General features: G+C 44.3%; 3 protein-coding genes, 1 long non-coding RNA gene and 2 other non-coding genes across 13 annotated transcripts; 4 read left to right on the top strand and 2 right to left on the bottom strand.

Moving 5' to 3' along the window:
- Window positions 1-8,293: 8,293 nt before the first annotated feature.
- Mdm4 (MDM4 regulator of p53) lies at window positions 8,294-44,276 on the bottom strand. Of its 7 annotated transcripts, none has more exons than XM_005330297.4 (11): window positions 44,145-44,275; window positions 34,585-34,695; window positions 34,276-34,350; window positions 31,828-31,961; window positions 29,784-29,839; window positions 25,213-25,280; window positions 24,198-24,297; window positions 22,328-22,485; window positions 20,197-20,346; window positions 18,349-18,429; window positions 8,294-15,480 (listed from the first exon to the last, which is right to left on the bottom strand). In XM_005330297.4, exons 2-11 carry the CDS (start codon window positions 34,660-34,662, stop codon window positions 14,908-14,910), a joined length of 1,473 nt encoding a protein of 490 aa, XP_005330354.1. In that variant the 5' UTR covers window positions 34,663-34,695; window positions 44,145-44,275; the 3' UTR covers window positions 8,294-14,907. The 7 variants fall into 7 exon arrangements, with proteins under 7 accessions (XP_005330354.1, XP_040132890.1, XP_013216276.1 ...); XM_040276956.2 differs by lacking the exon at window positions 44,145-44,275 and adding an exon at window positions 36,610-37,264; XM_013360822.4 differs by lacking the exon at window positions 20,197-20,346.
- Window positions 44,277-44,324: 48 nt separating this feature from the next.
- Window positions 44,325-48,348, top strand: LOC144367186 (uncharacterized). Its single transcript, XR_013426482.1, has 2 exons — window positions 44,325-44,578; window positions 46,496-48,348. It is a non-coding gene; the product is annotated as an uncharacterized LOC144367186 (long non-coding RNA).
- A 2,074-nt stretch (window positions 48,349-50,422) lies between these two features.
- On the top strand, window positions 50,423-50,495 carry Trnak-uuu (transfer RNA lysine (anticodon UUU)). The gene has a single exon. It is a non-coding gene; the product is annotated as a tRNA-Lys (tRNA).
- Window positions 50,496-50,847: 352 nt separating this feature from the next.
- On the bottom strand, window positions 50,848-50,920 carry Trnak-uuu (transfer RNA lysine (anticodon UUU)). The gene has a single exon. It is a non-coding gene; the product is annotated as a tRNA-Lys (tRNA).
- Window positions 50,921-59,862: 8,942 nt separating this feature from the next.
- Window positions 59,863-122,231, top strand: Pik3c2b (phosphatidylinositol-4-phosphate 3-kinase catalytic subunit type 2 beta). 2 transcript variants are annotated; one of them, XM_013360815.4, is made up of 33 exons: window positions 59,863-60,000; window positions 80,256-81,275; window positions 84,468-84,568; window positions 85,136-85,290; window positions 85,602-85,722; window positions 88,699-88,810; window positions 88,945-89,024; window positions 89,194-89,257; window positions 90,948-91,094; window positions 91,736-91,769; window positions 92,926-93,121; window positions 94,221-94,343; window positions 98,439-98,606; window positions 99,180-99,291; window positions 100,363-100,505; window positions 101,726-101,914; window positions 102,956-103,049; window positions 103,192-103,286; window positions 103,683-103,863; window positions 104,638-104,745; window positions 105,343-105,435; window positions 106,668-106,797; window positions 107,584-107,720; window positions 111,603-111,772; window positions 112,256-112,412; window positions 112,759-112,868; window positions 113,570-113,771; window positions 114,168-114,292; window positions 115,499-115,616; window positions 117,371-117,452; window positions 117,850-117,956; window positions 119,510-119,638; window positions 120,176-122,231. In XM_013360815.4, the coding sequence occupies exons 2-33, from the start codon at window positions 80,343-80,345 to the stop codon at window positions 120,362-120,364; spliced, it is 4,905 nt and encodes a 1,634-aa protein (XP_013216269.2). In that variant the 5' UTR covers window positions 59,863-60,000; window positions 80,256-80,342; the 3' UTR covers window positions 120,365-122,231. The 2 variants fall into 2 exon arrangements, with proteins under 2 accessions (XP_013216269.2, XP_040134545.2); XM_040278611.2 differs by lacking the exons at window positions 59,863-60,000; window positions 80,256-81,275 and adding an exon at window positions 83,594-83,911.
- An 11,273-nt stretch (window positions 122,232-133,504) lies between these two features.
- On the top strand, window positions 133,505-142,632 carry Ppp1r15b (protein phosphatase 1 regulatory subunit 15B). Its single transcript, XM_005330304.5, is given in 3 exon segments — window positions 133,505-136,036; window positions 140,006-140,185; window positions 140,187-142,632. Coding segments are annotated over 3 exon segments (2,151 nt in total). The 5' UTR covers window positions 133,505-134,116; the 3' UTR covers window positions 140,238-142,632.
- The last annotated feature ends 299 nt before the right edge of the window (window positions 142,633-142,931 follow it).

Here is a 142,931-nt window from a genome sequence, read left to right as displayed (position 1 = left end):
TGCCTTCCTCGCCACAGCGCTGCTGCTAAACCCATCAAAGGTTTTAAAGGCACAGCGTTGTTGGACCAGAGAGTGAGACACCCTCACAGGCTCCTCTGGGAAAGAACAGGGAGAATGCACACACTGAAGGGTCAGGTTTTGTTCTAAACAAGTCGGGCATCCCTTCGTGGCCCCAAAGGGGAAGGTGGGTTTACCCAGTGAAGAGTCCACGGACCCCAGCACCTTAAGTACTGCTATCCTGCAGTACCTGCTGGCCAAACAGCAGAGAGAAGGTGAGCAGCAGGAAGAGCCGCAGGAAGGAGGTTTTAAGGAAGAGTGCATTTAAACTTAACTCATGAGGTGGTGGAACAGCTGGGTTGGAAAATTGGTTGTTTAGCTCTGCATTTTGTGGCAGGGACTCATTGGCTGAGAGAGAATAAAAGCTGCTTGATTTTGTAAACTGCCAGTATTATGAACAGAGGCAAAGGACTCTGGGGAGTAGGTACTTGAGCAACTTCTTTACCCTGGTCCTGAAAGCACTAGTCATTCTCAGGGCTCTGAGTTTTCATGTTTCCTGACCCTGCCTTCAAGGAATCAGCGCCAGAATTCTGAAATCTCAGATCCAGAAAGGATTGAAATGGTGCAGAAACCCTCACTTGGGTGGAGCCCAGTGCCCAGGGAGTGTTCCCCAGTCCTGCCCAGCCTGCCTGGTGTTTGCCAATTTACACCAGTGGTATATTTTTATTTTCCCCATATGCATTGAAACCTGCATCTTAGGGGCTGGGGGTATAGCTCAGTGGTAGAGTGCATGCTTCATATGACAAAGCCCTGGATTTGGTCCCAGCACCCATCCCCCTGCAAACACACACACACACACACACACACACACACACACACACACACACACACACTCCCTTCAATCTCCAGCACAGTGGTCATATACTATAGCATGGTGGATGTGACTGGCCCCCACAAATGACCTGATCCACAGGCCACAGACTGCACAAATTTCACCCACAAACATTTTTTTCTTGGTCTGCCCCCTGTTATAAAACATTGTTTTAACGTTTAATATTTATAACAGAGATTTCCTAAAAAAATCTACCCTTGCAGATTCTCTTGATATCTTTTTTTTTTAAAGAGACAGTAAGAGAGGAGAGACAGGGAGAGACAGAGAGAGAGACAGAGAGAGAGAACTTCTCAATATTTATTTATTTATTTTTTTAGTTTTCAGCGGACACAACATCTCTGTTTGTATGTGGTGCTGAGGATCCAACCCGGGCCACACGCATGCCAGGCGAGCACGCTACCGCTTGAGCCACATCCCCAGCCCTCTCTTGATATCTAAGCAGCAGCTGGCAACAATAACCTCACATTATCACCCCAAAACACCTAGCTGAAGTAGGACAGTGCTGCTCCTGGGTGTGGGCATGGCTCCTCAGCTTACCCGAGCCCAGTTGATGTCTTCCCCTATTAGATCTCATAGATAAGGAGTTTTTTGAGGCCAGACTTTGTCCAGGCCTTAGGTTTACCAGTGGCCATGTACCAGGATCCTCCCTTACCCAGTGTTCATTCCCTTCCTTTATGATTTAGCCCAGAACCATGCTTGCCCCCAAGGATTCCCTCCCTTCGGCTCGTCCTGCTTGTCCTGCTCAGTCCTGTGGTCTTCATTAACAGAAAACAACCAAGCCAGCAAAGCACTTTGTACTCACTGCTCCCTTCCCTCCACCCATGCACCCAAATCAGTGGTCTCCTAGTAGCCACATCACCTCTTATGGAACTTTAGGGCTTTTGGAAATTTTAGATGTTATCATCATGACTAGGGCAATTAGTACTTGGGATGCAGAGATATAAAACATCTTGTTGTGCAAGGAACAATCCGATTACAAACAAACTTGTCTTATTCAAAAATCCTATTAACCCTCACAGAAAAACTGATTTAAATAGAATGCTGGTTAATTTTGTCCTATATTATTTAACTGCTCTATGCTTATGCAAAATAACAGTTTGTGATGGGCACCTGTCAATCATTAGACTCACAATGGGTTCAGGAAACAGCTTCTGAGCCTCCACAGAGGCTCAGAAATAGATCCCTCCCCTGCTGCCTGCTTGGAGGAAGGTCAGCCACAGAACTGGAGAAGGAGGGGAGACTGTATGTCAAAGGGAGAAACAGCAGTGCAGTTCATTTGAATAAGCCAGGAAGAAAGGAACTGCTATAGGTTATTACTGAGAGAATAATTTGTAACTAGGTTACAGTCTTGAGGAGATGAAGAAAAATGGTAAAAATGGACAAAATAACATGGAAATATAACACTTTTGGGAGCTAGTGTTTAATTAAAGTACCATGCACCTTTTTACTAAAGTTTGTACTGATGAATTTTAGATGAATCTTACAAATGATCCTCAAAACACCAGGAGTAAGAATATTTAAATAGAGACTTGCACCAGCGGGTTATCCTCAGGCAGATTCCACTATGTGGTTTTAAGAGCAGAAGGACCCCATGCCTAGATTTCATAAGGGAATGATGCCCTCTGGTGGAAGATAAAGGTTTTAACCACTGGTTGGAGGCTAAAGAACTGAATGCTTGTTCCAGTTTGAGGAAACAGCAACTTCCCAACTCTGACATATCAGCAAGTAGAAGAACTAGGCGGTGTGAATTCACATCACATGCACTACTTCATGTACTCATGCCTGGTTTTTTTTGTTTTAATTTTTTAGTTGTTGATGGACCTTTATTTATTAATTTATATATGGTGCTGAGAATCAAACCCAGTGCTTCACACGTGCTAGGCAGACGCTCTACCAATGAGCCACAACCTCAGCGCCCCCTTGCCTGTTTTACACACCAGGAAGTTGCCCAAGGTCACCTAGCAAGCACCTAACTGGCAATCCTAATTTGGTACCAAGGATTCCAAGAATACTAATGGTGTTTCACAGATATACACACACACACACTCATGCACACACGAAAATTTAAAAACAAGCAGATGCATATGCCCAAATGTGTCTCCTATAAGTTAGCAGTTCTGACAGGGTATTGGAAGTTTCAAGTTTTTATTATAATTTGAACATAGGTCCGTTTCCCATTGGTGAATCATTTAGAGAGAGTGATAAAGGGAAAAGAGCCCCAGGTTGAGAGGACCAGGCCACACAAATCAAACACGTCACTCAGCCATAGGATGCTTGATGTCACTTCTGGTAAGGATGATCAAAATACAATCTTTAAGGCCATGTTAACCTAAAAACATATTTTTTTCACAGTGCCCTAAACGTGAATTGAGTGCTCATTGTCCCTTCTTTTCTCCACCCTGAATGGCTTCCTATGTGGCAGACTGAACATCTGCCTAACTAAAACCTATATATCCTATAAAACAAAACCAAAATCGCCCCCATGATGTTTTTTGACTTTGTCCTTAACCACCTCCCACTGTTTGTCTCCGTCTATCTTAGTCTTAGATTTCAGCAGCGGTTCTCAGAGTATGATTCCTGGACCAGCATCACCCCAGAAACATGATAGAAATGCAGATGCTTGTCAGGCCTCCCCCACCCTCCCACGAGCCCTGTTTGATTGGTACCTCTAGCTGATATTAAATTCTTACCAGTTATTCTGGTGTTTGCTAAAGCTTAAGAGCCTCTGTTCTGGAACAAGTTTCTTGACCAAGCGCCCAGAGATGGTTTTAGAGTCTTCAAAGTTTTTTGAATCAGCATATAAAATTTTGCCCCAATTCTGGAGAGAAGATTTATAGTAATCAGCCCTTGACCCTAAACAAATTTTGAGTTGCTACCTAATAGTAGCTCTAATATAACGCTAAGTACATTAATATTGTTTAACTGATTTCCCTAAGCCACGAGAGCAGGAATCATGTCCATTTTCTTTACTGTATACCTAGCACCTAGAAAATATAACATACATAATAGGTTTTAAATATTTATAATACAGGCCTCTAACCTCCACTTCCATTGGGATGTCCTCATATACATAAAGTTGATATATCCAGCCAGGCGCAGTGGCACATGCCTATAACTAGGCATTTTTCTTGTATTTTTGTAGTGTTGGAAATCAAACTCAGAACCTCACATGCATGAGGCAAATGCTCTACCACTGAGTCACATCCCTACAGTCACATATCTAGTTCCTAATCTTAGCTACTTGGGAGGCTGAGGCAGAAGGATCACAAGTTCGAGGCCAATGTTGGTACTTTAAGCAAGACCCTGTCACCAAATAAAACAATAAAAAGGGCTGGGGCAAAGCATGTTGATGCATACATCTGATTCCAAGTGGCTGGAGAGGTTTGAGGCAGGAGAGTCACAAATGCAAAGCCAGCCTCAACAATTTAGTGAGGGCCTAACCAACTTAGCAAGACCCTGTCTCAAGATAAAATATTTAGGGGCTAGTATTGTGGCTCAGCAGTAGAGCACTTACCTCTCACGGGTGGGACCTTGGTTCGATCCTCAGCACCACATAAAAATAAAGGCATTGTGTTGTGTCCATCTACACCTAAAAAATAAATAATTTTTTTAAAAAAGGTAAAATATTTTAAAATAAGGGCTAGGTATTGACTCAGGTTCCTTTCCCAATACCAAAAAAAAAAAACAGGTTGGGATATAGCTTAGTGATAAAGCACCCTTGGGTCTCATCTTTCCCAGTACTGCAAAAACCAAAACCAAAAAATATTAACATTTTTTCCTCTTACCACCACCACCAAAAACCTTTTTTTTTTTTTTTTTTGGAACCAGAGATTGAACCCAGGGGCACTTAAACACTGAACCTCCCAAGGCACTAGGATTACAGGTGTGTGCCATGATACTCAGCCAAAAAACTCCTCTTTTGCCCAGATTCTTAATCCTGATGAATGGCACTACCACTCACCAATTGCCCAAGCTGGTCTTGACTCCCCTTTTCCCTCATACTAACATTCATATTTTTCACCTTGATTTCTCTCAAATCTGTGCATTGTCTCAAACATACTAGGTTTAATTTCTGCAATTCTTTTTTTTTTTAAAGAGAGAGAGAGATGAGGGGGGGGGAGAGAGAGAGAGAGAGAGAGAGAGAGAGAGAGAGAGAAATTTTAATATTTATTTTTTAGTTTTCGACGGACACAACATCTTGTTTGTTTTTGTATGTGGTGCTGAGGATCGAATCCGGGGAGCACGCATGCCAGGCGAACGCGCTACCGCTTGAGCCACATCCCCAGCAATTTCTGCAATTCTTGGTTACCTTGGACAGGTTAATTTTTTGTTTTTAAAATTCAATTAATAATTTTAATTTTTTGTTTATATGACAGCAGAATGCATTACAATTCTTATTACACATATACAGCACAATTTTTCATGTCTCTGCTTGTATATCCACACCAATTCGTGTCTTCATATTGTACTTTGGATAATAATGTCCATCACATTCACCATCATTTCTAACCCCATGCCCCCACTTCCCTTCCCACCCCTCTGCCCTATGTAAAGTTCATCTATTCCTCCCATGCTCCCTGTCCCTACCCTACTATGAATCAGCCTTCTTATATCAGAGAAAACATTTAGCACTTGTTTTTTGGGGATTGGCTAACTTCACTTGGCATTATCTTCTCCAACGCCATCCATTTACCTGCAAATGCCATGACTTTATTCTCTTTTATTGCTGAGTAATATTCCATTGTGTATATATATATGCCACATTTTCTTTATCCATTCATTCACTGAAGGGCATCTAGGTTGGCTCCAGTTTAGCTATTATGAATTGTGCTGCTATAAATAATATTGATGTGGCTGTGTCCCTGTAGTATGCTGCTTTTTAAGTCCTTTGGGTATAGACCTATGAGAGGGATAGCTGGGTCAAATGGTGGTTCCATTCCCAACTTCCCAAGGTGTCTCCATACTGCTTTCTATATTAGCTGCACCAATTTACAGTTCCACCAGTAGTGTATGAGTGTACCTTTTCCCACGCATTCTCACCAACACTTTTTGTTGTCTTCATAATTGCTGCCATTCTGACTGGAGTGAGATGATTTGCATTTCTCTAATCACTAGAGATGAACATTTTTTCATATATATCATCTTATATGTCATCTTCTGAGAAGTATCTGTTCAGGTCCTTGGCCCATTTGTGTGTGTGTGTGTGTGCGTGCGAGCTTAGCTTTTTGAGTTCTTTGTATACCCTAGAGATTAGTGCTCTGATGTGAGAGAGGTAAAGATTTGCCCTTGGACAAGTTATTTAACATCACTATGTCTTAAAATGCCTCATGATAACAGATGCCAAATCAGTGCCCCACTAAGTGATCAGTAATGTTCTTACTCCTTCCTGGCTCACTGCCATTACCCTAGGAGTATCATCGTTTCCAATCAGACTGCTACACAGCCTAATTGTTCTCTCTGCTTCTGCTCTAGCCAGCACCCTTGCTCAACAGTGCAGCCAGAATGATCTTTCACAAATGCAAATGAAATGTCATTCTCCTTAAAATCCATTTGTGGCCCTCTACTGCCTTTAGGCTAAGATTCAAACTTAATAGTTTGGCATATCACACATTCATTGCCCTGCCCCCTGGCACTCCAGGCCCTTCTTCACTTTCTCAATCATGCGGTTTGCTCCTCTCAGGGAACATAATTTCCCAAACAAGCTGTTCACTCACCTTCAATTCCTCACCTGCTTCCTTGAACCTGTAGGAACTGTCTTGAGTTGTTCTCCTACCATGAAAGCTGTTAAGCAATCCTAGGGCTCTCTCCTCACAGCCGTATTCCCAAAACAAAGCAGTCTCTGGCTCATGTGAATGCCAATAAGAATTGTACCTCCCAAGTTTTTTTAAGTATTTATTTTTTAGTTGGACACAATATCATCTGTATTTATTTTTATGTGGTGCTGAAGATCACATGTGCTAGGCGAGCGGTCTACTGCTGAGCCACAACCCCAGCCCCTAAGGTTTATTTTGAAGATGTTGAATCCAATGAGTTCAGGGTTGAGAATGTATATAACAAGATTATCCCCATATCCTCAAAGTTGTAATGATCTAAACTTTATTTTTTACACAAATAGAGCACAACTTTTAATTTCTCTGGTTGTACATGATGTAGTCACACCATTCATGGAATCATACCCATTTGTACATAGGGTAATAATGTCCATCTCATTCCACCATCTCCCCAAACCCACCACCTCCTGAACTTCTAATAACACTTTTTTTTTAACCTTTATAAGTTGGATTTTGCAATTCTATCACCACTGCCCCACCCCCACCTCTCCCACCCTGCATACACACACAGAAAATCCAAGCACTAACTTAGAATTTGTCTCACAAGTTTGTTAAGCTGAGTTACCAGATTCAGTTTACCTTCTTCCAATCTCAAAGACAATACTCAACCATGATAAACCTGTAGCACCAATAACTCTTAGGTGAGCTGGATACAAAAACCCAGCAAATAAAACATTATGCTGTCATCACATTAAAAAGTAGCTTTATGGCTCAGTAGGAGTACTTACCTACCACAGGAAGCCCTAGGTTCCAACCCAGGTCACAAAACATGTTGAGGATTGCACAGAAAAACTGGCCACTACACTCATCTAGGGACTATCATTTATTTACATGGCAGTCTATGAATGGTGCCCCAGTTGTGCTCTACACACCAGTCTGCAACAACTATATGGTGACCCCCTTCCATGCTGAAGCTTGGGACAACTGACTTGCTTCACTCGCCTTAAACCTAAGAGAATGACTTTATTAAAACGCCTGGGCTGGGGATGTGGCTCAAGCGGTAGCGCGCTCGCCTGGCATGCGTGTGGCCTCAGCACCACATACCAACAAAGATGTTGTGTCCGTCGAGAACTAAAAAATAAATGTTGGAAATTCTCTCTTTAAAAAAAAAAAAAACACCTACGTTACAGAGCCAGAGCCATCGAGCTCGTTATCAAGCTCTTAGACCATATGCAGAACCCAAAGGCCACAGACCAGTGGCTTTAAGGAAGCCCCTGAAATTGAACATAAAATGCTAAGCTATTTATAACTGGTTTCATAAATTTCATTAGCTTTTCAAGGACTATCATCTCCAAAAGTTTAAGAACCACTGCTAGTAGGCACATATATGCTTATATTTTGCGACGAATTCTCTGTATCTCTTGCACTAATCCCAAAGACATAATAACCTCATAATTTCTAAAAATACTCTGCAAAATTTGAGGCTTTCCTTCAGTACTGAGGACCTGAAAATGAAATACAGCAATTACTCTAATACGTAACATGAAGGAAAGTTACTATTGATTTTCAGTCCAATAACTTTCCCAAATCATAGCTCTATATAAATTATTTCCCCAATAATGACAACGTAGTATGAAAGTGAAAATACTTTAATATATACATACATATGAAAAAAAGCCAAAAACACAATAAAATCAAAAGGCATTGAAAGCATTACATAGTGCAAACACCAAAAAGATACAGAGCTATTAGCCTAGAGGTACTTATAAGAACCAGGCAGAATATATGAAAATAGACCCCTCAGTCCTCATGTAGTGAGCTGGTCACTTCTGAGTTACTTTAATTGCCTTTTTCTCCTACTTTATGAAACCTCATTTGCTATTCCTGCTGACAATGACCACCTGATTAGAAATATGAAGAAAGACACGGCTTCTGTATAGTGGCAGTACAGTTCACGCCACCTACTCAAGTGTAGGTAGAATTTTTGCACATCAAGGCCACAGGTCTATCAGGGTACAACCTTTAATCCAAATGTACACAATTCTCTCAGACACCGGGTGATAGAACTCTTCTAATCAAGAGTATCATGTCAAAGACAGGACAGGAGCCAGAGCATAGATTTTGGTAAGCAACACCGGCTTTGTTAGGCAGGCATGAAAACCTCAGCTTCCAGGACATGAGGTATTCTATATACCCCAAAGCCTGATCAACCAAGAATATAATAACTCCTTACACCTTCTTCAAGGCAATAATAGGTTTTAAAGGTTCTCCCCCATACTAAATTCCCATAACAAACATGAGGTAGAAAGGGTAAGTGTGTGTGTGTGTGCTCATTTTACAAATGACAAAACTGAAGCTTAAAGAAGTTCAAGGCTGAAACTCAAATAAGGGGGATAATCTTTCTCTATCCAAAAGGCATTAATTAGTGCATTGCTATGGACTACAGAGGGTACTAAGAGGCTGATTATGACTTCTGTGCCGAATGCTGAGGCGGCCAAAAGACATTCAATTTTCTATTGGTTTTAAAATGGTGTAAGGGGCGGTGGGCAAAGGGAACATTTTGATTCTTGGTGAAAAACAAGACAAACAACAGGGAAAAGGAATAACTCTCCCCTGCACGAAGCGGACACAATGCTGAGAGTATGGGAGCCAACTGCTATCACATCACACACACAAAGGAAGCCTCAACTACCACTGTTATAATGTTAGACAGGAGTTCTAGTGTCATGGCTTCCCTCCCTCATGGTTGGAACCCACAATCTCACTCTGCAACACAGTATTGCTCAGGACTGGATGAAAGGGGAATCTAAAGACATTATAGTTGTCCAAGAGTGTCCAAGAGTGACACACAAGGCCTCTGGTATAAAAGCAACATCCCAAAACAGATAACTTTAAGAGGACATAAGAGCAACAGTGTGAGGGTGAAAGGAAGTGGAAATGTCTGTTGACAACAAAGTACTTACTGTTAAAACACAAAAATGCCTTTGGGTAAGATATTAAATTTGCTGCTAACTCTCATGTGTTATAATGACAATGCCAATGGCATTTGCCCAATTACAGAACTGCTCTGAGAAAAGAATTGCTTTGACAACACTATCTGGCCCTTTTAAGGGCCTTGACCTTTCTACCTGAAGAAATGGGGAAGTTCTACTAGCTGTGCTGTGCAACCAGAGAGCACTTAATGAAGACCCTAAGTGGGAGTAACTACTACCTGCAAGTGAGGTGGCTTCATGATTTCAGATAGGCTACCAAGAAACATAAATCACTCCTTTATACAGATATGACTATTTCTAACATTTTCAATCATTCAAAAGGCTACTGGAGGTTCAGTAAATCTAAAAGGTAGGTTTACTGCAATAATTTTAACAAAGCCCCATTCGCCAATAATAGCATTACATGAAATTGCACATTCATTACACCAAAAGACTTCAAAATGCTTATTTCACATTCTCCCACAGGAGGGGAGATTTGGTGTTGTCTATAAATGAATATAGCAAAGATAATAAGGAGAGCTTTGCCAACACAAATGACATCTCAAAACAGTAAGGAAAAATTGTCCCCAAATTCGGTCTAGGAAACCACTTTCTCAACTGTCTAGATACTCATTTCCAGTTTGGCCTTAGGATGCTCAATATTTCCCCTCCTATGTTAATCTATAGCTCATCTACTCACAAATCAGAAAATCCAGCAAAGTAAACTCACTGTTCTCTATGGCAGTGCAAAATTCCAAACATTTGTAAACACTGTACATTTTAATTTTGGCACAGGGAGAGCTTGCAGGTTCTTTGAAGTGTAGATTTTAAATACAGCTAGTTCTTTATCTACAACCACTTGTAGCAAAGGCAGCATCAGTTTTGACATGGTATGTGTGCATGTACCTATACACTCAGCATGGGAAGGATCATCAAAATTATTCTTTATAAGTCTGAACAATTTAGGCACAAAATGGGTTAAACAGAAAACAAAAAATTCACAGTATCTAAAGCCACATACTTTCAGAAGTTCACATAGCTCTGTGGAAACAAAATCCAAATAGGTGGTCAGCAAGTTTCCTCTTTTCTAAAGTATACCAAGAGGTGTCATTACAATAGCTTTCTAGAACCCAAAAACATTCATTAACTTCTTATTAATTACTTTTCAAAGGAGCCAACGTGGCATTGAATTGACATACTCAAAAAGATGTCACAAGGATCTTTACCTTTAAATATAAACTCATCCAGGAGCTGGGTTGTGGCTCAGAAGCAGAGCGCTTATCTCGCACATGTGAGGCACTGGGTTTGATCCTCAACACCACAATGAAAAAGTATAACTAAAAAAAAAAAACTCATCCAAACCAAGGAACATTCTACATATTACATACATCTAAATATACACAAATTATAACTAGACCCCAACATTATCTCAAAAACTTGGCAGTGATTCAATCTTAAATTACCCAAGTCTATGGCAGTTTGAAGGATGGATGGCCTGGCCGAAGTTGGTTCTACTGTTTCAGCCTACGATCAGACATGATATCTTCAGATGGACTATAAAGAAATAGTAATACCAGCTTAAAAACTTGGCATAGATTATCAGAGTCTGATTAAGCACTAAAAGAAAAAATCAGGGGCTGGGGATGTGGCTCAAGCGGTAGCGCGCTCGCCTGGCATGCGTGCGGCCCGGGTTCGATCCTCAGCACCACATACCAACAAAGATGTTGTGTCCGCCGAGAACTAAAAAATAAATATTAAAAATTCTCTCTCTCTCTCTCCCCCCTCTCTCACTCTCTTAAAAAAAAAAAAAAAAGAAAGAAAAAATCAGATGCTGTGATTTCATTGATGTCTTATGGCATTGTGCAGCAGAAAACACTAAACTCCACTGATATTTTAAAAGCTCCTTCCTAATAATCAAGATTAGTGATCTTGTAATTGAATGCCCAAGACAACATTTGAAAAGTGAAAGGGGAGAGATGGAGACAAACCAGAAGTAGGATGCTGAAAGATAAGGGAAAACTGGTGCTACCTCCAGAAAAGCAGAGGCTTCGTCCCCACAGACACAACTAAAAGATGAAGGGTCTACCTTTTAGTTAACTCTAAAAAATTTCACAAACTATACCCCTGCTTTAGAGGCAATGAAAAAACAAAATCAGAAATAAATTAAGATAGTTTAGTTTTCTGCAGGTAAACAGGAAGTTTAACCCCTAACACTGCAAAACAAAAACTAAAGAAAATGAAAACATACCTTGGATTCTGTACGCAAAGTATTTGGTGCTGGGGTTTGGGGGAGTGGAGAAGGCAGTGAAAACCCCAGCTGAGAAAAAGGGAGGAAACTGAGTGGACTCAGAAGTCTTGAGTATGAATGTACCAAAATTAGCATAATAAATATACAAACATAAATAAATGTGTAGTTCTTCTCTCATTTAAGTCTTACAAAAAACTGCAAGTTATATAAGTGGATTGCAGGGCACAACTACAGATCTTCAGTTCTGATTTATAAGTTACAAAAGCATCTGACTGGCAAAAATCCAAAAAAATTGGAGAGCTATCAAACTCTTACAAAGTAAGTATAGAGGGAGGCACAGAGATGAAATTTTCTAAAATTTTACAACATTCACGATGTTCTAACAAAACATTTAGTAAGTAAGCTTTACTTACTGGGGGAAAACTAACATCCCTAAATGCAGAGAGCACACCACACTTCAGCTTCAGTTCCCAGGAAAAAGCAATACCTAGAGAAAATGGTTCAGAGTCCCTCTGTTACCTTACTTTTCTCACAGTGGGAGCAGTTTTCTGATTTCTCTAAGCCTGACATTTACCAGGTCTTTCTTTTGGGAGAAATGTTAAAAATCTTTCTTCTTTCTAAAGTCTCATTTTGGCTATAAATCAGAGTCTCTAAAAACATTAGAAGATATACATTTTAAGGTTATTACTTGTCCCAAATTCAACAAGTACCACTCTTTAAAATATTTATCAAAAGTTAACAGCTATTTTTAAGATTTGCTAGTCGTGAGACTTGGACTCTAGTAACCCCCAATCACCAGCTTTATCATTTGGCTTCATGTGCAAAGAGGGACTGAATACATCAGTCTTAAAATTCAGAAACTGTGGCTAAAGTGATACAGTGCTCGCCTAGCATGTGTGAGGCACTGGGTTCAATCTTCAGCACCACATAAAAATAAAAAAACATTGTGTCCACAATTTTAATTTCTTAAAAAATTTTAAGAAAACTTCCCTTCTAGAAACTAATATGATAAAGGGATCTTGTGCTGCCTACTTCTTGTTTTGAACCTACAAGAACAGGAAATAAAAGCCCTCCTGGGGCAGGGATTCCACTAGAGTACTCTAGAAAACTTGAATCAAAGTCTCCAAGAATATTTGTTTAAATGGCCCAGACCTCAGAGCTCCCATCTCTGGGAATTTGGGTACTTTAATAAGTAACCAGGTGATTTTTTTTTTTGGTCCCCAAGTTCATTTGCAAAATGATGTATTCCTATCCCTGATACATCAAAATTTTACTGTGTATGATGATATATGTATGGTAATAAGGAAATCAACTTGAAAATCTTCAGTGTCTACATGTATTGTCCTAAACCTGATGTTAGAGATATTCATTTTTCTTGAACTACTTCCCTTTTTACAACTGTCATACTCCCTAATTCTCTCACGCAGATCTTACCTTAGGTCTTTGCCCTGAGGTATGAACAACTCCAGAGGTACAAAGAGACTAAAAAAACCCTGGAAGGCTCCTAAGAGAAAATGAATACAAGAAAGCAAAGCAAGTGGAGCTTTGGTTAAAAAAATTTGTGCCTTTTCTTTTTAAAAACTAATCACCGAGGGCTAGGGATATAGCTCCGTTGGTAGAGTGCTTGACTTAGATGCACAAAGCCCTGGGTTCAATCCCCAGCACTACAGAGAAACAAAAAAAGACAGAACTTATCACTGAGAAGGCTCTGCCAGATATACGCTCATATATTTACCTGAACTACAACTAATATTTTCTGACTCAAAGTTTCATGTGATTTGGCTCATCAATCTTAAAATGATAGATTTTGCCAGTTTATGTGACAGTATTTTCTAGAAATTTAATCTGCTAAATTTATAGCTCCAAAACTTTGACAAAAATATTTCTAAAGTGTACATATAATATACAATATACTAAGATGGTAGGTATACCCTTTGTAATTTTAAATTTTAAAAATGTGTGTATGTGGTGCTGGGGACTGAACACAGGGCTTTGTGCAATTACTCAGATTAAAACTCATCCAAAGGGAACATTTCATTATGTAATTATATCTAGATTTTTTAAATGTGCAAAAATTTACTCTTTCTCAAAATTATTTTAAGGGTGTGTTAGCCAAATATTTAATAACATTGCACCTAGTTTAAGTGATGTGCAGTGGCACATGCCTATAAACCTAACTACTTAGAAAACTTAAGGCAGGAGGATCATGAGCTGGAGGCCAGCCTGGGCAACACAATGAGATCTTGTCTCTTTTAGAACTAAAGGGGAGGGGAAGGGGAGAATGGAAGGACAGCAGAATAAAATAGACATTATTATTGCTGTGGGAATATACGTGATTGCATAACCAATGTAATTCTGCAACCTGTACACTCAGAAAAATGAGAAATTAGATCCATTTGATTCAAATGTATGCTATGTCAAGATCATTGCACTTGTGTTTAAAAGTGAGTGGCAGAGCACATGCTTGAGGCCCTAGGTTCAAACCATAGCACTGCAAAACAAAACAAAACAAAAACACTTTCTTCTAATTTTTCTGAACTAGGCAGCCCGACTACAAAGTGATTCACGGCACTTCATAATTTAATCAGATTATTTGTTTTTTCATGGTTAATCCTAGTATTTTTCTAATAACTACCTTGAATTTTGACTCCAGAACAACATTAAATAGAAGGCTAGGGAATAAAATTTTAAAAAGGGTTAATCTTCAAATAATCTGATACGTGAATGAATGAATATTTATGTTTATACTGGTAACTGTTCCCTCCCAGATCTTCATCTTTGGAGGGAGAATTAAGTGACTTTTATGTATCTTTTCACATTAATGAAGCCCCCAAACTGATCATCTAGCTCTAAAATACTCAGTCTTAAGTTCCATATAAGCTTCAAAGCAAAAATAATCCAAAACACAGATGTTTACATGTACAAATGAACACATAAAATGGGTTACAATTAGTAGAGACAGTCAATACTGATGTTTCCATACGTGATCTGGTGCTCCTAATTAATATTTCTTTGCAATTGATTCAACTATGCTATAAAAACCTTAATAACTAATTGAATCTCTTTCTTGCAAATAGGACATGAAGCCCCAGCCTTCTTTAGTCTTCTGGCACAGGGAAAACAAGTCGTAAGATGGCTTGTCCTTCCATGAATAATATTTCCATCTCGTGGTCTTTTCTCACACAAGCTACATGGCTTCAAGATATTCTGGCAATCCTCCACATTTTCTACATCTGTTCTCTGCTCAGAGATGTTATCTGATTGTTCTCCCATACTTGAGATGGTCTCTTGGCTTTCAGAACTGTGAGCCAAATCCAAGAATTCCACTGAGTTGCAGGGATTTAAAAGTTTAGAATTTCCTTCCTTTATAGATACATCTTTAGGTCTAACAACTGGAGCTGAAACAGTTCTTCGGCAATCAGGGACATCAATTCCTTCACTTTCCTTCTTTTCGGGCACGGCAGTGATGTCAGATGTGGAGAGAGAATGTGTTAATTTAGAACAATCTGAATACCAATCCTTCCTCAAGGCCCAGCAACGGAAACAGTACCTCTTGCTTGGAGAATTAAATTTCTTGCATTCAGTACACTGCCACTCATCCTATAAAGACAAATACAGCCAATTAATACTCAGTAGTAAACATGAGGCTGAGGAAAAGGGAAGGAAAGCTGAATTCTTGACATCTCACTAAGTTAATGATAGATGAAGAAGTCAAGACATAGCAGTGGTCCAGCCTAGAATTTGAATAAATTCTACAGCCACATGAAAAAAAGTCTTTGGAAATTTTACACTTAGGATACTCAAAACTGCCATTTTCAGGAGCTGGGGGTTTAGTTCAGTTGGTAGAGTGCTTGCCTCACATGCACAAGGCCCTGGGTTCAATCCCTAGCACCAAACCCCATCCCCCCAAACAAACAAACAAAAAACAACAAAACAACAGCAACAAAACAACAACAACAACAAAAACCTACCATTTTCAAGTCAAAATTTGATATAGCTATTTTTTTTAATATTTATTTTTCAGTTATTGGTGGACACAACAACTTTATTCTATTTGTATGTGGTGCTGAGGATGGAACCCAGCACCCCGCGCATGCCAGGCAAGCGTGCTACCACTTGAGCCACATCTCCAGCCCTGATATAGCTATTTTTAAGAAACTTCAATTATGTGGGTGCAGTGGCCCACACCTGTAATCCCAGTGACTCAGGAGGCTGACAAAAGGATTATAAGTTCAAAGCCAGCCCGAGCAACTTAAGCAAGACCCTGTTTCAAAATAAAAAGGGCTGCTCAGAAGTACAGCACCCCTGAGTCCAAATCTTAGCACCACCAAAAGGAGGGGGGGGGGGTTATTTTCTATCCAGTCAGAATAAAATTTACATTGTTTGCTCTTCCTTGATGCCTTTTTTAGGTCACTTTACTATGTACAACTCACTCCTTTATCCAATGAGAAGCTAAAGAATGAAGGACAATATTCTTTCTTTCCTACTAATTAACAAATATTATTAAACTTGACAAAGAGAAAACTAAAAATGAGATCTAAAAACTACTCAATTTTACTCATGTTCTCTCACTGCTCTCAAGATCACAGGTTATTAATTATATCCCTAAATCATAACCTCTGAAAAATGAATGTTCTTGTCCTGAATGCCCAAGTAATTTTCCCTCTACATACATTAGGAAACATTAGAGCCCTATGAATTTTAAATGCCTTACTTAATTCAAAGGTAGCTACCTGGAACAAGTCATGAGTGTTTAATGTAGATAATTGCCTGGCTTTGACAGGATCAATGATATGACACTGGCAGACTTGATTTCTTTCAGGACAAAGGCCAAGCACTTCAAGTTGAGAAGTCATAACTCAATTGTCCAGACTGAGCAGCAGGGACACATCCATCTGTTAAACTGGGTTGTTCTCCAGAGAGCCACAAAACATCCTCACTAAGTTTAAGATCCTCCAATCTCATCTGAAATGCTACACAAATACTCAAAGGAATTTCAGAGATTTGGAATTCATAATTGATAATATGCCACAGTTTAACTGACATCATTTGTTCTCTTTTAATAATAATAATAGGGCTTAATAAAGTCAATGGCATCTTTGATTTGATGTATTTACAGTCTATTTGCTTAATAGATTTAGGTAAAAGCATTTATCTCTGGTATTTACATTATGGTCAAGAACACTTAGTGGACCAATATGTTCTACTTTATCACTTTATGTAAATAACTTCAAATAATTATCATAATGATCAACAGCAGTGCAGAGGGAGCAGGGGGAGTATGGACACCAGGAACAACCTAAATAAGTGTCTCTCACCAAACTACAAAATGTAAAATACCCTTCTTAGTTATCCTCCATTTCCTTTCTCCCAAAGTGAGTTAGCTACAAGAGGCACTAGAAGGAAAAATGGGGAAATAACATAAAAAAAAGAGAAAAGGAACATATACATTTGGGGTTAGATTTGTCAATTGATATAAACTCATACCTATTATCTAAAAGGTTAACACTAAATCTTAAATAACCTTCAATTAATATTAAACTATATGGAAACTAAGCTGTTTTCCATTTGGACACAATATTTTTTTTTAATGTGGTACTGAGGATCGAACCCAGTGCCTCACACATACTAGGTAGAGTGCTCTGCCTCTGAGCCACAACCCCAGCCCCTCCATTTGCTTAAGAGAACAATGACGGGCTGGGGATGTGGCTCAAGCGGTAGCGCGCTCGCCTAGCGTGCATGCGGCCCGGGTTCGATCCTCAGCACTATATACAAACGAAGATGTTGTGTCCGCCGAGAACTAAGAAAAAAATAAATAAATGTTAAAATTCTCTCTCTCTCTCTGTCCCCCCCCTCTCTCTCACTCTCTTTAAAAAAAAAAAAAAAGAGAACAATGACAAAATTATTTTGTACTCGTCAAAAAAATTTAGATAGCCTACGGTTCTGTACATGGAATTACGTAAAGATAATTAGTAGGAAAAAGTAACACAGGAGTACTTTAAATATATCTCCATCATGCCATGTCCAAAGAGTTTTGAAGGCAGGAACACAGAGGAATTTTGGTCATCCTTTCCAAAGTAGGGAGAAATTTGATCCTTTTCCTTTCTCAAATTCCAATAAACCCCTAATAAGTAAAAAGCTGGGTGCATGGCGCACACCTGTAATCCCAAGGTCTTGGGAAGCAGCGGAAGGAGAATCCAAAATTTAAGATTAGCCAGGGCAACTAAGTGAGACCCTGCCTCCAAATAGAAACAGCTGAGGATATAGTTCAGCGATAAAGCACTCCTGGATTCAATCTCTGGTACTTCGGAAGGGTGGGGGCAGGGACACACATAAAAAAATCTGGTATCTCTTAGCAACAAGGAAAGGTGGCTAGTAAAGGGAAGGGGGAGGTATTCCTTCAACAAAGTGTACTGCTGGGATTAAAGATGTGGCCACTACAAAACAGCTTTTACTGGACATTCATACCTCAGAGGTAACTTCTATATCAGTATCATCACTTAAAGACTTAGAGTCCTCAAGGTCATCATTTTTCCCCACTTCAATCACCTGTGAAGGCAAAAAACATCTCATTAATAAGGTTTATCTGTTATAGGTATTACCTGAAAGCAAGACAAAATAGCTTCAATCTAAAACTACATTCTGCCTCCATCACTAGCACTTTTAAAAGGGAGCTAGCTTAAATGAGACCAAAAACATGGTTCAGCACACACCCAGCTGACATTTTACTAGCAAATGATTGAAAAGGCCCTCAGAAGAGTTACCAAATATCTTCTACATTTAGAAGGGAGGTGTCCAAATTTACAACTACAGAAAATAAATAACATTAAGAGTAAAACAGTTACGAAATACTAAAAATAGAAATCGATCTTGGGAATCTAGGTAGACTCGAAGAATGAAAACAAAGCCATTTAAAATTTTATTCTTCACATTGAAGAATAAAATTAAGCTAGCATGGTGGTACACGCCTGTAATCCTAGCAACAAGGGAGGCGGAGGCAGAAGATCACAATTTCATGCCAGCCTCAGCCACTTAGGAAGACCCTGCCTCTAAGTAAGTAGATACATAGATAGGAAGGAAGGATTGGGAACATAGTTCAGTGGTAAAGCAACCCTGGTTCAATTCCCAGTACCAAAACAGAACCAAAATAAAGAAGACTAAAAACTGGTTATGCAATATTCTGGTTGCCTTGCCAAAAAAAAAAAAAAAAACAGGAAACAAAAAGTTAAGAAATGTGGGGAATATCTACTTAAAACCTTAACTTTGTGGTCCAGTAAATAGAACAAAAACAATTAGGAAAACAACTAGGAACCTCTACATAACTTTCTCACAAAAATTCAAGCCCAACTCTCTATGTCAAATGTTTTCTTTTCATGCTAGCCACTGATATTCCTTTTAATGCTATCTATAACTAGTCTAAGAGAACCTAAGCATCTATCTATAGTGATCAACCAAGTCCAATAAAAATCTCAGAAATGAATGGTGACAAGGAATTCAGGCATGGGTTGTGCCTCTCCTCCCACATATTTTTTAATGGATGTTTAATGAAAATCTTCTGTAGGCTGAACACTAGATCTGCTGCCCAATTTCTTTGAGACTTATGCTGCCAGTGTCACTTCATTTTTGTGTGTTCACACCATTTATAACACTCCTCTCTTCTCCCATTTTAACTCTAAAATCGGTATAAAAAATTCTCTATCTTATCGTTTAGATATAAAATGATCATGAAAGCTATGAATATTTCTAAGATACCAGTATTTCTTCTCATACAGGAGCAAATACTGAGACAATTTAGAAGCTTGTCTTGTTAGCACAGCAGGATTTCTTTTCCTTTAGTGCATTACAGCTATACGAAATAGTTGGGTTCATTGATAAAATCATACATGCATGGAATTTAATTTACTTCATTTTAATCCCCAATGCCTGCCCCTTCTTTTGATCACCCCCTCCCCCTATTCTTCCTCTACTTATCTTCCTTTCGTTAATTTTTTTTTCTAAATTGGTGCTTTATAGATATACTTAAAGATGGACAAAGGAGAATTTCTAGAAGAGAAAACTTCATAATGAGAAACTAGATAAGCAATAGGATAAAGAATAGCTTATTGCTTCTAATTAGGTAGGGGCTTCACCATGAAACTTTATCTTAACTTCTGGAATAACTTATTATGAACCTTAAAATTGGATATAGGGAAACATTAAAAACTAAAATGGGACAAGTGTGTGAGAAATTTGTTGTACAAACAGATAACAGCGACCTAAAGAGATCATGCTATGAACACATAAAAACAATCAACATTAAATTTTTCCAGAACGTACCTTTTTGTCACTCACTTTCCCTACTTCTTCACTTGCTTGTTCAGTATCAGCAGCTTCAACTTTTATTCCAACACCTAACTGCTCTGAAACTGACTCATTTAAAAACCACAAATCATCTGTAGTATCTGAAACAATGGCAGTACCTATATCCTAATAGAGAAAAACAAACATGAACTTCTATAATCAGTGTTTATCAGAAAATGTTGAATAGAAATGAACCAAAAACTCAGTATCTTCACATTACATCTCCAGAGAACACCTCACCTTTCCTCAACAGAATTGTATATATTCAACACATATCTAGCTGACACCTACTATGGATAAACAAATTCATGGATATAAGTGTATATGGCAAGGAATTTTCTACTTTAATAGTAAATCAGGTATAATATTCAATAAATAGTACCAAAGAGTTTAAGGATTTAAGGACCCAAAGTTACTTAAACTTAATAAAATTCATTGACACTTGTTTCTACAAGTGGCCCTCTGGGATTTGTAAAATCATTCCATTAATTCTGACATATTCTTTCCTTTAATGGACAATGACTGCTTCCTGAAGAAATACTAATGGTAACCTAAAACCTATTACATTGCCCTTGCTATATGTCCATTCATTTATTCAAAAACTACTCAGTAAACGCCTGTTACGTACCAGACACTGTTCTATGTGCTAAGTAAGGGAACAGAGCGGTGAATATTACATCTCAGTGAGAGTAAACAGATAATTAAATACATATATAAGATACAGAATTGGATAATAATTGCATATATAAGATGCAATGGAGAATATAAGGTGAGGAACCAGAGTATCTTGAGAAGGAGACTAGGGATAGTTTGGCAGGGCTACCACTTAAAACTGCACAACTACAAAAAAAAAAAAAAAAAGGTAAAAGGTAAATGTATCCCAGTGGAAATGTTCAACATGACAGCCTTGGTGACCAGGGATAATTATAAGGAAATTCCATTTTCGGTTAAGTCCTAAATCATGAGAAGGCAATAAAACAATTTTGGGGAAGACAGTTCAGAAAGAGGAAAAAAACAAATTTATGTTGCCTGAGGGAGGAAGGAATTTTGGGCTACGGGGTCAGAAAGAAGCCTGATATATCTGGAATGTACATAAAGAATGACAGATGAGGAAAACCAGACAGTTCAGTTACGGCTATGGAAAGGATCCTAGAATTTATTCTACTTGCTTCCTGAAGCCACTGAAGAATTATACATGCAATTATACGTGTAACTTATCCTTTAAAAAATTTATTCTTTGAGTGGGGTGCAGTGGTTCACACCTGTAATCCCAGTGACTTGGGAGGCTGAGACAGGGATAAGAAGTTCAAGATCAGCCTCCACAACTTAGCAAGATCCTGTCTCAACATAAAATAAAAAGGTCTGGGGGCCAAGGTTGTGGCTCAGTGGTAGAGCACTTGCCTAGCATATGTGAGGCACTGCATTTGATTCCCAGCACCACATAAAAATAAAGGTATTGTGTCCATGTACAACAACAATAAAATTTTAATTAAAAAAAAAAAAGGACTGGAAATGTAGTTCAATGGTAGAGTACCCCCTGGGTTCAATCACTGGCACAAAAATTTACTCTTGAGAAAAAAATTATCTATTAGACGAACAAGAATAACAACATTTGTGGTGTGAGGTGGCTACCATATTTGTGTGAGAAAGAATGATTACTTGAATTAATTTATGACAGTGGGACAGTAAAAAGTGGTTAGTGAGGTTCTGTATATGTTTTGGATAAAGAGTTAATAGCTATGAATATGGTCTATGACAGAACAAATCAGTATGTCCTTGTGTTTGGCAGGAATTATTGGGTAGTAGTAGATTTATGAAAAAGGGAAGGCTCAGGAAAGTTTAATAAAACTAAAAAATCAAGAGTTCATTTACATATCAGATCCAAAGGGGGAGATGTTAAATAAAGAGTGCAATATGAAAGTTGGGCATTTAGGAGAGAAGTCAGGGCTAGAGATATAAATGTGGGCATCATATACATATAGACAGTATTTAAAGTCAAAGGAAAAAAAAGAATTCTTAAGACAATGCAACTTATGGTCAAGAGTAACCAAGAATGTTACTCTTTAAAAAAAAAAAAAAAAAGTCCCCTTTCAAACATGAAATTTACCTGATTTGTCTGTAAATCAGTTGAGCCATTACTTCTGGGTGTATAGTTGTTTCTCAAGTTTCCTAAAAACCACCAAGGCAGGCCAGCTACATCCCACTCCTCAAACCCAAGGTCCAACCTAGATGTGTCATCTTGGCTTAAATTTATCAAGTCTTCATCTATAAAAATTAAATAGAAAGAATAACTATGTATACAACATTTAAGAACTCACAGTCTCCTCAGAATACTAACAATCTCTTTATAAGATAGGTAAAAAGAAATTCCTATTCTTAATTAGAACCAGAAATCAATTATTTGTCTTAGTGGCAGAACCCAAATTACTTCCTGTTTAGGCTTTATTAGCTAGTAATGATAATAGAAGTAGATGATCATTTATGAAGGAATCTAAATCTCAAAAACTATTTGAACAATGGTATCATTCTAAAAAGATTTCTAAACCACCACATACTGGCATTTTAAACATTCACATCACTGTAATAACTAAACAATGACTTGCTCTAGTCCACGGTGCCTGGTAATGGCTCAATCTACAGGACTGCAAAATCACTGACGACACAGTGGCCTAACCCATGAGATCAAAATGGGCAATCACAGGGTAGTTAAAGCAGTCATACTGTTATCGCACACTTTGAGGCAGTTCTCAATAATTCATATACTTTTGTAGATAACAACCATTTATTAACAGTGAACTCTAGTTGTCAAATATACATATACATTAAGTCCTTTCTGGATTGGTAGACTCTTACTGGAATTAAGCATTCAGAAACACCACAAGTATGAAGGCCCATTTATTTCACATAAAAGATCTTGTATTGTACGTGTGAACTACACTCAAGGCAATTATTACTGTAAATCTGCTATCACATGAAATTCTTTCCCATCCTCTAGGATTTTGTTCTAATTCACTCTTTGCCTACTTTCTGACTCTTTTCTACCTACCTCATACACTAGGCCTGCCAAAGGCAATCAGAGGTGCTTAAATGTGCTGAGCTCTATAGGGGTGTAAGAATTTCTGCAAAAAATTAGTCTCTTGATCCTTCATCTACTTATAAAATAAGTCAACCCTGCTTATCATAGGCATATGGGTGGCATCTTTCTATTTATTCGTTGATTAAATGATCAGAAGTCAAATTTCTGAGATGAAGTCATAAGTATCCTCATCTATTCAAGCTCTATTACTGTTAAGGAAATGGAAATCTTCGCATTAAAAATTCCGTCCATGGGTTGGGGTTTAGCTCCAGTGGCAAGAATGCTTGCCTTTCATGTATCAAGAAGCCCAGGGCTTGATTCCTAATACCATTTAAAAAAAAAAAAAAAAAAAAAACCTCACCCTATCTATAGATCTCTCTTAAAATCCTAAACTATTTATTCCCAAATTTCCATCACAAACTTCATATTCTGACTTGAATTAATGCTTCTTTTATTTTGTTATTCTTTTATTTTACTTACTGTTTTATATACAGGAGCTACCAAGGCAGATGGATTTATGTATGCAAAAAATTCATCAGTAGCAAACCAATCAATAAGCAACTATTTTCTAATCTTCTCCAAGGTATCCTAGCTAACAGAAGATCTTACACTACTGCAGTAATCCCAGGTTGCTAAAAGAGCACTAGATCACCTTTAAAGTTAACAATGGTTGAAAAGGATTTTTGAAAAGAATGAAAAATATGACATATGTCCCTCGTAGTTCATATGAATTACTTTGAGTTACTCTTATCTTCAAGTTTCTATGATGGTCCTAATTACAGCTAGTGCTTAAGATATCCAGATACCTTTTCTAAAAAAAGGTATTCGCACCCCTCCACAAAAAAAAGTGTGTGTGTGGAGGGGTGCGAACAGGAGAAGGAAGTCTTAATCCAAAACTTACCTTCTCTAGAATTTCTGCATTTATGCTCTGAGGTAGGCAGTGCGGGAATATCACCCTCTTCAATTCTTTTCCTGGAATTAGAACTTTCCTCTGTACTTTGCTGAAAGAAGGGAAAGATGTCTATCAGTATAGTAGAAATGACTGAGACCAGGGGATGTAGCAGTTCCATTCTGGCTCACCAGTGTGTGCAACACAATGGGTTATGCACAAGATCTCTACAATTCATAACAGTCATCCAGTAAAGCAACACAACGCCTCTCTTCAACCCATTATGAGCAAAGATACAAGAATCCCAAACCTGCGAGTGGGGGACAATGACCTCTGCAAAAAGGTCAAAACTGTTTTTTAAGAGTATTTACCTGTACACTATCTAAGAGTATACGATCTGTATAAAGCTGCTAGCCTAGGGGCTGGGGTTGTGGCTCAGAGATAGAGTGCTCGCCTAGCACATGCCAGGCCCTGGGTTCCATCCTCAGCAACACATAAAAATAAATAAATAAAGGTATTGTGTCCAACTACAACTAAAAAAAAAAAAAAAGCCACTAGGCCTACCACAAAATTAGGCATATTTCAGACAGTATATGAAACTCTCACCATTTACCAATGATTTTAAAACTTCCCCAGGTTTGAGGAAACTTTAGGAAATGGCCTAACATGAACTTAATTGCAACCACCCTGTTAAAATTTTTAATAAAGCAGTTTTCTCAAACACTTATATACACAAATACATATACAATCCTTCACAAACGCACAGGCACACACAAACCCAAAGACAACGCAACTGGAAGAACTGAAGATCAGAAGTGCTACATCCCAAAGAAAGATTTCAGAGACTGGAACTCTGTTATGAGCAGAACAGAGAAGGTTCACTCTGTCCCTGGTCTGTGAACTCCCAAGGACCTTTCTTATTAAATTCTTACCACATTTGGGGAAAGGCCTTGGGAGTCCAAGATCCACAGGTACAGAGAAGGGGCCACTCTGTACAACAAAAGAAGTCACCGTGTGGTGATTTTACCTTCGGTTGGTCTTGACTTGGAATATCCAAACTGTGATCCTGTGCGAGAGCGAGAGTCTGAGCAGCATCTGGATAGCAAGTAAAACAAAAGGAAAACCTTCCCTGGTAATAACCATTCTTTCCACACAAAAAGGACCTCAGCAAACAACCCTGAAGCCAGGTTTGAGCCCTACAGATATACTTCACTGTTCTGGCTGGACAAGGCTCTCATTTGAAAGAAATAACCAGCACTGATAAAAAATGACAAAGACCAGCCTGGCATGGTGGTACAGGTCTATAATCCCAGCTACTTGCAAGGCTGAGGCAAGAGAATTGCAAGTTTGAGGCCAGCTTAGGCAACTTCCTGAGACCTCACTTCAAAATAAAATGTGTAAAACAATAAACTATAGTTCAGTGATACAGTATGGGCCTAGCATGCATGAGGCCCTGGGTTTAATCCCCAGTACTGAAAAATAAAAATAACAAAGACCAAGATAGGCCACATTCAAAATAATACCAAAATATATCTGGGGATAAGTGAAAAATTACTAAAAATGATAAGCTTTCAATTTTTTATATGAAAAGTAGCCCCAATCAAGAAATAAGAGTATTTTTATCATCTCTTCCTTTACTACCTAATTTGCCTAACTTCAAACAGCAACAAAAAATGTTCTTTTTAATTTAATTTTTTTTAAGAGTCAGATTATAAAATCTGAAAACATAGACTTTCTCCCACTTGCTTTTAAAACAATAGCATCTTCAAGCAAACTGATTCTAAGTGTCAGTGATGATTTACAATTTAAGCTTCTATTACCTGAATATAAATTGGATTTTTTTAAACAAAAACTTAATTTTCCCAAATTATTACAAACATTTCCTAAGAAAGGAGATGAAGCAGACAAAAGTTTTTCAAGGCTACTAAAAAAAAAAAAGAAAAAGAAAGAAAAGAAAAATAAAAGATTATCCTAGATGAGAGAAATTATTAGATATTGCATTAGCCTAGGAGAGAAATATATTCCAAAGATTTAAAATATTTTTCAAGCAGAACAGATGATAAAACCTTGGCTACAGAAAAGAAAATTTAGTAACCCGATTCATTCATTATATGAAGCTGTAGCTAATGGAAATGCATTCAAATAAATCAATAGATTTTATCAGCCACTACCAGGTCCAGAGACAAGATATTTACAGAAAATATCATCCTCATCTAATCAAGACTGCCAGAGGAAAAAAAAAATCCAGATTCTACAACTGGTCTGACAATTCAGTTGTTTTGTGCAATGCAAACATCTTCTAAACTGTAATAAAAAGAACTTTATTCCTAGAAGTGTTTTTATATAAGGTAAGTGATGATACTAAAAGTTCTGACTACAATGGCCCTCCAAGCAGTTTGACTAACATATACAATGCAAGCGAAACAGTTCCTACAAAGCAATTATATTACTGTCACTTAGGCTAAAACAACTAGAAGCAAAAAACCAAACAAAAAAATCTGGGAAAGTCATGTGTAAAAAGAAATTTTAAAATAAATAAAGTTTTCAATCCCCAGTATTACAAAAATAAATCATACACACACACAGTTTGTCATATCTATTTCATTATGTTAGAATACTCGGGAAACTTAAATGATTTAAAAAGAAACACCTTCACAGGGTTGGGGTTGTAGTTCAGTGACAGAGCACTAGCCTAGCATGTGAGAGGCACTAGGTTAGATTCACATATACAAATAAACAAAATAAAGGTCCACCAAGAAGAAAAAAAAAAAATTTGCTTTAAAAAGTGGCATTTTCAAAATAAAGGTCTAGGGCTGGGGTTGTGGCTCAGTAGTAGAGCACTTGCCTAGCATGTGTGAGACACTGGTTCGAGTCTCAGCACTGCATATAAATAAATAAAGTCCATTGACAACCCCAAAAATAATAATTAAAAAAAAATAAAGGTCTAATTCAACCCACTTGCAAAGGTGTAAAATAGTTATATGACAAGCATTCTGATTTGTCTTTTCAACTAAAACACATGCAATTCAATTTATGAAAATTAATGGAGATGGCCAATGACGAGCACGAATGCAAGAGCTAATCAGAGAAGATAATCAATCAAAATGATGGGGGGGAGCTGAGGTTGTAGCTCAGTGGTAGTTCTTGCCTCCCACATGTGAGGCACTGGGTTCCATCCCCAGCACCACATTAAAAAAAAAATAAAGGTATTGTGTCCATCTACAACGTAAAAAAAAAAATAATGTGCAATTTCCAGGTTTTTATTATTGCATGATGGTTTTATAGACAATGTTAGACAATCTGGGAGTATATGACAACTCTGTGTCATACTTTTGCAAATGTTAAAGTCTGAAATTTTTTCAAAATGACAAGTTAAATAACGAATAAAAGTGTTTTAAATTAATGTTCAGGGGGAAAAAAAAATGTGTCCAAAAAAATGGGTGGAGGGTCAAATTGTTAGAAACAAGGGTTAAAGAGACATCAATATGTGGCATAATGGGCAGAGAAAGAACTGGCCTTTCAGAAATCTCTGCTCTATCATTACCAGTAATGTCTAATATTGAGCAAATCACTCATTCTACACAGACACACAAAAAAACAAAGCCTGTTTCTTTAATTCTAGACCCTCCTCACAGGGTTGTTACATAAATTGAAGTGTTTGTTATAGAAATGTTCTTTATGATATATGACATATTAAATTCTGCAGAGAAAGTACCAAAAAAAATTGAGAGGGCAGAAAAGGTGAAATTATACTCACTCCATATTTTAGACTTAGATCAATGAGGAAAAAAAAATTACTAAAAAAGTAGATCAGCAACTTAAAAAATTTTTCCATATACTTCCAGCCATTAATGACTATGACAAGAAAGCTGTATGATTTCACAAATCGCTGATATTCAATAAAGTTGCCATCACTTGCAAGACTGCTCAGAAACTTAGAGCTACATCTCTAAATAGGTGAAGTGAGCAAATGGCTCAATGAAAACAGGCTTCAAAAGTCTAAGTTCAAAATCATGTTGCAATGAGAGCAAAACCTCTTTTCCTAACTTTAAAGCATAAATCAATATTAGAAATTGATTCTTTGCGATCTATTTACTTTAGCAAACATAGCCAATTTAAAGAGATTATTTTGAGCTTTCTTCAAAGAACAATGCTACCTACAATCTAATTTGAAACTCACAAAATGGCTTCATATAGGAGTGGAGGGGAGGAATTGTCATTATTTGGAAATGACAATGTTACATTTCAGCTGTATCCAGTTTATTCACCCATGTCTATCATACCACTACTTTGGAGTCTTCAGATTCCAAGGCCAGTTTCCTGAACATACCTAATAAATTCAAAGGACTGTATTTAAAAGGTCTAGAATCAAGCAAAGGCTTAGACAAACTGGCATTCAGAAAACAGATTACTCAAATCATTAGGTGAATGGTTTTAGGGGACCTTTATAATAAATGGATCAGATTGACAACATCTAAGCCCACAGACCTTACATGACTGATGTAATCAGACGACAGTACAAAGCACCACCTAGGAAGAACTCTTGACAAAAAACTTAAACTTGAATGTATTCAAGCACTACTAGCATAGGAAAAATAGAAAGGCTGAAGAAACAAGTTAAATAATCACAAGGATGCAATCTCCAACTCCTGAGTATAGGAAATTTTACAGGATAAATGATCCATTTCTTTAATAAATCAATGACATGGAAACAAAACAAGTGTTCTATACCACAGCAGGGTGTCTATAGTTAATAATTTATTATGTATTTCAAAAATAGAAGAGAGGATTTTTTAATACTTTCAACACAAAGAAATGATAAATGTTTGAGGTGATATGTACTGATTTGATCATTGCATATGGTATACATGTGACAAAATATATTATACACCATAAATACAATTATGTATAATTGTATCTCATGAAAATGTAAATTTTTTAAAAAGTTGTGATTAAATAAAGGTATTAATTAAAATCAAACCAAACACACAAAAAAGGAGGATTAAGTTGTACGGATTAAAGAAATATGAGATGTATCAACCAAATGCAATGTGTGGACTTTGTTTGAATCCTGATTTGAACAAGCCAAAAATAAAAGATAAGTGCTAGGGATATAGCTCAATGGTAGAGTGTTTACCTAGCAGGGTTTTGAGGCTGTGGGTTTGATCCGTAGTGAAAATAAAATTAAATTTTTAAAACTGTAAAATTTTGAGATAATGGTGAAAATAAAACAATAACTAGCATATGAAATAGGATTATGGAATAATTATTAATTTTGTTGGGTATAATGATGGATGTATGTTTGAAGGAAAAATGTCCTTATCTGTTAGAGATTTTTAAGTTATGTCTAAATGTAGCACGCATGACAAAATGTTAATAACTGCCAAGTCTATGTAGGCATCTGCCTAATTCTCAGTATGTTTGAAATTTTTCACAGTGAAAAGTTAAATAATATAGTAATAACATTCTGTAAAACAGACAGTATCCCCAGTCATACAAAAGACTGCATTGCATTTCTATTTCCATCCTCTTGCTTTCCCATAATTTGCCCCTTTGAACTCAAAGCTGTAATATAGACTGAAGAAATATGTGACATACCTGTAGTAGCAGTGCTTAAAGTGACAAGATTCTTTCTTAGCATATCATAGAGAGGGCTGTAAAAGAGATAAAATAAAAAAATTAATAACTCTAAATGCCACTGTTAAGATACTGGTCATGGGCTGGGACTGTGGCTCAGTGGCAGAGTGCTTGCGTTGAATATATGAGGCAATGGGTTCAATCCTCAGCACCACATTAAAAATAAATAAATAAGTAAAGGTATTGTGTCCATCTAAAACTAAAAAAAAAAAAAATAACCATTTCAGTGGTTTTCCATTATATAACACATGTATCTCTGATATGTCATGCCCCCAACTTTCCCTATTAAGTATAGAGAAAGAGAATCCTTTTCCCAGAACTGCTTTATTTAAAAAAAAAAAAATCACTCTTAAGGTCTGGGGTTGTAGCTATGGTTAGAGCACTTGCCTAGCATGTGTCAGGCATTGGGTTTGAGCCTCAGCATCACATAAAAATAAAGGTATTGTGTTCATCTACAACTAAAAATATTTTAAATAAATAAATAAATAAGCTATATTAAATGTTGAGATATAAATGTCCAGGATCTTGTGACTACTTTGCCCCGATTAAAAAACTGATTAGGGCTGGGCACTCTGGCCCACACCTGTAATCCCAGCTACTCAGGAGGCTGAGGCAGGAAGATTCCAAGTTCAAAGCCAGCCTCAGGGGGCTGGGGATGTGGCTCAAGCGGTAGTGCGCTTGCCTGGCATGCGTGCAGCCCGGGTTCGATCCTCAGCACCACATACCAACAAAGATGTGTGTCCGCCAAGAACTAGAAAATAAGTATTAAAAATTCTCTCTCTCTCTCTCTCTCTCTCTCTCTCTCTCTCTCTCTCTCTCTCCTTCTCCTCTCTCACTCTCTCTTTAAAAAAAAAAAAAAAAAAGCCAGCCTCGGCAATTTTGGCAAGAATGTAAGCAATTCAGTAAGACCCTGTTCTCTAAAATTGAAAAAAAAAGGGGGGGGGGGGCTGGGGATGTGGCTCAGTGGTTAAGTGCCCCTGGATTCAATCCCCACCCCAGTACCAAAAAACTGATTAGTTTTTGGTTTAAAAAAAAATTATTAGTTTCCAGTTACAGTGGCGCATACCTGAGGCCAAGGCAGGAGGATTACAAGACTAAGGCCAGCCTCAGCAACTTAGCAAAGCCCTAAGCAAGACCCTGTCTCGAAATAAAAAATTATAAAGACTGGGGTTGTAGGTTAGTGGTAAAGTGACCCTAGCTTAAAAGACAAAAACAAAACACAAACAAAAAACACTTGCTTACATTTTATGTCATTAGCTAACAGTTACCCAAGTTGGGATATTTCCTTCATTTTAACTGAGGGGTGAAGGTGGAGAAAAGTCTTAGTAACTTAAAAAAATGAGCTAGAAGAAAGTAGTCTTTACTAAGCTACAAAGAAAAGTGAACAACGGTTTCTCAATGACTGACCAGCTTGACCTAATGCAATACTCCCCATGCAAGAGAAGAAAGTCACACAAAGATCATCTTATCTCTACTATGATTCTGCCTAGGCTCACCATCAACCTCAAATTGTCCTGCAATTCTACATTTTTTTTGATCTGCTCCTATTTTTCATCTTTGAACTTTCCTCCTATTTCTAATAATTACTTCACAAAATCCTAAACTAGCTACATCAAACTATCTCCTACCTGCATGATATCCAATCTGAAGTTCTCCTTCAACTATCCCCTGACTGTGTTGTTTAGTTCTCAGCTTAAATTTCACTTCCTCAGGGAAACACTAATATTCTAAAATTCCACCCACTCCTAACTTTATGTACTTGTTTTCTGTAGCATATCTATAATGCAATTTTACCACATATTAGTGTGATTATTTGATTAAAATGGGAAAGACCATTATTCTTAAAGCTCTAAAAATCAAGACTGTGTTGCTCACTAGTATATTCCCAGTGCCTAGCAAACGTATGCCAACCCCTAAATATCTGTTGAGTAAACGAATTAATCATCAATAACCCAAGAAGATTAATAAGCACTCAAAAAGATACACAATCCCTAACTCTTTCTACCTTGGATCTTTCACGGAGAAGCTCTGACGTCCCAGTAGTTCTCCCAAAAGATCTCCACCACAATAAACCATATGCTGCTCCTGTTGATCATAAAGCTGCTTCACCATTATATACTGGCCTAGATAGTGCATTACCTGCGTGGGAATAAAATAACATGAAAGAATCTGCTGGACTACTACCTAAAACAAAAATTATAAAAAGTAGATAAGGAAGTATGCTAGAGAAAGAGAACACGTTTATAAGATTGTCAGTGCTTGTACACTGGCAATATAAAAGGGGTCCTACAACAGGATAGTTGTTCCCAAGTACTAAGTACATCCACTCATTATCTTTCTGGCCATCAACAGACTCAGACTTTTTAGCACAGAAATGTGTTCATCCAGGGCTGGGGATGTGGCTCAAGCAGAGCGCGCTCGCCTGGCATGCATGCGTGCGGTGCTGGGTTCAATCCTCAGCACCACATACAAATAAAGATGTTGTGTCTGCCGACAACTAAAAAATAAATATTAAACTCTCTCTCTTAAAAAAAAAAAAAAGAGAATACACTAGGATTTTTATTCTTTAAAAAAAAAAGTGCTCATCCAATAGTGAGAAAAGTGATGAATCTACTTAATATCCCCTCAAAAATGTTCTCACTAGTTCAAATGAAAATGTCTGTTCTATTATTAAAAGCAATAAGCTTTAAATCTGCCTGGACCATAAAAATATTTCCTAAATCTCAGGGGCATATAAACAACTAGGCTTCTGCTAAATTCACTTTTTTCTTTCTGGCACATCTAACAGTGTTTAAGAAGCTAATAAGCAATGTATCTGCACAAAATAGAATCTAGGTATTTAACAAATAAATACTTATGTCTATCTGAGATTTTTTTCCCCCACAGAATTCACAAAATGGAAAAGAACAAGTTCATGATTCAAAACCTGAACATTAAAATGCAGATGAAGCATTTCCTATAACTTTTATTATGTCATCCAGGTTGGAACATTTTGTCAATGGACTTGTCTGCATTTTAGGATAAAAACTAATGAAACTTATTGAAAATAAATGTTTTCTAAAGGTAGCAGACTTGAAAAAAAAAATTTTTAACTTAATAACTGGTTGTCATAGATCACAAACTAAAAAAATCTTTTATTTCTTATTTTTTTATGTGGTGTTGGGGATTGAACCCAGGGCCTTGTGCATGCGAGGCAAGCACTCTACCAACTGAACTATATCCCCAGCCCAGCTATCTTTAGATTCCAAATTCTTAGGAATTATTAAATATCTGTACAGAACTTTTCTAACATAATCCTTACTATATTGAAGCAATGATGCTCCTAATAACATCCCCAAATACAAGTTAATGGATTAACTGAAATCTCATATCTAATCTATTATGGGAAAATAAGATGGAGAAAAGCACCTACTTGAAGAAACAGGAGGAAGTTCTTTATATCCATCCAACTTTCCGAAAAAAATCAACTAACCTAAGTATACAAACAGGATCTCCTAAAAACACTACTCATAATTTATATATAACACTCTCATTAAATCATCTGCCTCAACATACACATTGAGAAACATGATTTAATAATAAAAAATCAGAGAATTACCCTTTAGGATCAAAATAGGGTCATGGTTCATAAAAGCTTATCATATAAACATAGGCAAATCTGCTTCACAAATAAAGAAGATGGCATAATTCAGCATAACAACTTTAATGATATAAAAAAATTCAGACTTTAGTAACAGGAGACTTACATATAAGGATTCTAAACATACAAAGATTCTAAACATACAAATTCACATATAAAGATCTGAAATGCCTCCAGATTCATTTCTTTGAGAGGCATATTACTGCTCAGGAGCACAGCATTACTAACAGATATGGAGTTTTTCAAGGAAAAAAAAAACCACACTTCATAATTTTATTTCCTCTCTTTAGGAAAAGTCAGATATCTACCCTTCTAAATGCAAACAGTTCCAACAGATTAACATTTTAATATTGGGTCTTTTCCACTTAAGGAATTCAATTTGTCTTTGTTTCTTTAAAAAAAAAAAAAACAACTTCAGAAGCTAAATAAGTTATTTAAATGCATAAATGTTTAAAATAACTCAGTTCTCAGAAGAGAATCTGACACATTCATAATGAAACACTACTATAAATTCCTGCTTAGCAGCATATCTTGTAAATCATAGTGTCATTTTCTTAAATCTGTACATGTTTTGCTTATTAACTCTGAGATCAATGAATTCATGGCTAATCTTATATTTAAAAGATACTTCAAAATGAATTCTAAAGAAAATATGAAGTTCAACTTAACAGTTTTAAAGACAAAACAGCAAAAATCACCTCCCTCTGGTACCTCAGAGTAGAACTCTCTTTCTTATCTCTGATTTCAGAACTATTTACTGGATGCTCCTATTCAACTGTTCTTAAAAACTGAGAATTTTCATTGATGTCTTACCTCTTTAACAGTGAACATTTCACCTTCTGCACCTGCTGCCTGCAAAATCTTCAAAAGTGGCAATTTTGGTCGTACCTGATGTAAACATGAAATAAATTTGCTATTTACATTTCAATTATATTGGTCTCAAATCCTATGGAACAAGCAAATTTCTTTAAATACTTTCTTTTTTTAAACAAACACTTATCACTTAATAATGTATAATCTGCTCTGTATAAATCCTAATCAGTGAATGCAGCTATGTTTATGTTCTTCAATTCAATTTCCTAAAAATTTAAAGAAAAACAGGAATGCCCAATAATGACTCACCTTATTGACTCGTTCTGGAGAGATCCTGCAAGCACTATCAGATGTTGAACACTGGGCAGAGGTGGAATATGATGTCATTTTGACTGAAGAAACTGCAGTCTGTTGATAAAACTAAAAGGAAATGTATATATAGAAAACTGTGTCTTTAGCACTAAAAAAAAAAAAAAGTCAAAGAAAGTAAATAAAAAGACACATGTAGGGCTGGGGTTGTGGCTCAGAGGTAGAGCACTTGCCTAGCATGCCTAAGGCACTGTGTTCGATCCTCAGCACGACATAAAAAATAAAAATAATAATAAAATATTGTGTCCACCTATAACTAAAAAATATTTTTTAAAAAGACACACGTAACGCAGATATCTATCAGAGCATTCTACATGAATGTAATTTACTCAAGCTGAGGTTCTCCGTATCTTCCAATCATTTTCTAATTCAGATCCTGCAAAAATTTAAAAAGTTTAACTGAGACTAAAAACCATCTATCTCTTCAGGTGAAGCATGAAAAAGAAACAGGTTTGGGCATGCTCCAACCTCCATACTGATGTAAATGAGTAAATTGTTTTAGCTGAAAGTCATTTACAATTATTACTTCCTCAAAGGATATCAAGTTCCTTTCTCCTGGTGATGTGAAGACCCTCTCTGGAAGACAGATGTAAAGCTGGAGAATTGCCAAGATAAGATTCCAAGCATTTCAAGGAAAATCTCAGCAACATGTTGGAACATGTCTCATTGAATAAAGTGAGAGTCAACATTTTCAGTATCAGCTTCTGAGGGCTGAGGATATAGCTCAGTTAGTGTTGTGCTTGCCTCCATGCACAAAACCCTGGGTTTGATCCCCAGCACACTACAAAAAAAAAAAGCTTCTGAATGCACCAAAACTAAAAGGAGCACAGCCACTAGACACTTAAAAATGGGTTAAACTGGGCTGGGGTTGTGGCTCAGTGGTAGGGCACTTGCCTACCACGTGTGAGGCACTGGGTTCGATTCTCAGCACCGATATAAAAAAAGTTCACTGGCAACTAAAAAAAATAAACTAAAAATGAGTTAAACCAAGATGGACATATATCATCAGAGAAAAATGCAGCATGAATTGAAAGAAAATTTAAAATTGTTCACTCTCTACTTCTTTAAAAAAAAAACTATACAGAAGGAAAATAAATGTTTAAATTAACTGCTTGAGTTTACCTTCAGGTTTTTAAAAATAGATGGAACTCAATTAATGAAATTTGTGACTTACAAGTCATATGGGGAAAAGGGTGAAAGGAACTTAGAAAAACAAACAAATGCACCGGCTGAAGCTAACAAAATCCCTTATTCTTCAGAGAAAGCTAAACTATAACAAAGTAATTCCTCTCTGCCCCATTAGCTTTCCTTGTTATAAAAGGGAGTCAAACAGAATATAAACATAACTTAAATCCTTAAATCTTTTAAAACTGGCTTTTAATTTGTACTTCAAACCCTACAATATAAAAATCACTTGATCTCCTCAAACCTGCCAGTTCTGCAGTCTTCCCCCTCTCAGTAAATGGCTATTCCAGCCTTCCAGTTATTCAGGTCAATAACTCATGAAGCCATCCTTGACTCCTCTTTCACTCCACACCCAGTCCATAAATAAATTCTTAAGCTCCGTCTTCAGATTATGTCCAAAATCTAATCACTTCTCACTACTTTTATTACTACATTAATATAACCCAACTCTCGGGCTGGGGATGTGGCTCAAGTGGTAGTGCGCTCGCCTGGCATGCGTGTGGCCCGGGTTCGATCCTCAGCACCACATACAAACAAAGATGTTGTGTCCGCCGAGAACTAAAAAATAAATATTAAAAAATTCTTTAAAAAAAATAACCCAACTCTCTCTTAATTGCATCAGGAGAGAATACATGAATAACAAACTCAAGTTTCTCATATACTCTCACTCAACAATCCACACAGACTTGTGTGACCTATGGTCACCAATTAAGAGCATTTGGGCCCATCAGTAACCAACCAATTCTGCAGCAGACTCAGCTGGGTATCCTCTAATTTTACCTGAAGATAGTGTCAGATGCTGTTACCACTGTTGACCGATGAGTCCTTGCTTCCCCAATGTTGAAGAATAACACCAGAGAAGCATGCCGAGGCAAGGTCAGAGTAGAAATTAGAAGTTTATTAAAGGACAGCAGAAAAGACTTCTCCCGGAGGAAGAAGAGGACCCAAAAGATGGAATCCATGGAAGTGCGGTTGTCTCTCCATTTTATAGTTTCTTTCAGTGATGGAATGTAGGTGGGAAGGCCTGAGGAGTGTGACACATGTGTGCACTTCCGAGTCAGCATCTTCAAGTTTGCTGTTCATTAACATTTCTTTGGGATGGACTTTGGCCTCGGGCTTTTTCCTGGACTTCATTAACATTCCAGGAGAGTTGCTCAACTTTTCTGGAATTCATTCTCAACATGGCCTCCATTTAGATTTCACTTGATATTAGACTCGATTTACCTAACTACACTGACTACCTAATTTTAAATCTAGCTTCAATGCTACAGATTGAATGCTCAATCCCAGACTGCGCCCCAATGCCAATGCTAATTGAAAGCTGCAGCTTGTTTTACCTATGCTTCCAACTGAATGGCTACAAATCAGGATTCCCACAACACCCTCCTCAGAACCAATTAATTTGTTATGGAAACCACATCTAATTTATTATAAAGGATATGGATGAGAATCAAATGGGAAGCACAGGGCAAGGTATGTGGGAAGGAATAAGAAAATTCCAAGGGCTGGGGATTTGGCTCATGCGGTAGCGCGCTCGCCTGGCATGCGTGCGGCCCGGGTTCGATCCTCAGCACCACATACCAACAAAGATGTTGTGTCCGCCGAGAACTAAAAAATAAATAACTAAAAAAAAAAAAAAAAGAAAATTCCAAGACCTTTTCTGGGCAAACAACCCTCCAAAAACCTCAGCTATCAAAATTCTGTCCTTTTGGGCTTTTGTGTAGGTTTCATTACATAGACTGATTTGCATATCATAGGCATTAAGGGCCACTGAAGATCAATTTAACCTTCAGCCTTTCTCCCCTCCCTGAAAGACAGGAGGGTAGGGCTGAAAGTCCCAATAGTAATCCTACCTTGAATTTTCTGGTGACCAGCCCCCATCTCATAGCTACCTAGGGGCTGCCAGCCACCAGTCAACTCATTAGCATACAAAAGGCATTTATCACTTTGGAGATTCCGAGTACCCCTGAAACTGCATGCCAGGAAACTCAGGTTAAATTTTTTTTAAATGTACACACACATACAACACATGCATATGCGCATAATATCACTCCTCTTTAAAGTTTTCTGGCTTCCCCTGTCCTTTAGTTCCTATCCTTTTGTCTTCACTTAAGCATCAGTCTGTCCATCAGTCTGTCCCTGAGGTCTCCCAGTGACCAACTATTTTTAATAAGTGCAACTCCCAACCCCCTGTATTACTGTCTCCTTTCCTGCTTTATTTTTCTCCACCATCCTTATTACAAACTATATACTATACATATTAATATATAATGTAGAACATAAACTCTAAGTGGGCAGAAATTTATATCTATTTGCTCATTAATATATGTACTGGATCCTTTAATACAGCTGGCAGAGTTTACAAGACCTCATAGCCTGAGGGGTTTTTTTGTTTTGTTTTTTTAAATGGGATTTTGCACCCAAAGGCACTTAACCACTGAGCAACATTCACAGCCCTTTTTGAGGCAGGGCCTTGCTGAGTTGTTGAGGCTGACTCTTAACTCAGGATCTTCCTGCCTCAGTCTCCAGAGTTGCTGGGATTTACAGGCATTATGTGCCATCATGCCTGGCACATGATCATACTTCATGTCCTATTTAAATAAATGTGCTTGGCTATAAAATTCTATATGGCTTCAATGCTCTGAAAACTCTTTCTTGCATCTAGTGATATTGAAGGAAATTTTTATTTGCTCCCCTGTAAGTGATCTGTTCTGAGATCCTAGTATTTTTCTTTTGCTTTGATCTTCTTAATTTGACTATTAAGCTAGGACTTAACTTGACTCACCTAGGAATGAGTTTTCCTGATTTCTCACCTTTAGTATTCTAGAGAATCTCAAGCAGAGGTCTTTGTAACTGTGAAGGAGAATTACTCCATTATTTCATAAAGCATTTCCTCCTTTTTATTTCTCTAAAACTTCTATTAAATCAGATGCATCTCTACATTTACTCTACTTTTCTTCTTGCGTTTTGTGTCTTTTTCCTTATTGTAAGATTTTCTTTTTTTTTTTTTTTTAAAGAGAGAGTGAGAGGCAGTGAGAGAGAGAGAGAGAGAATTTTAATATTTATTTTTTTTTTTTAGTTCTCGGCGGACACAACATCTTTGTTGGTATGTGGTGCTGAGGATCGAACCCGGGCCGCACGCATGGCAGGCGAGCATGCTACCGCTTGAGCCACATCCCCAGCCCCTGTAAAAGATTTTCTTAATGTCTCAGTTGTATCCATTCTGTTATGCTCCCCATGTATAATATAACTATTGTATTCTTCATGCCTATTATTTGTTTGGTTCTCCCAGCCCCTGTGAATTCTTATTTCAAATTGTTAACATCTTCCTTCATTTCTTCTAGAATGATTATCAGTAGTTAACTTTAAATTACTTGTCAATCTGTCCTCACGTTTCTGTTCCAATTAAGCCTATATAGTTTCGATTAAAGTATTGGTGTCCTTCAACTGTATTTTTCAGGGGAGATCTGATCAGGTACTCTAACAAGTGAGGCATATAGGGGAAATCCAGACTCCAGCCCATCAGCCCCTGTAAGCTGGAGAAAGAAATGAAGGCTCCAGTAGAAAGCTCCACTCCAAACCAGAATCTACAAAATCACTCCTCAGATCAGGGTTTCACTCTTTGTTCCCCAAGGACAGAAACATGATAGAGATTTACCAAGACCTAAGGATAAGGGCCAGAGACTGCCTAAAGTCTTTGTCACCACCTGACTCCCAGTTTGTTTTTCTCAACTCCTCACAAGCATGGGTACCAAGCATGGTACTTGAGGGGAAGTGAACTAGGAATCTCTGCCACAGGTGTGGAAAAAGGTAACTCCAAGGTAACACCGCAGGAAAGAAATAGGAGCAGTTTTCCAACAGTTCCTTTTCCCTACAGTTGTATTCTTACACAGCCATGCCTGACACTTATTTCAAGACAGTCCTTTCTTGTTCCATCAATTCAAAAAGATCCCCATCACTCATTACTTCTCACAGTATTTTCCTTTTATAGTTCTTCCAGGCACGACTTTGGGGAAGGGAACCAGCAGTCACGCTAGTTCAGCATAGAGATGGGAACAGAAAATGACTTCTTGGCAGTTTTGAAGAATTTAAACCACAGTGAGGGTTTCTTACATTAACACCTGGTAGAAAGTGTTGTCCCATTAAAAAGATAATGAATATAAGATTTTTGAGGAAGTGTTTCTGAGAAAATGCAAAAATAAGAGTAGCTCTTAAAAACTGTCCTTTTGTAAAAGAAACATCTAGAAAGGAAATCTACAATCAATAAAGAATCTGTATCAGGAAAAGGGCTGATGAGACTTTTATTACCCAAGAGACTTTATCTGCATAACAAGACAACCTTTATTCACCATACAATTCCTTCCCTCATTCTCCCATAACGCATGTGGCCATCAACCCTAGAACCCCCAAAACCCAATGCCTTGAGTAGCTCAGGAGGTTATACAAGTTTCAATATTTGACCTTTTTTCCAGTCTTTATTTTGTGAGAATTTGTAGGTACATGACTATGTTTCTCTTTTTTCTCTTATTAATGTCTTATGTTAACTCACAGCCCAACGAATCTAGAAAGGTAAACCATTTTTCACAACTTATAAGAGGTACTCCCATATACATAAACTCGTTCCCCTCAAGCTTTCTTGCTTTCTCTTTTTCTTTTCTTTTTTTTTTTTTTTTTTTTTGGTACCAGCGATTGAAGCCAGGGACACTTACCACTGAGCCTAGCCCTCTTTTTTAAATTTTATTTAGAGACAGGGTCTCACTAAATTTCTGAGGCTGACTTTGAACTCAAGATCCTCCTGCCTCAGCCTCCAAAGTTGCTGGATATACAAGTTTGCATTACTGTACCTGGCTACAAGCTTTCTTTACAGATTTTCGACTAATTTTTCATTCCATCTTGGTATTCTCCAAGTCTCCACTTCCACCACTCAACACCCACCATTATGAATGGCAAACTCAATTTGCCTCCTTTACCACTCACCTCTCAAGAGTTTTTAGCATTGAGTTTTCAAACTGTTAAGTTGTACCCCAATAGGCCTAAACACTCCCTCAGAATTAATGAATAGAAAATAAAACAATGCTTAACAAAATTATATTTTATACCATGGAAGGAAACCATTTCTGTTACTCCAAGTAGCTAACACTTACTGAACATGCTTGGGAATCTGAGGCAGGAAGATCCAAGTTCCAGGCTAGCCTGGGCAAAGTAATAAGACCCTGTCTCAAAATAAAAATCAAAAAAAGAAACAAACAAATAATAGCAGCATGAAATGTGGACTAGAGATGTAGCTAAGTGGTTAAGGGCCCTTGGGTTCAAGCCCCAATACCAAAAAAGAAAAGAAAGCATGCAGGGCCCAGTAGCACACACCTATAATCCAAGCAACTCAAGAGGCTGAGGCAGGAGAATTGTAAATTTGAGACCAACTTCAGCAATTTAGCAAGGTCCTTGCAACTTAGCAAGATCCCATCTCAAAACAAAAAAAATTAAAAGGGCTGGTGTTGTGGCTCCATGGTCAAGTGCTCCTCCATCCCCAGTATCCAAAAAATAATAAATGAAGTAGTTGGTTTTTGTTTTGTTTTTGTGGTACCAGGAGCACTTTAATGCTGAATTACATCCTTAGTCATTTTTGGGTTTTTTTTTTTGAGACATGGTCTTGCTAAGTTGTTCAGGCTGCCCTCAAACTTGTGGTGCTCCTGCCTCAGACACCCAAGTAGCTAAGAGTACAAGCATGCACCACCATGACTGCCTGAAAAATGAATATAAAAAGGGGTGGAGGTGTAACTAATGATAAAGCATCCCTGGGTTCAATTCACAGTACCACCACATTCTATATTAAGCACTTTCAGATCATGCATTTTTTTTTAAGAGAGAGAGAATTTTTTTAATATTTATTTATTTTTTTAGTTCTTGGCGGACACAACATCTTTGTTGGTATGTGGTGCTGAGGATCGAACCCGGGCCGCACGCATGCCAGGCTAGCGAGCTACCACTTGAGCTACATCCCCAGCCCTAGGATCATGCATTCTTTAAAGCACTTTTCATATAATAACACATTTAATCCTTAGGGAGATCCCAAAAGGTAGACAGTATTGCCTCAATGGCAGAAAGAGAACTGAAGCAAAGAGAGAGAAAACATGCCCAAATCATGGAGTACAAGTACTATGGCTGCAAAAGCCACAACTATTCCTATTACTCCCCCCATGTGTAATAGGACACAATACAAAATTTATTTTTCACTGGGGGGTATGATTAAAATTTGAAAGCCTTAGTACTTGTCTTTTCTTTTCTCCAAAACTCAAAAATTTTTATTCATTCTTCTACCTAGGTCAAAAGTCACTTCCTTAGTCAACAGTTTTTCTGAATCCCAAGGGAAGCTAATGATGCCAAAGCACCTCTATTAAAATACTTACTTGGGGGTGAGGGTGTAGCTCAGTGGGAGAGCATGTGCAAAACCTTGTGTTCAACAGGAGCACACACACACAAAGAAAGAACCCCACATATTTTTATCTTTTCATCTGTGTCCCTACTAGACTGAAATCCCAGAAAGCTGAACAGTTAGTTTTATTCATCTCAGAGATGATAAAAGGGTGGTTTCCACCCTATACTCAGTCCAAGAGACTCCTATATACCTCATCTTCAAATCTCTACCTTTAAAGACAACTATTGATTTTAAGAGTAAAATAAGGGGCTGGGGATGTGGCTCAAGTGGTAGCGCGCTCGCCTGGCATGCGTGCGGCCCGGGTTCGATCCTCAGCACCACATACAAACAAAGATGTTGTGTCCGCCGAGAACTAAAAAATAAATATTAAAAAATTCTCTCTCTCTCTTTCCTCTCTCACTAAAAAAACTAAAAAAAAAAAATTCTCTCACTCTCTCCTCTTTCACTCTCTCTTTAAAAAAAAAAAAAAAAAGAAAGAGTAAAATAAAAACTTATCAGCAGCAGAACTAACTGTTCTATAACTTCCTTAAAGCTGTGGGAGCCAGGTGCTCGCCTGTAATCCCAGCAGATCAGGAGGCTGAGGCAGAAGGACTGCGTGTTCAAAACCAGCCTCAGAAAAAGCAAGGCACTAAGCAACTTAGTTAGACCCAATCTCTAAATAAAATTCAAAACAGGGTTATCGATCTGTCTCAGAGGTTCAGTGCCCCTGAGTTCAATCCCCAATAGGGGGGGGCCCTGTGGGACCTATATTAAACACCAGTTTTCAACCTTTTCAACTGGAACATAATGAAAACAATTTTTTCCTTTAAAATTTTTTACGCCAGGAAATAACGTAAAAATACATCCACAGGGATCTGGTTTCAGATATTTGTTGTACAACACTATAGCACAATACTATACAAGTCTTTAAAAGAAAGAATTGTATGTATTTATAGAAAGCAGCCCATGATATAATCTGAAAAACTGAATGGAAAAATACATACAAAGGAGTGCCCTTATGATTTAAAAATGTGACTTGGGGTACAATCAGAAAGGATAAACATCCAGCAGTTAACATTAGCTAGCCGGAAGAGCTGGGTTAGGAATGTTGGACTGCTACCTTTACACACTTGTGTATTTTGCACTTTTAAGACTTGTGATCCCCACCAGTACCGTAAAGCAAAATATTGTGAAATAAATACTTTTAAACTAAAATACGTTTTCATACTAGGAAATGTACGGGGAGGGGAATACATCTGAACTGATGTGTCTTAATACTTAATACCTAAAGACTCCAAATATCTTTGACTCATAACTGTTCCGCGTGCCAACGTCCTAAGGCCAAGAGCAGCCCATTTTTAAACTTCAGCAAGTACGACCACCATCGAGGTGCACTGATTAAAATAACTACCCTGGAGCCCCATCCCAAGATAAGTTTCCGTAAGTCTGGGTGTGGCCCCCAAACGGGCATTTTTCAAATAAGCATTCAAATGAGGCAGACAATTCGCAGTCTAACATGATTAAACCTCAGGTCACGCCAATATCATCCTTCCCGTCTCACTCTCTCCCCCCGGCTCTCCTCCAAAGTGCCTCGGTACTCCTCAGATCCTGCGCCGAGTTAAGCATCTTCAACTAGACTACTTCGATTTTAAGTTTCGGCTGGCCTCCCTCCGCCTCCATTTTCTCTTCCGCGGGCGCGCGTTTCACAGCCCTTCCCCCACCAGCCTTCCTTCCGCCCGGCGCGACCGTTCAGCGCCGCCACCCACGCCACAAGTTCCTCCAGCCCGCTCCCGCGATCCGAGGCCCGCACAACTGCGACCCGCACGGAGGCCAGCTCCCCCCTCTCCACCTCCTGCTCCGGTCCTCCCGACACCCCGCATACAAAACCCAAGATCCACACCTTATGGTCGCTCCATGAGTCGCTCCCCCTCGGAGCCCGGGGGGGGGGGGGGGGGAGGAGTGGCAGTCGCAGGTCCTAAGCCCTCGGCAGCATTTTTGAAATGGCGAGGAATGAGGGCGCAACTTCCGGCCTCGTAAAACCCCCCCCCCATCTCCTACGAGAACTTCCGGCGAGGCCTCCGGAAACCATAGATGGGGCAACTGGAGGACTACGAGAGCTAGAAAGGCTGGGCTCTCTACCATAGAGTAGATCCTGGTCCGGGGAGAGAGTCATGCACCTGGGCGACTGGAAGTTGAGGTTTCGACCGAAAATATTTGGGGGAAGTCGTAGGGTCTTGTGATAGTCACAGAAGTAGCCTAGGAGATCACGAAACAGGGAAGGGAGAAAGTTTAGAACAAAATCAGAGGAGGCCTTCAGCTCGTCGGAAAAATTACGTATGCTTCCTTGCCACTGTTCCTTAATGTAATTTATTCGTCGTTATGCCCCTGGGGTGGCCGGAGAGCGAAAACGGAGCATCAAGCGTTGTCACTAATTGGGAGAGATTAGATTGGTATATTCACAAATAACTGCTAATTATGTGACAAATACTAAAAGAGAGGTGCCAAGAATAGTGAGAGGGAGCTTGCTTGGATCACACAGCCAGGCCATCTGGTCTGATCTCTCCCAAAGCCACAAAAGCGTCTTCAGCACTTCTGTCGCGTCCAGGAAGAGGGCATTACTCCTCACTATCTAATTTCATTTATTTTCTTTTCCTTACTTCCCCTCCCCCTCCGTTCTTTGTACTGGGGATTGAACCTAAGGGTGCTTTACAGCAGGACCACATCCTTAGCCCTTTTTTATTTTTTGATCCTAGCAATTCCAACTCCTCAGCCTCCGGAGTTGGAATTGCTAGGATTACAGGCGAGGGCCCGGCTCTCATTTTACTTATTTCAGGATGATCCTGAGATTTGCAGGATATTCTGAACTGTAATATTTTGCCTGGCAATTTCTTTTGGTTTTAACGCTGTCCTTTGGAGAACAGATTAAGGCTTCATTGCTTCCCAGTATGAATACTGCTCAGTTATTTGAAGACAGCTACCAATTTTCATCTCCAACCCTCTCCCTGATTTCTCTGCAGGATAAAGACCCCTTGGTTTTTAATTTTTTTTTTTTTAACTTTGCTTGGAGTCTCCCGACCACACTGATCGCTCTCTTCTGTTTAAACATGGCTCCTTAGATACCCCATGCAAAAGAAAATTAGGCAATAACCTTCCTTAATTTGCAAGTTGCCCCTTGCTCTACTTCTAGCATAACTTCCCGCATGGCTGGAAGATCTAGAAGCTGAAGAAATAATTCCTTTCTCACGGTTGTTTACAGCTAATTCAAAGGGAGCAACCTCTCAAAAAAAGGAGGGGAGGGCTTTTTGGGGTGAACCACTGTCAATCTCACGCCCCCATCCCCTTTGTTTAACTTCCAAACAGGAATTTGTTTTGTATCTTTCAAATAGCATTTGGTTAGCTTAGGTCCCTTCCTACTGTCTCCCAGAGACAGTAAAAAGAATATAAATATAAAAATAATAAAGGCTTGATAAATACGTTAAATATTTATGGAATCTTAAAGAGTAGAACTTTTAGCTGAGCTGGCAGTGCAGGCCTGTGATCCAAGGGTTCAGAGCCATTGAGAGGCCCTGAGCAACTCAGTGAGACCCTGTCTCTAAATAAAATACAAAAAAAAAAAGGGCTGGGGATGTGGCTCAGTGGTCGAGTGCCCCTGAGTTCAATCCCTGGTTGTCTTGTCTCTTCCCCACCCCACCCCCCAAAAAAGAATAGAAATTTTTCCATCATGATTGACACTGATTTTTGATTAATCATTCATCTTCCAGTAGTATTGGGTTTTTTTTTCCCTCCTTTGACACTGAAAATTGATCCCAGGAAGCTTTACTACTGAGCTATAGTCCAAACCATTTTTCCCCCAGTCCTTTATATTTTTTAAATTTGAGAAGTTCTCACTTAATTGCTGAGAATCTTGCTAAGTTCCTGAGGCTGGCCTTCAATTTGTAATCCTCCTGTTTTGTTTCCCTAGTCTGGGATTACAAGTGTGCACCATCACACCCAGCTTGCAAATTACATTTTTGTCATTATTGTGAAGTTTGGTGATATTAAATTGTGTATGTTGTCCAGGCTGTCATGAACTTTTAGCCTCAAGTGATCTTTCTGCCTCAGCCTCAGTTGCTAGGACTACAGGCATGTGCCATTATAGCCTGGTTACATCACATTTTTTTACTCATTTCCTCTTTTTATGATATTTAAGGGCTAGGGGTATATTTAGTGGTGGAGTGCTGACCTTGCATATGGTGTGATCATATCCTCTAGATGTGATCCCCAGCACTGAAGAAAAAGAAGAGAAGGAGGAAGAAGAGGAGAAGGAGGAGAACAAGAAGAATTATTTAAGTGTTTTCAATTTTCTGTTACAAACAATCCTGCTGTTGACACTCTAACTTGTCTCCATGCGAACAATATAGAGAATTATTGACTGTATATATATATATTGTTCACTCTATTATGCCAATGTCTTCTCCAAAGTAATTATAAAAGTATACATTTCTAGCAGAAGTGTTAAGAATTCTGTTGCTCCACATCTTTGCATTTTCACATCAGCATTTTCAGATTATTTAAAAAAAAAAAGCATGATAGATATGAAATGGTTTCTCCTATGAAATAATTTCCCATAGTGGTTTATTTTATATGTTCATGATTAATATAATGAGTATTTTTTCCATAATTATTGACTTAAGTTTCCTCATCTATGAATTGCCTAAATATTTTGTCCATTTCTCTATCAGACTGTCTTTTTCTTATTATATAATCTGGATACTAGTCCTTCTTGGTGATAGGTATTACAAATAACATCTTCACATCTGTAGCTTGTTTTTACTATTTTTTTTTTTTTTTGAGAAAGTGAAAGAGACAGACAGAGAGAGAGAGAGAGAATTTTTTTTAATATTTATTTTTTAGTTTTCGGCGGACACAATATCTTTGTTTGTATGTGGTGCTGAGGGTTGAACGTGGGCCGCACGCATGCCAGGCGAGCCAGCTACCACTTGAGCCACATCCCCAGCCCTTGTTTTTACTATTTAATGTTGTCTTTTGATGAACAGAAATTTCTAATGAAGTAAAATGTATTAGTAATTTTCTTTGTTTTGTAAATTTTAGATATATTTTTAAAGTGACTCTTCCCTGTCTGGGTCATGTATTTTGTTCTAAAAGTTCCAAAGATATGCTTTTCCCATTTAAGTCATTAACTTATGTAGAATTGATTTTTGTGCATGTTGTAACATAGGATTCCAATTTTATTTTTCAATTTGAATAATAATATTATGGCTCTGTTACTGAATCCATAAACTGAACATAATTCTGTAGCTCTTGAAATAATCATTTCTTCTTATTTAACATTATTATTGAAGATTTTGTAAAAGAACTATAATTCAAGTGGAGCCTTAACAAAACTAGTAGGAGCTGGATGCAGTGGTGCATGTCTGTAATCCCAGCAGCTTGGGAGGCTGAGACAGGAAGATCAGGAGTTCAACAGTACCCTAAGTTCAATTCCCTGTACTCAACCCCAGAAATAAATAAATAAAAATAAAAAGGGGTATGGGGTGTGGCTCAGTAGTTAAACACCCCTGGGTTCAATTTGTGGTAAAAATTTAAATACATAAAAACAATTAGGATTTCAAGAGGCAGAGGTGGGAGAAGGCATTTGAAGAAGAGACATGGCATTAAAAAATGAGGAGAGAAAGAAGGAGGGTTCAGAAGACACAGACTGAGAAGAGCCCACTTTGACGAATTGTTAGTTGTTGTGTATAAGATTGTGATAATATTGAATCACACTAATATAGTAGCCACTGGCCACAGGTGGCTTGAAATGTGGTGAGTGGGGTGTGCTGTAAATATAAAATATATACCATAAGATATGTTCAAGAGGGCTGGGGTTGTGGCTCAGAGGTAGAGTACTTGCCTTAGCATATATGAGGCACTGGGTTCAATCCTCAGCACCACATAAAGTAAAATAAAGACATTGTGTCCGCCTATAAGTAAAAAATAAATAATTAAAAAATAAATAAATACCAGACTTCAAAAACTTAGAAAGGAAGAAAATTATGTGAAATATCTTGTTGATAATATTTTATATTGATTACATGTGTTGAATAAAACATTATTAAAATTAATTTCAGCTGTTTCTTTTTACATTTTAAAAGGTTACTGCTAGAACATTTCTAACTTCAGTTGTGTTATACAGTTCTAGTAGATGGTGCTGGTATAGAATGTTAGCAAAATAGGCTGGGCCTATTTTATGGAGAACTTTGGATGCCTGAATATTCAAAAGTTACTGTAAGGAATAAATAAAAAAAATTTTAAAAGTTACTGTAAGGACTGCCATTAAAATTTAATGTGTTATTCAATATGTAGTAAGGAAGAATAAAAGGTTCTGAGCAAAGAAAAGCCAGTCTTATAATAGTCCTAATTTCATGGCTCAGTGTCCCATCTAAACACAACCAGCTTTAGAAACCATTCTGCATTAGTTTTGAGTAGAATTTGCATATGATTTTTATAATAAAGAGTATTTAATATGATAATCATTGTGATTGTTTTTAATATAACATGAATGGAACAAATCTGATGTGTTCCCCTTTGAGTGGGAAACTTAAATATTAATGTGACAGATTTCTAATAGCACCTCACTAATTAAGGTATAAAGTTCTTCCTTTTGCCGGGAATTAATTTTGTCAGCTTTTATGATTACATCTGCCTCCACTCTAATCAAATATGTTAATTCTTTGTTGAAGGTGGACAGCTTCAAGGACTGGTAAAAGAGCAGAACCCATACAGCTTTGTTATTGTGACATCTTTGCCATTAAGTCTTTTTTTCTTAAAGGGCCATTAAATCTTGATGTGACCTCATATATACCTTTTTAATATATATTTTTAAGTTTACATGGACACAATAACTTTTTTTTTTTAATTTTCATGTGGTGCTGAGGATGGAACCCTGTGCCTCACACATGTGAGGCAACCTCTACCACTGAGCTACAACCCCAGCCCCCCTGTATACTTATTAAATGTCAGACCAGTTATAAACAATTTATAAAACTATCTTATTTATTCTCATGATCATCCTATTGTCCCCAGACACAGAGAAGCAGTTAGTTCAAGATTACACAATGGCAGTCAGGATTCAAACAGACACCCCCTACCTTCAAAACTCAAACTTTGTGGAAGCATTTATCCTTTTAGTTTTTGAGTGTGTGTGTGTATATATATGCACTCCTTTCTTGAAAAAAGAGAAAAACAAAAGCAAGCAATTTGAACTATTCTAAACAATATTTTCAATTTCCCAAGTTGTTTTTGTCTATATTTTATATTAATGACTGCATCATAACATTCCATATTAAGGCTATACCATAATTGATATAGTTATTGATATAGTTATTTATGTCATTTCCAATAAAAATGCTATGATCAGATATCTCTCCTGTGGTCAGATGTTTTTTATGTCCCTGATTATTTCTTTGGGACAAATTCCTAAAAGTGGCTTTGCTAGACCAAAGCAGTCACTCCCCAATTAAAGATTGAATTGAGAGGAAGCAACAACGTCAGTTAACAAAGATCCCATACTCAACTCCTCTATGAGTAATTCTCAACCAGCTCCTTAGCAGAGAGAGAGAGAGAGCTGTGCTCAAATTACAGACCGCTGCGAGAGGTACGTTTCCAACACCAAGATCAGGGTAAGCTCTCCACCGCGTATTCAGCATTTCTGTTTCCGACTCCGTGGGGCTTCTACCCACAATGTTACCCTGGTGCTCTCTCCTGGGGTTTGCGCCCCGAAAATTACTTGGACGCCTTCAGGCGCCCTACAGGGCCACCTCACCATCCCTCCAACCCAATGGTTTCAGAACGGCAGGTTTATATTCTTTCTCAGACTTTTTTCTTGTTGCTGCGGAGTTAGCGCCGATCCACTCTGTTATCAACCGTGAAGTAGGACCCCGTCCCACAGCCCTTCAGAAGTAGGAGCTCATTTACATTGGATCGATGTCTGGGTGTTAGGCACGCACACGTTTGCAATTCGGGATTGGCGGGTGTTGCTGGCGAAAGGTGCAGAATTTGGTCCTCTTGTTTTTCTTCTGCTCATAAAGCTCGAATTTTAAAGTTGAAACCGTTTTGTGAAAAGCCGGGACAGGATTAGTTACAAAACACTTCTTATTTTTATGTAAGATGGTGTAGAGGCGCCCTCTCTCCGCAAGAGCCCGGATAGCTCAGTCGGTAGAGCATCAGACTTTTAATCTGAGGGTCCAGGGTTCAAGTCCCTGTTCGGGCGCTTCAGTTTTTGGCTTGAAAACTGACCAATAAATTATAATTACATCTGAATTTATTAATGAGTTCATTACTTCGCATGCTTCTTATTCTTTTGTGGTGAGAACACGGGGGATTTCGTTTTAACCCTTTTTTTCCCTTCCTCATTTGCAATCCGAAAAAATGTCTCTCTGCTCACAACATCGACATATGAAACCTCCATATCCTGTTCACAGTCACCTTTCTCTCTATCCGCCCTAAGAACACTTTTCCCAAGCACATTCGGAAATCAATGAATCGAATTCAATTTAAAATGGAGGCACGTTCGCGTCGGGCTGGGCTACCACAATTACGCAGTTGGGAACAAAAACCACAGCCGCCCGAACAGGGACTTGAACCCTGGACCCTCAGATTAAAAGTCTGATGCTCTACCGACTGAGCTATCCGGGCGCTCTCCGTGCACCTTACTCTTCTGTTCACTTGATAGATAGGTAACAGATTATTTCTCTCCAGTGGATTAAAATGTCTAATAAAAATTTTTTTTGCTTCATTTATTTAAGGCATGTGTCTTCAAGATTTTTCTCATATTTAATGTTTGGTAAATTTCCAACATCTAATAAATTCTCTAAAAGGAAATTAATGGTAGTCAATTACAAGAAAACAGCAAATAAAGTGAACGTTCAAACTTCAAAGGCACGATTGCGACCTCTTTTTATTACACTTTCTCTCTCTTCTATTACTCCCCGGTTAGAACCTCTTAATTTTACTTATGGAGCTAGATTACAGCATTTTTCCGATTGATGAAAAATAACACTTTCATTCACCCCACGATGCAGCTGTTAAATGAGCATTCCTCAGTAGAAAAGAAGGAAAACCACGTTCAATCCATGAGCAGAGGAGTTAGTATCCTAGAAAAACAGACGTGACTGCAGAAAGGTGAGTCCAAACTTAGGTTGTAGGAAAGCGAGTTTAGAATTTTATTGTGAATTTTGATTGAGCTTTTCTTTCCTCCCTTTCAGGCAAGTCGCAGGTTTTAAGACAGGCTCACTGTGTGAATCATTCCAAAGTAGTATTTCTTCGTGTGCACCAGGGGGAGCAACATGAAGTATTAAGGGTAAAACTCTCTGGATCAGCCTAGTTTTTCCTAAAATCAGTTCATCAGCACTGACGCATAGGGTGTGGAACACAAAATTGTGGAGTTTCAAAGACTGATAAGGGAATTCATTTTTGTTTCTGGGAACTTGAGGCTTCTAAACACAATGGACAACAAAATAGCCCAGCCTCAGTGGAAGGAATTTTTCTTTCCTAGAATTGTCTGGTTCTTTTGGAACAAAGACCAACAAATTGTGTTCTTCTGAATAGGTCTTCAGGTTTCCACGTGTATAAAATCAGGGAAATTGATTAGATGACCTCTAAGAAACCTTTTAAGTCTAAAGTTTTACCTTTCTGTTATTTTTTTTTTTTTCTGCTGTGAATAAGATCACAAGGAGCAAGCTCAGGTACCAGAAAGTAGAGATTTAATGCAAGAAATATTTTTATTGATCATTTATTATGTCTTAAGCTCTGTTATAGCTCTGGAGTGGGATATGAATAGGTCATGGACCCTGCTAACAGTCTAGACAGAAAAGCAGACACAAAACTGAACAATTTTTAACATAAAGTAATAAATGCAGTAAAAATTCAAGATTTGAAATGGCAGGAGATGAAGACGAACAGAGGTTAGGGCTTATAAAATGTAAGGAAACTACATGATCAGCATCTGTCAAGAGTCTTAGAGAAGAAATTAGAGTTAAATAATCACCTGCTGTGTTAGATAAGGGAAATCTTCTGGCTGTTTCTGCAAATGATGTGGGAATGAATTAAACCTCCATTTTTTTTTTGAATGGGATTGGTTCTGAGGATGAACCCAGGGCCTTACACATGCTGGGTAAGCACTCCACCCCTGAGCTATATCCTCAAGTGTTTGTTTTATTTTATTTTGTTTTGAGGGGACAGGGTATTGCTAAATTGCCCAGGCTGGTTTCTCCTGCCCTCAGCCTCCTGAGTAGCTGAGATTCCAGGCATGTGCCAGGATATCAGACATCCACATTCTCAAGGAAGTGAAATGGTGTCTGTTCAGGCTTCCTTAGAGGGGCAGGAATAGATAAAGGGGACTTCAAAATTCTGTCATACTCAAAAGCCTTGTTCCATCATATTCTTTTTACTTCAAGATAATAAAGACATGTGTTAAAAATTAAATAGACTAATAATTATAATGCACCAGTCAAAAGGAAAAAGTTAAATAGACTAAATGGGATTGACTAATCAATACGTTGCTTATTGGCTACCTACTATTTCCATAGCTGAGAGTTACAGCCAGGCTTAGTGGAGAGGAAAACAGTAAAATCTGAAGGGAACATGGAGAATGCAAGGTACACTTAGGAAATGACAATCTGGCCAGAGCACAGGGAGGTAGAGAGAGGTAAGGCCAAACTAGAGACCGGTGACCAGACTTTTAACAGGCTATGAAAAATAATTTTAACTATAGCAGTTGTGAGCTATTGAACTTGCTAACGTTGAAAAGTCCCCCTGAGGTAGCATGAAATGAATGTGTTTCACCTATGATATATTAAAAACACCATCATTAAGTACCATCTTGTACCTTATTTACAATCAAATCTTCCCCTTGTACTTCAAGCTTCTCACTTTGATAGATGTTGAACCTAATTTTCTCCACTAGAGGGCAGGCTAAACCCACAGATTCTACTTTTTTTTGGGGGGGTTTGGCTTTGTGGGATTTTTGTTTGTTTGTTTGATTGTTTTGTTTTGATTTGTTTTGTTTTGTTGGTACTGGAGATTGAACCCAGAGGGCCTCTAGCTAAATTCCAAACCCTTTTTATTTTGAGACAGGATCTTGCTAAATTGTCCAGGCTAGCCTTTAAATTGTGACCCTCCTGCCTCACCCTCCTGAGTAGCTGGAATTATAGGCATGTGTCAGAATGCCTGGCATCACTGAAATCTTAAAACTTTCACTCTCTGTATCATGTGACTTAGATGATGTCTGAATCACTGTGTTTCTTCCTGTGATCTAGCTCTAGGTCTTCAAATACCAAATATTTACTGAGACCGCTTTGAATCAGGCAATGAATTAGGCCCTGAGATTCACAGTAGATATTTTCTTGCCCTTTAAAAGCTGCTTCTAGGGCTGGGGATGTGGCTCAAGCACGCTCGCCTGGCATGCGTGCGGCCCAGGTTCAATCCTCAGCACCACATACCAACAAAGATGTTGTGTCCGCTGAGAACTAAAAAATAAATATTAAAAATTCTCTCTCTCTCAAAAAATAAAAAAAATAAAAGCTGCTTCTAGTGTAGTTGCTCTTTTCTTCTGTTCCTAAAATACAACACCCTGTGATTAGTGATACAGCCCAAGTAGCTCTCAGGTATGTGTAGACAGTCTTCAGAGTCACGTAGGGAAGTTTCCTAGAGAACCAGTTGGAGAATGTAATACTTTGTTATTGCTGCTGTAACAAATTACCACAAATTTTGTGAATTCAAACACAAAAATCTATTACCTTACATTCTGTAGGTCAGAAGCCCACCATGGATCTCACTGGGCTTAAACACAGGCAGGAGAGCTGTGTTGCTTCTGTCGACTCCAGGGGAGAACTTGTTCCTCCTCTTCCTTGTCTTCTTCATCTAGTCCCATCCCGCAGCTCAGGAACTCCATCCCACAACTCAAAAGCCAGCTGTATTGCATTTTCCTAGCAATTCCACCATATCACATCTCCCTCTGACTTCAGCTGGGAGAAATTCTCCACTTTTAAGGACAGAAGTGATTAAATAGTGCTCACCTACAAAATCCAGGATAATCTTTGGATCTCTGGATCCTTCGCTTAATCCCATCTGCAAAAGCCTTTTCACTTTGTAAATAACACACGCACAGGTTCCAGGGATTGGGAAGTGGGCGCTTCTTCCTTCAGGAGGGCCATTATTCCACCTACCATGTACAGAGGCAGCCCCTAAAGGAAGAGGCTAGAGGTGGGGGTCTGGGGATAGGAGACCCTTCCCACACAGGGGGAAAAGCTTTGGTGAGAGTAGTGTGTGTTCTAGGAACTGCAAGTTTGGTAAGGCCAAAATATAAGTTTGTACTGGACTGAGAGGTTATTTATTCAAAACACATCTATTGAATACTATGTGGCTGGTCCTGTTCTGGGAATTCAGACATGAAAAAGACAAAGTCCTTGTCCTCTGAAACGAGAATGAAAAGCCAGGACAAGTCCTGAAAGGCTTTGAGACTTTTTTCAGGAGTTTCTTGAGTTCCAAGAAACAATGTACTCATTCATGTGACACAATTTTATTGAGAACATGCTATGTGCTGGGCACTGTTATAGGTTCTGTGAATACAGAAGAGTAAAAACTAAAGTTAAAAAAAAAACCTAATCCCTTTATGCTAATTGATTTTAAACAAGGGAAGAAGTTTGTGCTGGAGGAAAAAAAATGGAGAAGGAATAAGACTGTAGTCAAATCCCTTACTAGTCCTTCATCAAGATTTAGTTTTTCCTTAATTATACTTCCCTCTTGGGCATCTCCTCTTTTGTCAGGAGCCATTTTTTTTTTTTTTTTGAACCCAGGGGCACTTAACCCCTGAACCACATCCCCCATCCTTTTTATATTTTATTTAGAGTCAGGGTCTTGCTGAGTTGCCTAGGGCCACACTATACTGCTAAGGATGGCCTTGAGCATGTGATCTTCCTACCTCAGTCTCTCTGAGTCACTGGGATTGCAGGCATGTGCCACCACGCCCTGCCCCTTTCCTTATCCCTCCATTGTAGCTATCTTGCAAACCCTGACTCCTACCTAACATGCTACACCAAGCTCCAGGTGTAGAACACACTGAAGAAGAAAACATTCAGAATGAAGCAATGACATACTAGAATATACAATGCTGGCTTTCTTCAGTTCTGCTAATCCCATTCAAAGGAGATACTGCTCTCATTAGTTGACTTTTTTTTTTGTGTGTGTGTGTGTGTGTGCACACGCGCGCATATATATATATATATATGTGTGTGTGTGTGTGTGTGTGTGCACGCGCACACACATATATATATATATATATATATATATATATACACGCACTGGGGACTGAACCCAGAGTCTTGTGTGCTGTGCCACTAAACTATATCCCAGCCCACTCATTCCTTTCTATAGCCGTTTTAGCCTTTAACCACTTTTCTTAAGCCCTCAACCATCTTGAATCCCTCACTCTCAGCAGATTGCTCAAAGACTTATCAAGGAGCAATCAATGTTCTAAACATCTAGTTTCTTTGTTTACCCATCTACAAAGGCATCTGTTTATACCCTTCTTTTCAAAGATACCCCAGGCATCTTCCAATCTTCCATCCATTTTCTCTAGGACATTTTCATTCATCACTTTCTCTCTCTCCCTCTCCTTGGTTTTCTCTTTCAACACATGAACATGTTTACTTCTTATCTTTAAAAGAAACAAACAAACAACCAGAGGCTCAGGAGGCTGAGGCAGGAGGATCATGAATTCAAAGCCAGCCTCAGCAACTTAGAGAGGCCCCTAAATAAAATATACAAAAAAAGGGTTGGGGATGTAGCTCGGTGGTTAAGTGCCCCTGAGTTCAAATCCCTGCTACAAAGAAAGAAAGAGAGATAAAGAGTCTCCCCCTAATCCTGTATTCCTCTCTATCCACTGTCTTATATTTCTTCACTTTCGTTGCCAAGCTTCTAGAAAGAGTGTGTCTCTCTTACTCTTTAAGTCACTGGAACCTGGTTTAATGGATGAGTCCCACTCCATAGGTACCAGTGACTTTCCTGCCATTCCTAAGGGCATCTTCCGGCCCTGTCCTCCTAGATGTCCCTGCTGTCCTGTGCTAACCTTTCACTCTCTCCTGACAAGCTTTTCCATCTGATCTTCTTCTGACACTCTGGTCTCCAGTTTTTCTCCTACCCTCTTCAGTTATTTCTTCTAGATTTCTTTTGTAGGCCTCTTCCTTCCTCCATACGCCAGTTTTTATATAATATAGTCCCATTTCACTGACCGCCCGTAACCTAGAGCCCAATATTGATATCACTTTCCACACCTTTATTTTTATTGTCATAAGTCCCTGGTCTGCTAGACATTGCTAACTAGGCACTTGACAGACACTTCGAACACAAGCTGTTCAAAATTCAACTCATGATTGCTTTCCCAACACTTAGGCCCCATCTTATGGTCCCTAATCTAGGGAATGGTACCTCCTGCCATCAGTTCCTAGGCATGAAGAGGGGGGTGATTCAAGATTCCTCCCCCTCCCTCATTCCCTACATTCAATACACTGTTAAATATCATTGATTTGACATCCTGTGTCTTTTATCTGTCTGTTCCTTTTCATCTCTCTGTCACAGTTCCGATTCCCTGATCTTGCAGTATAAATATAGCCATGGTCTCTTTGTTGAGCTCCTAGTCTGTATTCCTGGCCAACATTCCTGGTCAGAAGCAAATGGCACACTCCAATTTGAGGGGGAATCTGGGGGGGAGTTAAAAAAAATAATGAGGGTTGGGGGTGTAACTCAGTGGTAGAATACTCCCCTGGCATGTGAGAGGTTCTGGGTTCACCCCATGCTCTGTAGGAAGAAGGAAGGGAGGGAGGGACAGGGGGAAAGAAAGACAATTTATAAAACGTGGGCAGGGGGCTCGGGTTGTGGCTTGGGGCTGGGGTTGTGGCTTGGGGCTGGGGTGGTGGCTCAGTGGTAGAGTGCTCACCTAGCATGCACAAGGTACCAGGTTCAATCCTCAGCACCACATAAATGTAAAATAAAGATATTGTGTCCATCTAAAGCTTAAGAGTAAATTTTTTTTTTTTTTAAAGTGAGCAGTATATAGGAAAGCCCCAAGGAATAACACATAATACACTGGGCCAGTAGCCAAGCAACGTTTCCATATCCAATCCTGAAAAGTCAAAGGAAGGGAGTGAAAAGGGGTGAGACGGCCATATGATGGGGGCTATCATCTTTGGCTGAAGTGACCCCAGAAACAGAGATCCTGAAGAATAAATGTCCAGACCTCCCTGACCTTTCCCCATCCAGCCTCTTTCACTCACGGCTGTGCCTATTGGCCAGCCCCCACCAGGAAGACAGAGGACAGAAGGATCTGCAGGGACAAAGGGAAGGCATGTGGTGCATCTTCCAAATCCTCCTCTCTGCTATGGCCAGGAGGGTTTTTTTCTGGTTACATCACTTGTTACATCATTTGTCTACAGCCAGATTCTCTGTCATCTACAAAATCTGAACTTTAGCTAGGCACAGTGGAGCATGACCATAATTCCAGAGATTCAGGAGGCTGAAGGCAGGAGGTTCACAAGTTCAAACCAAGACTCGGCAATTTAGCAATGCTCGATGCAATCTATCAAGCCCCTGTCTCTAAACTCTCAAAAGAAAAGATCTAGACTTATGTATCTCTACAGCTGTGTGACCTTGAGTAGTTCACCTCACCCTTTAACATCAATAATAACTCCAGGTTTTCTTTCTTTCTTTCTTTTTTCTTTTGGGGGTTTCTCTTCCTATTGCCTTATCCAGGACTGCCTGCATTTAATTCCTTTGCATTCCGTCCCCAGATTTCATGAGAACAAATATCAAATAATACCAAAAAGTCCTTCAGAAACAGGAACTCACCTTTTATATTGCTTTATCCTACCTTATGTAGGACTTCCTCTAATTATTCAAATTCTCTTCCCTATAGATAGTGAAATAAATGGAGACTTATAAAACTCTCAGGGAAAAAGAAACCTCAGGAAAATGACCCATTGCAATCTCCCTAACAGAATCCCCCTGCCTGCTGAAAGTCAGCCCACCAAAAGTAACTGACCAACTCCTCCCATGACCTGGCCCTGCTAAACCCTATAAAACTCAGATCCTTGTTTGTAGCCCATGGCCATTTCCCCCTTGATATGTAACCCTCGTTGTTAAAAAAGCATCGCTGATCTGATGAGGTCTTTCTTTCTTTCTTTCTTTCTTCTTTTTTTTTTTTTTGTATTCTCTTTCATTTGCTTTTAAGATAGTTATCCACTTTTGGGGATATAGACTCTCATCCCAGGCTAGAACTCTTATGATTTTAGGATGACCTTTAACAATTGTCTCTTGGAGAATCCTGTTTGGGTTTGTTGCAATGTTTCATATTAATGAGAAAACTTTTAAATGCCCCCACATCTTTTAAAAAAGACTTTTCTGGGGAAAATAAAGTTTTAACAAAAACCCTCTAGTGAACCCAAAGACAGACTGCAATGGTAGTAGCATCTTGACAAAGAGGAAGCTTGGCAGCTGTTTCCATGGGAGCCTTGGCTGGGGAGCTGTGGGCATCTGAGGGAGGCTGATGGCTTGAGACCTCGGACACCTGATGGGACGCAGAGGAGGGAGGCTGAGAACCAGCTGTTGGTCTTCCTAATAAGACAAGAAAGAAGGAAGGAAGGCAGAGGAGAGAACAATAAAAGGTACTTGGAGACTAGAGAGCAGTTATCATCCCAACCAAACGCAGGAGGAGCAAGCCTATTATGGGGTCGAGCCTTTAGGAAAATGCTCTGGAGACCACCGCTCAAAGAAAAGTACCCAGGGTCAAAATTTAGGACACATTTTATGCAAGTTTTCTCCCCTGCCCTAGTTGAGTTAGAGGGTCTCCTGCCTTTCCTCCGCCCTCAGCTTGGAAAACCCACTTGGGCGAATGGAAAAAGGAATGAGGTTGTTTAAAGTGGGGAGACAGCTCCCTGCACCTGCACCTCCACCCACAAGGTAAGGGGTTCTCTCGGGAATCGCTAGCAAATTTATGGGGGAAATTCCTCAAATCGACAACTGAACCTCCACACTGTGGCACTTCCAGCCCCATGATTGATCTGGCTGGCTTTCGTCTCACCCAAAGCCAACGGGTTCCAGCAGGAAAAAGTAACGACCATCTGCAAAAACCCTCATCCAAGCGAGAAGTGGAAATCTGCGCTCTCGGGTTTTCAGAGCCCAACTTGACGCCAGCGCGTTTCTCTTCCCCCACGCACTGGCACGGAGGGCGGGAGGAGAGGGAGGGAGCAGGGGGCGGCCGGGGTTCCCGCCGCCGCCCCGCCCTCCAGCTCGCGGCGATTCGGCGCTGCGGCTGGAGCTGGCGGCCGGCGGCTGCCTGTCCAGGCAGGGTCTGGCCGATCCTCGCGTCGCCGTGCAGTGCGCCGGCTGTCCGGGAGATGGCTTCTCCCCTCTCGCCCGCTGCTCCGGCTTTTGTCTCGCCCGGGGTTGCCTGACTGCCAGCTCGCGCACGCTCTCGGCCGAGATCACTCCCCGCTCCAGGTTGGTCCTTGCGCCCTTCGCTGCCGGGGACCCCAGAGCCGGCGCGAGGCGGGAGAGGGGAGCCGAACGGGAAGAGGCGGCGTGCGGCCGGCCACCCCACATCGCGCTGGTGCAAAGGACGCCCGGAGCTGCAGAGCGAGCTGGGGAGGCGCCGAGCCCCGGCAGCCCGCGTCGCCAAGCCCAGGACCCGTCGGGTGTTGCAGCAAAGCCGGCAGCGAGCACAGGTACGATCGCATCCAACGGGAGCACCGCTCCGGGGTCTGCAGAGCGCCCCTCGAGCCAAGGCAGCTGAGGTCAAGGAGCTCCCCTCCAACATGGCAACAGCCGAGGTGCAACAATGGGAGCGCCGAGGCTGCCCGGCGGCCGGCTGCGCCGGGGACGCCCTGCAGCCCCAGCTCCCCCGCGGCGCCTCGCAGGTTGCTCACCCCAAACCCACCGCGCGCCTGCGGCTTTGCGGCCTCGCGGCCCAGGTCCCCGGCCCACCCCTGCTCTCTGAAGACACTTCCTGGCTCCTGGCTGCAGGGCGATCCGAACCAGCCAATGGTTTGGGGGTTGGTTGGTTTGTTTGTTTAAGATGAGAAAAGAAAAACCTGTCCCGGAGTGGGGGCGATGCGGCTTGTGCCTTTCCATACGGTGGGTGAAAAGTCAGATTCTAGCCTGGGCACTGTATACATTTTTTAACCCGGCGAAGAGAATTGCCTTCTCCCTTATAAGGATATTGCAGCAAAGGAGACAGAAAGCTTGGAATAGGGAAAGGGACCCTCAGGCCTGAGTTCCCGGCCCTCTGGGAAAGCACTGCTCTCCTGGCCTGTACTTGTCTCTCTCGATCCTCCTCAGCTTCCGACAGAGGTTGCTTTGATGTTGGGGTGCAATCACAGCAGGAAGCCCAGGCAAGGCTGCCAAGCAGGGGTGGGGTGGGGTGGGGTGGGGAGCCCAGGGGCTTGGCAGGATCCTGAGTTGTGAAAAAAAGGTTACCAAATATATGAGGTTAGTTAGTGCACACACCCTAGTTGGCTGAGGTTGGAGTGGTGTGTGTGTGTGTGTGTGTGTGTGTGTGTGTGTGTGTGTATACCAGAGGAATCAGTCATGCCACTTACTCCTTCAAGCCAACCTCTACCTCAATCTCCATCTCCATCTTTTGAGGTCTTTGTGGCTTCCCTGCCCCAGTCCCAGTCAAGCTTGGGATGAAATCTCCATTGTCCTGATGATATTTTTCGTCAACCTGGGTGGGGAGTTATGCCAGCTGGTCTAGCACAACACCAGAGATTCTTCAGCACACAGTTATTCCTGCTCCCAGAAGTGGGCCCACACTGCCCCTCCTTTCTCTAAACTACCTGACTGTCTGGGGCACAGCCAAGCAGATGTAAGCAATTTGCACTGAATTCCAACCCAGAATCAGTCTTGAATGAAAACTTACTTTATGGCTGCACTAGGCCTTAGAAAGATATTAGGAAGAAAAATGGCCCAGAGGGTGACAACCCTGACCCCAGAATACTCTCCCTCTCCCCAGCTACAGCTGTGGATCCTGGGGCAGTGAGCCTTTAGAATCTCAGCTCCTCCAGAGCCTGGCAGTCCCATCTGGGGTTGTGTCCATGGAAAAATTAAGTCGAGGCACATTTTATAGCTCTTCCTGGCAGCCAGCGCCTCAGGAGACAGTGGCTCTGAGCCGGAGCCCTGGACCCAGGCTGTGGCTGCTTCTCCTTTGGCTTTTGGGTGAGCTTAAGGTTTGATTTCCATGGCTCTGAGCTTACTGCTGAGTGTGCATGGGTGTGTATGTCTGAATCCCATGAAGCTCTCGGGTCTGGCAGGAAAGCCACTTGTCCATTTTCCTCTCCACTAGAAGCATGAGTGAGGAAGGGAGATGTGTTGGGATCAGTTTATCTAAGGCCCTAAGCATTTTGGGGGTGCTTCTTTGGGCTTTCCCAGTCGTCTGAAATGCCTGTGGTCATTGCCTTGACTTAGTTGCACTTTAATAAAGTTGTGCTCCAAACCTTCCTGAGCCTTTGGTCCCCTCTGGGGTATCCCCACCCCAGATAGGCCTGTGTTTGTAGGTATTTCAGGTCTATGGGCTTTCAGCCTTGAAGGCTTGCCTGTGCCAGCAGGGAGAGAACTGAGGGAGGGTCTCTGTTCCTTTTGGAGAACAGAATATGAATTTGGATATCATAGTGTGGATGTGGAATAGTAGAGAAAACAGTGTTAGGAAGCCCAGTTTTGAGTCTTGGTGTGACTGACTTTATAGTTGTGTGAGCATCGGCAATTTGTGAACCTTAGATTTAGTTTGCAATATTTATAAAATGGGGGTACCTAGGCTCCTGGGATTGTTTTAAGGATAAAATACACTGCTTACCATGAACCAAATGAAAGTATGTGTGCAAACTCTTTGACTATATTGTTATATTGTGTATTCTGTATAACTATGTACACATCAGTATATACAACTATAATGCACCAATAAAAAATGTGGGGGAAAAGTTGGCGATGTAGCTCGGTTGGTAGAGTGTTTGCTTTGCATGCACAAGGCCATGGGTTCAAGCCCCAGCACTCCCCCACCCTGCCAAAAAAAAAAAACCACTCTGAAAACTGCAGAGTCCTGTATAATAAGTGTCTGTTACTCATCCTGGGTCTAGCATTCATTATAAGGGAGGAAGAGCAGTCATGGGTGTGGATGGGGTGGGATGAGGAGAATATGGAGTAGGGAATGTTCCAGAACCTTTCCTTTTTGGTTAAAGGAAGAGTGATATGACAATATGAAGGCATTATACCTTGGACATTTCTCTTTAAATAGAGATAGGATGGGAACTAGGTGGGGGGGAAAGCTGCTTAATGTTAATAGGGAACTGGGTAGAGACAAATACCTTCCAAAGGCTGCTACTTCCTATGGACAGGGTAATGCTGAGCTGGCAAATAATATGACAACTAACACTGATGTCAGCCAACTAGGAAATGACAGAGGTGAGATTTGATGCAGGCAATCTCACTGCATAACACTGTGCTTGTAGCCTCAATGCCACTAGCAGAGATATTGGGTCTTAGAATGGACAGAGGCAGCAGAGATGCGGAATTCATTTGTAGTGGACTCCTTGAATGTCCCTAAGATGCCACCAGCCTGGGACCTACCTTAGATAATATACTTCTCCAGGACAGGGGCTTGGGAGGATGATTTTTCTCTACTCAGCTCCTGCCCAGCTGAGTACCTTTTTAATTCCTGATTGTTTGGGGTCGAGGCACATGTATGAGAATTCTTACCTGCTGCCCCCCCCCCCCACCACCTTTTTTTTTGTTTCCATCCTCACCTTTCCTGGGAGAAGACTTGGGATAATCAGGTCAAATAATTTTGCTGCCTGGTGTGACTGACTTCAGAGCTGTGTGGACAACTCTGGTAGGAGGTTTGAGATGGCCCTGGGAAAATTAAGGCAGGGTTCTTATTTTGGTAGTTTCATATCTGCTTCATTTTGTCTCTGTTCTATACAATGGAATTTTAGGGATGATTCTTGCAGTTCCTGTTGATATAAAGCATTAAAACTGGAAAAGACCTTGAAGATTCATATTTCAAAGGAGCCAAAGATCTTGTACCTTTTTGGAAGCCACTATCCTTCCACCTTAATTCTGTCACCCCTGCACCATACCTTCCTTGGAACCTTGCGTTTACCTCCTTTCTTCCTGGGCCTTCCTTTCCATTTTCTTCCCCAGAGCTGGGGATGGAACCCAGGGCCCCCTGTATGCTAGGCAAGCACCCTACCACTGAGCTACAACCCCAGCCCCAGCCTCCTCTGTGAACACTAGCCCACCGTAAGCAACCAAGGGCTGCGAGTTGTTCTCCCCACAGATTTCTCCAGGGCATTGGCTTGTTTTCTTTTTGACAGTTCTTCTTGCTATGCTTTGCACCTCTATCTATGGTCTCTGTGCTGAGGCAAGGGGAGCCATCTCCTCCTCTCCCTGCAACCTGCCCACTGTGGGGGTGGGTGTCAGGATTGAGAGCCGCTGCCCACATGTGGTTCTTCTCCATACCCCATACCTGCTAAGCCAGGCCCACCAGGAACAAGCTTGAGTGGAAGCCTTCTCTCCAGCCAAGCTGTCTGTCTGCCTGTCTCTCTCTGATTACATGGTATCCTCTGCAACACACCAGAAGGCATAAGGGTGAGGGAAAAGAAATAGAGGGCCACGAATTAACATTTGAAACACTAGTTGGCCTTGCCAGGTAGAAGCTCCTGTTTGCAGGAGCTCTTCTTGTCGCTTCACAAACTCATCTAGAGCCCAGATAATGTAATGTTGGAGTCCCCAACTTTTGACATCTTCCAAGAGCCCTACTCTCTGAAGGCAGAGCATCTGTCACATTCCTGACTTGCTATGCTGTGTGTCTTCCAGACTGGAAAGGAAGTCGGAGTGCCAAGAGAGTAGATTTAATCCTGACCAAGAAAGGAGAGATTGCCTGCAAATTAGAAGACAATATGTTCCCAAGAACATTGTAGCCAGGGATGTCAGATTTCCACTGTAGATCCTAAGAAGGCAGGTTTTAAATAAAGAGACAATATTAGATACCCCATGAATGTACATGATTATGATTTATCAATTACAAAATATATATATATGTGTGTGTGTGTGTGTGTGTGTGTGTGTGTGTGTGTGTGTGTGTGTTTTCTGCAGATTGAACCCAGGGGGTTTTAACCACTGAGCCACATCACAGCCCCTTTTTTATATTTTATTTTGAGACAGGATCTCCCTAAGTTGCTGAGGCTAGCTTTGAACTTGTGATCCTCCTGCCTCAGCCTCCTGATCCACCAGGTTTATAGGCGTGTACCACTGCGCCTGGCTACAAATAATATTAATAAGCCAAGAGGGGTGGTTCAAAACTATCATCTCAGCTGCTTGGAAGACTGAAGCAGAAAGATCAGAAGTTGGAGGCCAGCCCCAGCAACTTAGCCAGACTGTGTCTCAAAGTAAAAAGGGTTCCGTGGTAAAGTGCTCCTGAGTACAGTCCCCAGGTTCCTCAACAATAATAATATGATTAAAAAATTGAATAATGAGGGGCTGGGGCTGTAGCTCAGTGGTAGAGCTCTTGTCTCACATGTATGAGGCCCTGGGTTCGATCTTCAGCACCACATAAAATAAAAATAAAGATATTGTGTCCACCTGTAATTAAAAAATAAATATATTTTTAAAAAATTGTATAACGATTATTCATTTAGAGAGACAGAGACAGACAGACAGACACACCCACACAGACAGACACACTCTCTAGAGAGGGGCTGGGAAGTGGGGACAGGGATGAAGAAAAGAAATACAGTTACTGGACTATAGATTGTTTTTTTTCAAAGAGTTGAGAAAACCTTAGAATAAATGAGCTTTTGACTATGCTGTTGCAGATGATCCCAACCAAGAAGGCAAAAAAGGAGGCCCCTGGGTAAAGTTCAGGTCCACAGTAAAAATTAAGAGCACACGATGGAGAATAGTCACACTGAGCATCTGTCTACCTGTAATATCTTGAGCATTTTCTTAATTTTCTATCTCTGCCCCCAGCTTCAGAGGAAATGGATAATGATGAAAGTGTCTCTTCCCCCTTCACAGATGAGAGAATTGAGATTTGGTACTGGGGATTGGCCCAGGGGTGTTTAACCACTGAGCTACATTCCCCAGTTCTTTTTATTTATTTATTTATTTATTTATTTATTTAGAGAAAGTGTCTTTCTAAGTTGCTTACAGCCCCACTGAGTTGCTGAGGCTGACTTTGAACTTGTGATCCTCCTACCACAGCCCACGGAGCCACTGGGGTTGCAGGTGTGCACCACCACGCCCAACTGGTTGTTTTTATTTTTTTGTTTTTGTTTTTGCTCTGCTAGAAATCGAATGGAGGGTCTTATGCTTGGTAGGTACCTGCTGTAGCACTGAGCTGCACCCAAGCTCCTGACTTGGTATTTCCAGTGACAGCCCAGAACTTACCTCTGAGTGGGGAGTCCAGCAAGTCAATAGGCTGTGGTGGGGGAAACGTGGGATGCCTGTGAACTCATGAGTGGGGCATCTCGGTGGTGGTCAGACTTTGGGGAGGAAATGAAATGTTAGCTGAGATCTGAACAATGAGTAGGAACTGGGGCAGGATGGGGAATGAATGGGGGCAAGATGGGGAATGAATGGAAGCATGTGGTGAAAGAGGTGAGCCCAGTGTAGTTTGAATCTGGCCAGAGCCATTGAGGGAGTCTGCAATTTATTTGTATTCATTCATTCAACCATTCGGCATTTGGATGTGAATGCACACTGACATTCTAAGTACGCAGCAGCAAAGGAGTTAGATAAAATCCCTGTCTTCTTGGAGTTTATGTTCTGAGAAAACTTAGTTCACTAAGAATGACTTAAGCTGGGCTGGGATGGTGGCTCAGCGGTAGAGTGCTTGCCTAGCACGTGCTAAGGCCCTAGGTTTGATCCTCAGCACCACATGAAAAGAAATAAATAAAATAAAATGTAAAATAAAAAAAGAATGACTTAAAACCAGGTTTCTTTACTTACTGACAGAGATCTTACCCTGATAGATCAGGGAATTGGAGATAAACTTTGGCTGATCTCAAAGAAGGCTTGAGAAGGACACTTGCAGTATACCCATGGATAATATGGGATGGAGACAAAAGTTAATCAATGGCTAGTGTTTTTTTTTTTTTTTTCTTTTAAAAATAGTCCTGGGAACCGAACCCAGGGTTAGCTACAACTCTAGCCTTTTTAATTTCTTTTTATTTGGGTACTGGGGATTGGACTCAGGGGGATTCAACCACTGAGCCACATCCCTAGCCCTGTTTTGTATTTTATTTAGGGACAGGGTCTCACTGAGTTACTGAGGCTGGCTTTGAACCTTCCATCCTCCTGTCTCAGCCTCTGGAGCCTCTGGGATTATAGGCATGAGCCACCAGGCCAGCTTGTTACTGTTTTATTTTATTTTATTTTTTTAATCATCCCTCTTTAGTAGGTTCATGCTAAATTTAGGGATACAACTTTGAATCCAGTGTGGTCCTTACCACCTTGTGTTCCTGCAGAATGCAGGTGAATGAATGAATCCCTCATGACAGTGGGTAATGAGTGATCTGGTGCTCTGAGAGTTAGTATAACTTAGGCAGATTAAAAAAAACAAAAGTGTACTAGGCAGAATGGGAATCCAAGATAAATGAGAGGTAATCTTTATTCTTAATAATAGTGGGCTAATGTCTGTGAAAGTGCTTCATGATTACAAATAAAAGTTATTATTTATATTCTGATCACTCATAGGGATAATATGAAATAGCATCCAACACATTTAACATTTTGGAGATGTTCCAAAGGGACAACGCAGATGAGCGCAGGCTGTGGTCTCAGAGTGGGACTTTGTAGAGGGCAGAGCATTGGTGCACCAGCATGAATAGAAGTTTGTAGGAAAACTTGGGGCTCTGGAGGATGGATAATGCTTATTGGCATCTAGGGTGACATTCAGGGAACCAGGCTAGGACTCTACTGGAGCATTTTGAATATCGGATAAGGAAAGGGAGAAGCAAGTGTTCTCATCAGAGGGAGACTCTTGGCAACAGAGAGCATATACCTTCTTGGGGTGGGCAGGGTAGACAGACTAGTTAAGGGGCATCTCAATCATTTAGGTATGAGAGAGGAATTGTAATTTCTTTTTTTCTTTTTGTGCCCCAGAAAATAATTTTCAAATAAGAGAATAATTGTTTGGAAACAGAGGCATAATAATTCTTTGGTATCCAATATGTGCCTTTGTGTGTATGGTGTGTATGTGTGTGTGTGTATGTGGTACTGGGGATTGAACCCAGGGTGCTTGTGTGTGTGTGTGTGTGTGTGTGTGTGTATGTGTGTGTGTGTGTGTGCATGTGGTACTGGGGATTGAACCCAGGGTGCTTTACCACTGAGCTACATCCTAGTCCTTTATATTTTGAGGCAAGGTCTCACTAAGTTGCTTAGGGCCTCACTAAATTGTTGAAGCTAGTTTGGAACTTGCAGTCCTCTTGCCTCAAGCTCATGAGCCAGTGAGATTACAGGTGTATGCCACTGTGCCAGGCCCTAGCCCTTTGTATATTTTATTTGAAGGCAAAGTCTTAATAAACTGCCAAGCCTGACCTTGAACTTGGATCCTGCTGCTTCAGCTTCCTGAGTCCTGGAATTACAGGTGTGTGCCACCACGCCTGATCAATATGTGCTTTATAAAAATAGTTTCATTTAATAAAAGTAGCCAAAGCTTGGAAAGGAACGGACCAATTTAAGAGAGGTTAGAAGAGGAAGGGTGGGGATTACCTTCCCTGAAGGATTTTAAGAAAGGGAGCAAGAGACTTGAGATGTCACAAGGGAAGAGCCCTGGAATGCCTGCACCCCATCAGGTCCCACCTCCGCCGCTGACCAGCTGTGTGAATTCAGAAAAGTCATTTTTCCCCTCTGGCAGCTGGTTCTCTTATCTGCAAAACCGTGTTCTGTCTTGTTTTGTTTTGTTGGGGCTTGTTGGCTTTTGGTGCTTGGTTTCTTTTTTGGAGTGGCCTGGGGGAGGGAAGTGCTCTTAGGATATGGAGGGGGAGGATAAGGGTGCCCCAGAGTCATCACCAGCATTATGGAGAACTCTTGGTCAGATGTGATATGCCTGGGTTTCTGTGGCAGGGCAGGAAGAAGATTCTGGATTTTGAACTCACACAAGCTTCCGTGTAACTCTTGATTGTATCATTTCCAGGTTGCGTGACCTTGTGCAAATTACTCAATCCCTTTCCTGTTTTCTAGTTTCCTCATCCGTAAAATAAGGATAATAATATCCACATTTAAGGACTGTTGTGGGCATTAAATAAGACAATACCTGGCACAAAATGCCAGAGGAAATAAAAGGCCTGTTTGCTTCCTTCCATTTCTGTGATGGTCATAGCCATTTAGCCTCTGTTCTCCCACCCAAACAAAGTATTATGTCCTCACTCCAGTTATGATGGTGAGCGCGTCCCTGGAGATACTAATTTGCAATGTTCAAAGTATAGACTTTGCAAATGGCATTTACATGTGTTGTAGAGGTCTTTCAACCCAGCTCCTATGGGTCATTGGCTCCTGTGTGCTTACCCATACAGTCACATGCCACTTCACTCATCAGCTGCAAGCACTGTCACCTACTCTGTGCTGAGAAAGGCCTCTGACTGTAGCTCTCCTGGGAGGCCCTGGGGGAGGGTCTTATGTGGAAGATGAATGTGCTGTGCTCTGTTGGGTGGTCATCCCCCCTGCGGAGTATTCTCTTTGCCTAGCTTAGACCTGGGCTGGTCTCCTTTGGGAACTTCCTGGGCAAATTGGGGGATAGGAGATCAAAGGAAGGCATCAGGCCCTAGGTGTGATTCCTTGCTCTACCCTGCCCTTCCCACCAAAGTCACTTTCTTCTTTGAAAATCTTTGCTGACTTCTTCATGCATAGAGATGCAAAGCAGTTTAATATGCTCTGGGGCAAGGTGTTGCTCTTGTCCAGCAGACACCAGGGCCACCAGATAAGTCAGCATAGCTGGGAGCAGCAGAGCATTTAGGAGATACTGAAAATAAGACAGTGAGGAGAGATTGCAAGGGCTAACTGGGGAGGCTTCTGAGGATGTTGGGTTGGGATGGAAAGAGAAGTCCCAGAGCAAGCAGGAGGAAGGGGAAGGGGTGTGCGACTGCCAGGCCGGGGAGGCCTAAGGGTACCTAGTGAATGAAAAATAGGACAGGGCAGACCACACCCTGCTGTGCATGCAGATGAGGGGCTGAGGACAGACTGAAACCTACCACTGCCACATGTTCAGGGCTTAGCCAGGCCGTGCTGGGGATCCCTATCTGGAAACCCAGGGGCTGGCACCATCAGGACCCTGCCTGCTGCCCCTACTCCCCAGTTCCCCCTCTAGATGTCCCCTTGCTGTGGTTTGGGAGTTCTGCGACACCGAGAGGCTGTCAATAGAGGCTCTCACTTCTCAGTCTCTCTTAGAGTCCTGCACCCCATATGGTGTTTCTCTGTTGAGCATCCTTGGTCAACCCTCTGAGTTCAGTGTCCTTGGCTGACCCTTGAGCAGGGTATCTTTCTGGGCTGCAGGCTTCCAGCTTGGAACTGCGTGGCTACTGGGGAAGGCTGGTGGCCACTTGGATCGGGCTAGGCTAATAATAGCCAAGGCCACGATCGAAGGGATCACTGACTCAAAGGGACAGATTGCCTGGTGGGCAGAGGGAGGAGCTGGGGGAGCTGTTCTAGAGAAGGGCAAGAGATTCTTTTGCTCAGGAGCAAGGAATCGAGAGGCTTACACTAGAGAGCAGTTCTCCTACCTCTTAGTAGAACACTCCTCCCAGGGTCTGCCCGGGTGGACACTCCCCTCCTCAGACTTTGCTTCTTAAAGGTGTTAGGTGGTAACTAGTACTGAACAGTGAAATGCATGGCAAGGTCACAAGTGTTCTTTCAATTACTTTAGGGTCCTTCTTCAAACTATCTTAAGAAATCAAATGGTGGTACATAATCTGTAGAAAACAGACAAAAGCAAGGGAGCTATTTTTTCGTTTGTTTGTTTTACATGTCAAGAGGAAAGGACTAATGGACCTGACTCTTGACAGAGTCACTACAGTTGATGTGAAGGTAGGAATATGGCTATAGGTGTCTCCGATGGTCTGGGAAGGAAGATTCCTTTAGTAGCACTGGTGCACTAAGGTAACTTTTAAGTTACCTAATTTATTTAGTAATAATATATAAACCTTATTTATTAAGTAATAATAAATAAATAATAATAATAAAATAATAAGGTAACTCCTGGCCAGTGACTAACCCCAGTGCCCACATTACCATGGGATTGACTTGTAGATGAAGCCCCCCTAAATAGGAGGGCCACCATGACAATTCCAGAGAGGACCCACTCAGGTCAAAAGTTGCACCGCCCTGACGTGAAGGAGGAGTTGAACACCTGTTTGGCAAAGAGTACAGAAGGTGGTCCCCAGCTCTCCTGGTAATCAGCAAACAGTAATAAAATCGGAGACAGGCTGTTCTCTGTGTTCGGCCCACCCTCTGTCTTGAGAGTGTTCTCTGCTTGTGCCTCACTTTGCTTTTACTTTCCTTTCACCTCACTTTCATTTACAGTAAAGTTCTCTTGTGTGACTTTTTGGTGTCTGACTTTAAATTTTCTTGGGTGGGAACATATGACCTGAGGTTTGGAGTTTCAGCTCCCTGCCTTCCGGTGACAGAGGCAGATGTTGGTGGGAAGGACTCACACCTTGGCCTCTAGCACCCTTGTGTAAATTAGTGTCGGCTGACTGGTACCAGTCTGTAAAAGCTGGGGCTTGCTTGCAAGCTGGTTCCCCTTTCCGTCCCCACCCTAGTCCGTGGGGCTTTTCCACACCTTTCTGACTTAGGAAATCACCGGCCATCCCGGGGCCTGCCAGAGACCTGGAGGCTTTTGGGAAATGGGAGGCGGCCCTAGGGAAGCTGTCTGAGTCTCCCTTCCTGGCGGGCTGTGTCTCCCAGGGTGCTGTCCTGGCTGTTGCAGGGCCTGCCCTGGGCGTGCTGGAATGCAAACAAGGAAGAGCCCGCCTGGGGAAGGGCCAGAAGTGTCCCTGGAACCCAGAGGTCCTGTTTTTCTTTTTCTTCCGGGTTCAACCTTCCCTCTACTTTTCTCAGACTTCTCTGCCAGTGACACTAGGAACGTTGACCTCATGGGGTCCAAGCCAGCTTTTCCTCCTCTCCTCAGGGAGCCTGGGAGGGAGGGAGGAATTTGGAGGATGTGTGTGTAGGGTGATGGGTGGAGAGTCTGCAGCCAGATGGGAGGCCAGGAGGGTATGTGGGAAGGGTGTGGGGTGGGGTGGGGAAGATGGGGAGGTGTAGGGATGGTGGGTGGTGTGTGGGGTACAAGATGTGTATGGGGGAAGGTCTGAAAAGTGTGGGTAAGTCTGGAATGGGAATTCTGAGGAGTGGCTGGAGGGCATGGGAGAAAGGTGTGGGTGCGAGGGGAGTGGTTGTGGTGTTGGGGCGCATGCTCAGCTTGGCATGAGCATGCTCATGCTCGTGGCTCTGGGTCCCTGCGAATGACTGTAGTCCATCAGAGATTGCATCCATGTGGGGAGTTAGCATTAATTGAAGACATTCTGCTCTATGATTAGCCCACATGTCTACACTGCTGGTCCAGGAATGCCCTGGTAGCAGAGGCACAGTAGGCAGGGCTTGGGGAGGGGCGGAGCATGTGGTTCAGAGCTTCTGTGCCCAGAGGGAGGGAAAGAGCTTGCTTCTAGCATGGTGTGGGGGCTGGTTGGCACCTCTGCCGGTTGCCATGGCTGGCTGGCTCGGCCCTCTCGGCCTTGTTCTGCTTGACTTCCTTTGGCCCTCCTCAGAGCAGAGCAGGTGGTAGTCAGCTGCCGGCAGCCCACCGCCCACACAGCCTGTCCCTGCCCACTGGCTCCCACACCCAGGCCTCCAACGGCACCCCAGGGAGTACCTCCCCAAGGGAGCTGCTGGCCACCTTCCCTACTCTGTGTGCTTGATCATTCTGGTTGCCATCTCTTGGGTCCTCTTGGTCCCATGGCTCTGGCCATCTGGCAATCATGGAGGGAGAGCCCAGGGCTGGGCCTGAGGTTGTTTCTGGGTATCAGCCCCATGGTAGCCTCGCCATTCCAGGTCTGTGGGTCCTTCCCAACTCTGCAATGATTTCAGAGTGAGGCCCAGGGCAAAGGCACTTCCTCCCAGTGGGCCCCATTTCTCTTCATCTGTAACAGAAAGGAGGATTTATCATCCAGAAGTGAGAGCTTTCTGAGAAAGTTGCTACCAAAAAGAAAACACTCAAGGAATTATAATTGAATGAATTGGAGACCCTCTATAAAAAAACCAAGGGTTGACCCCTAGCAAAGATGCCTTTCTTCCAGGTATGATCTCAGTGGCATCATTTGGTGTCCTCTGGTGAGTCCTCTGCCTCTGCAGTTACCCTGCCATCCATCCTCATCTGCTTGCCCAGGGGTTTGCCCCTGGTTGACGCAGGCTTCAGTGCTGCCTCTGTGCTCCAGGCAGACACCGGTGGGTCAGCCCAGCCAGGGCACAAGGACTCCAGGGGTCACCAGCTATGATGGAGCAGATCTCACCGATGCCCTCCGGGTGGAGCAGGGCCTTGTTGGTCTGTTTTGTCCTCATTTTGCTGCCCTGTCTGGAAGGGAACAGCTGTGACCTGCTTTATGGAGTCTTTCATGGGCTGGCCTCTTCTGGGGAGTTTTCCCGACCCAGACAGGAATCCTGGAGAACTGGATTCCACCGGGCATCAGCCTAAGAAACTGAACCTAGGCTGAAGGTGACAGGTGATAATCTGGGCTTTGCAGGAGGCCTGGGTTTGCAGGAAGAAAAAGGTGTGCTGAAGCCAAGCTAGGGAGGAGGAGGATAGCAGATGGGGGGAGGGAGGAGCTGAAGGCAGTGACTATGTCCTGAACCCCATACAACCCATTTTCTGTGTCCCCTTCCTGAGGAGGGGCCTCAGCCTCTTACCACACAGCACCCACAGTACTTTCAGAGAGACCAGGATTCCAAGGTGTTGCTGTTCCCAGGTTTGGCTTTTTGGATTTGGGATGATATGAAGGTTGCATGTGATGATACTCAGGAGGCCCCCCTGCTAGAGGTCAAGGTTGGTAAGGGGAGGTCATCCTGGGGTCTTTGCTTGTCCTCACCAACATCCTGCCCCATCACCTTTCTCTGGTTGGTAGAGGTAGTGGAGGAGTCCTTTGAAACACCTACGGCCCTACAGGGACCTGGGGCTCACTGAAGGAGAAGGGCAGGTTCGTGGGGCTGTGGCTTCTTTCCCGGGAAAGAAGGAGGCAGGGACCAGACAAAGGGGATGTGGCTGTTCCGGCTCCCGGGATGGTTCCTGGGTTAGGAATCCACAGCTGCCAAGGCTTTTCTTCCCCTTTGCCAAACGTTCCATTCAGCTGACTGCCAGCTCCAGGTCCTGGCCCTGTGGTCTCAATTGTCGGCTCTACAGGAAGGAATATTCTGAGAGGAGCCACGAGCTGCTCACGTCTTCCACCCCTGTCTGTTTCTTTATACACAGAGCCCAGCGTCTGCAGGAGCGTGCTGGGAGTTTCTGAGCTGGGGTCTCGGATGGAAGCTAGCAGAGCATGCAGACTGGACTGTCTCTAACCACGTCCAGCAGGCTCCTAGCCCCTGTTCCTTTGCTCATCTATATCTTTTTTCATTTTTTAAAAAATTTTAATTTGTTCTGTATGATAGCAGAATGCATTACTTTTCATATTACACATATAGAGCACAATTTTTCATATCTCTTGTTGTACACGAAAGCCTCTCCTTAAAACTCTTTGTGTATACACACACACACACACACACACACACACACACACACACACTAGGGATTGAACCCAGTTGCTTAGGGTCTCACTAAATTGCTGAGGCTGGCTTTGAACTGGCAATCCTCCTGCCTCAGCCTCCCAAGCTACTGGGATTATAGGCATGCACCACTGTGCCTGGCTTCTTCTTAAACTCTTGTGTCTAGTTTAGCTTCACATTAGTGGAGAGTCCAGGATACACCCAGGCAATGAGAGATGGAGAGTGAGTCCTGGTAGGAAATGGTGAATTACTCGAGGTTGCTAAAATTTGACTAAGAAGATGCTAGAGAGGAAATAAATGAGTAGGAAAAAAACACAACAGCTATTTTCTGTGTCCTCACATTTGGGGCTAAAGGAGAACTGCTCAGAGGGAACATAGGCTAGAAAATAGACCTTATTGTCTTCTTGGTATACACGTGCTTCAGTAATGGACTGAATCAAGATGCGTATAGAGGGCTGGGGATGTGGCTCAAGCGGTAGCGCGCTTGCCTGGCATGCGTGCGGCCCGGGTTCGATCCTCAGCACCACATACCAACAAAGATGTTGTGTCCGCCAAGAACTAAAAAATAAATATTCAAAAATTCTCTCTCTCTCTCTCCCCTCTCTCACTCTCTCTTTAAAAAAAAAAAAAAAAAAAAAAAAAAGATGCGTATAGAGAGGTGTATGAGACTGTCGGTTTTTGTTTTGTTGTGTTTTTGGTATCAGGGATTGAACTCAGCACTTAACCACTGAGCCACATCCGCGGCCCTTTTTATTTTTTCTTTTGAGACAGGGTCTTGCTAAGTTGCTGAGTCTGGCTTTGAATTTGTGATCCTCCTGCCTTAGCTTCCTGAACCACTGGGGTTATAGGCGTGCGCACCACGTGCCCCGCGGAGACTGTGGGTTTTCAATAAGGAAGCAGAGGTCAGATGCACATCTGTTGGAGGCAGGGAATTGGCCTGCTTGACCTCATTCCTGCTGGAGGAGTGTGGTTCCTGGTACAGGACATATTGATATCACTGTCAGAGCTAGAGCTGGGGAGGGACAGCTGGAGCAGGGCAGCCAGTGTGTGGCATGAGGTCTGGGGCTGGCAAAGCCTGCAGGATTGGGGTGTGGTAATTGTAGGTGTTGGGGGATGGATAGAGCAGAGGTCCTCTCTGAAGAGAAAAATCTAGAAGCCAAAGGGGTTAAGTCCTTATGCCCTCCAGTCCCCTGGATCCTGTCTGTCCTGAGGGGAAGTACTGAGGGGCCCTTCCTAGGGAAGTCCTAGAACCGAGTTCTCTTCCCTGCCTAAAAACTACTGAAATGGTGGGATGCCCAAGGCCCCAGGTGCTTAGACTCCACTCTTCACCATCTTGCTTGAGAGTTCCCCATTTCCCCTGCCCAGTGGAGATGGGCCGAGACATGTATGGCTGCCCAGTTTTATACCCCAAGGGGGGACTGAATTATTTAACACATGCGTCCATCACCTTTGCTAGATTCTAAGCTCCTTGGAATTGTGCCACAGTCACCTGAATTCTGATTCTCAACACCCTTTGGGATCCAGTTCTATGGCTCAGGATGTGGGGAGATGACCCAGGCCCTTTAGGTTCTCCCAGTCCTGAGCCAGAGCAATGCTGGCACGGCGCCCTCCCGCAAGAGAGCAGGAAGCTTCTCTGCCACGGCTTCAGTGGTGCCCTCGGCCCCTCCCTCCTTGGCAGGGGTTCCAAACAGAGCCAGCTCCTCCGGAGGGAGGGCTTTCTCCCTTTCTCTCCCCCATTGACTCTGAACCATTGTGTGGCTCTGCCCTGACCCCATTTCCTCCCTTCCAGCCCCTAGCCATCTGTGGGCAGCTGTGTAGACTGAGGTTGGTGTCTGGTGCTGCTTAGACCCTGGCACCGACCTGCTCGGCCTAAACATGTCCCCTTCTGTTCGGTTTCTTCTTATCTTCCTACGGGTTCTGAAACCCTCGTCTGGGGGTTGAAATCTGGCTGCACTTCTGAATCACCTGGCGGGGGTTGGGGGGTGCTCTGGAAATATACGGAGTCCAGGGATTCACCCCACTGAATCAGAGCCTCCAGCGGGAGGGGCCAGGAATTTATGTGTTTGAAACATTTCCCAGATGATGATTGCAGTCATTCAGGTGTGGGCTGTACGCTGGATCATGTTGTGTCAATGTGAAATTTTGTAGGTGTGCTAAGGGCATCGTGTTTACAGAGGAGAATGACTAGAGGCAAAGTGGTGAAGCAGAGAGAGAGAGAGAGAGAGAGAGCGAGCATGAGTGAGCACAAAGCAGCACATGCAGGTGGGGATAGGAAACTGACCTTTCCAATCATTTCCATCTGTTCTCTTGAGAGATGGACACTAGGAGAGAACACAGGACTGCCAATGTGCACAACTCCAGGGGGCGCCATTCACTTGGTTTCTTTGTCGGGATGCCACTGATATAGAATACAAAGTGTGGCATGCTCTTGGGGTTGTGTGGTAGCGGTGCTGGCCTCACATACCTCTTCCTGGATGGGCTGTGGAAAAGAAGGACAGAGGCCCTCACTCACCTGCCCTCTTTCCTGAGACCTATGTGACTCTCTGTATATGTATTTTTTTAATGGAATCCCTCGTAGCCCTTAAGGACTAAGGGACTAGAGCAGTTTCCCATGTGTCAACCCAGTCGAGGCTGCTTCAGAGAAACCGAATTGGGGTAGGGAGGAGGCAGGAAATAGGAGACCTGATTCCTAAAATACTTGGCTCCCACTCCCCGAAAATGAAATTTGGGGCTTAGAGCAAGCCAGCTCGCTCTGTCTCAAGGTCATTGGGACTGGTGGCTGCCTCCTTTCCTGTTTCCCTCCCTGGTTTCCCTGTGCCTGGCTGCTGGTCTCTGAATGCTCACTTCATTTTGGAGGTGGCTCTCCTGGACCTGCAGGGGATGCTGTTTGTCCTGTCCCGTCACCGTCACCACGTCCACTCTCTCAGCATCCGTGTGAGCCTTTAGGAAGGAGCAGCTGCCAGCTTGGCCCCTGGTGTGACATGTGTCAGCACAGGGTGGGCTTCCTTCCCTGAGTGATGGGGGAGTGGGGTGGGGGGATGGTGGTTACAGAGGGCAGCCGGCCTTTCCTGTGTCTTGGGAAAGCCTCAGGAGCAGGGCCTGCTTGGCTCACCCCTGGGGTTTTTCCTTGCATTTTCTATGACTTTGGAGTCCTCTGAGGAATTTCACATTGGGGAATCCATAGGTCTGAGTCAAAGAATCTCAGAGCTGGAAGGCACTGCATGGGGTTTTCCTGCCTATCTGTAGACCTGCTTACAGTTGCCACACCCAGCCCATTTACTTTTGAAACCCAGACCTGTGTTTGAAAGACTCTAAGGAAAGACATCACCTGTATCCTGGTCAGCCTCTCCACGTGGAAAAACATAGAGAGGTGCCAGGAAAAACCGTTCGGTGCCAGGGTCTAAGCAGCACCAGACACCAAACCTCTGCCCTTATATTCAATATTCACAAAGAATGTTCAGGTACCCTCTTTCTCCGTGGAAGTAAGGCGAATTGGGATCTTGAGGAGCTTAGTGGGGGTGACAGATCCCGAAACCTGTGATTTTTTTTAATATTTATTTTTTTTTAGGTGTAGATGGACACAACACCATGCCTTTATTTTTATGTGGTTCTGAGGATCGAACCCAGGTCCCACCCGTGCTAGGCGAGTGCTCTACCGCTGAGCCACAATCCCAGCCCGAAACGTGTGATTTTGAATAAAAGAATTTAAGCCCATGTTTGGAATATGTATAGGTAGCTGTGTGGAGCAGAAAGAAGGGATCCAATCTGGGGGTTCAGAGAAGACTTCTTACCTGATCTCTTAGCAAGTCTCGGAGAGGTGAGTTAGAGTCACACAGGCAAACGGGACCAGGAAGGGCAGCCAAAGGCAAGGGTTAGCGCTTGAGCCACATCACAGAGGGATCAAATACACAGTGATGAACGGGTTGGGGATGAGCTGGAGGTGAGTGGGAGATGGGGGCAGATGATAAAGGCTTTGCGGAGGAGTCAAATAGAGAGCCATTGAAGGATTGGTTGTTAGCAGGGGAGTGAGATGATCCAATTTACACTTCAGAAAGCCCTCAGGCTGCTCTGTAGAGAAAGCCTTGGAGATGGGAAGATTAGGAGGAGGAAGGACTGTTAGGAGGCTATTGTACAGAGAGGAGATAAGAGCTTGAATTAGGACAGCCCAGTTAGGATGGAAGGGAGCCCTAGTCCGGGGAAGTCCTGAAGGGGAAGAGACTTGGCAGTTCTTGGTGATTGGATGTGGGGGCTGAAGGAGGGAGGACACTAGGGTGTCTGTTGAGTTTCTAGTTTGGGGATAGAATATGCCACTCAGGAGTCAGGAAGGAGGAGCAGGGCGTAGGGAGTAAAGAAGGTGACAGTTCAGTTTGGGCCATCTGGATTTTGAGATTCAGGTGGGCAGATGAACTTGAAGGAGAACCAGCACCTGTGGGTGGTGGGATAGATGAGACTGCCTGAGCAGGGGGGTCGTGTGGTGACAATGGCCAAGAACGGCAACCTGAGCCAATACCAGCATGTCAGGACTGGGCAGAGGGAGAGGAGGACAAAGATGGAGGCAAAAAGCAAGAAAGAAAACTGCATCAAAAGCCAGAGACTTAGGAAGGAAGGGGATGGTCTGCAGAGCCAAGTGCTGCAGGGACTTCTGGGCAGAGGGAAGTGCCTGCTGAGCCGGGCAGCCTGAGCATTGTTGCTGGAAACGCCAGATGACAGTCAGTTAAAGAGGGCATGGGAAGGGAGAGTTGGGGAACATCAGGTATTGCTGCTCTCTTGTGAAGGATGGCGAGAAGGGAAGAGAGCAGAGGACCAAGCAGCGAGGGAAGGTGTTTAGGTTGTAAGTAGTGGGGGTGACAGATCCCGTTTTGTTTCTGAGGCTGGAAGAGGCCTGTTGATGGGCTGAAGAGAGAAACCACATAAGGACAAAAGGTTGAAGTACAGGAAAGTGAAGGGAAATCCAGTAACATCACCCTGGAGGAGATCAGTGGTTGGCACATGAGCAGAAGAGGGTTGTGCCGATACATGGGGTTGGAAGAGAAGCAAGTGCTCTACCACTGAGCCACATTTTATTATTAAAAAAATTTTTTTTGTAGTTCTAGATGGATAGAATATTATCTTATTTGATGTGTGTGTGTGTGTGTGTTCCTGGGCATTGAAACCAGGGCCTTGATGCATACAAGGCAAGCACTCTACCAACTGAGCTATATCCCCAGCCCTTATTGTAGTTTATCTGTTTTTGTCAGGTGCTGGGGATTGAACCCAGGGCCTTGCTGCATGCAAAGCAAGCACTCTACCAACTGAGCTATATCTCCAGCCCTCAGCATAGCTAATTTGTTTTTCATCCATGTGCATGCATTAATCAATAATTCATTCCTTTTCCTTGCTGAGAAGAATTCAATTGTAAACACATAGACATACCACATTTTTTAAAAAGTTGTTTGCCTAATGATGGACATTTGGGTCATTTCCAGTTTGGAAGTATTGCAAATAAGGCTTCTGTGAATATTTGTGAATATTTCTAAATCTGTGTGGATATATGCTTTCAATTTTCTTGGGTAGGTACCAGTCGTTTGCAGTGTGGGAATTGAACCCAGGGCCTCCTGCATGCTAGCAAGTGCTCTGCCATTGTGCCCTCCTACATCCCTAGACAGTTATCCTCTTTTTTTTTTTTTTAATGTTTTATTTTTGCAATTCTGGGGATCAAACCCAGGGATGGTCTACCACTGAGCTATATCTCCAGCCCTTTTTATTTTTTCATTTTGGGACAGGGTCTCACTGAGTTGCTCCGGCTGGCCTCAAACTGGCAATCCTCCTGTTTCAGCCTCCTGAGTCCCTGGGATTATGGGCATAAGCCACCACGTTCATCCCCTTTAAACTGGAGAGTTGGCTCCTCTAAATTTTTCTTCTTGTCTGATGAAAGGCACCCCTCTTTTTCCTTGGGGCATATAGGAGAGAGATGAAGATAAGAGTTAGTGACCAGAGATGGAGACATGTATAGATGAGTGGGTGGGGGGATGGATATAATAGATGAAGTTGACCTGGTATCTCATTTTTTTCTCCACCTCTCTGTTTCCCATCTGTGGTAGGCACTGAAGTGACGGGCACGAGCCCAGACTATGTCACCTACATCAGCTGATTGATGAGTCTCTCTTTGTGGCTGAATGATATTTTTACTCCTCCTCTGCAGGTATCCAGACACCATGCTTCAGCCCTCCAGTCCTGACATTGGCAGGAAGTAGAAAGCTTCCTTCTGTCGCGTGCCCCCGTCCTCACCATGTCTTCGACTCAGGGCAATGGGGAGCACTGGAAGTCCCTGGAGTCAGTGGGGATCAGCCGCAAAGAACTGGCCATGGCTGAAGCCCTGCAGATGGAGTATGATGCTCTGTCCCGTCTCCGGCATGATAAGGAGGAGAGCAGGGCTAAGCAGAACCTGGAGCCCTCTCTCATCAGCTGGGATGAGCCTGACTCAGACCTCTACCACAAGCCCGCGGCAAGGCAGGGTGACCTCAAGCTGTTACGCGGTCTCTCTGGCTCTGATCCTACCCTCAATTACAACTCGCTCTCCCCGCAGGAAGAGCCGCCCAACCACTCTACCTCCCCGGGCCCCCAGCCTGGCCCAGATCCCTGGCCCAAAGGCTCACTGTCTGGAGACTATCTCTACATTTTTGATGGTTCCGATAGGGACCTCTCTTTGTCCCCAGGACCAGGGAATGTAGATGACTCTTGCAAGAAACTGTCCCCACCTCCTTTGCCTCCCCGAGTCTCTATCTGGGATACCCCTCCCCTGCCTCCCAGAAAGGGGTCCCCCTCATCCTCCAAAATCTCTCAGCCCAATGACATCAACACTTTTTCTTTGGTGGAACAATCCTCTAACAAATTGTTGGGGCATCGGATCCTGGAAGAGGAAGAGTTGCCAGGAAATGGGGGGCAGGGGCGCCTGCTGGGGTCTGTGGATTATGACGGTATCAATGACGCAATTACAAGGCTCAACTTGAAGTCAACCTATGATGCGGAGATGTTGCGGGATGCCACTCGGGACTGGAAGGAAGGCCGAGGGCCCCTGGATTTCAGCAAGGACACCCCTGGAAAACCTGTGGCCCGGAGCAAGACCATGCCCCCTCAGGTGCCTCCCCGAACCTATGCCTCCCGCTATGCCAACCGGAAGAATGCGACACCAGGCAAGAACCGCCGGATTTCTGCTGCTCCGGTGAGGACCTCACTGTATTTCTTCTGTTCCCCTTTTCCCATGTCATTCAGAAACAAGGACCAGGCCCTCTTCTTTGCTGTTCCAAGTTCAAATCTGCCAAGTACTCACCCTTTAGTCCTCTCCTCCCCTCTTCTGCCATCGGGAATCTGGGCCCTGGTGGGTAAAGGTCCAAGGTGGGCTTGATTGTGTGTGGGGGCGGGGCAGGAGAGGGACACCAGTAAAGAAGAAATGGGCACGAGCCCAGATTATGTCACCTACATCAGATTATTGATGAATCTCTCTTCATGTCTCTTAGCCAAAAGAGCCCTTTCTGGGGTTAGGAGCTTTGGAATCCTGGTTCCTAGCATGTGCTGACCTCATCATGTAAGGACTATACCAGGAGTTAGGGGATTTGTCACTAACTCTGGGTGAATGGCCCTGTGGACTTAAGCAAGTCGTTTCCGGTGCCTGAGGCCCTGCTCTGACAAAGCGCTGTGCCACCTCGAAGCTCGTTCATAATATTAGCCACTTGTTTAGTGCTCTCTGAATACCAGACCCCGATCCAGGTCTCCACAACAACCCTGCCTGATGGTCCAAAGCCCCACGTCAAGACATGGCAGAGCTGGCATCCAACCCTGGTCTCCCTGTCCCAAAGCCCCCCTCTTCTCCTCCTCTTCCTCCCTCTCCCTTTCTCTTTTCTTCCCTCTCTCCCTCTGTGCCCAACCTCCCCTGTCTGTCCCTTTTGTGGTGGTAAGAACTACAGAACATAAGACTTAACCATCTTAACCATTTTTAAGTGTACAGTTCATTGTATCAAGTACAGTTGCATATCGTGTGCAGCTTCACTGCTATCCATCCCCACCCACTCTTTTCCTAGTGAAAATATTTAGGAAAAAATAAAACCATGAGAGTAATTTGACTTGCATCACTATGTAGTATAAAGTAGCAAAGTCTCTCCGTTTCGCCCCAGGTGGGCTCCAGGGCAGCTTTGGTCTGTTTCTGGCTGAGAGAAGTGTCCACAGCATCTCCATGGGTGGGACCTAAAGCCTGCCTTGTGTGTCACCCTTGGCCCCTGCCAACCGTGGCCTCAAGGTGTCAGGCCTCTCCCCCAGGGCTGACGACTTCTGTGGCTTATCATCCCACCTCATTCCATCCCCGTTTCCTCCTTATCCATTGTCCAAGGGGTGCTGGGGCTTTCCCACCTCACACCCAGCCTTTGGGATCCATCCCAGTTCTGAAGAGCTACTCAGTCCTTCCTTCCTCTGCTCAGAGAGTCCCCCCAAAAGCAGAATCAGCTCCTGGGATAAGCCACCGCTCCAGAGCTCAGGGCTTTTTAAAGGCCCTGCTCTGAGAGGTGGGGCTGCTCCCGCTATTTATAGGGACTAGGAGATTCCTGTTCCTTGCTCAGAGCTGGGCCTTGCTCAGGCCACCCCGGGAGGTGGTCAGCTCTGTCCTCTCTCCTGCCTCCTCCACTCCTTCACCCTGCCCCCATCCTGAGTGTCATCAGAGTTCTGAGAGGGAGCCCTGGCTGGAGGCTCCTTGAAGAAGCACGGGCAGAGCAAGCGTCTCTTGCCAATTTGGAGGGGAAATGCGGCCTTGGTCCTCCCCACCTCAGCTGGGGGCAGGGGCTCAGCCCTCCGGGAGGGGGGATCCCTTGGGCCCTCGGCCTGTACCCCCACCCCGCCTTCGCCGGGCTTCCAGCCGGAGGGACCCTCATCCCAGGCCTGCTGAGCCCTCTCTGGAAATGGCTGGCTCCAAATGCCAGCCTGGTACCCCCGCTGCCAGCCTCTGCCTGGCAGACTCCCCCAGCCAGCATCGGGAGATGGCACCAGGGCCTGCCAGCCGGGCAAACGTAAGTGGCTTTTGTCTTCCTCCAGTGCCAGTGAGTGGTACGGAAAGGGCATGAAAATGGCCTTCAGTAGCCATTCTGTTCTGCCCCTCTCCCTCTCCTGCCTTGGCCTCCCTGCTCCTCTCTGTCTCTCTCTCTTTTGTGGGTTAATTGCTGACAGTGGTTCTATTGTTTTGTCCGGGACACAGGCATGCACTTGGCAGAGCCAGGGCCTCACATGCCAACTGCCCCTACGACTGCCCTCCCCTCTGTGTCCCCCACCCCACACAGCCAGGGGAGCAAGGCTGCTGAGAGGGTCACCCAGAGAAAACAGTCACATATTCAAATGGGGAGCTCAGTTGCTGCCATCTGCCCTGAGGGGCAGGGAGGACCTGAGAACAGCCAGTGGGGAGGGTGAGAGATGAGAGGTGCTGGTGGTGTGGTGTGCACAGACCCAGCATCAGGCTCCGCCCTGGAAGCAGCTGTTAGAACCGGCTGCCTCTCCTGCAGTGGGCTGAGACTCCCTGGAGCGCAGGCCTCCTTCTCTGGGATGGCCGACCTGGGCAGGTTGTCAGGCAGCAACCTGTCAGCACCAGCTTGCCACCTCCTTTTTCCTCCTTGACGCTCATTTGAGGACTTCTTTAGGCCCCTCCTGGGTGATTGAGAGCAGCTATGGATGGGAAACAGTTGTGAGTCTTGTCTGACAACCCCAGCACCACACCATGCTCTGGGAGAGGAGGTAGGCCAACCAGGGCAGGCTGTCCAAGTTGCAGCCCTTCAGAACCAGCAAGCTCCGGAGCCAGCAGGAAGGAGCCAAGCCTTCTCCCAGGTTCTCTCCTGCCCAGACCTCTGCTTTGACACTTTCTTCCTCAAATAGCACTTACAGAGAAGGCACATGTGTCTGAGTCACCGTCTACCAAAGGGCTCTAGATCTAGCTCCCTTTGCACCTCTGGGATGTCAGAGGGCCAAGCCCCTCCTGGGACCATCTGGAACCCCTGTCTGCCCTGGCCTCAGTGGAAGGGCTGGGATAAATGGCCACCAGATCAGCTCCCACTTCACCTCTGGGAGCCTCCCCAGGAAAACTCTCACCCTGCTTGGCCGCACAAGGCCCACCTGGCTGCCCCGAGCTGGTCAGAGACTTGTCCACGGCACCCCACTTCCATACTCAGCCCAAGAGTCAACTCTTCTCTTTTAATGTGGCTGTTGGTCTCCCAGGATGGCACACAAGTGTATTTCTGGATTTTCTATATCATCATGCTCCCCTTTCTCTGTATCGAAGAGCTGGAAAGTCTTCACCCCTAGAGTCTGGTTTAGATGTGGGAGTCCCTTCACGAAGGGGGTGCTATAGGGGAAAGGCACTGAGTGGGCTGCTCTTCCCTTCAAGGTGGTCTCCCGGCACCACACTGTCGCCAACGGCCACGAGTTGTTTGAAGTCTCAGAGGAGAGAGACGAGGAAGTTGCCGCGTTTTGCCACATGTTGGATATGTAAGAGTTCAAGAATGGGTGCGGGCTTGGAGGATTGGGGTGGGGGAGGAGGGTCACCCATTTCTGAACTTACTTTAGAAGGAAGAAGAGCCTCAATTCAGAGCCATGGGATGCCTCTCAGATCAGGTGTCTGCAGGGTTTTTGAAATCTTAGAAGCCTCATATTTTTATTAAAATTCATCTAACAATCCAGTCGACCTCACCACTTTAGGCCGTGACCCTCAGTGGCCCTTAGGAGCACCCAGGTAAAGATCAGAGTGTTCTCTTGAACTGAAAAAAAAAAAAAAAAGGAAATGGATGTATCAAAGTTTTCTGTTAAACTTAATATGGAAATCTTTGTCATTTGGAACTCTCTCTGCTGTTCCACTGTGGGAAATATTTTGCAACTGTAGCCGAGAATGAAGAGGCCAGTTTCCCACCAGCTGCCTCCCCACAGCTCCCAGTCTGACACTCAGAGGGCTAAGCTGAGTGGGGACAGAGGGACCCTTGGCCAGGAGGGTTCCCACAAATCTCTTGTCAACTACTCTCTGAAGGCACAGCAAGGGCCCTTCTCCCTCTTCCTGCACAGCCTTCGATCCGGCTCTGACATCCAAGACTACTCCCTCACCGGATATGTCTGGAGCGCTGTAACCCCGAGCCCAGAACACCTTGGGGATGAGGTCAACCTGAAGGTGACAGTGTTGTGTGACAGCCTCCGGGAGCCACTCACTTTCACCTGCAACTGTAAGTTAGGGCGGGCATGTGAACTGGGGGAGGGGTAGCTATGCTTTGGACTGTAGTTACGAACCTTTGGTCTCCATCCCACCTCACCTTGTGGTCCATGGGGATGGAGAGCAGTGGGGAAGAGACTGGCTCCGGGGCCATCTTTCTGTGTCCACAGCGACTTTCTTAAACCTCAAGCTGTTTGTTTGCCTGCATCATGTGGTTGGCAGTGATGCGGGAGAGGGCTTAGCTGGGGACAGGAGATCAACAGGGGCCGAGCCCTGCTTACCCCTTGCCCACCACTGTTGCTTTCCCCACCCTGCTCTTTACAGGCTCCTCCACAGTAGACTTGCTCATCTACCAGACCTTGTGTTACACCCACGATGAACTGAGGGAAGTGGACGTGGGGGACTTTGTACTAAAGCCCTGTGGACTGGAGGAGTTCCTTCAGAAGTGAGTGAAAGGGGGCAGAGGCTTGTGGGTGGGGCAGCACCTGCCTTCTGGAGGCCTGGGGTGTAGGACTTGGGAGGGGGCTAGGCTCCTGCACTGGCAGCTCCGCCCCCTCCCTGCAGTCAGGACTCCTGCTTTCTGGGCACACTCCGTGGCCACGGCCACGTTGCACTTTCCCCAGGAGCTCCGTTTTCCAGCAGAGTTGGCTGGATCCTAAGCCAAATCTGCTGTGGAAAGTGCTTGGAGCTGGGATTAGGCAAAGTTGATGAGGTCCTATCTGCTTGCAGACTTCTGCTTGCAAAGATGTGCATACTGGGGGAGGGTGGTTTCTCCTCTCTCCTCAGGATGTGTGGTGTCTTCACAGCTGAGGTAGCAAGACTAGGCAGAGGCGCCCTCACGGAACCTAGAGGAGAAAATACAGTTGCTGTCTTCCCCTTCCCCTGCCAACACTCCTTTGTCCCGCTGGCCCATGCAGCAGGTTGTCCTCCTCCCAAAGGCTGGCTTCCAGCTCCTCTTCAGCCAGTGCCCTCTGCAGAAGGCAGCGTCCCTGGAAAGTGTGATGTGGACCAGCTGAAGCAGCCCCCTTTCTGCTACCCCAGGGCTCTGGAGGGCTGGGCTGCAGGGGAGGCCGAGGCAAGGTTCCCACCCCTGGCTGGTACAGTTGTGTGGCAGCAGACAGATCAGGTTGGCCATTGCCCAGCATTTCCAGCCACTTGGAAGAAGCAGGCCCTGGGAGTAGAGAAAGGTGAAAGCCACACTCCTTCCATCAAAGAGCCTGCTGGGTACCGCTACTCATTCCTTCTTGCAGGCAGGTCTAGATACCAAGATGTTCACCCATGACTAGACCACAGGATTGGTCGTCAGGAATGAAGATTCACAGCTGAGGGTAGCAGGACTAGGCAGAGGCGCCCTGGCGGAACCTAGGGGAAAAAATACAGTTGCTGTCTTTTTTGATCGATTTCAACCTTAGGGATATTGTGGGATCTTTTCTGGTCTCAGCCTCCTCATCTGGAGACAGAGGGAAAGGAAAGGGACAAGCCCCACAACTCCGGGGACACATTCAAACATGCCTCGTGTGGTTCTTACTTATGTCCTTACTTCCCCTAGAGGTAATAATAGGGATCCTAGGTCAAGGAAGCCCTAGGCAGCCTCCACTTTTGGAGGAAACAAGGGCCGTCGTGGGTCAGTTGGGCGCTGGGAACACCATTACGCCGGCTTGAATTTTGGCTTGCCATGAACTTGTTGTGAAGTCTGACTTTCAGTGTCCTCAGAAAAGAATGATGAGGGTTTGGGTTGGGAGTGTAGCTCAGTGGTAGAGCACGTACCTAGCATGCATGAGACCTTGGGTTCCATCCACAGCACCCTCCCCCTCCAAAAAAATTGGTGAGGATTAAATGTGATAGGGACCCAATGAGCAGTCAGTGAATACCAGCAGGAAAAGATCAGCCCAAAGAGAGGTCTTAATGGGGCTCTGGATGAGACATGTCCCACCATTTCCCTTGCAGCACCCCTAGTCCTGAAGCCCCTAAGTCCAGGAGTAGTAGGAGCTGTCAGGTTCTGCCTCTCTGCCAAGACCCAGGTAGAATATTACCAAAGTAGTGGGACAGGGTCAATGGTCCTAGGGTCACACCCCTTCCACTCTGCCTTCCACGGAGAAAGTCAAGCAGGCCCCTTGAGACCTGGCCCAGCAGCCCTCTCACCTCCTGAAAGTTCTTGACCTAGCTACAGGCTCCTGACATAGGACAACTGCCCTGCAGTAGGGGTGGCAAGGACCCTCTGGAAGTTTTAGGAAATCGCTAGTTCCCAAGGAACCCCTCAGGATTCCTATTCCATGCCTGGCAGGAGGGGCTGATATTGGTGGTGGTGGGGAGTGCGGGTCCAGGATGCAGACTGCTCTCAGATAAGAACCTTGAGACACTCCTAGGGGAGGGTTGGGTTTCCTGCCACCTCCCCCACCCCCACCGCATTCTTCCTTCCTCCTAGACACTCCCGCTGGGGCCTGCCCCTCGGCCCCGCCTCCCTACCCCCAGGCTTTGGCTGCTCTTCAGTCTTAGCAGTTTAGGCTCCAGATTAGAGGCCAGGCCCCTCAGGATATGGAGAATCCCCTAAATCCTGACTGGATTTGGACTGGCCTCCAGTCCTGCACCTCCACTGGCTTCTGCACATTCCCCTCCCTTTCACACCCCTCCCCTCCCCTCCCCTCCATTTTTGGCCTAGATTCCCAGCTCTGCTGAGGAAGGAAGTCCGTTTCCGGCTTCTGTTACCCAGCTGCTGAGACCTGGCCCAGGCTGCAGTGTTGGCCTGGAGGTGGGACTCCCTCTGCCCTTTCTTGTGGGTTTCCTTTCTAATTAAGGTGTGATTTGGAAGTGAGGAAGGGGCTGGGTCCCAGAGGGGCTCCCTAGGCCTCCTCCTCTAAATTGGGGTCGGGAGGAGAGTCTCCTGTCTGGAGGCACTTTTTAGGGAGCCCAAATCAGGCGGGACCCCCAGAGGAAGGGAGAATCAACTTGGGTGAGAATCATCATGATGGACTTGCTTGGTTTGGGACCAGCATCTTAGTCGTTAATATGGAAAGAGGGTGGGAACACCAGAGCCTGGGCACAGTGGATCTCTCTTGGTTGTCCTCTACACTGAAGCTAAGAGATGGGGTGTAAGGAGCTGTCCCCTGAGAAACCCCCTCTCCTCCCCACTCACTCAAGCAGTTCCCAGCCTGGAAATGAACCAGTGATAACAACACAGGTACGAAATACCCGAGACAGCCAATATGTGTTCAGCCCAGGGTTGTTTGGGTAGATCCTTATGCCTTCCCCCGTCTCCCCCATGACATTTTCCAGGAGCCCAGGGTAGGGCCTGCCACACAGGTCCTAGCCCCACTCGGACTCCTCTGGTTTCTTCCTGGTTCTGTCTCCCCAAGGCAAGGGTATGTATCTCTTCCCAAGGACTCTCTAGGATGCTAATGGCCTTGTCCCCCTACCCCGCCAGCAAACATGCTTTGGGCAGCCACGAGTATATCCAGTACTGCCGCAAGTTTGATGTTGACATCCGGCTACAACTCATGGAACGGAAGGCTGTGCGCAGTGACCTGGCCAGGACGGTCCGTGCGGGGAGTGGTTGTTGGGTACCCAGCACCGGGGAGGTGGAGAAGTGATATGGGGCACGTTAGGGGAGTGGAGTGGGAGTGCTGAGATAAGGACATCACCCCTGCTGAGCAGAGCGCTCTGTACACAGGTGAATGATGACCAGAGCCCCTCCACCTTGAACTACCTCATCCATCTGCAAGAGAGGCCAGTCAAGCAGACCATCAGCAGGTGAGTAGGGGACCCATACTCACCCATCTTCAGGGGTCCTGGAAAGAATGGGAACCCTTGACATCAGAGCCCAATCCCTAAGCAGAGGACAGGGAGGGAAGGAATGGGTCTGCCAGAGCTGGGTCTTTTGTGACCTCTCCTGTGATTTTTCTCTGCCCCCAACTCCCAGGCAGGCCCTGAGTCTTCTGTTTGACACTTACCACAATGAGGTGGATGCCTTCCTGCTGGCTGATGTGAGTACATGACTTGGAGCTGGACCAGGGGAGCTGCTGGAAGCTCCTCTGCCTCTTACCTGGGCTTCCTGGGACCAGCCAGCACCACCAGGCATCTGGGTAGAGCTGAAACCTTGCTGGCAGAGTCCTTCTTTCCATCCCCCTCGCTCACCGGCCAGCCAAGATCACTACTGGCTGTAGAGCAGCTGGCAAGCGTGTAGAAAGGGGTTCCGCTCCCAAATAGAAGAAGTAGGTCAGGAAGTGTGTGCTGATCCCTGTCTCTGGAGTAGGACATCTCCAAGCAAAGGGAACTAGAGTTGTCTTCCCAGTGCCACACTTGAATGTGCCTTGGCGTGTGCATCCCACCAGCAATGTTCAGGAACCTCGGGCTTGAAAGGTTTCATTGAGCTGGTGTCACAAGTAGAAAACCCTCAGGAGGTGGAGGGTCCCAAATGCACAGAGGGGCCAGCGCCCTTTCCACCTAGACTAGTGAGGAACCTCACACCTCTGAATTATGAGAATAAACATTTGCCCAAATGTCAGGAAGCTAAAAGCAAATCTGCTTTGAAGTGACCTTCAAAAACAACCTTTCCTGCTGGGCGTAGTGGTACACACCTGTAATCCCAGTGGGAGGCAGGATCACAGGTTCAAAGCCAGCCTCTGCAATTTAGAGAGGCCCTAAGCAACTCAGTGAGACCCTGTCTCAAAATTAGAAAGGAAAAAAGTGTGTGGGGGAGGAGCTGGGGATGTAGCTTAGTGGTCAGTTGCCCTTGGGTTCAATCCCCAAAATCAAATAAAAAAAATTTAAAAAACCCTCTCGCTTCCTTGATCTAGTTAGCATCGTGGATCCTTCCTTGTGGGGAGCTGGACTCTGTGTCTAGCTCATCCTCTCCCCTCTGCCAGAATCCCTTCACCAGTAGCCTCTACTTAAATATCTGCAATGACGAGAGTTCTCTGACCATTCTGCGAATTGTGGCCCTTGCTGTGCTGGCAGGTGCTAGGGCTAGAAAAGTATAAGAATTTTCTTAGCCTTTGGGCAGCTCGTGTGATTAGACAAAAGCGATAGTGAGTCGAGAGAAAAGGACAGCAAGGAGTTAATGAGGAGCCCCTGGGGGGTGCTGGAGAGGGCCACTGGTGGGGAAGCCCTTGTCAAGGAGCTGGTAGAATCTTGTCTGGCCCTTAATTTAAATGGATGTAATTAATCAGCTCCCGACAGGAGAGGGGATTCCACAGGAGGAAACACGGGAGCCAGGTGCAGGGGGAGGGTAGAGTGGGCTGTCTATGGAAGTGGCATGGGTTGGCCTGGAGGTTGTGTACTGAGTTAGGAGAAATCAGAAAGTGGGCAAGGAGGCCTGCACGGTCTCTTTGGCCTCATTAGTCTTCCCTACAGATCAATTTTCTTCCACCTGCAGCCCCTGAGGGAGACCTGTGTCTGTCTGAATAGTAGAAGTGGCCAGGGGCAGACGGATGAGGCTGGGAATGAGAGGTGGTTGGGGGAATGGGCTGGGGTCCTGGGCCTGGCTCATTTAACATCAGATGGTTTGCTGCGGATGCAGGATGTTTGAACACGAAGCATGGATTCCACTAGTTCTTCCTTAGAGTCATTATCCCCTACACTTCCCGACTCACTCATTTAAGTGGGGAGGGGGAGGATTGGGGGCCACCAGTGTGAGAGCAGAGCTGCCAAGCCTCACAGTGTGGTCTCCCACAGGGGGACTTCCCGCTGAAGGCCGACAGGGTGGTCCAGTCTGTCAAGGCCATCTGCAATGCCCTGGCTGCTGTGGAAACCCCTGAGATCACCAGCGCTCTCAACCAGCTGCCCCCCTGTGCCTCCCGCATGCAGCCCAAAATCCAGAAGGTAAAGAGGCCTGGGAAGTGGGAGAGGAACGTTCATAGGTTACTGCGTTGCTGGGGTGACTAGGTGACCCTTTGCTAAAAAGACTCTTCTTGCTACTTCTGTCTTTTAAGCAGTACAAACACAAGAATTCTTGGAAAATGGATGCCAAGTGCATCCCCTCTTCGAAAGGATGAGGGTGGGCCAGGGCCTGCCCCTGGGACGGATTGTGCAAGCCCTGGCCAGTCAAGGCTTATTCACAACCACCCAGGCGTTGCCTCACGGTCTGCTTATCCATCAGGGTACAAAACCAAACCCGGAGGAGAACGTCCCAAGAGCCAGGGGCTCTGTGACGCCACAGTGGGGGCTGTGTGCCGTGCAGATGGGGCTGGCGACACAGACACTGTGATCCTCTCAGCCGAGCGGCCTGGGGTTGGGCTTTTCATTAGGGTGGATGCAATGACGATTTTTATCCCCATCAGCTCCCTCTGTCCATCATGCGGCTCTGGTAGAAACCATTACTCCATCCTCCCTGGGGAGTCTCTGCTCCTCACATTTCAGCCCAGCCTAGCCCAGATGAGTGCAGCTGTACAAAGCCCTTTTTCCAGCTGTGATGAAAAAGGCCATGGTCCTGAAGCTCCCTCCCTCTTCTTTTTACCCAACAGGATCCCAGCATCTTGGCAGTGAGGGAAAACCGAGGTAAGGGGACTGCTGTCCCTCTTTGTCCCTTAGGAGCAGCTAGAAACTGCCAGCTCTGCCTCTTTGATTTATGTGGCCGAGCCTGGCCTGCTCTGTGTGTGTGTGTGTGTGTGTGTGTGTGTGTGTGTGTGTTTCCCTGCAAGGTGTGGACACAGCTGGAGCCCACATTGCTTTCCACAAATCATTTTCTCATTATTGTTGCTAGTCATTCCTGTGGTGTTCTGGAAGGGGTGACGAGGTGGGATAAGTGTGTTCGGGGGGCGGGGAGAGCGAGGTGCAGCCAGCCCTCCCACCCAGATGGGAAAGCTCCCACGTACGTACGTAGGCTGTGCTTCTTCTCCAGGCTGCTCACAGCCCCTTCGTTTCCAATTTAGAACAGATCTTGGGAGAGTGAGAAAGGATTTTTTCACCAGGATTTCTCTAGGACTTCCCCATTGAGACTTTAATGCAGAACTTTGCCTTAAAAGCCTTTGTTGCTGGGAATCGTACCATGATTCCCAGTCTTTTAGGTTTCATGGACCAATAAAATGCCCCCAAAAAGTATTTGGGGGACCAACACAGAATCACCAGCATTTTTTTTTTTTCTCTCCACATGCCAAACTCAGAGTCTTGCACGTGCTAGGCAAGTGCTCTACTGCTGAGCGGCTCCCCCAGCCCTGCTAGCTTTTGACTTTGCCAAGAAATGACTTTTTGAAACAACTGACAGTTTCTCAGTACTATCATTTGCTAAAAGGAAAAATATTTGAACACAATGATATAAGCGGTAATATGTAAAAACAAGGACCATGTTTGAAACCAAGTAGCTTATTTCTTTATGCAAAGCTCAGGATACCCTCCTTCTCTTTTCCCATTTCTTTTTTTCCTTTTTTAAATAATGCCATTGTGTTTTTCATAACTCTATTTATTTTTTCTGTAGTGCTAAGGATGGAACTCAGGGGCCTCACACAGGGTAGGCAAGTGCTCTACCACTGAGCCACAACCACATTCCCCTCTTTTCCCATTTCACCAGAGATGAGTGAGCTTTGTCACGGCTGTTAGAAACGGACGGGCATTTGGGGACCCCTGTCATAGACTTGCCCATTCTGGCCAGTGCCACGACGACAAGATGGTGCTTGCTGAGGCCTCACAGTTCCTTCTTGACCCCTTTCTTTCATAGAGAAGGTCGTGGAGGCGCTGACTGCGGCCATCCTGGACCTGGTGGAGCTGTACTGCAATACCTTCAACGCCGACTTCCAGACCGCAGTGCCTGGGAGCCGCAAGCACGATCTAGTCCAGGAGGCCTGCCATTTCTCCGGGGCCCTAGCCTTCACTGTCTATGCCATCCACCGTATCCCCATCACCTGGGCTACCAGGTGAGTTGATGCTCAGTACCCTCTGGAGAGTCACCTGAGCTTAACTTCCTCTTGGCTTCTCGGGTCTGTCTACCTACGAGTGACCTCACGTGACACCTCGGTGCTAGGATGTGTGGCGTTGTGGTACCACAGGGCTGAGGGGGTGAGCCAAGTGCCCGAGGGGAATCCAGGCTGGGACATTCCTAAGAGTGAAAGTCCTCTAGGAGGTGGAGAAGCACCTGCCATTCCTTCTCAGCGCTGTCTGCCTCAGCATCCCTGCCCCCTCCAGATCCAAGGCCGGCTGAGGGAGACAGGCGACAGATGGCCAGTTCCCAGATAGAGTGCGTGCCCCAGGCCAATGACTGCACTCCCCTGCAGACAGCACAATGGGAGGGGCGGGGAGGTGGGGGATAACCCTTTGTCTGGGGTTCCTTAGGCCTGCAGGGGTGGGTGGGTGGAGGAGACGTTCATTTGGTAATCCTGAGCTCCTCCACTGGGTCCCCAGCATCCGAGGCCTGGGGGAATAGGCATTTGGTCCCACCCCACTCTTACTGGGCCCCTTCCCCCTCTTTTCCCTTCCCCTTCTCTCTTTGTTCCTCACTTAATGTATTCCTCTGGGCGATTGGCAGAGAACAAAGGAGGCAGCCTGGGAAACCGGGGCCTTCTCTGACCTCTTCTGTCAGGCACCTGTCATGAGCCACAGGGACCCCCATGTGTTGGCATTCATGGCCGCATATGTCGTTTTCCTCCCCCACCCGCTTTCTTGTGCGCATATGTATGCACACGCGTGCGCGCACCCACACAAACATACACATGCATATGTGTTGGGGCACACGCCGGACTGAAGCTGACCTTGGAGAGTGGGCTGGATGGCCATTCCCGTTATAGGAAGCAAAATCTCAATGCTCAGCCGGGAGTCGGCTATCAGCAGAGGGATTCAGACTTCTCTCTGAGCATGCTTCCTCCCATAATGCTTGCTTGGCCTGTCCTTGACCCATGTTTCAGTTTCCAGAAACAGAGCCCTTCTACTGGGGGGAAGTGGGGTTTGGCAGGAAGGGGATGCAAAGGTTTGGGTGACTGAGACGGGTGTTGGGGGTTGACTTCCTTCTGTCTTTCGTAGCTATGAAGATTTCTACCTCTCCTGCTCCCTCAGCCATGGCGGCAAGGAGCTGTGCAGCCCGCTGCAGACCCGAAGAGCCCACTTCTCCAAGTATCTCTTCCACCTAATCATCTGGGACCAGCAGTAAGCGTCCCCCCAACCCCCGACCCCTGCTCCTGTGGATCTGCTCATTCCTGGGAATGTTCCTGGGCAGATGAACAGACACAGACTGGGGGCGAATGCCTGGGTTAAACCAGGCTCCCTCACTACCCTAACCAGACAAGTCACTCATCAACCCTGAAGTCTCCATTTCTTTAACTCTTCAATGGGGACATGTAAAATTTCTACCAATCAAGTCATTAGGAAGATCCAATGAACCGTGTCCATAAAAGCTCTTTGCAATCTATAAAGGGCCATGTAACTGTTAGTTGTTAATTTAAATAATGTCTTGTTGCTTTGATCTTGTCTCTCTTAAAGAGTTTAACTAGTCTGGGGGACTCTCGTCCTCTCCCTTCTTCCCAGAGTTCCCTTAGAATAGGCAAATGGTGGCTGGGGGTGGTGGAACACACCTGTAATCCCAGGTCCTTGGGAGGCTGAGACAAAGGGTCACAAGTGAGCCGGGTACAGTGGCACACTCCTGAATCCCAGTGGCTTGGGAGGCTGAGGCAGGAGGATCGTGAGTTCAGAGCCAGCCTCAGCAATTTAGTGAGGCACTAAGCAACTCAGTGAGACCCCCGTCCCTAAATAAAATACAAAATAGGACTGGGGATGTGGCTCGGTGGTCGAATGCCCCTGAGTTCAATCCCGGGCACCAAAATAAATAAAGAAAAATAAAAAGAGCTGGGAATGTGGCTCAGGGGTAGAGTGCCCCAGGTTCAATCCTTAGTACTGGGAGGTGGGGATGGGCCCAAAACAAAGAAAAGGCCAAGGATCTTGAGCTTTGTCCCCCATAGATAGAGAAGGGAGGTTTTCTAGAGAAATGAGATGGAGCCATGGAATAAGGCTCTGGTTCTAGTTCTGACTCTAATCCTACGTTTTCTCCAGCTCATCTGTGCCTCAGTTTCTCAAAATGAGAAATGGGGACATTTGCTTAATTCGGAGGCAGTTGCAGCACTGAAGTAAGGTAGGCAGGTTATAAATATGAAACCACGAATACAAGATAGTATTGATAGGGGCTGGGGTTGTGGCCGAGTGAAAGAGCGCTTGTCTACCCTGGGTTCGATCCTCAGCACCACATAAAAATGAATAAATAAATGTCCAACTACAACTAAAAAAAAAAATTTTAAAAGATAATATTGATTACCATTTAATAATAATGGCAATTTGATGTCAGGAAGGTAGGGGTCAACCAAGCAAAGCAGGAAGAAAATGGAGGTGAGGTGGCCTTGAATTGAGGTCTGTGCTGTCTCCAATTCCCCCACCTCCAGATGGTCAGACCACCTCTTGTTTGCGGCTCCCAGCTTCACTTCCCCAGACTGACTGTCAGGGTCCTCATTTGCAGATGCTACTCAGGTATTTGGAGTGCAGATTAAAGAGACCAAGGAGGGTCTTTGAGGAGGCCAAAGACGACCAAACTTGTAGACCGAGTCTGCAAATGTCGGGAGGGGTGGGATCTGACATTTTACAGATGGACAACCCTCTCTCCTGTCCTTCACACTTAAGTAATTCTTTTTTTATTATTATTTTTAGTTTTTAGTTGTAGATGGACATAATGCGATATTTTATTTATTTATTTTCATGTGGGGCTAAGGCTCGAATCCCAGGGCTTCACACATGCTAGGTGTGTGTAAGGCACGTGCTCTACCGCTGAGCTCCAATCCCAGCCTCACACTTAAGTAATTCTTAGAGCAATAACTGCAGTTGCTGGTAAATCCGACAACTATCAGGGCTGGAGATACTCCTTGGAGACACAGGATCATTCCATTAAATGGCCCTTGAGTTTCACTATCCCCTTGGGATTTCTTCGGCCTTAGTTACTGCTGATGTCCAGGAGAGCGGTGCTATACAGTGTTCTGGCTCAGGAGAACCACAAGAAATTGACTTTAGATACTTTTCTCAGACAGAATCAGAAATACAGAAACAGCCCAGCCTGCCCAGTGGGTCTCATTCTGTTCCAGGTCTGAGATCTCCACCTTGAATCTAAAGGGCCAGTCTCCTGGGGCGCTGGCCCTGTGGAGGGCATGATCTCAGCCCTGCAATCCAGATGCGCCACCTGATACATGTGGGCCCTTCTTAGTCAAGACCATGGCATTCAGGAGAAGGCACCAAACTAAGGGGTTTGGAGCACAAGCTTGGCCTACCGTCCTCTCCTTCTTACTGTAGATGCCATCCTGGGCAGCCATTCACTCTAGGATGGGGACAATAATAGGGCCCCCCCTACAAGGTTGTTGGAGGAGCAGTTAGGAGGAAACTGTAAGTAAAATACCTGGCTCAGCACCCAGTGCATAGCTAATGCTTTCTTCTTCATTGTGGTCTTCTTAGCTGGGGGGCCCCTCTCAGTTCCAGTTTCTCTGTTCCAGGTGACTGATAAAGTGATTGACACGTGGAAGTATTTGTGCATGGAAACAGTATCTGTGTAGCCTAGTTTCAGAGCAGTGACCACAGCGTCACAGAGCAAGAAGTACAGAGTATGTGCTCATGTCACACTACTGAAGCTGTTTCTCCTCTTCCCTGATAAGGACACTGTGGGGCCAGAGGTATAAATTAAGTGGGCTCAGACTGTGAGTGGCCAGTCCAGGACTCGACCTGCCAGCACATTCTGGGAGTCCTCCCTGGAGGAGGCAGTCCTGCTGATGTGATGTTGAGGAATGGTGGCAGGCAGGAAGTTCAGGTCTTCAGCAACTTGGTGGTTTTCCTGAGCCACCCTGGGCGAATGTCCTGGGGACAGGCATACCGGATACACTCAGGGCCTGAGGAACTGGGTGCCTTGATTGCATCTAGTGCTGTGGTCTCAGCAAGAAAGTTTCTTCATTCTCCTTTTCCTTAAGACACTGCTGGAAGCTTCTCCCTTCCTGGGCGGCAAGAAAGGCCTGGGGACCAGCTCCCTCTCCTTGGGCAGCAGGGTCAGCTGGTTCTGTCTCCTGTTGCCACAGTACAGGGATCAGCTAACTCTCAAAATAGGCCCATGCTCTGTCACTTCCAGCCAAACCCTGGCTGGCATGTTCTCTGGCTGCTGGAGGGGCCCTAATTATAGCTGTGGGGCCCCCAGGGTAGCGGCAGCCGGGACGCAGCAGGCTGTGCCAGTCTGTGGCGACAGGCAGGAGCAGTACCTCACCTAGGTAGAGAGTCCCCTGGAGGAGACTGGCAAGGGACTGCGGGTGCAGGGGAGCTGTTTTATCTGAAACTGCTGACCTTGGGGGTGGCCTCGTGCCTCCGTGCCCTCTGGGTGTGAAAGTTGCTGGGCCTGGGCAGCAGGAGGGTGTGGCAGTGTGGACTTTGGCCCAGGGATAACTTCCGGGAAAGGTATGGCGGGTCCTCCCTCTTTCCACAGCTCCCCCAGCTGCAGCTCTTCATCCTGAGCGCAGGGAGTGGCGGGGTGTGATCCAGGCAGAGCTGCCCAGGAGGGGACATCTGGGTGCGTGGAGCCAGTGGCCTGCCTCTCTCAAGTCCTTTCCTTTTGTCCCTGCCAGTTGGCTTTCTGACCATTTGGGGACTTCAAGAAGCCCCTTCGCTTTGTCCCTTTAGCTTTGAGTTTGTTGGGGGTGAGAAAAAACCACCATGTGTCTCTGGAGCTAGGAGAAGGGACACCGATGGGGGGGGGAGGGCTGTGGGGGAGGGCGAACTGAGGGCAGAGAACATGGTGCTTCTTCCCAGTGTCTCTTATCCGGGTTGGCGGGGGGGGGGGGGGGGGGACTGTCAAATGGAAAGAGAGGACACAGGAGCAGCCCTGCTGACCCTCCACACCAGTCCTGCCCTGGAGGGAAGGAGGCCGGATTTTGAGGTGGCTCCAGCTGAGTCCTGTCAGGTCCCAGGCGTAGTCTTGAAATCAGGGAAGTTCCTGTTGCTGGCTGTGTCTACTGGCCCCAGAGACACTGTGTGCTTCCGGGAGCTTCTAGTAGAGGTTTTGCATAGTTTCGGACCATCCTGGTTCATCAAGAAGGTTCCTCCCCCCACCACCCCGCAACATCCAGGAACACACCTCTGACTCCCTAAGAGGGAGGCACAACTCTCTGCCTCTCCTTGACTTCCCAGGCCGCCTGTCCCTTGAAGCCTCCTGATTTGGTCTCCTGTCCTCCCTAGGATCTGCTTCCCAGTGCAGGTGAACCGGCTGCCTCGGGAGACCCTACTGTGTGCCACTCTCTATGCTCTGCCCATCCCCCCACCTGGGAGCTCCTCGGAGGCCAATAAGCAGCGACGGGTACCCGAGGCCCTGGGCTGGGTCACTACCCCGCTCTTCAATTTCAGGCAGTATGTGAACCCCAGGGTAGCAGCTTCTTGGTTTGGGAGGGAGAAGGGGGAGGGAGACAGGGGGCTGAGTGCTGGACTAGTCAGTGTCCCTCAAGAGAGTAGCTACGTGGAGCACACTGGTGAAGTCCCGAGTCCCTTTGGTCCCATCCTGGATGAAGGGCCAAAAGACAGAAATAGTGACCAGGACTGCCGATGTAACCAAGAGGCACTAGACAGGACTGGTGGCACAGACTGGCAGGTAGTGGGGAGGGGAGCATGGGAAAGCAATGCTTCAGTAACGTGTCACCTGGTCTGGTCACTAGAAGGACCTCAGAGGTCATCTAGCCCAGCCTCTCTACCTTACAAAGGTATCTGTACCACCAGGTCACTCAGGCCAGGGAGCAGTCAGCTCAGGGGGCCTCCTGGAGGGGGAGCTTGGAGGAAGGAAGAGGCCTCAGTCTATGGAGTAGAAGTGGGGAAGGGTGGTGGCTTCCAATAGTGAAGACAGATTTTTGAATTGGGGAGCAGGAGGGAAGCCGTCCACTTAGCCTGTGGGTTTGTTGGCTCATCTCACCCTCCTTCCTTCCCGCCTAGAGTCCTGACCTGTGGCCGGAAGCTTCTGGGCTTGTGGCCAGCAACACAGGAAAACCCCAGTGCCCGTTGGAGTGCACCTAATTTCCACCAGCCAGACAGTGTCATCCTCCAGGTGAGACCCCAGTCCTTCTCTCCCCACATCGGACACCCTCAGAGTCAGATCCAAGTTTTCCCCCTTGAAGTTTGGTTTGGGACAATAGAAAGTGCTAGAACTTGGCACAGGGTGATGGCATAACGGAAGCTACTGGGTGAATGTGGTTAGAGGCTGAGCACTGTGGTTGCTGCCTCCCATCTCCTGAAGGTCAACTTTGATTTCAGGGAGCCTGAAGGTGGAGTCTGAGACCTTCCCAATCCAGGGCTCAGCTTATCAGAGTCCCCGTGTTGAAATCTCGTGCTTCTAAATGTCATCAAATCAGAGCATCGCCTCTTGGGGCCTGAGGGGAAGCCTGACCCTCCTGCTCACTCGGTGCATTTGCAGGGTGGACCTCTTCTGGTGAGGGGAGCTTGTTAGACCCTAGGTCCAGTTACTAGTTCCCAGCTCCCCTTTGTTGTGACCGTGAGATGCTTTGGTATGGAATAGGGAAAAATCACAGTTGACAGAGAATGGAATAGAATGATACAGAGTGGATGTTCCAAGTGTTTTGATCTCTGTCATTGCTCTGTACCCGAGGCTTAGAATAATGCACCAAATCAGGGCTCAGTAAACATTTGTCAAGTGAGGAAAGTAGAACCCTTTTGGAGAACTGGCTCGGTGAGCTCTGATATCCACTTCAGGAGGACACCTGGTGGCAGAGAGCACGAGGACCTAGTGTTGCAGGGCCTAGACTTGGTAGGACTCCCACTCAGCACACAGTCTCCGCTGCCAGCAGGCCTCAGGACTCCCCAGCCTCTGCTAGGATGCTCTCAGTGGCACCTGTTCAAAATTCTGGGGCTCGACGCCTCACCCAGGAACCTCTCAACCCAACTTCTTCCTCCCTTGCCCACTTTCCCTCCCTCTGTTTCCTTTGTGTTTTGTTGAAAGGTATCACTCTAAGGGACTTGGTGATCACAAGTCCAGCTGGGTTATTTTACAAAGACAGGGAAGGATGGAGCAAGGTGGCAACGCTGGACTGTGAGAGGGAGGGTGGGGACCCAAGGGGGTGGCTGCCTCCCCTGTCTTCACTTCTCTGGGCTTATCCTCCAGATTGACTTCCCCACCTCAGCCTTTGACATCAAATTCACTGGCCCCACTGGAGACAAGTTCAGCCCCCGCTATGAGTTTGGCAGTCTCCGAGAAGAAGACCAACGCAGGCTTAAGGACATCATGCAGAAGGAGTCTCTGCACTGGTGAGGGCCAGGACACCCCCATAGGTGGCTCAGGCTTCCCTAAGTCTCTCATGTTTTATCTGACCCTCTCTTACTTATCTCTCAGCACTTGGTCCCTGTCCTGCTCTGGGAGTAGAGGTGGGACAGGATAGGCGTTGCCACCGAGACAGAAAGTGGTGGCAGCCTCCAGACCTTCCTCTTGAGCTGACACTTGGAAAAGGGGAGAGGTTAGGAAATGAGGTCTGAGAGTGCCCACGCCCACACTGGGGTGTGGCCGGGCCACCACTGCCAAGAGGACCAGAGCTTTGCACCCCGCACCTCATAAACTGCCAAATGGTCTAAGGGGCTGCTGGTCTCACCTCCCTGCCTCCCTCCTGCCCCTTCCACACCAACAGCCTTTGCAATTTTCTGGCCCTGTCACTTTCCAAAAGGGATCAGGTGTCAAGGCAAGCTGGTAGCTCTCAGGGAATGAGTCCCGGCTGATCTCATTCTTGGGGCTGTGCATTCACCAGGATGGAAGAAGGAGGGGTCACACCAGAGGAGCTGGTGGGGCCAGGCTCCTCCCCTACCTGCTCCCCACCTACCACCTCTCTGGCTCCTGCATAGCCCTGTGCACCTGCTTGGCCAGGGAATGAGAGAGGTCACCCAGGGTGCCAAAGTAGCCTAATGAAGCAGACTTCCTCTGCTCCCATCCCTGCTGACCCCTCACTTCATTAACCTCTCAGCTCCCTTCTCCCATTAGACACCTGATCTCAGGCAAGACCCAATTAGTTGCAAGGCCTGTAAATCAGACAGCTGGCCTCGGAGGCCCCAAGAGGCCTCAGCTGCCCAAACCCTGACGCATGGGGTCCACTGCCCTCTGGTGGCTCTGTGGTGCCCTCACCACATCTCCAGCAGGGGAAGCAGGTTTGATGCCCTTGGCCCATTCTTTGGGTCTACACCTGAGATGACCTTGAGTCAGCATCAAAGGTGAGATTTGGACCCTGCTTCTTAAACTTTTCTTCTCTTTGGAATTACCTGGTCATCTCTTAAAAATATCTGGTACCTGGCTTGCTCAGACATTTGGACTTCACTGGCTTTGGGTATGATCTGGGCACAGAAAAGTCACCAAGCGCCTCAGGTGACTGTATTGTGCAGCAAAGTTGGGAAACCCCAGAATGTCAGTGTGTAGAAGTTCCTCACCTTCTGGCTGACTCGGCCCCCTTCCCTCCTTTTCCCTCCCCAACCTCCCCCCAACTCAGGCTCACTGATGCTGACAAGAAGCGCCTGTGGGAGAAGCGATATTACTGCCACTCGGAGGTGAGCTCGCTGCCCCTGGTGCTCGCCAGTGCCCCCAGCTGGGAGTGGGCTTGCCTGCCAGACATCTATGCGCTCCTGAAACAGTGGACCCACATGAACCACCAGGATGCCCTGGGGCTCCTGCATGCCACGTGAGTTGAAGCACCCCCATCTCGACCCCAGGCATATCTGGCCAGCCCTGGGGAGATGGTGAAGTACACATGGATAGTCAGGGCTTTTGTGTTTCTCCTGAACAAAACTGAAAATTGCACCGTGAATTTCCATATGCCTACCACCTGGATTCTTCCATTGGCATTTGCTTTGTGTGCTTTACGGTATATCTGTCCATCCTTCTGTCAGTCCATCCTACTTTTTAATGCATTTTGAAGCAAATTTCAGACATCAGTAAATTTCCTTCTAAATACTTTGGCACAACTGGAGCTCAATGTTCTGTTTTTTTCTACTGGGTCAACATTTACGTATAAGGCTATGCTTGAACTTTACCTGTACATTGGCAGAGTTTTGGAAAATGCATAGGCCCTGAGGCTCAACCTGTGTTGCTTACTTCTGTGTCAACAGTCTTCCTTCTTTCCCTTTCCCTAGGGTTCTCTAGGGACAAAAGGATCCAATTGTCAGAACCCTGGACTATTTTTTCTAGATGGTACCTAGGATTCTCAGTTTATTTCTTGCTATTCTCAGTGATCAAAATGTACCTGTTCTCTGACCTGTCTTTAGGACTGTCTGAGGCAATGGTTTTGTTAATCTCTTTTAAATGAATTCCACACAATACCAAGTATTAGCTTACGTAAAATTCTGCAGCTCTGTTGTTTGCCTGGCAAGCTTTGCATTAAAGGATGTTACCAAGATAAATAATGCCTTAACCCACATGAGGGCTCTTCAGTGATGGGAATTTGTGGAAGAGATCTTTGGGAGTAAGGTGGAGGGCTTTGTCCCATTTTCTTTAAATCACCTAAAGAATGAGCATGGCCACTCTCCTGCCCCTCCATGGCCCGCAGTAGACTCTGATCATGGGGAGTGTCATTCCCAAAGGTTGCTTTCCAGAGAAGGTGCTAGTTGTTCCAGTGGCTTTGGCAGATCCCGGGAGACATTGCATTTGGTGTGAAGGTGCTCTGTGGCTCTTTTGCCACAGAGCCTGCAGCTGGGTCCTCAAGGTACTGGGCTCTGTTTTGCAGCTTCCCGGATCAGGAGGTACGCCGGATGGCCGTCCAGTGGATTGGCTCACTCTCAGATGCTGAGCTGCTTGACTATCTGCCACAGCTGGTGCAGGTGGGTGGACTGATCTTCCCTCTGGTTCTGAAACTCTGGTCCCCAAGACCCCAAGTCAGTCTGCAGCCTGTCCCTTAGAACCCAGGGTCTCCAGATTCCAGGCAGTTAATAAAGCCTTCTTGCTTTGCTTTCTCCTGAGCAGGCCCTGAAGTATGAGTGCTACCTGGACAGCCCTCTGGTGCGCTTCCTTCTGAAACGAGCTGTCTCTGACCTGAGAGTGACTCACTACTTCTTCTGGTAAAATCGAGTGTGGAAAGGTGGGAGGTAGACATGCTTTTCATACAAGAGTATTTTACCCCTAGGTTTGTAGGGGTGGGGAGCTGAGTGATCTGGGTTCCAGGACGAGGCTGAGCTGCCATGTGGCCTTGGACTAGCATCTTTTCTGAGGGTGATCTCAGTTCACCCCCGTGTAACTCCCACCCACGGCAGAGAGCTACAGCGGGGTTTTGAGCCTTTCTCAGGCAGGGTGGCTTGGATGAGCACCTCTGGGTGAGCAGAGCATTCAGAGTATATTTCCCCTCCTGGCCATAGGGTGGGTCTTCTGGGGAGCTGGAGCAGGGTGTGACCTGTCCTCCCTTACCTGCTGCCTGTGATCCCTTGAGCAGCCCGACCCCCCCACTCCCTTCCTTGCAGGTTGCTGAAGGACGGCCTCAAGGACTCTCAGTTCAGCATCCGCTACCAGTATCTGCTGGCAGCGCTGTTGTGCTGCTGTGGCAAGGGACTGAGGGAGGAGTTTAACCGCCAGTGCTGGCTTGTCAACGCCCTGGCCAAGCTGGCCCAGCAGGTCCGGGAGGCCGCCCCATCTACTAGGCAGGTGAGTGGGCAGGGCTGCCTCTACCTGTCTCCATTTCTAGTCTGGAGCTGCTGTGGCCAGTAGTTTACCTCTAAGCCTTCTGAGCAGCAGGATGGCATTTGACCATCTCTGATTTAGAAGCTAGAAGGAGGTGACCGTATCTATAACCCACAGGCCACAAACAGTCTACAAGCTGGATACAGTCTACCAGTACGTTTTTCTTTTTTCCTTTTAAAATATTGAAATTTTTATTTAGCCATTTGCCTCCGAGGCTAAGCACAGTATGTATGTTGCTCTCTGCACAAAGCAGCCAGAGGGGCAAGTGAGGGCTGAAATCCAGTCATATTTTGTTCACTGTGCTGTGAGCCATGCTCAGGGCTGGAAAGGATGCCAGAGGCTCATTCATCATGAGGCACCATATTAGGGCAGCAGCAGCATTCCTGGTGGCTGACGTCTAAAACTTGAGAGATGTTTATGTTAAAGTCTACATTGTTAGCTTCCCTTGGTAAAGCCTGGGCAGCACTTTCCCTTGGTGATTTCACCTGCTCTCTCAGTTTTGTGGCCTGCTCCCCACTGTCTCTCTGTCTGCCTTGCCTGGGTAGGTATTTGGACTTGCTGCTCATGCACTGAGCCAAGCCAGAACATAATGAGGGTGGTTTTGCTTCCCATGGGTCTCCTGGATGTTATCCATACTTCTCAGGAGTACCACTAGGCACCTACCCTGGTAGAGGCCTGGCTCTGTGTGGAGCCTGTGGGCCCCTCACCTCACCTCACCTCTCCCCCGCTCCCTGCCAGGGAATCCTCCGCACGGGCCTGGAGGAGGTGAAGCAGTTCTTTGCCCTCAATGGCTCATGCCGCCTGCCCCTCAGCCCCAGTCTGCTGGTGAAGGGAATCGTGCCCAGGGTGAGTGACTGGTGGTGGGTTTCGGGCTCTCAGAGTGGGGAGGGCTCAGTGGAGATGAGGTCCTTGCTGACCTGGTTCTTGAGAGAGAGGGAGGAGGAGGGAAAGTGTATTAGTGGCCTCTTCTATTCTTAACCCTAATGTGTGTGGACCTGGCAGCTGTGCTGGGTGAGCCTGGGTCAGTGTCTCTCCCCAAGAGTGTTGGGGATGACTTGGAGAAGGTGATGATGGTGGTAGCTATTGGCTGTCATTTCCCCACACCCGTGGCCTGGTGCCGTTCTGCATTTCATCCTTAAGACTCTCGAGAAGTCGTCCTATTGTGAGCCTCGTTGGACAGAGAGTAAACTGAGGTTGATGAGATGTGGGACTCATGGGAAGTCAGGAAACTAGAAGGAATGACTGGAAGGGGAGAGATGGGGCGCTGGAGGGGAGGTCCTAACAAGCCGAAGACACAAGGGCAGTGAGGAGAGGGCAGGAGCAGGTCTTGTGGGGGGCGCTGACAGCAGGAGGGTGGGCAGCATCTTGAGCCAGTGGGAGAGGCCATCTTCCTTCCTGGGCATGGATCACCTGAGCCTGGTCACTGCCCTCTCTACCATGCAGGACTGTTCCTACTTCAACTCCAATGCAGTCCCCCTCAAGCTTGCCTTCCAAAATGTGGATCCACTGGGAGAGAACATCCGGGTCATCTTCAAGGTGAGGCTACTTCACTCAGGCCTGGAGGGGTGAGGTGAGAGAGAAGGAGGGAGCCCAGTGGCGGCAGGAGTGACCCCAGGATGGTTTCTTCCCTCTGTTCCTCAGTTCCATGCTGTGTGAGTGTGTGTGTGTGTGTGTGTTGCTGGGGGTGGACCCCAGGCCTTGAGCATGCTAGGCAAAGTGCTCTACCACTGAACCCCATCCCCAGCCCACCATGCTGCCTTTTTAATATAGGAAAGACTATCAGCTCTAAAAGGATTTAGATGTATTCCACATAACCCCAGAGGGGCTAAGAATAAAACGTTAGGCATTGTAGAGGCAAATGAATGACAGCTCACTTTATAGAGGACTTTCTAGGAAGCTCAGCTGCCCTGACAATGGAATGGGTCAGGTGATGATCTGCTTGTCCCTGGGGGTATGCCAACAGAGAGTGAATGACCACGTGGCAAGGATATTAAAGAAGAAATTAATAGCCAGGCAGGGTGGTACACACCCATAATCCCAGTGACTTGGGAAGCTGAGGCAAGAGAATTGAAGTTCAAGGCCAGCCTCAGCAACTTAACGAGACCCTGTCTTGAAATAAAAAATGAAAAGGGCTGGGGATGTAGCTCAGTGGTAAAGAACCCCTGGGTTCCCCTCATACCAAAAGAAGAAATAACATATCTGGCACAGATCAGACTAGACAAACTCTGTTTCCTTCTAAATGGTACCTGCGAGATTCTGAGAAGTAAATAGTGATCTCAGAGTGCATAGGCTTGTGGGCTTCCTGGCAAAACATGAGAGTGGGGCTGGGGAAATTTCTCTGTAGTAGAACAAGTGCTCAGTATGTGCAAGGCCCTAAATTAGTCCCTAGCACCACACGCACACACACACAAAAATGTGCATGTATTTTTGTAGATTATAGTACCTATTTATTTTGTATATGTTCCAAATCTGGGATAAGCTTTCAAGTTTTACAAAGCCCTGATGATCAGGAGGGATGCTTGTGGAAGAGGAACCTGAATTCAATTCAGGTGGGGGTACTATTTGGATAAACTGTGACGACTACTGGCCCTCTCTGCTTCTTTGACCTAGTGTGAGCTGAGTGGGCAAGTCAGAGGTGCAGGCTGGGAGAAGTGGACAATTTCTCTCTGTTTCTATAGTTTGGGCTCCTGGGAAATCTGGAAGCTGGAGGTCAGGGGTTGGGGACACATGGCCAAGCTGGGTTTGGGTCATTTTCTTCCTCTCTCCAGTGCGGGGATGACCTTCGCCAGGACATGCTCACCCTGCAGATGATTCGCATCATGAGCAAAATCTGGGTCCAGGAGGGGCTGGACATGCGCATGGTCATCTTCCGTTGCTTCTCCACTGGCCGAGGGAGAGGTGAGCTGGGAGGGCAGTGGAGGGAGGCAGATGGTGTGGAAGGGACCCCTTTTCTACTGCTCACTCCCCAACATGAACCATGTACTTCTCCAGGAAAATGAAAAGGTCAAGGTTATCTCAGTAAAAGCTGTGGAGTGGCATGGAAACAGAAGGCGAGGGAGAGAGACTTTATAAAATAAAATAGACTTGGGGACGTAACAACTTAATGTGTCATGTAGACTTTGGATCCTGATTCAAACAAACCAACTATAAAGAAGGCTTTTTTTTTTTTTTGAAAATTTGAGTTCAGACTGGTTTAGATTAGATTAAAAAATAATCATTCATTTTTTAGATGTGACAATAGCATGGTGATGATGTCCCTGTAAATTATACTTGAAATCTTTGTGAGTGAAATGATAGGCCTGGGTCTTGCTTTTTAAAGTACCCCAGCCCAGGTGGTGGGAAGTGGGGAAACTAGTTGCGTAGGTGAAATAGACAAACAAGATTAGCAAAACGTCTATGTAAGTTTTGAAGCTGGGTGATGATTACCTATGAATTGATGAAACCACTCTTTTTATTCTTATATTTGAAGATTTCCACAGTAAAAGGTGCAGCAGCCATGAACTAAGGAGACCAAGGGCTCATGGTCTGGAGGAGGAGCTTTGGGGTGCAACCTTCCTTTCTTCCATTACACTTGCCTCCTAAGCAGACTTGTCCAAAGGCCTTAGAGGGAGGCACCCAGCACAGCCTCTCCCTACGGTCCCCTTCACTGTGCTCCGAGCGTGATCCCAATCCCTTCTCTCACAGGCATGGTAGAGATGATTCCTAATGCCGAGACTCTACGCAAGATCCAGGTGGAACATGGGGTGACCGGCTCCTTTAAGGACCGGCCCTTGGCAGACTGGCTGCAGAAACACAACCCTGGAGAGGATGAGTATGAGAAGGTAGGATCGGGAGCCTTGGGGTCCAAAGCTGGGGTGGGTGTGCCTGATTGGCACGTGGCTCTATTATTGCAAGACCTGCACCCTCTGTATATGCAGGGATAGGTCAGAGTGACTGTTGAGGGCAGTCTGAGGAAGTAGCCTGGTATTGTCCTGGGAAACCAGGACATGAGTTCCCCCAGCAGTGAGCTATCTCAGATGATCCGAGCCAGCTTTGGAAGACCTGTTGTGCCTCCTACTCATGCATCCTGGGTTGGTTCCTCTGGCGCTCTCAGAGGGCTTCTGTGATACTGGATGAGGATAAGACTTGGTTGAAGACAAGTTAGACATCACTTTAATCCAACACCACCTTTTCAGGGATGCAAATTAAGACTCTCTTCTTCCAGTTGTGGAGCTGGTTTGTTCAGGCTGTAACATGAAACCAGGTCTGAGGTTAGGCAGGAGATCAGAGGCTAGAAAAGAGACTTGCCTACATCCTGAGAGATGAAAGATTAGATTAGAAGGGGAACTTTGGGCTGGGCATGCCTGTAATTCCATCTACTCAGGAAGCTGAGACAGGAGAATCCCAAGTTTGCGGCCAGCCTCAGCTACATATTGAGATCCTATCTTAGAATTTAAAAAAGGGCTGGGGATGTGGCACAGAGGCTAAACAGCGTCCCTGGGTTCAATCCCTGCTGGTACCAAATAATAATAATAATAATAGTAATAATAATAATAATAATGCCTGAATGCTAATTTATATAAATTTCTTTCTTTTTTTTTAAACATTTATTTTATTTACTTTTATGTGGTACTGAGGATCAAACCCAGGGCCTCCAACAGGCTAGGCCAACGCTCTACTGCATTTCACCTTGAAGGTTCCAAATACTAATTTACATTGATCAGTGTGTTTTAGACGTTTTAGACCCACGTGGGCAGCCAAATTATAACCAGACAGTTGTTTAGTGGATGTGTAATTAGATGATCTTAAATGGCCCTGAGTGTTTGCATCCCCGGGGTTTAATCCTTGGCTTGCTAGCTCTCTTTGCTGGCTCCTTATGCCAGCTCATCCTCTCTTCTCCTCCCACCCATGTGCTGATGACTTCCAAAGCCCTTCTTTAACCCTCTTCCCTCCTCCAGCTTTATACTCTGTAGGAACCGGCTTATTGTACTTTTCCATTCTCACACACCTCAAAGCAGTGAAGGCAAAATCGAACTTTCTTCTTCTCTTTCTCCTCCTGAAGCCTGCTTTTTTTGTGTGAGTTTCTCATCAGTAAACAGTAGGACTCTGTGCCATCATCCAAGCCAGAGCCATGGACTTCCAGAAATTTCCGTTTGCCTTACTTCTGCAGGACCCAGCCCTGCTGATTCTCCCTTCTCTTCTCTCACCAATGTGTCCTCTTCTTTCTATTTCCTTACTATCACTTTTGTCCAGCAATTTGCTATGTGTCCCCAGAACCCCTAAAATGCCTCTTCTCCTTCTGTCATCATCCTCTGCTTGATTCCTGAGGGGTTCTGAAGTGCAAGCCTGTTCACCCCACTCCTTTGCTCTGAGTTCTTCAAAGGCTGCTACGTGGCATATCCAACCTGCCCAGCCCTGCACACGAAGCTCTTTGTGTTCTGGCCCTTCCTACTCTGCAGCCTCATCCTCCTCCTCCTTTCTCCAATCCCACATGCTATTTATGTTAGCATGCATTTTCAGGTGTTGAACACCCACCACGAAGCGGCACCGTGCAAGGTGCTAGAATTGTAATGACTCCGTGCTAGTGTACTAAAGAGTCGCGATAAATGTGATGGAACTGTGTGCAACAGGTGTACACTCACACAGAAGTAACTTTGCATGTTAATGTTTAATCTCAGCCTTTCAAAGGAAGCCTTTTTGGTAGGACAATGCTGGTAGTTTCTGATGGTAACTTCCAGAAGAAAAGAACTAGAGATGTTTTTTTCTCTTGACTATGTATTCAGCTAGGTAGCACCCCATATCCTACAAGAGAATCTCTTGAGAGCAGGAGGGTGCCCATTTCTAGAGTAAGAGCTTTTTTTTTTTTTTTGCCAGGGACCCACTATGCACTGCCTAACTCGGGGAGTCAAGTTTAATCATTAACCCCTGGGCACACAGCTCTTTTGTGAGCCAACATAGGACTCATTTAAGATAAAAAGGACACCTGTGCCAGGTGTGGTGGTGCACGCCTGTAATCCCAGTGGCTCAGGAGGCTGAGGCAGGAGGTTTGCAAGTTCAAAGCCAGCCTCAGTAAAAGCGAGGCCCTAAGCAACTCAGTGAGACCCTGTCTCTAAATAAAATACAGAATAGGGCTGAGGATGTGGCTCAGTGGTCAAGTGCCCCTGAGTTCAATCCTCAGTATCCCCCGCCCCCACCTCAAAAAAAAAAAAAAAAAACTGTGACAGGAGAGGATAGATGGAGATGAAGGTCAAGATTGGGAGAGGATGGATTATGCTCCTTCTTGGATGGCTTATTTTCATTCATAGATTTCCCTTTCTTAGAAATGGTCTTTTTCTTCTAGAAGATGAGTTCTGTGATGTCTTTACAAACTTCTATTCTTAGTCTCCAGTGGATTCGTCATCTGGTTGTGATTGGACAAGTAGCTGGAAAGGGGTGGGTTGGAGAGTAGCTGGCTGAAGAGCGGGTCTTGTGGAACAGCCTAAAAGCTGTTGGGAAATCAGATCCCTAAACTTGGGAAGAGGTTAGATAGGCAATGAGTGAATGGTGGTGGCTGTAGGTCTGGAGGGGCTCAAAGCGGGCAGAGCCAGTGTGAGCTGAGGAGGTCTGGAAAGATGTGGGTCCTTGAAGGACAGAGGGAGGCAGGGAGGGCAGGTCTGCTGGGTCTGGCAAGCTCTCTTGTTCCTAGTTCCATACGTTTCTAGTTGGTTATGACAGTTTTTTCTCTCATTCTCAATTTGGTCCATTTCTAGCTGGCTATCATGTTCTGCATCTTTCGTGAGCTCTTGGGAATTCTTCAAATCTCACAAAAAGGATTCCTTTTATTTTCTTTCTCAAAAGACAGATATGGGTCTCAGGTACTAGGGAGGCTGAGGTAGGAGGATCCCAAGTTCAAGGCTGGTGTCTACAACTTAGCAAGACTGTCTCAAAATAAAATTTTTTTGTAAAGGGCTGGGAATGTAGCTCAGTGGTAGTGTGCTTGACTAGCATGTGTGAGGCTCTGGGTTCAATCCCCAGCGCACACGTGCGTGCACACACACGTACACACACACACACACACAAAAGATAAGGGGACAAATGTCAACTAGAGCCAACCCCTCACTACCAATTCTCCTTCTTTAAATTCAAAAATATCTCCAACACATTTTGCAAAGTAGAGAGATCTGATTTCCAAGTGCAAAACACTCCTTAGAAGTGCGAAGCTGCCTCAGCTCTTCCTTGGAATGCAGTGACTTTAATTAGATAGGCGTGGAGCTGTTACCAAGAGTTCTGTGAAGGGGGTTTTATTTGGAGCAGGAAGGATGGAAGAAATCTGTGCAGGGTCAGGTTAAATCTGCTGTCTTGGTAGCCATGCTTGAGTTAGGGTCATTGTGATCCACTGGGAGTGTTGTAAACACTTTCTGTCCATTAAATTCAGCCCAGTCTGGGCTGCTCATGCCAGGGCTTTTGGACCAGTCACTGTCGTTCCAGCCCGTCTCCCAGAAGATGAAGTTCAGACATACAGACCTTGCATCTCCTCCTCCAGCATCCATGGGAAAGGGTCCTGTGGGGGCACACGTGCACTGTATGTGTTAACATGCAGTAAAGGGTGAACAGGCGGATATGAGGTGCTGTTGGGGTTCATAAGAGACTGAGGCCAGGGCTGCTGAATTCAGTCTGGCTGTGACCCCAGAGTCCCTTGAAGCCAGCTTCATGTCCTCTCCTCTCACCTGCCTTCACTGTTCCAGGCTGTGGAGAACTTCATCTACTCCTGTGCTGGCTGCTGTGTGGCCACATATGTCTTGGGCATCTGTGACCGACATAATGACAACATCATGCTGAAGACCACCGGTCACATGTTCCACATAGATTTTGGCCGCTTCCTGGGCCACGCCCAGATGTTTGGCAACATCAAGCGGTAAGTGGTCTCCTGGAGCCAGATGTCTATGTCGTGTATGAAGGGCAGGGATGGTTTAGGGCTGGACATAAGCCTGTGATGGAAGGGTTAGGGCTTCAGAGCATTGTCCCTGGGCTGAGCAGCTTTGGAGAAGAGAAGACTCATAAGGAGATCAGGTCCTGACAGCGCCTTGTGGAAGAAGGTGGGAAGCTGTTGATCTCTCCCCTTCCTGACGACTGAGCAAAGGGAATGAGCCCAAACTCAGAAAAGGGGAACATCATAAGAAACTGGGAGAAAATATTGCTAGCTCACAGATAAGGAGCCAGTGGAGGATGTGGGACATCTGTCCTGGGGATCTTTTAAGGTTAAGGTAGGGGCAGAGAAAGAGAGAGCCCATCTATCCAGGTTCATACTTGGGATGAGGGACCCCCCCACACACGCAGCCCACCAGGTGGGCTCCCTCCTCCACGTTGACCTTCTGCCTGTATGTTCCCCTTGGCCCAGGGACCGTGCCCCTTTTGTCTTCACCTCGGACATGGCGTATGTCATCAACGGGGGTGACAAGCCTTCCAGCCGCTTCCATGATTTTGTTGACCTTTGCTGCCAAGCCTACAACCTCATTCGCAAGCATACCCACCTCTTCCTCAACCTTCTGGGCCTGGTGAGGAGCTCCCCGCCCCATCTGAAAAACCCCTTCTTGTGACCTGGTGCCAGCTTTAAAGACTGCCCTGGCTTGTTTCAAAGAATTCCTGGAGATCCACTTCTCTGAGCCCCAGTTGAGTTCCTGTCTGCCCTAGATAAGGGCAGAGACCTACACTACCTGGGGGCAATGCTATCTGACCCATTGCGGTCCCTCAGTTCCTGGGGTCCTCAAGCCACTGCCCACAGCATCTGTCTGCCGCCATCTAGAAGGATCAGAGAGCCTAGCTATAGAAAATCTTGCCTTAGGGTTGGGAAGAAGCAAGACCTCTCTGTGGTTACAGACACCCTCCTTCCTCCTCTCCTAGATGCTGTCCTGTGGGATCCCCGAGCTCTCAGACCTGGAGGACCTCAAGTATGTGTATGATGCCCTGAGGCCTCAGGACACAGAAGCCAATGCTACCACCTACTTCACTAGGTAAACTCCTGCTCACACCAGTGCTGCCCACCCTGCGTCACCCCCAGGTTGCCTGATTGGCAGGAGCAGGCTAGAGAAATGGGAAAGGCTTCTTAGCTCAGGTGGCAGAGCCTAGTGTTGGATCTGTTGTCCCAAGTTGGCCTCTGACTTTGGCGAATCACTTCTCTCCAGCTTTGGGTGTCTGTCTGCATTTTGGTGCCAACCTTTGTATTTAGGAATATCATCACCGCTCTTTCCTGTACTCTCACCAGGTCTCAGCCAAAGACTTCATGGGGCATGGGGGACAGGGATTTTGTAATAGATTTTAGTTCTCTGGGTCAGACCCTTTCCTCTTGATGGGACCTTGCTTTTAAACTGAAATCTCTGGATTTCCTTGGTGAGATCCCTTTGTATTAAACCTTGAATTCAATTTGATGACACTATCTAGACATTTATGAGGTGACCCTACAGTGCTCTTCTCTAATTTCTTCCTGCCTTAGTTTGAATGTCTTTAGCTCAGATCAACTCAGAGGGAAAATAAGACCCCAGGGGTCACATGAATATACAGCACGAGGTGGTTGTGTGTCAGTCATGTCCACAGGGAAAGAGTTTATCTGGCGTTAATCTCAGGAGTTAGGAAATATTCCTTTGTTAGCTGTCATGGCAGAGAGGACTTGGGTCCAAGATTGTGCCTTTTTCTTCCTGTCCTCATGCACCCACAGGTTGATTGAGTCCAGCTTGGGCAGTGTAGCCACAAAGCTCAATTTTTTCATCCATAACCTGGCTCAGATGAAGTTCACAGGCTCAGATGACCGGCTGACCCTTTCCTTTGCCCCCCGAACGCACACTCTAAAGAGCTCTGGCCGCATCAGTGATGTTTTTCTCTGCCGACATGAGAAGATCTTCCACCCCAACAAGGGCTATGTAAGTACTTCTTCCCCTCTGACCCTGTCCTGCTCCCCACTGACCCAGGCTCCTTGGGATTCTGAATCTTCACACCCATTCAGCGGACACTGGACTTCACTGAGCTCCTGTTCTGGGAACAGCCCCAGATCACGTCCTTTTTCCTTATTCAAGTGAACTGCTAGAATCAGAGAACTGAATTGGATGGTAATTCCCTCTAAGTCAAGGGTCCAGAGAAACAGGAGCAGGAAATCTTTGCTTTCACGTTCCTGTGTATGTGCTTTGTCTCCATTGGAGACTTTCTTGACCTCTTCCTTCTGCTCCCCAACACGTACACCCTTTAGTCCCCTCACCTACCCACGAGTTCATTGGGTGCAGAGGGTCTAACAGTAGACTCTACGATTTGGAACTTTGCAGATATACGTGGTAAAGGTGATGCGGGAAAATGTGCACGAAGCCACTTACATCCAGCGGACGTTTGAGGAGTTCCAGGAACTACACAATAAGCTTCGGCTGCTCTTCCCTTCTTCCCTCTTGCCCAGGTAGCTTCCCCCTTTACTTCCTGCACAGAGAGAGGCTGAGAGGGGAAGGGATGGGATTGGCAGGATTTTACCCATCTCTCTGCATTACTTGGCCTAGTATTGAGTTTGGTGAAAGTGCTCCCCCTGCTGGCCAAGCTCTCCTGACACGCCTGTGCACTTGCTCTAACCTTGAAAGTAAGCTTGGGCCCATCTGCAAAGGCAGGGGGACTTGTTTGAATCTGAAGATGTTTCAGAGTTTCCCACCTGTTAAAGAATTAGGTCATTTTTCAGTTGGACAAAGCATGTTATATACATGCAATGAAATATTATTATTGGGCATTAAAAGGGAAGGACAGGGGCTGGGGTCGTGACTCAGTGGTAGAGCGCTTACATATATGAGGCACTGGGTTCAATTCTCAGCACTACATATAAATAAATAAAGTCCATTGACAACTAAAAAAATATTTTTTAATAAAGGCAGTGGGGGAGGACATTCCAACAGGCAACTCAACCTGAGTGAACTTTGAGGACATGATGCTAAATGAAATAAGCCAGTCCTAGATTACAAACTGTGCTTTCTGCTCATCTGAGTTACCTAGATTAATCAGATTCACAGGGACATAATATAGAATGGTAGTTGAGGCAGTATTGTTTAATGGGTGTGTTTTCAGTTTTGCAAGATGAAAAACTCCTGGAGATGGTGGTGGTACAACATTGTACCATGAACTGTAAAGACTGATAGGTCAATTTTTTAATATTTATTTTTTAGTTTTTTTTAGGTGGATACAATATATTTATTTTATTTTTATGTGGTGCTGAGGATCAAGCCCAGTGCCTCACACTTGCTAGGCAAGCGCTCTACTACTTGAGCCACAACCTCAGCCCTAGATAGGTCAATTTTATGTCATGTACATTTCCCCATAATTAAAAAAAATTATTTCACTTCACTTTTCAAATAAATTTTTACACCAAAGAGAGAAACTGGAGTGTCCAAAGCCCCAGGGGCACTTTTGAGGAGCACGGGACTCTGCCCAACAATTTAGTATGGTTTGGGGTCCTCGTGAGTGTGCCGTGTTAGACCTGGGCACAGACCTGGGAGCCAGGGTGGAGTCAAATGGAGTGAGGATTCCCGGGGAGGGAAGCTGCTGGGAAATAAGATGAAATGGAAAACGCCTGCTGCCTCATTTTCTTTCCCCATCTTCCCCGCTGCCCACCCTGCCTCACCAGCTTCCCAAGTCGCTTCGTGATTGGCCGGTCCCGCGGAGAGGCGGTGGCAGAGCGAAGGAGGGAAGAGTTAAATGGCTACATCTGGCACTTGATCCATGCAGCCCCTGAGGTGGCCGAGGTGGGTCTGCCTGCCTTCTGCATCCCGGCTGTCACCTCCATGAGGCTAGGTGTGGGAAGCGGGCAGGAGGACTCCATCCTGGGGAGTCACGCAGGAGACGTGGCGCTTCTGGGTCTGCTGGAAAGGGGGCCCTCCAGCGTCCCAGTGTCATGCACGTAAATAAGTAAATAAAAATGTTACTGTAGCTAGCACCGTGGTGCACACCTGTAATCCCAGCAGCTCAGGACTGAGGCAGGAGGATCATGAGTTCAAAGCCAGCCTCAGCAAAAGCAAGGTGCTAAGCAACTCATTGAGCTCTGTCTCTAAATAAAATACAAAATAGGGCTAGGGGTATGGCTCAGTGGCACAGTGCCCCTGAGTTCAATTCCTGGCACCCCCCCCAAAAAAAAACCCATTACTACAACCGGTCCCAGAGACAAAACAGCCTTTGAGATCTTGGAGTGACTGCACTGATCAGAACCTGTGAAGGCAGAGAAAGGGGTGCCTCTTAAGGAAAAAGACAATTTTGAGCAGGTTGATTTTATTTATACACACACACACACACACACACACACACACACACACTTTTTTTTTTTAAACAAATGATATTATAATGGCCCTATTATGGTCACTTGGAAATCCCATTTCTCCAACAAGTCATCTGACTTTGTTTTCTGTGTTTTCTTCCTATGTATCTGTATGCAGGCATGATTTTTACAGTTTGATGATGGCCATGGCTTAAATATAAACCTATATTCTTAGACTTTCTTCCCTTAGCATTTGTGGTAAGCATATGCCACAGCTTTAAATATCTGAACCAAATTAGTACACGGACTGGCGGTATCATATCTCAACCTTTTGCCTTTTGAAAGAATAGAGTATTTCCATTTTTTTCCCCACTATTAATGTTCAAGTGGTCATTTGCACATATTTAAGATTTTTATTTTGTTTTTGTTTCCCCTCATTAGAGAACGTTCTCCAGAACAAGATCTGTGCTCTTATCCCAGGCTGACTCAAGCATTTGTGCTGGAGTGATACGTGTGTTGATCTAGGAAGCAGTGTAGAAGAGAACACTCTGATTCTAACCTGAGGCGACCTAGTTTTCCTTTTTTCTTTCTTTCCCTCTCTCTTTCTCCCGGCACCCCTGTACTACTGGGGATTGAACCCAGGGTTGCTCTACCACAGAGTCACATTTCCCAACCCTTTTTATTTATTTATTTTTTTTAATTCAAGACCAGGTCTCACTGACTTGTTAAAGCTGGCCTTGAATTTGCAATCCTGCTCCTGCCTCAGCCTCCTGAGTAGCTGAGATTACATTGTGCTTGGCTTCTTTTTTCCTTTTCAAGAACATTTTAGTATGAAAGCTTTCAAACATACAGAAAAGTAGAGAAACAATATAGTTAGTGCCTATAGACCCATTCCTAAACAGCATTTTACCATATTTGCTCCATCTATTTTTATGTCTTATTTAAAGCAATTTACAGGCATCATGATACTTAGTGTACATCTCTAAAAAGTAAAAATATATTCTTACATAACTATAGTGTCATTACATCAGCCAATACATAGCCCATGTTCAAAAGTTCCCTATCACTCCCCACTCTTTTTGCATTTGGTTTGTTAGAGCCATCGCCCAGACAAGAACTGTGTATTGCATTTGGTTGTTAGGTTTCATAGTCTCTTTTAATCTAGAACAGTCTTTCCTCTTTTTTTTTTTTTTTTAACTGGACCATTATCTTACTGAAGAATGGCCATGTTTTCTGATTCCATTCCAGTGTGATCTGGTGTACACCTTCTTCCACCCCCTACCGCGGGATGAGAAGGCTGCAGGCACCAGCCCAGCCCCTAAGTCCTCAGGTACAGTACCTGCCCTGAGACGCTCCTGCCAACCCCTCGGAACCACAAAGGGTCACTTCTCCTGCCCCCATCTCTTCAGTTTTTTTTTTTTTCCTTTGGCTTGTCCCCGTTCCTCTTCTTACTGGTTAGGAAATCTGTTTTCCCACTCACACTGTGGGTCCACAACTCCTTGGTGGGGTTCCCCAGAGGTTGGATATTCAGTTAGTAAATACACTCTTGGGCTTGGTAGAGTGATCCCACCCTCTAACTCACGTTAGATACCAGTCACACATGTTGATCCCCTTCCTAGTTATGGAAGGACCAGCACAGGGGGTTCATAAAGAAAGTAGAAATACCTCCCTGGCACCAGTCAGGAACACGGCTGGCCTGTTGACAAAAGTTTCCTTTGTCCCTGCAGATGGCACATGGGCCCGGACTGTCGGGAAGGTGGGAGGGGAGGTGAAGCTGTCCATCTCCTACAAAAACAACAAGCTCTTCATCATGGTGATGCATATTCGAGGCTTGGTAAGTGCACACACAACCCTCATTTGGTTCTTTATCTTTCTTCAGGTATTTTTTTTAGAGTAGTCAGACCTCCTCTGCCCCCATGTCTGAGAGTAACCACAAAAGTTTACTGAGCTTCCTCTAGGGGCCTGCCCATGCTAGCCTGTAGCATGACCAGGCAATTCAAGACTCAGCAGCTTGCTAGCTGTGTTCTTTGGCAATATCCTAAGTACTCAGCCTCATTATCGGAAGGATAATATTAGGATCTACCTCACAATGTTGCTATGGGGATTAAATGAAATAATGCAGGGAGAGCACTTACTTTATGATCGTTATTATAAAGAGGGAGGCCCCAGGGGCGCGTTACCTGACTGTAGCAATAAAGCAGCCCCTTGACATCCTTGGAGCAGAGTCAAGGCAGTGTATAATCACTAAATTTTTGGTACAGGTTCTAAGAGCATCATGATGGAAGAGAAGGAGAACTTTTATTGAATACTTGCCGTGTGCTGCCCCCCAAGTTAGGTATTCTGTGTAGGTTGGAGCAGTGGGACATAGAGCCAGGAGCATGAGCTTTGGAGTCAGGAACCTTGCTTCCGCTTTCATGCCGTCATTCATTCATTGGCTCAACCAATGATCATCTAGCGCCTGCTGTACACCAGGCCCTCAGGAGAAAACCACACAAAACTCTGCTTTCAGGGCATTTACAATCTCACTGGAAAAGGTGGACAGATAAAAAGACCAGTAAAATAGTCAGCATATAAGATGGAGGTAAGAGCTGGGAAAGAAATAGAGAAGGAATCCAGGGCAGAACGAGGGGAATGGCAGTTTATACTGAGTGGCCTCATGGATGAGGAAGGATCGTAGCAAAGGTGAGAAGAGATCCCATCTGAGGGAGGAGTGTTTCAGGAAGAGGGAGCAATGACCTTCAAGAGCCCCAAGTGGGAACCCGCAGAATGTTTCAGTAATGGCAAGAGCCCAGTGGCTGAAGTGATGGAGCAAAGGGCAGAGGAGCGGAGCTTGAGGTTGGAGAGGGTGTGGTGGACTAGTCCTGGGCCATAAGCTGTAAAAAGATCAAGTTTGGCAGATGGGTCATTTCTCATTGCTGGAATATATAGCTTAATGTGCCACGGGTTGGATCCAACCAAAAAAGGATTTAATATGTTAATATGGTGAATCACTAGTTGGCTGACCTTGAACAAGGGAACTTAATCGCTCTGACTCATAGCTCCACCTCTTAGGAGTTAAATAGACCAAATGACAAAATAGCATCATAAGAAGATGCCTTGGGGCTGGGGTGGGATGTGGGGGGGGGAGCGGGATGGCTCATTCAATACAGACCACATTATGGGATGACCTGAGCATTTGGATCTGATTGATGTAGGATACCTAACAGGATCACGGTAGATATTTTTATCAGAATGGTGTGAGCTGGAAGCTGCCAAACAAATTAGGTGTGCGCTGCAGGAAGCCAGATGTGGAGAGGAAGTCTGGCTCAGGGTGTCATCACAGGCATTGTGCGGAAGAGACAGAGGCTGTAAGAATCTTCATCTTTTTTTTTTTTAATTTAATTTTAGCAACAGCTTCAGGATGGGAACGACCCTGACCCCTATGTGAAGATTTACCTCCTTCCTGACCCCCAGAAAACCACTAAAAGGAAAACCAAAGTGGCCCGGAAAACCTGCAACCCTACCTACAATGAGATGGTGTGTAGGGGACGTAGCGGGGCTGGGCAGGGTTTGGCAAACTATGCCTGTTCCTAAAAAGAAAGTTGCATTGGGACATGCCACACTTGTGATTTAGGCATCGTCTGTGACGGCTTTCATGTAGCAACGGCAGGCTTGAGTAGTTTTGGCACAGACTCTACTTCGAAAGCCTAGAAATATTTGCCATGTGTTCCTTTACATAAAAAGCCTCTGACCCTTCGGGTTGGGAGTCCAGAACAGAGGTCTGAGCCCTGTCCTGCGGGGAGCAGGAGCAAGCGAGTCCTGGGCTGGAAATGACCAGTGCCCCCAATAAAATGCCTTCACCTGCTTTAACTCTAAGCAGAGAACAAAGTTCTCAAATGCCTCCCTTGGATTCTGGGTGCTTCCTGTATTCCCTTGGGCTCTGCTGGTCTGAAGAAATCAAAAGTGGTCTCAGTCACAGCCAGATCCCACCAACAGGGACCTGAGCACCTCCCTGTCCCCTGTGGCCTGTGCCCCTTCCCTCTCTCACCACGGCCCTGTCCCCTGTGTTTGCAGTTGGTGTATGATGGGATTCCCAAGGGAGACCTGCGGCAGCGGGAGCTCCAGCTGAGCGTGCTAAGTGAGCAAGGATTCTGGGAGAACGTCCTCCTCGGGGAGGTGCACATCCGCCTGCGGGAGCTGGACCTGGCCCAGGAGAAGACTGGCTGGTTCGCGCTGGGGTCTCGGGGTCATGGGACCTTGTGAGCCCATGGGAGCCACAGCCCGGGACCTCCAGCTGGTCACTGGACCCGGGGCAGTGGACTCTCCCCCGCTCTGCCGTTTAACTCAGGAAGGGGCGGCGTTCTTAGTGGGCCTCCTCCTCCGTCCAGGTGGACCTGGCCTCCATGAGAAGAGGCAGGGAGAGTCGGGTGCTCTCTGCCAGCCCTTCCTCTGCGGACTGAGCTTGAGTTGCTGGTTTGTGCTGAGCAGCCCCTTGGAAGCTGAGAGGCTGCAGCAGAGTTTTAAGTTTACCTTGTGTCAAGGGAGCAATGCCTGGTTTGGGGTGTGTGTGGGGTGGGCTGGACGAGGTAGCATTTGAGGGGAGGGTGGGTGGATATCTTTATTTTTATTTTTAAAAAATGAAATAGTAATGTTGTCCTAACTGGGACAGGAAGCTTTTTTGCGAGAAGGGACGTACATATGCCTCAGAAGGCAAGAGGGCAAGACTCTTTGGACTTTTGTATGGTTAAGGTTCTTATTGGACTTTTCCCTAGGATTTTTGTTTTTGTTTTTGTTTTTTTTCTAGCTGTAGGAATTATTTGAGGAGGGGCCTAGTGGATCTCGGTCAATGCCCCCCCTGTCTGAGGGCAGGTTGGAGAGGGACAGGGAGGGTGGCCTGTGCTGGACCGAGGCCTGCACCACTGGGCTGTTCTGATTTTGCCTCCAAAGGAGAGCGACACGATACCTACATGTGTAAGGAAGGGCCTTCCATGTCGGGGTCCTGCCAAGGACCCGTATTCAGGGACCCATGCTCTGTAGGGGGAGGGGGGTTTCCCATCTCCCCTTCTTTGTTAGGACTCAGCCTGAATACTGTCCCTCCCCCCGCCCCTCTAGCCCTCTTGGCCCTGCAGTGGGCCCTGTCGTCCCTGTGAATACGCTGGGGGCACTTCCCCATAGGTTTCCCCCTTTTTCCTAGTGGGGCAGAATGGTGGGATACCCAAGGGTGCCCTGGCCCCAGGCGGAGGCCTCTAGGTGGCAGGTGCCAGGGTTGCTGCCTGCTGCTTAGTTTCTGAGGGCATCCCCGCCTCCCCCCACTTCTTCCAGCCGAGCTGCTTCTCTTCCCAAATTCATTTCTGTCACGTTTTCTAAGAATTTCCCTCCCTCTGTGGGGCCATCAACCTACATAGTCTGGAGCCAAAGGGATGCCCATCTGAAGCAAAGCATCATGGGGCGAGGGGTTCCGCCCACCCCCTTATTATTCCCAGCGATTGGTCAGGAGGCTCAATGGGAGCCGTGGTTGTCACACTGGAGCTGAGCTCAGGGGCTGGGAGGGAGGGACCTGGGGCTCTTACCTCTCTATACTCTTTATTCCCTAACAGATGGATTTAAATTTCACTGTTGCGTTTCTCCCCCAAGGGTTGTCTTCCTTCAGAAAGAGAAAAGAGGGAGAGACTCTGGATTTGATATTAAATTTTTAAACCCCACTTGGCTGGATGTGTCCCTTGAGTGGGGAAAGGAGTGAAGAGGACATTCGGCACACTGTCCCCTACCAGCCTCCTCCCCAACTCCAAGGGTCAAAAATTCCCTTTTTTTCTGACTCTTTCCATTGCCAAGAAAGAAGCTCCATTCATTGAAGCCACAGAACAGCAAGGAAGTTTCCATCTTTGTCTTACATTTTAAAAGCCAGGGATAAGCTGGCTGCAGAGGAGACGGGCTGGGGGAGAGGGAAACGGCAAAACTATTCCAGATGTATGGACCATAAATGTTACTGGCTTTTTGCCCGTAGCACATTTTGACTCTACGCTCCTGATGTAAAGAGGTCTGTGTACTGTACCCACTTCCCAAACCCCTTGTATCTTCTACTTTCTCTGGAATTGTATTTTCTAATAAATGACATTTGAGAAAAACGAAACTACCATTTTAAACATGGATGTGTAAAGGTTTAGATGACAGCCTATGATGCACAAGATGAAGAATAATGATAGGGGTTTTACAAATGGTAACATGTATGTGCCCTCCTGGCTCAATGCTGAAGGCAATTTCACCTTTGTCAGATGAATCTAGCCTCAGAAGAACTTCACCAGATACACATGATTATCCCCATTTTTCAAATGAGGAAACTAAAGGTCTGAGAGATTAAGTAACTTGCCTGAGGGCACACAGCCAGTCAGTCTTGGAACTAGAATTTGAACCCAGGTTTGTTTGATTCTGAAGGCAAATGTATTATGCAACCACTGGAGTTGATGTACTATTTGATAGTTTCCAGAGTGTTTTAATATATATTATGTCTTGTTTTTGTTTTAAAATACAGTCACTTCGGGAAGTAGCTATGGCTCATTAATTCTGTCAATACTGAGTGTATTGGTGCTACCTAGTGGCATGTCTTCACTCACAGTGTGAGGGTGCATCTGGAATTATACACTGTTTCCTGTACCAGATCTGCAGCTGAAGGTTATAGAAATAAATTAAAACAATTAATTGCATTTAAGAAGTTTAAACTGGGCATGGTATCAAGTGCCTGTTAATCCCAGCAACTCTGGAGGCTGAGACAGGAAGATTCCAAGTTGGAGGCCAGCCTGGACAAATTAGCAGAATACTATCTCAAAAACTTTAAAGTAGGGCGTGGTGGCACACACCTGTAATCCCAGCAGCTAGGGAGGCTGAGGTCAGAGGATTGCAAGTTCAAAACCAGCAAAAGCCAGGCCCTAAGCAACTCAGTGAGATACTGTCTCTAAATAAAATACAAAATAGGGCTGGGGGTGTGGCTCAGTGGCTGAGTACCCCTGTACTGGGGGCGGGGGAGTTTACTATCTAGTGCTGTTTAGCCAACTCCATTTTATAAAAGAAACTGAACCTCTTGGGGCGCCTGGTACTATCAAGCTGTTAGACCAGAATTATAGCCCAGAAGTGAACCCCCAAATGGAGGATGCAGGGGGTGTAACCCTTGTTCAAACATTTTACCCAGAAGTTGTTAAAAACTCTCCGGTGAGGAGTCTTATTTCATGCTGGGGAATTTTGTGGCGTTTCCAGGGAATTTTGCAGCAGTAAACAGTAGAAATGTTACCTGTTATGTTTCTAAGTGCCTTTGAGGGGTTATGGCTGTTCTGGACAAGTCCCTATGGATCTTTTAAAAGTTAAAACTTGAGTCTGGCAAGAGTCTTAGTTAAGGATATTTCCTGGCCAAGTGGAGTAGAAACCTGAACCTCCTGAGGGAGGAGTGGGAATGAGAGCTGGGGGTGGGGGACAGGGGTTGCTGGAGAGCAGGGAACAACAGAGGCCCAGGAGGCCAGGTTTTCCCACTTCAAAGAGGTGATGAAAACCAAGTTACCCAACTTGCTGGGATTTGGAGGGGAAAGATTAGATTGGATTTCAAAGGTTAACAACAACAACAAAAAGTAGCATTTTTAAGTGGATGGGTAATTCTCTGGCTGGGACTTGTCTGAAGTATCTGATCAGGTAGACAACACTGAGGGCCCTGGGGCAGGTGAGGTGTCAGGCGCACTGTGGCTACTCAGATGACCCAGGTGTGGATCCTGTCCTCAAGGAACTTAGTATAGCAAGGGAGGCAGTCACCCCTCTGTATTGGTGGCTCTGTATTTCAACCAAGGATGAAAAATATTTATATAAAAAAAAAAAAAAGAATTGCATCTAAGCTGAACAAGTGCAGATTTTTTTTTTTTTTAATTTTGGTCAGCATTCCCTAAACTATGCAGTCTTACAATTAATTGTTTACATAACATTTACACTATGTTAGGCAATATAAGTAATCTGGACATGAGTTAAATATGTGGAGGATTGGATAGGTTATGTGCAAATACTAGGCCATTTTGTATAATAAGAGACTTGAGATTCGGGGATATTGGTAATTGCAGGAGGTCCTGAAACAAAAACCCACCTCCATGCCCAGGGACAACTGCAATTGACAGTGACAAAGGGAAAGAGGAGGGGTGGTATGGGCAGAGGGGGCTTCACAGAGGAGATATTTGAACTGAGTTTTAAAGTCTCATTTTTTTTCCTTTTCTTTCTTTTTAATATTTATTTTTTCGTTGTAGTTGGATACAATATAATTAATTAATTAATGATATTAGGCGAGCGCTCTACTGCTGAGCCACAACCCCAGCCCTTATGTTAGATACAGCATTAATCTCTAGGATTTATAAATAACTCAAAAAAACTTAACAACAACAAAAAGCCCAAATAACGCAATCAATAAATGGGCAAAGAACTGAACAGGCACTTCATAGAAGAAATATGATTGGTCAACAAATACATGAAAAATGTTCAACATCTCTAGCAATTAGAGAAATGCAAACTAAAATCACGCTGAAGGGCGGGGCTATAGCTCAGTGGCAGAGTGCTTGGTTCAGTGGTGAAGTACTGGGTTGGATCCTAAGCACCACATAAATAAATAAAATAAAGGTCCAATGACAACTAAAAAATATTAAACACACACACAAACACTTGAGATTCCGTCTCACTCCAGTCAGAACGGCAATTATCAAGAATACAAGTAACAAACATTGGCAAGGATGTCGGGGAAAGGTCCCCTCAGACATTGCTGATGAGACTGCAAATTGGTGCAACCACTCTGGAAAGCAGTACGGAGATTCCTCAGAAAACTTGGAATGGAACCACCGTTTGACCCAGTTATCCCACTCCTCAGTATATACCCAAAGGGCTTAAAATCAGCATACTCTAGTGACATGGCCACATTGATGCTTAAAGCAGCTCAATTCACAATAGCTAAACTATGGAGCCAACCTAGGTGCCCTTCAATAATAGAATGGATAAAGAAAATGTGATAAATATAATACACGACGGAATATTATGCATCCACAAAGAAAAATGAAATTATGGCATTTGCTAGTAAATGGATGGAACTAGAGATTATCATGCTCAGTGAAATAAGCCAATCCCCAAAAACCAAATGTTTTCTCTGATATGTGGATGATAATTCACAATAAGGTGAGGGGGTGGGGGGAAGAATAGAAGTTCTGTGGATTAGACAAAGGGGAATGAAGGGAAGGGGTGGATAGGAAAGACAGTAGAATGAGTTGGACATAACTTTCCTAAGTTCACATATGAATACACAACCATTGAAACTCCATATCATGTACAACCATAAGAATGGGATCCTAATTAGAATAAGTTATACTCCATGTATGGAAAATATGTCAAAATACACACTACTGTCATGTGTATCTAAAAAGAACAATTTTTTTTTTTTAAAGTCAGCACTCTGGACTTTATTAATAGAGTAAAGGGGATGCCATTGGTGGGTTTTGAGAAAAGGTGGCAGTGTTGCTATTTTCTTTTTGTAGTACTGGGGGTTGGATCCAGGGGGCATGCTAGGTAAGTTATTTCTACTACTGACTTATATCCCCAACCCTTTTTGTCTTATTTTGAGGCAGGGTCTTCCTAAATTGCCCAAGGCTGGCCTTGAACTTGCAATCCTGCCTCAGCCTCCTGAGTACCAGGGATTGCAGGTATGGCCACCGCCAGGCCCAATTTATAAGAGATCATTGTGGGACTGAGGGTGTAGCTCAATGGTAGAGTGCTCGCCTAAGCATGAGGCCCTGGATTCTGCTGCCCTGGGTTCAATTCCAGAAAGGGAAAGAGGAGTCACAGATGAACCTGGGACTGGGAGTTTAGTTCAATGGTAAAGCAGGTAGGTGCTTAGAGTTAATGTGGAAAAGCCTAGTCAAGACCTTTGACTTAATTATGGTAAGTTTGAGACACCCAATAGACACCCAGTTGGAGAAGGAGTAGAAGGGAATCTGAAGTCCAAGGGAGAGTTGTCTGGAGTTTAGATAGGGAACTCTTCAGAATGTAGGCTGCCTTTAATTCCATGGAACTGGACGAGATCACTCAGGTTTGAGAAGCCAGGAAAACAGGAGGGACTGAGGCCAACATTCAGAGGAAGAAGCAGGCACTGAAATGATAGGAAAACCAGACGAATGGTATTGGGGGAAAACTAAAGAGATATGGTCAGTTTCCCAGGGCTGCCTTGCCAAGCACCCCACACTGACTGGCTTTCAAACAGAAACTTGCCTCATAGCTCTGGAGGCTGAAGTCCCAAGGTCAAGGAGTCAGCAGGGTTTGTTTCACCAGAGGAAGAATCTGATCCAGGCCTCTCTCCTAGTTGATGGTTACTTGCTGGCAATCTTTGGTATTTCTGGGCTTAGAGAGACACACCACCCTGATCTTGGCCTTCATGTCCACGTGGCATTCTCCCCATGTGCATGCAAGTGACCTTGTCCAGCTTCCCCTTTTAACCAAGATACCCTGGTATTGGATTAGGCCCCCACCCTAACTGCTTCCACTTCACTTGATTATGTGCAAAGAACTTATTTTCAAATAAGGCCACATTGGGAAGTCCTGGCTAGGGTTTCAATATCTTTTGGGGGAGAACAATTCATTGCCTAACAATCAAGAGACTAGATATAGCAAAATATTTTTGGTGGCCTTGACAACAGCTGCTTGGATGAGTAGGTTGAAGAGAGACCAGGTGAGGAGAAAGTGGAGACTGAGCCTAGACAACTCTAGAGAAATTTAGCGGAAGTGGTGCAGATTCTTGGAGGGGCATATATCTGGGAGGGTTTTTGAAGATAGGTGATATTAAGCTACGCTAATATAAACGAGATACTAGTGAAAGAGAAACTTTACAAGAGAGAAGGGATGACAGAGGCCAGGATTCCTTGAGCAGAAATGAAGGGCTAAGATCCAGGAAGCTTCTTGGCTCGTGATGAAATTGAAGGCAGCGTATGGGGTCCAGATGCAGGTGGATTTGTCAGGGAACGATGAAGTGGTTATATTTGGGTCTATTTTCTCAACAAAGAATGAGACAGGAATTGTAAACTGAGAATGTGTTTTTGAGGAATCAAATATGTGTTTATGGGCATGCTGGAAATTTGAAGAAACAGTCTCCCAGTGTGGGCGAAGCAGAGCTTATAGGAACTATTGTGGGAGGGGCTGGCATTCCCAGGAGTAGTGATCACAGTGGGAAGTGCCTTGGTCAGCATGCTTGAGTGATTTTCTCCAGCAATGACTCACTGCATGAATGTAAGTGCAGGATGAGTAGGTAGCTGGGTTGGATTTTTTCTTTTTTTTTTTTGGAACCCAGGATTGAACCCAGGGGCACTTAACCACTGAGCCACATCCCTAGACCTTTTTTATATTTTATTTAGAGACAAGGTCTCACTTAGGGCCTCGATAAGTTGTTGAGGCTGACTTTGACCTTGTGATCCTCTTGCCTCAGCCTCCAGAGCCATTGAGATTACAGGTGTGCATCACCACGCTGGCCAGCTGGCTTGGAATTTTTTCCTGAGAAGAATGTTGGAGGAGGAGAGGGGCAAGAGATAGGAAGGATTCTGTAGGGAGTTAGTGGGTCAAAGAAGAGAGCAAAGAAGGCAATGAGTCACCAAAAGAGTGGCAATGGGAATGGCCCGTGGTCTCTGAGGGGTTAAGTAGCTGAACAGGGATCAGAACAAATGAGTCAGAAAGAGGAAGTGGCAGCCAGAGTGTGGGATCCTCGGAAATCAGATTTTGGAGGCGGTGCCAACTCTGAAGAAATACTCAAAAGCTACATATCTTTTACCTCAGGCCTGGCAAAATCTTTTCAAATAAACACAATGAACCGAGGTTGTAAGGATCTTCTGCCAAAGAGCCAGTCAGCTTGCCAGTGCGGGGACTTCTTGTCTTCCCCGGCTTGTACACTGCCAGGGCAACATGCTGTTATCTCTGCACAGAGCCCCCAGCTGACAGCAGGCAGGGAGGGCGACTCACTCACTCTTCATCTTCCAGGGAGACTCAGGGCCAAAGCTTTATGATTGCGTTTTTTCCCTCTAGAACAGCTTCCAAGGTAAGGAAGACAGTAACTAAATGAGGAACAGGAAGCCCATTCCATAAAGTTTTAAGAAAAAAATTTTAGGCCCCTGGGGTATCACTCAATGAAAATATTGAGAGGGGACTTAAGAATCTTTGTTATAAGGAAGATTACTACTATTGCATTTATGTATTTATGTATTTATGTATTTATGTTAGTACTGGGGATTGAACTCAGGGGCACTCGACCCCTGAGCCACATCCCCAGTCCTATTGTTTATGTGATTCAGAGACAAAGTCTCTGAGTTGCTTAGCACCTCACTTTTGCTGAGGCTAGATTTGAACTCAAAATCCTCCTGCCTCAGCCTCCAAGCTGCTGGGATTACAGGTTTGTACTACTGTGCCCAGCTACTACTATTTTAAAGTATTTCTTACCAGGCATGGTAGTGCACTCCTGTATCCTACCTACCCAGGAGGCTGAGGCAGGAGGATTGCAAGTTTAAGGCCAGCCTGGGCAATTTAATGGGACCCTGTAGCAAGATAAAACTTTAAAAAGGGATGGGGATATGGCTTAGTGGTAAAGTACCCCTGGGTTGAATCCCCAATACCAAATCAGTAAATTAAAAAAAAAAACTATTTCTCTTCCATTTATTAAATATTACTGGGAACCTATTTTGTGCTAGTAAGCACATTAGACCAGTCATTTTTATTTGTTTATTCATTTTACTGCCAGGGATTGAACCCAGAAGTGCTTAACCACTAAGCCATATCCCTGACCCTTTTCTTTTATATTTTATTTAGAGACAGGGTCTTTTTTTAATATTTATTTTTTAGTTGTAGTTGAATACGATATCTTTATTTCACTTATTTATCTTTATGTGGTACTGAGGATCCAACTCAGTACCTCACACATGGCTGGCGAGCACGCTACCACTTGAGCCACAGCCCCAGCCGGAGAGAGGGTCTTGCTGAGTTGCTTAGGGCCTCGCTAAATTGCTGAGACTGGCTTTGAATTCAAGATCCTCCTGCCTTAGCCTCCCAAACGGCTGGGATTACAGGCATGCACCACTGTGCCTGGATAATGTTATACTCTTAAATACTGAAGACCCCAAGGAAACTTCTTTGTGTGGATTATATCTATCTATATTTGTTAATTTTGAACTTGAAACCGAGGAATTTAAAAATAATAAGCCAGCCAGTCACAGTGGAATGTACTTGTAATCCTAGTACTTAGGAGGTTGAGGCAGGAGGATCAAGTTTAAGGCCAGCCTCAGCAATTTAGCAAGTCCCAGTCTCAAAATTTTAAAAAATTAAAAAGAGCTGGGAGTGTTGCTCAATGGTAGAGCACTCCTGTGCTCAATCCCCACTACCACAATAAATAAGTAAATCAAAAATGAAAAACCCCATTACATGTTAATGTAAGTAACATTTTTAATTAAAAATTATTATTATTTTTTTAATATTTATTTTTCAGTTGTAGTTTGGTCACAGTTCTTTTATTTATTTATTTTTATGTGGTGCTGAGGATCAAACCCAGGTTCTCGAACGTGCAAGGCAAGTGCTCTACTGCTGAGCCACAACCCCAGCCCCTAATTAAAAATTATTTTTCAAAACAAAAATGTGTATCAGGAACAGTAGTATTGTTGTACATTTTTTCCAAATGCCTTTACCATCTGGCTTAATAGAAAACAGCAGGAATTTGATACTTAGCTGCTTTTACTTTAATCTGTTGCCAGATCACACACCATGTATCCCATGTATCCTGCAGACTTCATTGTAAGTTTATGAGAATGAGAAAGGAAAATAAAAGCTTAGAATTATTATGAAAATTTTTTTTTTTCCTAGTAAGGATCCTCTGAAAGGATTTCAAGATGACAGCTTCAAGGGAACCTATATCACTGGAAATCAGGGAAGTGAAACTCCAAACCTCAGGTCTTGTGTTCTGATGAATGAAAATTTACAGTCAGATACCAAAAGTCATGCAAGAGAACTTTATTATAAGTAAAAGTGAGTGAACTGAAAGTAAAAGCAAAGTGAGGCTCAAGCAGAGAGCACTCTCAAGACAGAGAGGGTGGGCTGTCTCAGAGCAGAGAACAGCCTGTCTCCGATTTTATTACTGTTTGCTGATTACCAGGAGAGCTGGGGACCACCTTCTGTACTCTTTGCCAATCAGGTGTTCAACTCCTACTTCACATGGGGTGGTGGGCCTTAGTTGGTCCACTCTCCAGAATTGTCATGATGGCCTTCCTATTTAGGGGGGTCTTAACCTATATGGTAATGTGGTCACTGGGGTCAGTAACTGGTCAGGAGTTACCTTAGTGCACCAGTGCTACTAAAGGAATCTTCCTTCCCAGACAATCAGAGACACTTATGGCCATATTCCTAATTTCACATCCACCTCAGTGGACCCTGTCAAGAGTCAGTCCCATTAATCTTTTTCTCTTGATGTGATTTCCAATTAGCTCCTTTGCTTCTGTTTATTTTCTACAAATTAACTCTAACCCTTTGCATTCTCATCTACTTTGGAAGTAGTTTAAAGAAGACCCTCAAATAATTTAAAGAACGCTCTTGACCTTGCCATGTGTTTCATTGTTCATGGCTAGCTGCTACCTAACATGTAAACCATACTTTAGGAACCAAAGGTATTAGGATACAGCCCTCAAGTTGCTCAGGAACCTGCAGGAGTGAACATTTATAGGGATATAGACTGCAATGTGTTAAAAATGTATTAGTATAAGTGCTGGGAGGGATCAATTAATTCCGTCTGGAAGGTCAGCAAAGGCTTCAAGCAGATGTTGACATATGAGTTGGACCTTGAAGCAGGAGTAGGTTTAAGAAAACAAGGTGAGGGCTTTCCTGGCTTAGAAACAGTTCCAGGAAAGACATGAAATCAGGAGCACTGATAAGTCCAGTGTTCTAGAGCATAACAAGCAGGAAGAAAAGACAGGGAAGAGGAGGCTGGAGGAGTACTCTGGAGGGACAAGCTGAATAGAGTCTTTCTTCTTCAGGCAATGGGAAACAATTGAAGATTGTCAAGTAGAACACCAACAGAACATTGGCTAATGTTTGTGCTGCTACTCTATCTGGGCTAGGCACTGGATTAGGAATGCAGTTCTCTTACCAATTCCTGAATTACTTACTGCATTAGCCTCAGTTTACAACAAAAGACACAGAGGTTTCCAGCAATTAATTCACATACTTGAATTTCTATTATGTAAACTGACTCCTATCATTGATACATTTTTCTAAAGATTTTAGGATTGAGAAACTTATCTATTTTCAGATATGGATAATAACAAGGATAAATAATAGAAATTGAGGGCCTTTTTGCTTCGTAGAAAGAAGTAGCTCTTCCTTCAAAAAGCCCAATAAAGCAATGAATCAGAATGTCACTGGTCGGCCGGGCGCGGTGGCACTTGCCAGTAATCCCAGCGTCTTTGGCTGCTGAGGTACAAGGATCCAGAGTTCAAAGCCAGTGAGGCAGTAAGCAATTTAGCGAGATCCTGTCTCTAAATAAAATACAAAATAGGGCTGGGATGTGGCTTAGTGGTCGAGTGCCCCTGAGTTCAATCCCCGGTACACCCCCCACAAAATAAAATAAAATGAACAAGAATATCAATGGCCTTTTTTTTTAAGTTGTGGATGGACACAATATCTTTATTCATTTATTTATTTTTATGAGTGCTGAGGATCGAACAAGTGCTCTACCACAGAACTATAGTCCCAGCCCTCAATGGTCATTCTTGAACACAGGAACCACACCTGGAGGTTAACCTATAGCTATGTTAATGAGCAGCAGCAAGGCCTATTTCCAATGTAAAAGACCTTGAGATGCTCCTGTGGAGGCTCACCTGCGGGAACACTTCCAGCCAACTCCTTTGTCCCACAGGTGAAGATGGAAAGGAGGAGATACACCCTGGATACTTTTTCAAGGCCTATTTTACATACATTTTGCTCCATGCTTTACCTAGAAACATACATAAACTCCTAAACTTGCACACCAATATGGGTTATTCGGCTATCTGGCCCCCTCATGGTGGCAGTTCTATCTCTTCTGGCTTAAATAAATCCTGCTTCATTTACTCTTCCTTTCCATGATAGTCCACTTGGGAGACCTGACCCCAGAGGAAATTGCGGAAGCCGGTTTCTGCAAGAGCAGCAGTGGGCCTGCCCTTGGCCCACAAAAGATCTTGCTGCAGGCCCTAGTTCTCATAATTACTAGTCCCTCTATAATAGGCCCTGGACTTCAACCCTTCAGGGCTGCCACCGGCCGCCTATAATCCCAGCAGCTGAGGAGGCTGAAGCAGGAGGAGCACAAGTTCATCGCCAGCCTCAGCAATTTAGGAAGACCCTGTATCAAAATAGAATTTTAAAAGAGCTGGGGATGTGACTCAATGAGTTCAATCCTCAGTAAAAAAGAAAAAAAAAAAGTTTTAGCAGAAATAAGGAAATGAACTAAGACCAAACTCACAAGAGAGAATCAAATACAGCATCTAAAATTACCAGACTTTTTTTTTTTTTTTTTTTCCCTAAGAACTGTAGTCACCTGTGTTCACTACTTTGGTGTTGTACCCTGCGGTTCTGGTTGTTCAGGAAGTAATATAAATTGAATATGATGCCTGCTGGGAAGCAAAAAAAAAAAAAAAAAGTAAACAGTTTGGGGGACTAAGTCTCTTCCCACCACCGTGAATTCGGTTTGCACTGTAATAGTCCAACAGGGAGGCACCTGAGTTTTCTTTCGAGGTGGGTTATGATGCCAGTTGGATGTTGAAAGGTCTCAAACCTAGATATCAGGCAACATCAAGTAGAACTTAGAAGCCTTTTGGGGACAGAAATGCACAAGAATGAATGGTTTTTCACTCCTATTATTCACTCCAGATGTTTGTCCTGTGTTTGTTCAATACAGCATTGCCCAACTCATTCAGATCTCGGGGTGATGGTATTTAGCGCTCAACAACTGAACCCAGGGATGCTTAATCATTGAGTCACATCCCCAGCTCTTTTAAAATTCTATTTTGATACAGGGTCTCCCTAAATTGCTGAGGCTGCCCTTGAACTTGTGATCCTCCTGCTTCAGCCTCCTCATCTTGCTGGGATTATAGGCATGTGCCCCACGGCTAAAACGTTCTGATAGCCTTGAACACCAATATGCATAAGCCTAAATTGAGTGTTTACACCTCCCCCTCCGCGTGCAGAGCACGTAAAAGGGCTCGGTGGATTCCCTGGTTATCTCTAACCCTCCGATCTTTGCGAGCCTAGCCTTTAACCCAGAGGGCGGAGGGCGCGGTCTCCTAGGAGACCGCGGCGATTCGCCGCGCATGCGTACGGCCTGCGCCAGGCTGATGCAACCTCCCGCGTGCGAGCTGCTTTACCCAGAGTAAGGAAGCCGACAGGGACCTCTGGCGAGACCAATCTTCTGCCACGCGGAAGTGTGAGGAAAGACCCGCCCCCACCCCCAGGGCTCTGCAAATGACGTCGGGAGGTGTGGGGCTGGTGGCGTAGACGCCGGCCGTCCTTCGTCTTATCCGGTGGTTTCTGGCTGTACTGCTTTGGCGCCGGACCTGCGGCCATCTTGGGCTTCGCTTCTACTCGCGCCGGCCAGCCTACCCAGCCCTTCCGGTGTCTCGCGGTCTCGGGGCTTTGCAGAGGTCCGCGTCTCCGAGGAAGTCGCCGCCACGGGAGGGCTCCTATCTATGGTGGAGAGGCCTCGCGCGGACTAGGACGCCTCCTTCCCCGCCAGGATGGATGTCGCCTCAGCCGTCGCCTCCTGCGTGAGCCGCCCCGCTCGGTGGTCTGTCGCCCGTTGCCGAAGCCGCTGCCCTCTGTGGCTCTTCTGCTGGCGCTGGGATCGGCCTGGAGCCCCGACTCCGCCGCTGGGCGCGGCCAAGGCTGTTTAGGCCTCCTCCCGAGTCCTGTCCGACCCGTAGCCGCTGAGCTCCGCCGTCTGCCCGAGAGATTGCCAAGAAAAAGAAGATGGAGCCGGCGACACATGGATGGCGGAAACAGTCGGCCCCTCCGGCCGGCTCCTGGTTCCGGCTGCCCTTCTTTCCTCGGCGATCGCAAGCAGGCTTTTCCAAGTTCCCGGTACGTCCTGCTCCTGAAAACTCCGGGGAGCCCACACCACCTTCCTCTTCCCAGCCCGAGGCTCGGACCAGCTACTGGGCGAAGCTGTTTTCCCCGCTCCTGTCACCGCTCCCCAGCTTGCTTCAGAAGTTGCTGATTTGGATCCAGCTTTTCAGTGGCATAATTCCGACCAGATGGCTAGATTTCGCCGGAGGCTACAGCGCCCTGAGAGCCTTGAGGGGACGAGAGGCAACAGCTGCCCCCGCAGGACAGAAAACTTTGAGTTCGCTCCGGCTGGACCCGTCGGACAGCACGGTTGCCAGTTCCCTTGATTGGCTAGAGGAGGGGATCCTCTGGCAGTGCTCGTCCTCAGACCTAGAATTGGAGCTTAAAGCCCAGGGAAAGACTTTGGACCCTGCAGCACACGCATTTCTCCTGGAGCAGCAGCTGTGGGGAGTGGAGCTGTTGCCAGGTAGCCTTCAAGCCCGTCTGTTCCCTGACCGAGAACCTGGCTCTTCGCCCTCCAGGTCTCTAAGCGTTCAGCGCTTAGGCAATTTTAACGTCGTCTCCTATGTGCTGAACCCCATCTACCATGACTGTCTTCCCCGGCTAGAGCTCGGCTGTCAGAACAGCGCTGGAAGTGGCGAGCTGGTTGATTTCCAGGCATTAATCCCAGAGAGCAGCTGCCTTTTTGAGGATCATTGTCCTCCCCAGCCACTGCGTGCAGAGATCTCCGCAGCTTCCTGGCAGGGCTGTCCACCTCTTTCTAGAGAAGGCTTGCCTGAAATCCAACACCTTCGTATGAAACGGCTGGAGTTCCTTCAGCAAGCTAGCAAGGGCCAAGAGTTACCCTCCCCTGACCAAGATAATGGCTACCACAGCCTGGAGGAGGAACACAACCTTCTCCGATTGGATCTGAACCACCGCACGGATAATCCTACACAGCCTGTTCCCCTTGAGCAAGCCATTCCTGGAACCACCCAGGAGCCCAGGGAGGAAAAAATAGAATTGTTGACTAAAGAGGTCCCACTTGGCTTGGAAAAGCAAAACCCTTCTGGAAGCTGTCCGTCTTGTGAGGTACCTGAGGAAAGAGAGCCTGAAGAGGACCAAGTCAGTGTGGTTGATTCCTCAGACATAGAAGATGATCTTCCCATTTCTGCCAGACCAGCTTGTAATAACAAATTGATAGATTACATTTTGGGAGGTGCATCCAGTGATTCGGAAACAAGTTCTGATTCAGAAGGTGAGGATTGGGAGGAGGAAGCTGAGGATGATGGTTTTGATAGTGATGGCTCACTGTCAGAATCAGACTTTGAACAAGACTCTGAAGGGCTTCACCTTTGGAACTCTTTCTACAGTGTAGATCCTTATAATCCCCAAAACTTTACAGCAACACTTCAGACTGCTGCCAGAGTTGTTCCTGGAGACCATTCTGATTCAAGGAGGGATTTGTCTGACAAGTCTGATGTTGGGAATTATCCCCAGTCTGAAATCCTTCCTGAGACATCTGACCTTAATTCTGGGGAGGAAGATGACTGGGAATCTAGTGCAGATGAGGCAGAAAACCTGCAACTGTGGAACTCTTTCTGTAATTCTGATGATCCCTACAACCTTTTGAATTTTAAAGCTCCTTTTCGAACATCAGGGAAAAAATGGAAAGGCTGTCAGGGTCCCCAGAGCTCATCCAAGTCCATGGTGGCCATTTCTGAGTGTCACACCTTACTTTCTTGTAAGGTGCAACTGTTGGGGGGCCAAGAAAATGATTGTCCAGACCTGGGACAGTGTGCGGTTCCTTCTGGAGAGAGACACATGCATATCAAAAGAAAAAAGGTTTGTTATTTTTAACATGTCTGATAATTTGTCTGGTTTGGATATAGTTCAATGTAGCAGCACAATTTACTTTTTTTAGGCATAGTTGTACATATTTTTGAGGAAGGCCTCTAAGCTCATAGCCTTGGAGTGAGAAATTTTCAAATGACCCCACTTCCCCTCCTGTGTAGAGAACTGTTCCCGTTTAAAAGGAAGATGCCAGTATATAAATGTTAGCAGTTAGGCAAACATTATTTTCATTTGGATTTGTGGCTCTGGACTCTTCCAACTTTTTACTCTCTTAGGGAACAGAAATATTAAACCTTGTGTATATATGATTAAATTTCTAGAAATTGAGAAGGTCCTAATATAGCCATAGAGGTTTAAAATGGATTTATTTGTGGTATTTTGTTTGCAGATGCTTAATTTATTTGCATGACAACAGTGTTTTCATTCCTGTTCGTTAGAGTCTGGAGGGATGATAACATACAGCAAGTCAGATATATCTGGTTGTTCGCCAGTAAAGAAAACACTAATTTTAGTATCAAACTTTTTGATGGTTTAAAAACAATACAGGAAGTGATACTGTCTTTTTCCTTAAGAATGAAATACTACTTAGCCCTGGCTTTTGAGATGGGGTCTTGCTAAGTTGCTTAGGGCCTTGCTAAATTGCTGAGGCTGGTCTTGACCTTGCAATCCTCCTGCCTCAGCCTTCAGAGCCACTGGGATTACAGGCATGTGGTATTGTGCCCAGCTGAAAATATCTTTAAATGGTAGTAGTCTTAATTTTTTTTAAATATTTTTTTTTAGTTGTAGTTGGACACAATACATTTATTTATTTATTTATATGTGGTGCTGAGGATCGAACCCAGTGCTGCACACATGCTAGGGGAGTGCCCTACCGCTAAACCACAATCCCAGCCCTAGTAGTCTTAATTTGTAGAAGCAGAGTAAGTCATATTAAAAGTTAAGTTTTGGGGCTGGGGATGTGGCTCAAGCGGTAGCGCGCTCGCCTAGCATGCGTGCGGCCCGGGTTCGATCCTCAGCAGCACCACATACCAACAAAGATGTTGTGTCCGCCGAGAACTGAGAAAAAATAAATAAATGTTAAAATTCTCTCTCTCTCTCTCTGTCCCCCTCTCTCTCTCAAAAAAAAAAAAAAAAAAAAAAAAAAAAATGTTTCAAAAAAAAAAAAAAAAAAAAAAAAAAGTTAAGTTTTATCTAGGCACAGTGGCACTGTAACCCAGTTACTTGGGAGACTGAGGCAGGAGGACTGCAAGTAAGTATAAAGGGCTGGGAATTTAGCTCAGTGGTAGAGTAACCCTGGGTTCAATCCTTAGTCCTCTAAAATAAAATTTGAGTTCATACTTTGTGACTTGATAAAAGGGCTTTTTCTTTATTCTTCCAAGGCCTCTCTGGCAAAAATGAGCAATTTAGAGTGAACAGGCAAGAAAGAAAGTGGTCATGGGGTGGCTGGGGATGTGACTCAGTGGGAGAGCAATTTGCTTGGCATGCATGAGGCTCTGGGATAGGTCCCCAGCACTGCAACATAAAGAAAGAAGCAGAGTGGGGCAGTGGGATGAGAACTTTGCATCTGGAGACCTGTGTGTGCTCCACTCCTATCTGGTTTAAGGCCAAGAGATTTGGGGAGACAGCCAGACCTGGGAAGTTACTTGACTCAAAGGCCTTGACCTACTTACTTATCTTGATGGTAATAATAATAATAATAAATGTTTACAAATATTGCAAGATTTATTGTTTTGTGGTGCTGGGAACCCAACCCAAGATCTCCTGCAGCCCAAGAACGAGCTCTATGTCCCCAGCCCAAGTTTTTGCAAAATTTCAGTGAGATAAATAAAGAAAACTCAGAATTCATTGCCTTGCCTTTGAATGGTTCCAGTCAATCTCATTTTAGCTTCAATAAAATTAAATGAGTAAATGGCTGTAAGACTGTTGATTATGAACTAGATGCAAACTTATAAAAGATAATGTCTAAGTATGATAAAATTATTTGGCAGTCTTTGACTACCTGCCATTCTTTAGTATATGGGAATAATGGATAGTGCCTGATTCTTCAAAGATGTCCTTCAGATCTAGAAGTTTAAAATAAATACCTCATGCCTGGCAAAATAGTGCAGATTGTGGAGCCAGACAGTTAGTGTTTGAATTCTGATTATACCACCTAAATGCTGTGTGATTTGGACATGTTAGTTAACCTCTCTTTTTCTGTTTGTACAATGGGGATGATATTAGTCCATGTATCTGTAGGGTTGATGTGAGAGTTAAATAAGATAAAAATTGTAAAGTTCTTAGAAAAGAGCTAAACAGTATAAAGTGCTTGTTGTTATTTATCTTAGTGACACAATGAATGAGTAACGACTAGAATGCAATAACTAGTAAGATGTTACACACAACTAATTGTCCTCGGGGGCATTTCTTGGCCTGATGTAAAGGGAACGAAAGTAGTAGTCCTCAGTGGGACTAGCTGATGTAACTGTTAAACATACTTTAAAGCAAGTATTTATCTTTGGAGTTTGCTATCTTTTAAAAAAAATAATTATTTTTATTATTGGACACAGTATCTGTATTTCATGTGGTGCTGAGGATCCAATCCAGTGCCTTACTCGTGCTAAGTGAGCACTCTACCACTGAGCCACAACCACAGCCCATGGAGTTTGCTATCTTAAAAAGAAACTTTTTTTTTCTTTCTAAATCATGTCATACATCACAAAGGATTAGGTATTAGAATGCCATTTGACTTTTTATTTATTTATTTATTTTGTGGTACTGGGAAGCGAAGTTAGGGCCTCATGCACCCCAGCCCCAAAAGAAACTTCTTTATAAAAAGTAAGTGGAGATTAAGTAGAAATTACTAATAATGAGTAGGGACTATTACTTATTACATGTCATCATGTATATTATAATGGTCACAGTTTCATGTACAGGTTGTGCCTCCCTAATCTGAAAACTCAAAATCTAAAACTTTGAAGTGGCAACATCATACTCGGGAACTTTTGGATTTTGGAGTATTTTAGATTTCAGATTTTTGATTAGGACACTCAACCAAGTAAACTTTATGTAAATATTCCAAAATCCAAAAAAATTCTGAAATCTGAAACATATCTGGTCCCAAATAGTTCAGATAAGGGACACTTACCTGAAAATATAGTTGATAGTATACTGAATACAAAGAATATTTTAAAATCTTAACTACAAAGTCTTTCATAGTAATTCAAACTTAAAGTACTAATTAGTACTAGTAAAAGTACTAATTTTGCTATATTTTGTTTACTAAATAATTTTCAGTATTCTGATTACAAAAGTAATAAAAATACTGATGATTCAAAAATTGGAAAGCACTGGAAAGTGATTTTCTTTTAAATAAGGAAAAATGAAGTAGAAATAAATAAATCTTGTTAAAGCCTTTGCTATGATAAAGCCATTGCCTTCCAGGGATATAGTGGTTGTTTTCTAAAATACATTGACATTGTGGGGAAAGAATATTATAGAATTGTATGTATTTCTCTAAGGATTAGAGAATAACAGGAATTAATAATAGCAAAAAAGTTTCAGTTCACCATCTGGATTTATTGTCTTGGCACTAAAAGCCAAGCACTGAGGTTGAGGAGACTGTGTGATGTCTATAGTTATATGAAAGACAGTTGAAAATTTCAGGGCATTTGGTCACTGTTTTGTCCAAACAAAACAGTGTCCTTTTTTAAAATTTCAGGTGATTTAAGATACTTGGACTTAAAAAAGAAGTAGTAGGGGCTGGGGCTGGGGCTGGGGCTTAGTAGTAGCACACTTGTCTAGCATGTGCGAGGCACTAGGTTCGATTCTCAGCACCACATAAATTTAAAAAAATAAAGGTCTATCAACAACTTAAATTTTTTTTTTTTTAACAAAGAAGTAGTAGCATAAAGGGTTATTGCTCTCAGTGCTGATTTTAAGATCCTGAAGAGTTGTTAAAATTAGTCTTTGTCTTTATAGGTAACCTTCCTTGAAGAAGTTACAGAGTATTATATAAGTGGTGATGAGGATCGCAAAGGACCATGGGAAGAATTTGCAAGGGATGGATGCAGGTTCCAGAAACGAATTCAAGAAACAGAAGATGCTATTGGATATTGCTTGACATTTGAGCACAGAGAAAGAATGTTTAATAGACTCCAGGAAACATGCTTCAAAAGACTTAATGTTTCTGAGCAACGTTAAGATGAGCTGACAGCCCATAGCCCTAGCATACACTACCTCTTACTTGAGAGGTTTTTGTTTAACACAAATACTGGCAGCTGTCTTTTGACTTTTTAAAAATTTTTCCCAACATATCCCACTTAGAAATGTGCAGGTTTAAGTCAGCCCTGATAATGAAGGATGGGTGATTTTTAATCTTCCTTTTTTGATTTTGTTGAATGTGTTTTTAACATTCTTTGCTTGAGGTGAAAAGGGGACCTTTGAATTATAATTTTGCACTTTCAAAACTTATTTTCTTGGGAAACAATATTTATAGGGCTTAGAGCTCATTTTCAGTTCTATTTTAAATTATGTATGCTTGTCAAAACACTTTGGGCTTTTTCTTGTTCCCTCCCCCCAACATCTGAAATTAATGGGCTTTGATGTTTTTCTGTACTTTTTTATTTCAGTGATTTGGCCTGTCTGCCTTATGGCTAAAAATAATAATCTTAGGTATGTTATCAACTTAAAACTATATTATCTTTTTTCAGAAAGTAATTATTTTGTTTCCATCCTTTCAAATGACTGGTAGAAAACATGTGGTGTTTTTTTTTTTTTTTTTTCCCCAAGTTCTACTTGAGATATTTCCAAAGACTGCCACAGAATGTGTGCATGCGGTACTCTCTGCTACTTTGGAAAGCTACATCTTTCTGCCAAATTTTAACATCTAATATATTTGATTTCTGCGTAAAATGTTCTTTGGAGAGGGATCTGAATATGTTATTGTAGGTCCCAGTTGAATGTGGTCCTTTGTATCTTTCAACAGGTATAGACTGTTAAATGTTCTAGAAAGTAATCACATTATAAGAATTTATTTTTTAAACTTAAAAGCCAAGAATTTTCCTAGGAGGAAGATAAAAGATGTCTCAGTAATTTGGTTTTGTTGTATATTATTCTGTCAACAGAAATCCAGTGTTAATATAATGCCTCAGCACTGTCACTTTAAAAACCTGTCAGGGTGACACTGTAAAAACTTGGAACTGGGCAGTTCTGAATTTTCAAGTTTGAAGTAAAAAATATATAAACTTCAGTTTATATCCAGGTTTATTATTTTCTACTATTTTAATAATGAGAGAAGCAATGGTTAGCCTATACTTCCCCAAAAGCATAACTATAGATTTAACATCTAGAAAGTCTTAATATCTTTAGCCCAAAGTTTACTTTTGAAGTCTTGATGTTGATTGGTTGGCTTTACATGGTGTGCATCTGTTAGGCTGAAGGAATATGAACCTACTCTTGAATGGTCTATTTTTCTGCCATGTGCCTCTCACCGCAGGTAAAGGCAAAATGTAATGTAAGTAGAACAGAAGATTGCTTAATTTTGAACTTACTTCAGTGTGAGGATGAATTTTTCAACAGAAGTGCTTGCAGGGTTACTACCTCAGTTTATAATCTACCTGGTCATTAATTTATTTCTATCTGGTTTGCTCTAAGAATTGCCTCCAGTGTTGATATATATATCTTCATTCATACACATACTGAGAGTGCATCACCATAGAAGTTGGTCCCATTTTTGCAGAGCCCTTATTCTGTGTGTTCTGTGCACGTCCGTTTTAGTTGTGATCCTGGGAGATGCATTTACAGAGTCCAGTATAATAAACACCATGAGAACAGGCTGGTTTCAGACACCAGCTGTCTGTTGGGAAGCAGGCACCATTTGCCTAGACTTGGTGACAATACCTAGACATTCTTTTGACTAAACCATGCTGTTGTTCAGCCACTGGGTTGTGGGTTGTGTTTTGTGTTTCCGAAATCTAGTACTCTGCATATTTGATGGGACATCTTTACATTCATTGGACTTTGGAAAATTGTTTCCTTGGGATTGTGCCCTTACTGTCAAAGAGTAAGAGCTTGGTTAAGAATTCTCCCATTTACTATCCTCCTTCAGGAAGGAATGGATGGTGACAAGTAGGACAGAAGGGACCATTTTAATGTTGATCTGGAGGAGAAAAAATTCAAGTCAATTTCATCCCGTTCCTAGATGGTAAAGTAAATAAGCCCTTCCCCCAATCTTAAAATCCTAGGAGGTTTTAACTCTAATGTTTTATACATTAAAGTCTTGTAATGGTGCTTTACGTGTCAATGTAGCATGTGAAAGACTTTGTACAGACAGGTAAAATTTCCATTTCTGAGTGACAAAATGTGATAATGACACCTCCTCTTCTGTAACTTGAAATCAAAACTATCAGATTTTATTTTTATATAATTTAAGGAAGGTGAAGTTAAGGGACTAGAAGACTTCTAAATTGGCTTCTTCAATTTAAATGTAATATGATTTAAATGTAACCAGTTGGGATTTTATAGCTAAAATTATATTTGTGTATATAACTTAACTAACCTGTAAATTGTAATAAATATATTTGCAATTATTAAAATGTTAAATGATATTTTGGTTCAATTTTATGTTGTATATTGGTTTTGGAATTTCTGAGCAGGATTTTCAGGGTTGAATCCTTTTGTAGGCACACTGTCGACTTAAAAGAGTTGGACAGTTTCTCTGACATGTAAATTGCACCTCAGCTCATTGAAGGCAAGTGTGGACAGATGAGTATCGTAACTGCAGATCCCATTTTAATAATGAAAAGGGAGAATTTATTTCTGAGAGTATGAATGTCTTTTCAAAGAGAAAAGATTTAATTCTAAAATGACCCCAGCTTTGAGTTCCACTGCAAAGAAAACTGTCAAA

This window comes from Ictidomys tridecemlineatus, chromosome 10 (assembly GCF_052094955.1).
Source record: "Ictidomys tridecemlineatus isolate mIctTri1 chromosome 10, mIctTri1.hap1, whole genome shotgun sequence".
Classification (NCBI taxonomy): domain Eukaryota; kingdom Metazoa; phylum Chordata; class Mammalia; order Rodentia; family Sciuridae; genus Ictidomys; species Ictidomys tridecemlineatus.
The sequence above is the reverse complement of the archived record's forward strand: the minus strand, read 5'-3'. Positions and strand labels throughout refer to the sequence as shown.

Excerpts from the sequence above, each read along its gene's own strand:
- Mdm4 (XM_005330297.4), bottom strand. The coding sequence starts at position 34,662 with ATGACATCATATTCCACCTCTGCCCAGTGTTCAACATCTGATAGTGCT. Across the intron at positions 24,298-25,212 it reads CAAGTCAAGACCAACCGAAG|CAAAGTACAGAGGAAAGTTC; the intron begins GTAAAATCACCA and ends CCCTTCTTTCAG. Across the intron at positions 22,486-24,197 it reads ATGCAGAAATTCTAGAGAAG|ATGAAGACTTGATAAATTTA; the intron begins GTAAGTTTTGGA and ends TAATTTTTATAG.
- Pik3c2b (XM_013360815.4), top strand. The coding sequence starts at position 80,343 with ATGTCTTCGACTCAGGGCAATGGGGAGCACTGGAAGTCCCTGGAGTCA. Across the intron at positions 101,915-102,955 it reads CTGGGGCTCCTGCATGCCAC|CTTCCCGGATCAGGAGGTAC; the intron begins GTGAGTTGAAGC and ends TCTGTTTTGCAG. Across the intron at positions 119,639-120,175 it reads ACCCTACCTACAATGAGATG|TTGGTGTATGATGGGATTCC; the intron begins GTGTGTAGGGGA and ends CTGTGTTTGCAG.